The 144,179-nt window shown below is 43.1% G+C and overlaps 1 protein-coding gene across 1 annotated transcript; it reads left to right on the top strand.

The window, feature by feature from the left end:
* The first annotated feature begins 27,064 nt into the window (after nt 1-27,064).
* Nucleotides 27,065-142,712, top strand: BMERB1 (bMERB domain containing 1). The gene is made up of 6 exons (XM_065893010.1): nt 27,065-27,170; nt 100,341-100,464; nt 132,889-132,962; nt 138,663-138,777; nt 140,048-140,130; nt 142,600-142,712. Exons 1-6 carry the CDS (start codon nt 27,065-27,067, stop codon nt 142,710-142,712), a joined length of 615 nt encoding a protein of 204 aa, XP_065749082.1.
* Nucleotides 142,713-144,179: the final 1,467 nt, after the last annotated feature.

Genomic DNA, 144,179 nt, shown 5'->3' with positions numbered 1-144,179 from the left:
TGGCAGAATGGCAGTTTATAATCATTACTATTTCTGGTCCAATATTTTATTGCCAGTTGATTTAAGGAGCTTCCATTTTGATTGTACACATCTCTCTTCTAAAATCTCAGGTTATCTCTTAAACACTTTTGGCTCAGATTACCTTTTATACCAAAAATAGTCCTTATAGTTAATTTCTGTTTACACAGAATTCAATCAGGAATATGGAATAACCAGATTTTCCCCTAAAATGTTGTATAATAATTTATTGTTATGCTAATACTAAAGTTCTACAAGTACGTTTTATGTACGAAGAAATGTGCACAGTGTATGATTAGTGTTCTGTATAGAGTGTATTTTACTGATGTCTTCTACTTTTATAGTTTTTAATTATTTTTTTAGTTAATGTTTTTTAGTTTTCAGCATAGTCACTTGGCTAAATATCCCATTTCCTAGATATACGAAATATATAAAATATTTCGCTTTTAAAAGAAATATATTGAGTGAAGTTTCTAAAAAAAATTAATAAGTTTTCTTCTGGAAGGGAGAACTCTATTCCATAAAGTTCCAGGGAAAATGGTTACCCCAAATTCACGCTGATGTTATCTTTTTTAAAATTAGTGCTTTAACATAAATCTTTATAGGTAATCTTTAAAGTGTACATGAGAAACTTGATCCAGTTTTTCAGATTTACTCAGTTTTTCTAACTTCAAAACCAGTGGGTTTAACAATTACTTGACTATTTCAAGAAATTTTAGCAATTTTCAGCTGAGAATTGCATCACTATTCTGTTGCTTCCCATGGAGTGTTTCACAGATTTAAAGATGTGAAGCACTGAGATATTAATATATTTATCTTGAGAATTTATATTTAAGATTAATTTAAGAATGTATGCCTAAATATTTTAAGCAAATAATTTATATAACTTGTAATATAAATTTATATGCCATAAGTAAATAACTTTTAAGTGTGGATTTATTTGAATTTAACAGATATGAATATATTTTACATTATTGGGGCAAGAGTAAGGAAATTTCTAGATAGTTTAGTTCTAAAATAATTTTTTTTCAGTAGTTTTAAAAGTAGTTCGTACAACAGAAGAGCTATTTCACAACATATAAGACACGTTTTGTCATTTGAAAAGAATATCCAGAGTAACTACAGAAAGAACTACCTGGCAATCTTTTAGATGAGCTTCAATATTACTTATGGTGGAAGAATAGTGTTTGGGAAAATATTTCAGAAAATGAACCTTTTTTATACTGTCGAGGGGGAAAAGCTTATTATTCATAAAAGTATGATAATCTTTACTCAATAATGTGTTACTCTGTACTGTAGAGAGAATATGTAGCATGTATTCTCTGAATTTTTGCAAATAATACCCTTTTAATTTTTATGCAGGACTACTTTTTTTTTTTGGTGTGAGAAATGGAACTCATTCGAAATAATGCAGTGTTTGTTTTAAAATGCTGCTGTCCTTGGTAAAACACGCTCTCAACCTTCCAGTGTTTAGAACAGAGCAGGGGGCTCTTACTCTTCTTCCAGGTTTTCCCATTCATAAGGTTTCTTTAACTTTCTTGTGTGTTGCCACCTGGCCCCTTTTCTGGCCCCCTGGTTGCTCAGGCAAAGGCAAAACCTTTCATTGATTTCCCTTGACAGAGTTGAGGTAGACTGGATTTTCAAAACAACTTTACCTAATACGTGTAGAAAACAAAAGGGAAATTTAGAGGATGTTGAAGCATTTTTTTGAAAAAAGTTTACAGAATATTGCTTTTTGATCCTGGGTCCTGGCATTTGAGGTATTTACGTTGTAACTCTAATGGCACCTACCCAGCTTTCCTACTTTTCTGATGCCCTGATGGTCATCGTATGGTTATGCCATTGGCCACCACTACCGGGGAGTTGTCTCCTTGGCCCTGCTACCAGTAAAATCAAGAGTGCCCAGTCCCATCTTTTTGGACTCGTGGTTTCCATTTCCAGTCTCAGATATAGGCCTTTTACCCAGATAACTGAAAAATGATTACTCAGTTCAGGGGAGATCTTTTCCTTCTATACAAGTGGATGCAACCATCCTTATAGTCCACCAGGATAACCATAGTAGATAAAATTTCATAACCCTTATGTAAATAATAAATGTTATTAAAGGGCCACTGTAGGGATGTGAAGAGGGTAAACAGCAAGGTGATAACTGTTAAAAGAAGTCCGTGGTCTAGTTGGGAGTATAAGTGAAGAAATTGATAATCAGGTTCTCAGGACATCTAATCCGATTCATCATTCATTGCTTGAACAGCATCTGTGACAAGTGGTCAATAGAAAGCTTGAATATTACTCAAGTAATGCCTCCCAGCTGTAGGTTAGTGACATAAGCAGTAGGTACTTTGAAATCATGGTGCCCGAGGCAACCTGGGAAGGCTCCATGGAGGAGATGCCTGAGCTGGGTCTTGAAGGATGGAAAGTCGCAAGACTGAAGGTCTGTGAACTGGAGTGGTGATGATAGGATCAGATGAGATGAGATCTTGAAAGAGAGAGAAGAAAAAGAAAAGGCATTTAAGTTCTAAATTAGAGGGAAATTTCCATTGGCTGTTCCTCAACTTTGAATAAAGTAGATGTTTCTGTCCAGCTTACTTGTAATTAAAAATCATGCATAATTTGTAACCTATCAGTCTTTTTCATTTGTAGGAAAATTAATGAAAGTTATTCCCTTTTAGCTATATCATAGTGGGTTTGGTGAGGAAAAATTAGGCAACGTGAGAGTTTACAAGTTTGCAATTTTTTTTGCATAAAAATTTCTGATAACAAGTTTGAGAGTGGCATGTAAAAATATTTTCCTCAAAATCTGTCAGTAAGGTGATTCAGCAGACAAAGTGATTATCTGCCCACTACACAGTCAGTGAGATTTTGCATTTAGGGGTTCATGAGATTTTGCATTTAGGGGTTCATGAAGGGTGCTTTAGGAAAACTTTATCTTATTTGTATTGATGTTTTGGGGGGCCAGAATAAGAAAAGTGTTTAATGAATCAGATAAATTACAGCTACTAAAAGATAATTCGAAGAGAAAAACAGTTTCACATTCTAGTACTTCATTAATAATTACAATTTTGGTTTTTAATACTTTGAAGAAAATTTTGTTTCATTTCTTTCACTGTAAAGCACATAGATATAGAGATTTAACTTTGGTATTTCAGGTTGTGTCTAAATAAGGCCTCCAAATCAACTGTGTTAACCACAACCAAATTAAACATAGATAGTCTCTCTAATTGAGGTAGATGACCCAGAATTACAATTTCTAACTCACCCATACTTTATTTCTCTCCAAGAATTGTCATCCTTTAGGATTCATTTGAAGCTATTGAAAAATATCTTTTGCTAGGTGGGCAATTTACTTTTAGTTCAGTGAAATTTTATGTGAATTTCTATAGTGTTTGCCAAAACAAATTATACCCAGAACACGCTTAACCATATATTCTGGAGGCAGCTTTCGTTTGAAATTAGGTTCATTAAATTAGAAATTTAATGGATTTTTTGTGCCTGAAGATCTTGACCTTGCATTGACTACACTTAACCTAGTTTTACCCACAATGTTTAGAATCTAAAGGAACAGAAAATGCAATTAAACAACTATTGAAAATTTTTCTTTTAATAATGGGGAATAAGTGAAAGGGGAAATCTGGAGATTAACAATAAAGGATGTACTTGGAATTTCAAGCTACTGTGAGCAGTAGCCAACCAAGTGAATAAAATGGAATAATTAGTAACTGAGTAACATTATTGGCATATATCAGTTAGAAGCATATCTTTTTTTAGTTCTCTTCCCCCTTGTGTCTTCCTTTCCTTAAATCTTTATTTATCTATACCTTCCTTTCTTTCTCTGTCGAATGGCCATAACAAGCCCCCTTCTCCTGTCCTTCATCCCTCCCTAACCCTGACCACCCAAGACAATCCAAGGGGACAGAATAACTGTGATGAAGTTAGGGATCAGACTACTTAAGTGACATAACAGCCATGATGTACAGAGATGGTAGCAGAGCCTCCTCTTTGGATCTTTTCTTCCCTCTGGGGGAAGAAAATGTGGAAGGATCAATCAGCCCTAGGGAGAATTTTGAAGTGAGTGAACATTCTGGAGGCAGCTTCCATTAGAAATTAGGTTCATTTTCTGAAAGTATTAGAAAGTTAATGGGTCCTTGTACTTGAAGATTTTGACCTTGAAGTGTCCCCTTTCTTTTCAGAGATGCTCTCCTTCCTCTGGATGCCCGTTCCCTGCATTCTCTCTGACTTAGTGCGATATCTTCCAAATCAGTTCTCGTGTCTTTTCCTCACCTCTCAAAACTCCCATTCTCTCTATCTGACTGATTTCAGCTACATTTAGAAAAGTAGGTTTATTAAGCTAATTTACTGAGATGTGGATGACAGCCTTTCTAGTTGAGTTTTGTTTTGTTTTGTTTTAATTGCTAACACAAATGAATCTCTGGATGGAATTTTAGTACCTATTGCTGTGGTGGGAGGGGGTGGAGATAAGAGGGTATTTTGTGGCAAGAAGACCTCTGAGACACTTTACATTATGCTGTCTATCATTGCAATGTATTGTGAACCTTCCACAATAGATAATCATTATCTGTTTGCATATTTGTATTCCTTTCTAGACTGAGCTTCTGGAGGGAAGAATATATTTCTTATGCATACTTGTATCTGAAATGTCTAGCACAGTGTTGGGCATGTAGCAGAGGCCCTGTAATACTGCTGAATGAATGAATGTAATTTGGATTTCTCATCTTTGTTTTTTGCCTCTGGACTGCTGCTGAGCAGTCTGGACTGATGGCCCTTTCATTTTCATCCCCATGTGCAGGCAGCTGTTTCTGTCTTAAGCTGGGCACAGTCCAGACCTTCACCTACTTTGGCCTCAGGCCCATAAAATTGTCTTTTCTTGGAGATGGTTATGACTTGCAGGCTTTGATGCCCCTGGCCCAACTTGCACATACCCTCTGAAAACCATCTCGTCACACCTCTCCCCAGCTCTACAAAGACTGGATTGTTTGTCTTTAATAATTGGGTGGAGGGGGCTTCCCTGGTGGCACAGTGGTTAAGAATCTGCCTGCTAATGCAGGGGACATGTGTTTGAGCCCTGGTCCAGGAAGATACCACATGTCGCGGAGCAACTAAGCCCATGCGCCACAACTACTGAGCCTACGCTCTAGAGCCTGCGAGCCACAACTACTGAGCCCACGCGCCACAACTACTGAAGCCCGTGCGCCTAGAGCCTGTGCTCCACAACAAGGGAAGTCACCTCAATGAGAAGCCCATGCACCACAATGAAGAGTAGCCCCCGCTCGCCGCGACTAGAGAAAGCCTACGCGCAGCCACCAAGACCCAACACAGCCAAAAATAAAAAAAATTTAAAAAGGGTGGAGGGAATTCCCTGCAGTCCAGTGGTTAGAACTCCATGCTTCCACTGCAGGGGCCCTGGGTTTGATCCCTGGTCAGGGAACTAAGATCCTGCAAGCCATGTGGCATGGCCAAAACAAAAAAGGGGGAATTGGGTGGAATCTTGATAGTTGGGCCTTCTCCAAACCACTAAATTACCCTTTGTGATGGTTAGTTTTATGTGTCTACTTGACTGGGCCACGGAGTGCCCAGATATTTGGTCAATCATTATTCTGGGTGTTTCTCTGAAGGTGTTTTTGGATGAGAGTAACATTTATATTGGTAGACTAAGTCAAGCAGATTGCCTTCCCTAATGTGGGTGGGCCTTGTCCAATCAGCTGAAGGCCTGAATAGAACAAAAAGGCTGGCCTCATCCCAAGTAATAGAATTCTTACTGCCTGACTGCCTTCAAACTGGGACATTGGCTTTTCTTCTACTGTTGGACTCGAACCATTGTATATATATATACCACATCTTCTTTATCCATTCATCTATTGATGGACATTTAGGTTCCTTCCATGTCTTGGCTATTGTAAATAGTGCTGCTATGAACATTGGAGTACATGTATCTTTTCGAATTAGAGTTTTCTCCAGATATATGTCCATGAGTGGGATTGTAGGATCATATGGTAGCTCTATTTTTAGTTTTTTAAGGAACCTCCATACTATTCTCCGTAGTGGCTGCACTCATTTAACATTCCCATCAGGTCCCTTTCTGTTGTTTCAATATTATAATTGAACTGTTGTGGATATAATGGAAATAGTAAGTGGCTGTCAGGAAGTTAACTTGGAGGGTGGGAGATGGAATTCCTTTCCTTGTACCCATCTGTTAGCTTTTAGTTCTAGAATTTGAAGGGGGATAGAACAAATGAAAGTAACATGTAGAGTTCAGGTTTGTTAACTTTTCATGGGTCATTCTTTCTGAATGTCTTCTGCATAAGGGTTGTACATTGGAAAGTTGAAACAGAAACTGCTAAACCAAAGTGAAAATATTCCCTGTCCACTTGATTTCTTCAATAGCAGGCCTCTAAATTGAAGATTAAGAGAATGTTTTTAGGGGGGGAAAAAAGTATGTCAGTAAAGTTCTTGTACATTTGGCCAGTATAACTTTTTGCTATGAAAGGAAAATGGGAAAAAGTCAGTTTATGCATGGGTTGAATGCCAGAGAAAACAATAATATTTAGAGGACTTAATAAAGGGACATGAAGTATTAAATTAATATACTGAACAGTAAGATACAGACCCACCACACAAAAATTATAATTTGCCAAGTTTTTGCAGTCTGTTTTTGCTCCATAATGATAAGTATTACTAAAGTGAACCACAATTTCCAGGCTTTTGGCCAATAATGAATTTGTGAGAACAGTATTAGAGAATCTTCTGCAGGTGATGTGTGAATTTTTTTTTTAAGGGTGATAGGTAAGTTGCTTGTAATATGTTATTTATTTACCTCTTTATTTATTTATGGCTGCGTTGGGTTTTTGTTGCTGCGCCCGGGTCTCTAGTTGTGGCGAGCAGGGGCTACTCTTTGTTGCGGTGCGCGGGCTTCTCATTGCAGTGGCTTCTCTTGTTGTGGAAACAAGACCCATATATATGCTGTCTACAAGAGACCCACTTCAGACCTAGGGACACATACAGACTGAAAGTGAGGGGATGGAAAAAGATATTTCATGCAAATGGAAACTGAAAGAAAGCTGGAGTAGCAATTCTCATATCAGACAAAATAGACTTTAAAATAAAAACTATTAGAAGAGACAAAGAAGGACACTACATAATGATCAAGGGATCAATCCAAGATATAACAATTGTAAATATTTATGCACCCAACATAGGAGGACCTCAATACATAAGGCAAATACTAACAGCCATAAAAGGGGAAATCGACAGTAACACAATCATAGTAGGGGACTTTAACACCCCACTGTCACCAATGGACAGATCATCCAAAATGAAAATAAATAAGGAAACACAAGCTTTAAATGATACATTACACTAGATGGACTTAATTTATATTTATAGGACATTCCATCCAAACACAACAGAATACACTTTCTTCTCAAGTGCTCATGGAACGTTCTCCAGGATAGATCATATCTTGGGTCACAAATCAAGGCTTGGTAAATTTAAGAAAATTGAAATTGTATCAAGTATCTTTTCCGACCACAACGCTATGAGACTAGAAATCAGGTACAGGAAAAATCTATAAGAAATACAAACACATGGAGGCTAAACAATGCACTACTTATTAACCAAGAGATCGCTGAAGAAATCAAAGAGGAAATTAAAAAAAGACCTAGAAACAAATGACAGTGAAAACTCGATGACCCAAAACCTATGGGATGCAACAAAAGCAGTTCTAAGAGGGAAATTTATAGCAATACAATCCTACCTTAAGAAACAAGAAATATCTCAAATAAACAACCTAACCTTACACCTAAAGCAATTAGAGAAAGAACAAAAACCCCCCAAAGTTAGCAGAAGGAAAGAAATCATAAAGATCAGATCAGAAATAAATGAAAAAGAAATGAAGAAAACGGTAGCAAAGATCAATAAAACTAAAAGCTGGTTCTTTGAGAAGATAAACAAAATTGATAAACCATTAGCCAGACTCATCAAGAAAAAGAGGGAGAGGACTCAAATCAATAAAATTAGAAATGAAAAAGGAGAAGTTACAACTGACACTGCAGAAATAGAAAGCATCCTGAGAGACTGCTGCAAGCAACTCTATGCCAATAAAATGGACAACCTGGAAGAAATTGACAAATTCTTAGGTGTAACCTTCCAAGACTGAACCAGGAAGAAATAGAAAATATGAACAGACCAATCACAAGTAATGAAATTGAAACTGTGATTAAAAATCTTCCAACAGGGCTTCCCTGGTGGCACAGTGGTTGGGAGTCCGCCTGCTGATGCAGGGGACACGGGTTCGTGCCCCGGTCCGGGAAGATCCCACATGCCGCGGAGCGGCTGGGCCCGTGAGCCATGGCCGCTGAGCCTGCGCATCCGGAGCCTGTGCGCTGCAATGGAAAAGGCCACAGCAGTGAGAGGCCCGCGTACCGCAAAAAAAAAAAAAAAAAAAAAAAAAAAAATCTTCCAACAAACAAAAGTCCAGGACCAGATGGCTTCACAGCCGAATTCTATCAAACATTTAGAGGAGAGCTAACACCTATCCTTCTCAAAGTCTTCCAAAAAATTGCAGAGGAAGGAACAGTCCCAAAGTCATTCTATGAGGCCACCATCATCCTGATACCAAAACCAGACAAAGATGTCACAAAGAAAGAAAATTACCAATATCACTCATGAATATAGATGCAAAAATCCTCAACAAAATACTAGCAAACAGAATCCAACAGCACATTAAAAGGATCATACACCATGATCAAGTAGGATTTATCCCAGGGATGCAAGGATTCTTCAATATATGCAAATCAATCAGTGTGGTACAACATATTAACAAATTGAAGGAGAAAAGCCATATGATCATCTCAATAGATGCAGAGAAAGCTTTTGACAAAATTCAACACCGATTTATGATAAAAACTCTCCAGAAAGTAGGCATAGAGGGAACCTACCTCAACATAATAAAGGCCATATACGACAAACCCACAGCAAACATCATTCTCAATGGTGAAAAACTGAAAGCATTTCCTCTAAGATCAGGAACAAGACAAGGATGTCCACTGTCACCACTGTTATTCACCATAGTTTTGGAAGTCCTAGACATGGCAATCAGAAAAGAAAAACAAATAAAAGGAATACAAATTGGAAAAGAAGTTTGCAGATGACATGATACTATATATAGAGAATCCTAAAGATGCCACCAGAAAACTACTAGAGCTAATCAATGAATTTGGTAAAGCTGCAGGATACAAAATTAATGCACAGAAATCTCTTGCATTCCTATATACTAATGATGAAAAATCTGAAAGAGAAATTAAGGAAACCTATTTACCATTGCATCAAAAATAATAAAATACCTAGGAATAAACCTCCTTAGGGAGACAAAAGACCTGTATGCAGAAAAGTATAAGACACTGATGAAAGAAATTAAAGAAGATACAAATAGATGGAGAGATATACCACGTTCTTGGATTGGAAGAATCAATATTGTGAAAATGACTATACTACCCAAAGCAATCTACAGATTCAATGCAATCCCTATCAAACTACCAATGGCATTTTTTACAGAACTAGAACAAAAAATCTTAAAATTTGTATGGAGACACAAAAGATCCCAAATAGCCAAAGCAGTCTTGAGGGAAAAAAGCAGAGCTGGAGGAATCAGACTCCCTGACTTCAGACTATACTACAAAGCTACAGTAATCAAGACAATATGGTACTGACACAAAAACAGAAACATAGATCAATGGAACAAGATAGAAAGCCCAGAGATGAACCCACGCATCTGTGGTCAACTAATCTATGACAAAGGAGGCAAGGATATACAATGGGAAAAAAACAGTCTCTTCAATAAGTGGTGCTGGGAAAACTGGATAGCTACATGTAAAAGAATGAAATTAGAACACTTCCTAACACCATACACAAAAATAAACTCAAAATGGATTAAAGACTTAAATATAAGACCAGACATTATAAAACTCTTAGAGGAAAATATAGGAAGAACACTCTTTCACATAAATCACAGCAAGATATTGTTTGATCCACCTCCTAAAGTAATGGAAATAAAAACAAAAACAAACAAATGGGACCTAACGAAACTTCAAAGCTTTTGCACAGCAAAGGAAACCATAAACAAGATGAAAAGACAACCCTCAGAAAGGGAGAAAATATTTGCAAATGAATCAATGGACAAAGGATTAATCTCCAAAATATATAAACAGCTCATGCAGCTTAATGATAAAAAAAAAACCCAACCCAATCCAAAAGTGGGCAGAAGAGCTAAACAGACATTTCTTCAAAGAAGACATACAGATGGCCAAGAAGCACATGAAAAGTTGCTCAACATCACTAATTATTAGAGAAATGCAAATCAAAACTACAATGAGGTATCACCTCACACCAGTTAGAATGGGCATCATCAGGAAATCTATAAACAACAAATGCTGGAGAGGGTGTGGAGAAAAGGGAACCCTCTTGCACTGTTGGTGGGAATGTAAATTGATACAGCCAGTATGGAGAACAGTATGGAGGTTCCTTAAAAAGCTAAAAATAGAATTACTATATGATCCAGCAATCCCACTACTGGGCATATACCCAGAGAAAACCATAATTCAAAAAGACACATTCACCCCAATGTTCATTGCAACACTATTTACAATAGTCAGGTCATGGAAGCAACCTAAATGCCCATCGACAGACGAATGGATAAAGAAGTTGTGGTACATATATACAATGGAATATTACTCAGCCATAAAAAAGGAACGAAATTGGGTCATTTGTTGTGATGTGGATGGATCTAGAGACTGTCATACAGAGTGAAGTAAGTCAGAAAGAGAAAAACAAATATCGTATATTAACGCATGTATGTGGAACCTAGAAAAATGGTACAGATGGACCGGTTTGCAGGGCAGAAATTGAGACACAGGTATAGAGCACAAATGTATGGACACCAAGGAGGGAAGGTGGCGGGTGGGTGTGGGGTGTGGTGTGATGAATTGGGCGATTGGGATTGACATGTATACACTGATGTGTATAAAATTGATGACTAATAAGAGCCTGCTGTATAAAAAAAAATTAAACAACAACAACAAAATCCAAATGTTTATTGAACTGAGTACCTACTCTAGTTTTAAAGTTGTTTTTCAAAGCCCAGTCCCCGACACCTTGCTACAAAGCCATCTCTGCCTGTTCTGACTTTTGTTACACTTCTTTTCTCCTGGCTCTGAGAACATTTATAGTCTGTACCAGATAATTTAGCACTTTATTTTGTTTTATTCTCTATTATAAGCTATTTTGTGTGTATTATACTTTCTCCCAATGAAATTGGAGCTTTTCCAAGTTAAGGGTTATATCTTATATTTCTTCTGTATCCCTCTAGCCCAATGCTTTGCCCAAAGGAGTTCAAGAAATACTGGTTGGTTAACTTCTGTGTAAATGAGTACTGACAATGGCACTAATTGCATTCACGCATGGAAACCCCCTGAAGTTGAAGAAAGTAGATTTCTTTGACTTTACTAACCAGTGTAATAAGTAATATACCATTAAAGCTCAAGCATAGAGAGAAGGGAAGGCGGAGGTGGGAATTAAGATCGGGCAATGGTTCTCATCTGGGGATAATTTTTGTCTCCAGGTAGGGTTGCCAGATTTAGCAAATAAAAGTATAGGACACCCAGCTAAATTTGAATTTCAGACAAACAGTGAACACTTTTTTTAGTATAATTATGTCCCAAATGTTGCACTTGGGGCATATGAATAAAAGTGATTTGTTGTTTATCTGAAATTTATATTTAAGTGGAAGTTCTGTATTCTATCTGGCAGCCCTACACCCAGGGGATATTTGGCAATGTCTGGAGACATTTTTGGTTGTCACAATGGGGTGGAGGGGAGAGGGTGTGCTACAGGCATCTGGTGGGTAGAGTCCATGGATGATTCTAAACGTCCTACGATGCACAGGACAGCTCCCACAAGAGAAAATAATCTGACTCCAGATGTCAGTTGTACTAAGTTGAGAAACTCTGTTCTATAGGATATAAGGAAACTAGTTTCAGGTTATCTTACCTTTTGGGCACGGCGATTAGGGTCTTTGACCTTTAAAGGTTTATAAAGATGTTTAAGACTTGAAGTGTGTGTGTATGTGTATACACATATACATACATGCATATATACATATATGTCTACACATACATAGGTATGGCTTCAAAATACAAAAAAAAACCTCAGAAAATCAAAATCAATAAGTTTAAATCTCTTTTAAAAGAGAATATAATGTCGGTCAGTAATCTGCAACTCAATTCACATAATTATATCATCTATATTAAATGTGGGATGTGGGTGCATTTCAATATGTTTGATACAATGTAGGGTAATCCTCTAAAACAAAGAGTAGAGTGTCTGGGTTTTACAAAGGTTTAAATAGTTCTGCTGAAGTCAGGCAGCATCCAAAATATTGTTTCTGGGTGGGTTCCTGAAGGGAGAAGGCGAGGTTTTGAGATATGGAAGATGCTAGAATGTAAGGTCCACATGGAATATCCAAGGGAAACTTGAGTGAAAACCCAAGGCTGACAGGATAATCAAGGACAGAAATTAGAGGCAAGGGAGAAAAAAAGAAAAAGCTTTTTTGAATCATCATGAGTATGAAATAATTTGTTATATAGTGCTAAAGAAATCCTACCTTCTTATTCAGTTGTCAGACCAGTAAGTCATCTCATGTCACTCTTCTGAGAATGAACCCTGGCAGTGGCTCTCCATCTCACTCTGAGGAACTACCAGGATTCTTATAGAAGCCTGGAGATCCTACCACACCTTCACCTTGACCCTCTGTTCTCAGTTCCTACCACTTCCCTCTCTGTCTCACATTCTCCAGGCACATTCTCCAGTCTTATTTAGGGTCTGTATTATTTATCTGTTGCTGTGTAACAGATTACCCCAAAGTGTAATTAAAAGAAAAAGCATACATTATCTCACAGAGTTTCTGTGGGTCAGGAATCTGGGAGTGGCTTAGCAGGGTGGTTGGAACTCAGGATCTTCCATGAGGTTACAGTCAAGATGGCAGCTGGGGCTGCCGTCTGTGAAGACTTGACTGGGGCTGGAGGACCTGCTTCCAAACTCACTCACCTGGCTGTTAGCTGGAGACCTCAGTTCCTCACCACATGAACTTCTCCACTGGGCAGCTCCCAACACAGCTTTCCGTAGGGTGAGATCCAAGAGAAAGAACACTCGAGAAAACACCAACACATGCCTTTTATGACTTAGTTTTCAAGTCACATACTTTCACTTCTGCCACACTCTCTTCTCCTCTCTTCTAAATTCAGCCCTCAAGGGCATGAACACCAGGAGGCAGGGGGTCACTGGGGGCCCTAATGGAGGCTGGATACTGTAGGATCCTTGCACTGGCTCTTCCCTATGATAATCTCATGGCCAACTTCCTCACCTCCTTCAATTCTTTGCTTAAATGTATCTTCTCAATAAGGTCTGCCCCTACCACCCTGGTTAAAATTGTCATTGGCCCCCCTTTCCGCTATACTCTCCCAATCCTCCTTACTCAGCTCTACTTTATTTTTCCATAGCTGTAACGTCGTCTTCTACTATCCTATATAGTTTATTTATTTATTATGTTTATTGTATGTTTCCACCCTTCTCTTCCCCCAAGCTCCAGGGAGGCAGGATTCTTTGTTTCTTTTGCTGACTGATGTATCCCAAGCTCCCAGAAAAACACCTGGCCTACAATAGGTACTCAAGAGACATTTTTGATTGAATAAATGAAGACCATAAAGCAGAAACAGTTTATTTTTAAATTGCATTATTAGGAAATCCCTGGTGGTCCAGTGGCTAGGACTCCACACTTTCACTGCTGAGGACCTGGGTTCAGTCCCTGGTCGGAGAACTAAGACCCTGCAAGTGTGCGGTGCGGCCAAAAAACAAAATTGTGTTATTTACAATAACCAAGATATGGAAGCTACCTAAGTGTCTATCAAGAGATGGATGGATAAAGAAGATGTGGTATGTTTATGGTGTGTATGGCAGTAGAATACTACTCAGCCATAAAAAAGAATGAAATTTTGCCATTTGCAGCAACATGGATGGACTTGGAAGGCATTATGCTAAGTGAAATAAGTCAGATAGAGAAACACAAATACTGTATATCACTTATATGTGGAATCTAAACACCACTACAAACTAGTGAATATAACAGAAAAGAAGCAGACTCACAGATACAGAGAACAAACTAGTGGTTACCAGTTGGGGGTGTGCAATATAGGAGTGGGGGAGAGGGAGGTACAAACTATTGGGTGTAAGATAGGCTACAAGGATGAATTGTACAACATAGGGAATATAGTCAATATTTTGTAATAACTGTAAATGGAGTGTAACCTTTAACAATTGTATAAAAAATTTTAAAATTGATTTAATTTCTCAATGTCTCAAATAGACAACTACAGCATGTATCAGAAACTCTTATCTCAAAAAGAAAACTGGAACCCAAGCAAGTTCAGACTTCCATAGGATAGAAGAAGACAGAAATGAGAGATGAACTAGGAGTCTTAACAGAGGCATGCAGGGGAGAATGGACAAATCTGGCCCACAAGAGTGCTTTTATGGCAATCACAGTTTGAAGATGGGAAATTTCATATTAAAAACCTGGGTTTCTGGCATCTCCTGAAAAATCTACTTCCATCGGAGAGTTCACTATAGACTTCACTCCCTACGTCTGACAACCTGCCCAATGTGTTCATTTCCATTACCCACCTGGCCCCTGAAGGCATTGAGTTTGCAGTCCCCTTTTTGGATGGTACACTACACTGGTGTCATTGGCCAGATAACCACACACTAATTATAAGCTTAGTTGATAAAAACATAATACAACGTAGGGACATAGTACCTTGACATTTCTTGGATCTGTCCACTGGTAGAATGATGAACCTGTTGGTCAGAGATGGTCTGATTCCATCTTGCTCACTATTCAGCACGTTATATTAATAGTGTTAACATCTGATGTGGTACAGTGTGATTCAGCTTTTCTCTTGCACTTCTCCTGGCAACAACAAATGTGTCCCTTCTGAGTCAGCATTACCTAGATGCTACTGCTGACCAAAATTAGACCATATCTTTTCAACCACATAAATAAGAGCAATTCAAAATGTTCTTAATATTGAGTATGTAGGTCATGTAATCAGCCTATGTTCATAGTTCCTGTGATCTGAGCCAGAGGCAGAAATACAACAGCATGCTCTGCTATGCAAGCGTCATTATATTATAATGAATAGGTAATATTAAATTGGGCTAATGAGTCATATTACCGTAATCCAATATTTCCCTTGTAAAATCCCTGAGGTTTCTACAAGGAAATCTTTTCTAGTAACAAGAAGAGTGGTTCTGAGGCATGTGCCTCTCAGCACCTGGGTCTTTATTTGTTAGTTGTGTGATTCTGGGTAAGGAGCTTAACCTTTCACAGCCTCAATTTACTCAGGATTAAAAGAGATCACATTTGTGAAAGCTTGAAGGACAGCGCCTGGCACACAGTGGGATTAATCGATGTTAGTGTCTTTTTAATTGACATTGATTCTTAAGATCCACAAAATAATAGACTAGATCAGCCGTCCTCTTGAAACTTATTTTCCTATATAATATGGGATCATGTAGCGCATGCTCAAGCAACACTTCTTGAATAGATTTAAGGGGGAAAGAAAAAGGTTGATTTTCTTCTCTTCTACTCCCAAGCCAGGCAAAGCAGATAAAGACACTTCACTTAGCATTTCTTTTCTGAATTGACCCAAAATTAGAGCAGACCCCTAAAAATATATCCTGAAATTTATTCCAATTTTAACCCCAGTCTGTAATTCAACTATATCCAGCTTGGTTATCTTATCAGTGTCGTGGACCAGCAACAGTGTATGTTTTCATATTCCCTTTAAGTCATACGATCCTCTTTTTTTTCTTGTAATAATTTCTATAACTCTATCACATTGTATTTCCCATTCCAACTATTAACATTAATTCAACAAATATTTACTCTATGTCCCAGGTGCTGTGCTAGGCATGAGGGACGCCTGAGCTGAGAAGGACCCCATTCTCCGTTTGCTTCTGGTCTAGTAGATAGACTTATAAGCAAATTACAGCTACCACTTACTGTAGGCCCACAAACTGTGGACAAGATTCTGTGCCACGCCCTTTGTATAATGTACAGTGAATAGTTGTACAGTGAAATGTGTAGTGAATAGTTGTCAGCTGCCTCTCCAGCATCCATTTTCCACCCTCCTTCCCTACAGCACCCAGTTCGTGTTTGTAGATCCTCAGGGAGGGCGATTCCACTCCTGGCTCAAAGGATGGAGCAGCTGACCAAGGTGAAGCCAATCTGTGCATTTCCTGCCTGTGGTTACAGTGATTGGTTCAGGGATGGCCATGTGACCTGCAGTGGTAGGCATTAGGAGAGTGATACTCCTAACTTTAGCTGGGAACACCCAACAAAGGCATTCGTATTTTCAGGTTGGGGTATTAATACAGATGTGAGTGCTAGAACTGATGTAACCTTTTTTTTTTTTTTTTTGCGGTACGCGGGCCTCTCACTGTTGTGGCCTCTCCCGTTGCGGAGCACAGGCTCCGGACGTACAGGCTCAGCGGCCATGGCTCACGGGCCCAGCCTTTCCGCGGCACGAACCCGTGTCCCCTGCATCGGCAGGCGGACTCTCAACCACTGCACCACCAGGGAAGCCCGCTGTAACCATTTTTATTAGCATGAAGGGCACAGGAAGAGGAGTGTATCACTGAAAGAATCTCAGAGAAACCCTGATGATTTCTTAATCTCTACACTAGCCTATTTCAAAGCTTGCTTTACCTCTGGGCTTTTCTGTTTCAGTAGCTGATAGATTCTCTTCCTTGTTTAAACCACTGTGAATTAGGTTTCCTATTACTTGAAGGAAAGCATCTTGAAGGCTACACATGACCTCACAGTAGATGGTGCCTCCATTTTTATAACTGAGGAAGCAAAGGTACTTGTCTTCATCATCAACCCAATACATGGCAGAGCTATGATTTGAACTGAAGTTCGATTGGCTCCAAAACCCACACTTTCTATGATTGTAGAATTGCTTTCAGCATTTCCAGTGCAGTGTGATAAGAAGTATATTAAAGATGTGGCAGTGACACAAAGGAAGAGATTGTTAATTCGTGTGTGTGTGTGTGTGTGTGTGTGTGTGTGTGTGTGTGTGAGTGATGTGGGTATGGAGATATTCAAGGCGAAGGAATAACATATGCAGAGGCATGGAGTGACTGGCTCATGGTATATGCTGAGTAAATGTTTTCTATTTCTTCTGACTTTATGCTTTTGAAAAATTTATATTGCCAGAGAATCTTAACTGGAGGGTACTAGTATCTCCATGGATCCTTCAAGATAACATAAAGGACTGAGAGTTACTTCCAAAAAGCTATCATTCTAAAGCAAAGTTGCACAGATTAATTCAAACATCCCTTCTGTACTATTTGCAGGAGCTGTGTCAACTCAGTGTGGCTACCTCATGCTCAGGTAACCTCAGGTAGCTCAGGTCAACAAGTCATGTCTCTTTAATATCTCGTTAGTCCATGCCCTCCTTTTGATTCCACTGTCATTTTTTGTTTCAAGCCCTCATTGTTTCTCGTGTAAAGTCTTGCTACTCAAAGTGCAGTCCATGGACCAGCAGCCTTGACATCACTTGAGAACATCTAAGAATCTCAGACCCTCACCCCAGACCATCTGGATCAGAGGGTCCATTTTAACATGTTAAACTTTGGGAAGGGGCTTCCTGGTGGCGCAGTGGTTAAGAATCCGCCTGCCAATGCATGGGACACAGGTTCAATCTCTGTTCCGGGAAAATCCCACATGCCGCGGAGCAACTAAGCCCATGTGCCACAACTACTGAACCTGTGCCCTAGAGCCTGTGAGCCACAACTACTGAAGCCTGCATGCCTACAGCCCATGCTCTGCAACAAGAGAAGCCACCGCAATGAGAAGCCCATGCACCGCAACGAAGAGTAGCCCCTGCTCACTGAAACTAAAGAAAGCCCACGCATAGCAATGAAGACCCAACACAGCCAAAAATAAATAAATAAAAATAAAATAAATTTATTAAAAATAAAAAACTTTGGGAAGTACTTATGTATTTTACCACTAGAGTCTCTCAACTGATATCCCTACCTCTAGTTCTTTGCCACCTCCACTCCTCCATCCCATTCTCCTTAGGACCATCAAATGACCTTTCAGGAGTAACACTGAATATATCTCTAGCCTGCTAAAAATCAGTGATGAAAATTATTGTCAGGGGTAGCGATCATTTGAGCGCAAATTAGTTCAATGGGAGTAGAAGTAGGGAGGAAGGGATAGTCTAGGTTGATAAATTCAGATGTACCTAGGCAATATCAGTAAGATTTATAGGACAAAATACACATTTTCTGGCTTGACTGACTGGCTGGAAGGAAACTTACCACCTGTGGAAGGTTTTGGAAGGAAGAGATTTAAACTGAGGTGCTTTGGGGACATTTATTCTAGCAGAGCTGTACAACAGAGAGATGCATATGCAGTCGTCCCTTGGTATCCCTGGGCTTTTGGTCCCAGGACCCCCTGGATACAACAGCCACAGATGCTCAAGTCCCTTATATAGAATGGTGTAGGTTTTGCTTACAATCTACACTCATCCTCCCGTATACTTTATTTTATTTATTTATTTAAAAAATAAATTTATTTATATATTTATTTTTGGCTGCATTGGGTCTTCATTGCTGCACGCAGGCTTTCTCTAGTGGTGAGCGGGGGCTACTCTTCGTTGTGGTGCGCAGGCTTCTCATTGCGGTGGCTTCTCTTGTTGCAGAGCACAGGCTCTAGGCGCGTGGGCTTCAGTAGTGGTGCGCAGGCTCAGTAGTTGCGGCACGCGGACTCCGTAGTTGTGGCTCACAGGCTCTAGAGCGCAGGCTCAGTAGTTGTGGCGTACGGGCTTTAGTTGCTCCGCGGCATGTGGGATCTTCCCGGACCAGGGCTTGAACCCGTGTCTCCTGCATTGGCAGGCGGATTCTTAACTATTGTGCCACCAGGGAAGCCCCATCCTGTATACTTTAAATCATCTCTAAAGCACTTATAATACCTAATACAAGGTAAATGCTATGTAAATAGTTATAAATATAATGTAAACGCTATGTAAATAGTTGCCAGTGAGCAACAAATACAAGTTTTGCTTTTTGGAATTATTTTCCCCCAAACACTTTTATTCTGTTGGTTGAATCTGCAGATGTGAAATGCACAGATACAGAGGGCCGAGTGTACACATCCGGAAATATAGATTTGTGAAATTTTAGCACCCTTTTACTCATTTTACTATTTAGGTTAACTCCTTTCCAGGTAACCTCTAACCTGCATAGGTGATGATGGAAAATTGAAGAAATTACAAGATTGGGTCTGTACATGTGTAGTGAATATGGATAGGAAGCGAAGATTTTGTTCCCTGGATGGAGCACTGTTGTGGAGCATCCCATAAATATCAATCCCATGTGCAAAAGGATGCTACTGGATTAGTTCTACATGAAACAGTCAGATTTAGACAACATCTAGAAGTTGTGTTACGATATGCTTATTTTAAGTTATACACAAGTCGGGGAGCTTTTCACAAATGGACTTTTCTTCTGTTTATTCAGTTCTTCATTCATTCAGCAATCATTTGCTGAGTACCATGTGCTGTTCAGTATTCCAGCTCTGATTATTTGAAAGTGAATAGAACACATTTCCACTCCGTGGGTATACCCATGAAAACATGTGAATTCTAGTAAGTTGTAGTACACACTTCTGGTGAGTATAAGTTAAGTATGGCATTTCTGGAGAACGGTTTAATAATAGCCATCAAATGCCTTTGACAATGTGCATATCCTTTGATTTAGCAATTTCACTTTAAGGAACTCATCCTAAGGAAATAAAGGACATCTACAAAGCTTTAACTGCAAGACTCTCCTCATGGTTTTCTTGATAATCTCAGGAAGTTGGGAATAACCTGATGGTCCTCAAAACGAAGGAGATTGCTTATGTAAATTACTCTGCAGGCAGCAGGAATCCAGTGGAGGCTTTTAAGCGTAGGAGTGGCATTGCATGTGTATATGTGTGTGTGTATTTGTATGTGTGTTTTAAAGATAATTTTAGGGGACTTCCCTGGTGGCGCAGTGGATTAAGCTCCATGCTCTCAGTGCACGGTACCCAGGTTCGATCCCTAGTCAGGGAACTAGATCCCACATGCATGCTGCAACTAAGGAGGCCACGTGCTACAACTAAGGAGCCAGGGAGCCACAACTAAGGAGCCCGCCTGCCTCAACTAAGACCTGGTGCAACCAAATAAATAAATAAATATTTAAAAAATAATAAAAAATAAAGATAATTTTAGAAGCAATGTGGAGAATAGTCTCTAGTAGGGAAAAAAACCCAGAAAAGATGTTTTTTTGCAATAGTCTGGGAAAAAGGTGTTGCAGCATTGAGCTAGAGCAGGGCAGTGGGAATGAAGAGGACAATTGGATTTTGGAGAGATTTCCAAGGTAGAATCAACAGGATTTGTTGACTGACTGTGTAAAAAGAGTGTGGAATATTTGAGAGTAAGGTACAGAGGCTAAATCTGAGATTTCTAATTGAGGTGGAGCAGGTTTGGGGGGAAATATAAGGAGTCTGATTTTGAACATGTTCAGGTTGAGGTTATAAATCCCTCTTCCTGGCTGTTGCCATGGTGATTCCTGGAGGAGAAAGGAAAGCTTTGAGAGGAGATGTGGGATTGTGGTTAAGTGTTTGGACTCTAAGACTGGTCGACTGAGGCTGAGTGCAGGTGCTGCCACTTACTGGCAAACTACAACCTCTCTGTAGCTACAAACCCTGATCTCACAGGACAGAGATACAGAGTTAAGAAGGGTAAGTCTTATAAAGTGCTTGGTACACAGTAACCACTCAATAAACGTTGAAAAACAGAAAGCACCGTAATAGAGTCCCCACATGCCCTGGGGACTTTTTTTCATACTTTCCTCACCACCACCCTCTTACAGGCATGTAGCATTGACCTCACTCCTAATAACTTCATGCCCCAGCACAGCCAAAACACCTGATCCCACTCCTTGAGCACTTTGGGCAGAAGTACCAGCTCCCTGCTCTCCAACGGATGCAGGATTTCAGGTCTGAAGTCTTCGGCATATGTTTCCTCAGCTTCTTTTCTCTCTTCTAAACCTCCTTTAAGAGGAATACACAGTGTGCTTTCTGGAACTCTCTTTAACTCTATTTTCTCTTCCAAACCCATTTTCCTCTTTTTATCAATTTCCCCAAGACTGCTGGATATTTCTAAGAGGAGAGAAGGACGGGGGCTGGAGATGGAGATTGAACAGAAGATGAGTTTAACTAGGAAGAGGTGAAGGATGAGAAGAGGAGAAGATGAAAGGGATAAACACTGGGAACCTTAACTGAAGGGGGTGAGTGATGGAGAAAGAGCTTGTGAAGGAGATGAGAAGGGAGGACTGGAACAGCAGGAGTGGGAACCAAGAGGACAGGAGAGAGCATGTCCTGGAAACTGGGTAGAGAGGGAGTTTGGAGTAGGGTCTGGTCCACAAAGTTATATATTTTTGGAGAGATTAAATAGGATGATGACTGGAAAGAAGCTATTGGATGTGACAAAAAATAGGCCATTATGGATCTTTAGAGTATTTTCAGGAGAATAGAGAGGAAGTGACTTGCCCAAGGTCATACCGCTAGTAAGTGGTGGAGCCAGGATGACAGAGCCCAAGTTTTTTTTATCACTCTGCTCTACAGGTAATATTCTTTACATGCCTACTAACATGTCCCAGGTGTGTCTTGTGTTTATGTGGGTTGGAAACTGATGATATGTTATTTTATTATAGAAATGAAACACTAAAACCCCAGATCTGCTTTATGAAAGTGATGCCTTCTTAAGACATTGATTACTGACTTTACAAATGGAACACACCAAAAAAAATAAAATAAAAATAAAAAATAAACAAATGAAACAAACCAACAAAACACCCCAGTTTTGAAGAGAGAAGAAAGCTGTACTAATCCCAACTCTGCCTGGTGAAAGTGTACGGTTCTGCTTTGGAGTCTGCCTTGCAAGCATAAGTGACAACTTCTTTGCAGAGCAGTTGACATGGGGTAGGCTCCTGGACTGTGCAGGAGGCATGCAACCTGGTCCAGTTTTTGCATTTTCCAGTCCTTCTCTGTGAATTTCTTTCACTGCTTCCTGAAACTCCTCATCTGTGGAACTCCAAGATATCTGCTAACCATCAATTTAGGAACGTGTTAATACTGGATAACACCGATCTCCCTGGAAGAGTCTGTAAAATTAGGAATATTATTATGACAAATGTAATGACTTCATAGAGTTGCATATTCTGGGATTTATGTAAGGATGATCTTGATAACTTGATGACTACAGCACAGCACGGAAGCCAACTTTTAACTTCAAGTAATGACAGCAGTGATGAAATTAACAGAATAAATGACATTTATTGAATATTTATACTGTGCCATGTGCTGTACTAAGCATGTTTCATAATTAACCCCATTTTACAGGAAAGGAAACTATTTCTTGGACAGCTTCCATAGTTGGTTTAAGGTAAATAGCTTAAATAGCTTCCAATCATGGAGTCAGGATCTCACTCAAGCATCCTGACTTCCATCTATGGCCCTAACCTCTAGAACTTTTTCTTCTGAATCTTAAAATTAATGTTTCTTCTCATGCAAATCATAGTTTCTGGAATTCCCACGTTCTAGAAGCAACACTTCTTATATTTCTTTGAGACACGGGGAGATTTAGTTTTCCCTCTGCATTAGGCTTTTCATTGAAACACAGATGAATTCTTTTTCTTTTCCCAGTTTTTTTTTTGAACTTTTGAATTTTATTTTATTTATTTTTTATACAGCAGGTTCTTATTAGTTACCCATTTTATACATATTAGTGTATGTATGTCAGTTCCAATTCATCCCCCGCCCCCCCACTTTCCCCCCTTGGTGTCCATACGTTTGTTCTCTACAGACACACAGATCAATTCTTCTCTGGCTATTCCCCTGTTTCTATAATCAGAGTGTGTGACTGACAGGATGTGATTCAGTTGGAATACAAGGTATAATGCCATACTGATTATGGGGGGCATTCCACTTAAATGGCTAGTAACGTCTTTCCCTGAAATATTCAAAGAATGTCTTCCAGGAATCAAAGAGAGACAAGGCTGATAAATGATATGCTTTAATAAAAAATGATCTATTAGGAGAAATTGGGGCCATTAGGGGAGGGACCCATTTTGTGAGAGTAAAAATAGCTTGAACAATATCAGGGCATCTCCACGCCCACATGTTCCCCCTTTCTCCATGATTCAAACTGGAATGAAAGACATATCATGGGAATGGGAAATGATCCTTCTGATGTTCTTTCATGAACATGTTTGTATTGCAGTTGAAACTTTTACTATCTCTCCAGATACAGAAGCATCACTCTAGTCCTACTAACATATAGCCTATATACTAGTAGCAAAATGGCTAATTCACTAAAACCCCAGGATAATGCTGGCCAAAGTACATATTAAGTGGGAGACAGAAGGGTTGGCGGGGGTGGGCTGATGGGTGGGGAGGTGTTCGCCTAGCCTAATTTTTCTGAATCGGGCCGTGTAATTGAGCCACTAACTGGGGAATCACTGTCCTGGAATCAGTGTCATTGTTTTGGAAATTCCAGTTGCCACGGGACCTCAAGTGATATCCATCAACACACAAGCTGATGGGGGAAGAATGGATCGGGGGTATGGGATTAGCAGATGCAAACGATTACATATGGAATGCATAAACAACAAGGTCTTTATGTTTAGCACAGGAAACTATATTCAATATCCTGTAATAAACCATAATGGAAAAGAATATGAAAAACACACACAAGCTAGAATGGACAACCACCATCAGGTAATGCCAAACCCCAGGTAGGACCAGGACAGATTTGGATTGTGTGGCCAGACCCCTGGAATTCCCTGCTGGCTGGCTGCACAGGCTGGCCTTAGTCATTTCATTAACCTTATGATGTGTTGTGATTTAAATGGTTAAATTCCATTCAATTTAATTTTTTTTGTTAATAGCTTTATTGAGATGTAATTCACAAACTATTCAAATCACCCTTTTAAAGGTACATATTCAAAGGTTTTTAGTATATTACTAGAGTTATGCAACCATCATCACAATTTTAGAACATTTTCACCCAAAAGGAAACCCTGTAATCTTTAGCAGTCCCTGCCTTCACCTATTTTCCTCCACCCCCAGCCCTAAGCAACCACTAACCTACTTTCTTTCTCTGTTGATTTGCTATAATGTTTTCTCTGTAGATAAAGAATCTAGACAGTTTATATAAATGGGATCATGTAACTTATGGTCTATCGTGACTGGTGTCTTTCACTTAGCATAGCGTTTTCAAGATTTAACTGTGTTGCAACATGTATCAGTACTTCATCCTTCATTATTACCAAGTAACATTCCCCTGTAGGAATATACCACATTTTCTTTATTCATTCATCAGTTGATGGACATTTGGGTTGTCTTCACTTTTTTGGCTATTGTGAATAATGCTGCTGTGAGCATTTGTTCAAACAAGTTTTTGTGTGGATGTATCTTTCATTTCTTGTGGGTCTATACCGAGGAGTGGAATTGCTGGGTCATGTGATAACTGTGTTTACCCTTTTGAGAAAATGCCAGACTGTCTTCCAAAGTGGCTGCACCATTGTACATTTCCACCAGCAATGTATGAGGGTTCCAGTTTCTCCACTCAGTGTTGTTGTTGTTGTTGTTTTAATTTATTTATTTTTGGCTGTGTTGGGTCTTCGTTGCTGTGCGCAGGCTTTCTCTAGTTGTGGCGAGCAGGGGCTACTCATCATTGCAGTGTGCGGGCTTCTCATTGCGGTGGCTTCTCTTGTTGCAGAGCATGGGCTCTAGGTACGCGGGCTTCAGTAGTTGCGGCATGTGGGCTTAGTAGCTGTGGCTCACAGGCTCTAGAGCGCTGGCTCGGTAGTTGTGGTGCATGGGCTTAGTTGCTCCACGGCATGTGGGATCTTCCCGGACCAGGGTTTGAATCCGTGTCCCCTGCTCTGGCAGGCGGATTCTTAACCATTGTGCCACTAGGGAAGTCCCTATTACCTTAATTTATGCTCTTATTATTATTTTTCTACTTCACTTAGGTTTTATCTCTTCTTTTCCCTTATAGTCTTTTCAGTTGAATACAATGATTTTTTTTTTAACCAGTTCAACTAGTTTTAAGTGTATAGCTCAGTGGTATTAAATACATTCACATTGTTGTGCATCCATTACCCCCATCCACCCCCAAAACTCTTTTCATCTTGAAATACTGCAAATCTATACCCATTAAACAAAAACTCCACATTCTTCCCTCCCCTTAGCCCTCAGCAACCACCATTCTACTTTCTGTTCCTGTGATTTTCACTACTCTAGGCATTTTCACTACTCTAGGCATCACATAAGTGGAATTGTACCGTGTTTGTCTTTTTTGTGACTGGTTTATTTCACTTAGCATTATGTCCTCAAGTTTCATCCATTTTGTAGCATATTGCAGAATCCCCTTCCTTTTTAAAGGCTGAATAGTATTCCACTGTATGGAAAGACCACATTTTGCTTACCTATTCATCCTACCCCATTTATTTTTAGACTTACATTTTTAAATGCATGCATTTAAGGCTATGCATTTACTTACATCAAAACTTACAAGTTTTGATATGTGATACTCTCGTGACTATCCAGGTCTAAATATTTAGAATTTTCCATTGTTATCTCCTTTTTCTCTCACGAGCTATTTAGAAGTACTTTCCTGATCATAAATTTTTGAAGTCTCTTGCTGCCGGTTGATAAATCATTTTCTTAAAGCCTTTTCATACCTCCACAAGCTGTGTGGATACCAAAAGTTGCCCCAGATGATGTGTTAAGAATAACAACAAACAACAAATGAACAACACATGTCCTATAGAGCTTCTCCCCCAGCCCAGTACAAAGCTACATACCTGTGTAGTCAAGAAGGTCAGTACAATAAAGAGGCTAAGTCTGGATTCAAGTGCTGACCAGACCACTTGGTAAGTGTGGGAATTTGGGCAAATAACTTAATCTTGCTGCACCTCAGTTTCATCTTCTATAAAACAAAGCTAACAAAACAGTATCTGTTTCACAGAGTTATTGGGGAGTGTTTAGCACCTAGCCATCATTCAATAAATAGTACTATTTTAAAAATCAGTCTAGCTGCTGATTTTACCTTGTACTTTTAATGCTGCCATGCTTTGTTGGTTAAGATAAACCTTTGGGTTTCTGGAAAGTAAAGACCCATGTTCCAAATAGCTTTGTTATACTTGTGTCCAAAATAGTTTCATGTCTTTCTGAAGTTCATGCAAACACATACAGAGTGGACACAGGCACCGGCAGACAAGATTGTCCCATTTTATATTCAAATTCAAATTCAAAATACAGATACAAACGACAGAGATTGTCACAAAAACGCACTCAGCTAAGCCCAGAACCCACAGATCCAGGTCCACACTCACGCTTCTGTAACACTCGCCACAAAGATGGATCCATTGCCCCCAGATAGAGATGCTCTCACAAATCCCACTCAAAACCTAGCAGCACGCTGATGTCACAAGCCCCAGTATGGGCTGCTGCCTTGTTTTTACTTCCTTTGTGATGGTTCTATTTTAGTTGTTTTGTTGTTCTTCGTAGAGTTATCACCTACCCTCTTTTCTGTCTACCCAGCCCCCAAGCTCCGCTCCCCAAGGCTCCATTGCGCATGCGTCCTCATCCTTTTTTTTTTTTTTCTCTCTCTCTCTCTCTCTCCACCTCCTTCCCCCCCCCCCCCCCCCCACTCCTATACCAGTCGGCTGTCCCCGGCCCTGGCGGCGGAAGAGATGGAGCAACGTCACGAGCGCCCGGCCCCTTAAGACGCTGCTGGCTGGAGCCGCCTCCCTCCCTGCAACCCGCAGCGGGGATGGAGTAAAGGGAGACCCGTCGATCTGCCCGCGGAGATCAGCGATGGAGTTAAACCAATCTTTGTCCATCCACCTGGAAGCTGAGAAGCCTTTGAGGCGCTATGGGGCGGTGGAGGAGACGGCGTGGAAAGCGGAGGGACTGGGGAGAAGTGAGTATTCGGGCGGGGGGTGGGACAGTTGGGGATCCGTGCGCTGGAGCGGGTGGTCGCGGGAGTGCGGGGTTGGTAGGGAGCGGACGGAGGGAAGCGCCCCCGCAGCGGGGCTTTCAGCGCTGCGGGGATGCGCTGCGCTGCGCTGCGACGCTCTCTCCCTCGAACAAAAGCCTCCGGGTTGGGCTTCACCGGGAGGCTCGGGAATCTCCAGGCAGCTGAGCCGGGAGCCTGGGGTGGACTCGGGAGTCGCGGATCCAAGCTCGCAGCCGGTCTTGGAAAGTAGGGTCTTTCCCGCAGCCGAGGGAGGAGGGTCTTTTCTCCACCCGGGATGCACTAGGACGCCGGAGCCTTTGGACCATCCTGGAAAGCGCCCACGTCTCTGGAGAGGGGGGAGTGTCCGCTGGGTTTCTGCTTTTGCTTCTCCCCTGGCGTGAGGTTCAGGGCACACCTGAAATTCCCAGCGTTTCTTCCCCTGCCTTCTCCAGGGTCGCGAGGGGGAGGGAAAGGATTAGGGGAAGGTTAACCCTGTGCACGCCCTCCTTTCTCTCTTGACTCAAAAGTCTCTGGTTTGGGTACAATCCTAGAAGGCAGTTCTGAAATGGACAGACTGTATTTGCTACTTCTGTCTACGGTATTTTGGGGTCAACAACATTAACAAATAAACTAAGGATTGTTTGTTTTTAATGAATAGGATGCAGTAGTTGAAACTCCTGCTCTCAAAGTATAGAGGCAGCTGCAGGGGTCCCAGCGTCACCAGCCCTGCCTGCAAACCCCGGGCGCTTAGCAGTCCCCTGCCCTTGCACTGCTTGCTTTAGCTCCGTACCTCCATCCGGGCTGGGAAGGGCCGTCTCGCCCTTCACAAGGACCCTCAGCTTCCTGTCTTGGTGCTGAGCTATGTTGGACCGAAGTATTGTGAATATGCTCTTTTCCTGTCTTCACCTGGTAGAAGATTGTGTGTGTGTGTGCTTTCTCCATACCTGTAATTACAAATTAAGAAGATCTTTTTAGAATGGCTCAACTGTACTCTGGTTTTCATGGGTTCAAGTAGAAATCACAGTCAAATGTCTTAGTTCTGCACCTGGAAACCAGAGTGTGTCCAGCCTCTCTCCTTTTCTTTTCTTTCTCCTTTTAAAATATGGGTCCTTCCTCCTGTTTCATCCTTTCAAAACCCTTTGGCTTTGGTACTTTAACATGACACCAGGGCTGAGGGTCTCTGGTCTTCCTGTACGCTCAAAATAATACCCACAATGGCTGCCTTTTGTTGATAGATTGCCATGTATTAGGTCTTGCCTGTGCTACGAACTTTAAATGCATCCTCTCATTCAATCCCTGGAACAGCCTCCTTGAGGGGAATATTATGACTTATGACTCCCCTTACATAGATGGAAAAATTGGGGCTTGCTAGGTGAGGTGATTTAAGTGGCAGAGTCAGGATTTGAACTCAGGTTTGTTGGGCCCCTGAGCCCCTCTCTGCTTTTAACCTGAAGGTGTATTGCTTTCACATTTTCAGGAAGCTTTCTAAATCTGTTGAGAGTCCCAGAACACATTCAGTGATTTTAAGTATCTGGCAGCCTGTTGGTCTCTGGAGTTCACAGTGGCCTTGAAAGTCTACTGGGTCTGTGCAGAATAGAAGCCCTGGGTTTGAATCCTGGTTCTGCCCCCTTGCTGGCATGTGACTGAATTTATAACTAGTCACATTTTTGTTAAGCCTCACTCTGCCTCTGTTCTCTGAAAGGGAGATGAGAATAATGCATACCTTATGGCTTAATTGTGAACATTCAATAAGATGATGTAGGTAGAGCTCAAGGTAAGTGCTGAATATATTGGCTGCTTCCATTATTTTATTACTACATCTGTAGAAAGAACCTGCTTTTATCCTTTGCAAAGAATTACATAAATCAACACTATGGACTAAAGCTGCAACGTTGGCCAGGTCCCTAGTAATTCTCTTATGTTTTTTTATGTTCTCACCACTTTATTAGGAAAAATTTCAAGCATACAGAAAAATTGCAGTGAAAACCTGATTTATAGCATTTTTGCTCCTGAAATTTTTGAACTTCTAAGTCTTAGGCTGCAAACTGTTAAAAGCTTGGCGGGAAGGCCTTCTTATCCTCTCTCTTCCAAACCAACAAAGATTCTCACTCTTGCTTCCCATTCAGATGCAAGACCACAGTTTCTGATCTGCTTTTGGTGTGGATCCCCAAATCTTTTTTTTCTTTCATTTTTACCTATTCAAATTCAAAATCTTCTTAAAGCACTGATCCAGAGTTTCCCTTTTTTTTTTTTTCAGAGTTTCATTTTTGAATCTAGACTTTTGATCTCTAGACTCTTGTCTGCAGCCTAACTTTTTTTTTTTTTTTTAAGTGGCCTTTTTTTTCTTTTTGGACTCTCAACTCCCAGGGGATCTGTGGATCCATCCCATAACATCTGGGGCCTCCACTTATTTATTAATGAAGTGTGAAAATTAGTACTATTGATTCTGTGGCATAATAATTGTCAAGCCAATGTCACTATGCAGGAAATGCTGGAGAAAAAGAGAGGCCCGTTAAAAAGAAGACACTGTTTAACTTTTACACATATTTAAATATTTTATGTTAAACACTGAGTAGGTGTTACTTAAAAAGACTTGAAAAGGGGAAAAAGATTGCAAAACTGGTCATTTTCAGTTAAGGTTGTATTAACCATTCTCTTTAATGTTAGCTAGAATTTCTAGGTAGAAGATATAAATAGTATAGTAGCTAAGAATGAGAGTTTTGAAATCAGGTGACATAGATCCAAACCAGCTCTAACACCTTGTTGCTTTGTCACCCTGGGAAAATTGCTGAACCGTTCTGTAAGTTAGCTGTCTCATCTATAAAATGGGGATATGTTGGTTTGAACCCTTGGGAACTTGCCAGCTGAAATCTGAAACTGGCCCCGTACTCAGAGGGCAAGAAGAGGCCAAAGAAAGAGACAGCCACTCCAGATTGGTAGGTTGCAGGTTTAGCAACAAGGGAACTTACATACAAGGCTTGTCTTGGGTGCCCCAAGATCTCTGCACCGGCCCGCCAGAATCTCAACAGTTTACATAGAGGCCTTAATGGGGTTCAGTGGTGTATCCCATCCTGATGGTCTCAACAACATCCTACTCTCTCAAAGCTTCATCCTTGAACTGGCTCCTAGTGCAAGAAGAACGGGTGGAATATACATTTCAAGGACGGGAGGGGTGAGGAGCCTCCGATTACCCCAGTCCTGCTCAAGAGTCAAGTTGGCAGTTCCATCCTCTCAGTGACATCTTCCAACAGGATAGTAAGGACCACTTCAGGCTGTTGGGAGGATTAAATGAGATAATGTATATAATGCATTTAGCACAGTGCTTGACATACAGTAAGCACTCAATCCATGCTGAATGGTTGTCACAATAGGGCAGGGGTCCCCAACCCCGGGCCATGGGCCGGTATCAGCCTGTGGCCTGTTAGGAACCAGGCCATACAGCAGGAGGTGAGCAGCGGGCAGGTGAGCGAAGCATCATCTGTATTTACAGACTCTCCCTATCATTGCACTACCGCCTGAGCTCCGCCTCCTGTCAGATCAGCTGCGGCATTAGATTCTCATAGGAGCTCGAACCCTACCGTGAACTGCGCATGCGAGGGATCTAGGTTGCGAGCTCCTTATGAGAATCTAATGCCTGACGATCTGAGGTGGAGCTGAGGCTGTGATGCTAGCGCTGGGGAGCGGCTGCAAATACAGATTATCATTAGCAGAGAGGTTTGCCTGCACAGAGACCATAATAAATCAATTGCTTGCAGACTCATATCAAAACCTTATCAGTGAGTGACAAGTGAAAACAAGCTCAGGGCTCCCACTGATTCTGTATTATGGTGAGTTGTATAATTACTTCATTATATATTACAATGTAATAATAATAGAAATAAAGTGCACAGTAAATGTAATGCCCATGAATCATCCTGAAACCGTCCCCCCACCCCCGGTCCGTGGAAAAATTGTCTTCCACGAAACTGGTCCCTGGTGCCAAACAAGATTGGGGACCACAGCAATAGGACATAAGAGGATGGTGCCCAATAGCATTGGAGGAGATTATTCCAGGCTGCCAGTTTTTCCTTGCGTGCATTTCTTTGTAAGTTCCAGGTAATGATTGTGTAGATACCACCTTCTTCCTCATGGGAAGGTGTAGGAGACGACTTTTGCACCCTTGGAAACCACCTAGTATTTTCCCCTTTGAGAAAGAGTCTAAGGAATTGCTCCCATCCACTTATTCTTTTTTTTTTTTAATACATTTATTTATTTATTTTTGGCTGCGTTGGGTCTTTGTTGCTGTGCACGGGCTTTCTCTAGTTGTGGTGATCAGGGGGCTACTCTTTGTTGTGGTGCACGGGCTTCTCATTGCGGTGGCTTCTCCTTGCGGAGCACGGGCTCTAGGCGTGCGGGCTTCAGTAGTTGTGGCACACGGGCTTCAGTAGTTGTGGCTCACAGGCTCTAGAGCACAGGCTCAGTAGTTGCGGCGCACGGGCTCAGTTGCTCCGTGTCATGTGGGATCTTCCCGGACCAGGGCTCGAACCCGTGTCCTCTGCATTGGCAGGTGGATTCTTAACCACTGTGCCACCAGGAAAGCCCTCCCATCCACTTCTGACAACATTTTTCCACTAGAAGTGAGTAGGTTTTTTGTTTTTTTTTTACTCAGTTGGAAAATGCATAGTGACATTTCAGTGTGGTTAGATATATAAAAGTATTGCTTTCAACCAACTGTAATTAATTAGGGGAGACACAAAGACAAGGTGCCTTTTGACAAAGCACAGAGCTTTTTAAAAGCACAGTTGTCGGTGGTCATGGCCGTTTCATGAAAGATTTGAGTGTGCCTTAAAGGATGATCAAGATTTTGGACAGGGGAGGTGGGGGATGGTGGCACAGCGGGTAGGAGATGCCAGGAGAGATAACAGCATTGGCAAAAGCATAGAGGTGGAAAAAATGTGCTTATGAGTAGGAGATTGGAATAAAGTGGAAAGCTCAAACAATAATCTTTCTATAAGCCCAGGAGAGATGACAATTATTTAAAAATCCAAGGGTGTGTGCCGACTGGCAAACAGATCATTAAACTGGCCAATGTTTCAGGTTTAATAAACAGTGTGGAGACTGAAAAATATGAATTGCCGGCAATCTATATTATAGATACTTGGGAAAGAATTTGTGTTACTTTCATCTATTTGATTAAATATGCTAATTTTATTATTTCAGTTTTGTTTTAGTCTTATTTCTCTGTTCTTATTACAGAAGTAGTACATGCACTTTATAAAGAATTCAAATTCATCTGAAATATAAAAATAAAAAGTGAAAAATTCCCATAATCTGCTCCCCCTTCCCCATTTATTCATTCAATAAATAGGTATTAACTGCTTTATAAGTGCCAGGCAGTGTTCTAGGGGCTCAGACGCAGTGTGGAGCAAGACAGGCAAGGTTCCTGCCTGCATGGAGCTTCTATTCAAGGGGAAAGCAGGAAGTGGGCTGGGAGTGAAGGTGACAGACAATACATAAGCAAATAAATAATGTCGTTCAGATGATGATGTGTTACATGGGAATTAATAGGGGAGGGATATTTCCCGTACAGTGGTCAGGAAATGCTTTCCTAAGGAGGTGACCCTTTGCCATGTAAATGTCAAGGATCCAAGAAGCAAATGCAAAGGCCCTTGGTATGTTAGAGGAAGAGACAGAAGGCCAGGGTGGCTGGAACCGGGAGGGTCAGGGTAGAGAGAGGAGATAAATCAGCGAGGAGTCAGACTGGGTAGGACCTTGTAGGTTGTGATTAAAAAAAAGAAAGTACAAATTTTATTCTTGTTGTAGGAGAAGCTGCTGCTGATTGTCTAGCTTAACTAACATGAGCTGGTTTTGTTTTTAAAAGGTCACATCGGGGCTTCCCTGGTGGCGCAGTGGTTGAGAGTCTGCCTGCCGATTCAGGGGACATGGGTTCGTGACCCGGTCCGGGAAGATCCCACATGCCGCGGAGCGGCTGGGCCCGTGAGCCATGGCCGCTGAGCCTGCGCGTCCGGAGCCTGTGCTCAGAAACGGGAGAGGCCACAGCAGTGAGAGGCCCGCGTACCGCAAAAGAAACAAACAAACAAACAAACAAACAAAAGGTCACATCGGCTATACTAGATGGAGAATCAGACCGTGGGGCAAGTGGTGATCGATGTAATCACTGTTCGCTGTAGTCCCAGGGTCCTTCCTAATCAATCCCATTTAGGATAAGTGGTAGGAATTTCCTTAGTGTGAAAGGAGTGACAAGGGTAAAGGCAACATGGACCACCTTTTGGGAGACTGAGCATCGGGTTAAGGTTTAGGAGGTGTGCTAGTCTCTGCAGTCTCCCTGGAGAGGCAGCTGACAGTGTAACTTTATTGCAGGAACCATAATAGCAGGAAGGCAAAGATGATGAATATGATATTATCTCATTTGTCCTTTGAACAAAACCAATTATTTACATAGCTCTGTTTATTCGGTATTTTAAGTTTCATTTTTGCAAGCGTTTCCTTCTTATATGTCCATTGAAGGAAACATCAGTTATGCCTATTCTTGGTCTTGGATTAATTATTAAACACTTATTAATAATAATAGTAGTTAGTGAGCCTTAGCTATGAACTCGAGCTTATTAAATTCTAACAACTCTATTAGGTCAGCAGATAATTATTCCCCTTTCATAGATGGGGAAACTGAGGCTTAAGGAGGTTAAGAAAGCTGAAGGCCACGAAGCTAGTGAATGGTAGAGCTGGAGCCTGATTCTACCTCTCTTTGACTCTAAATATTCCTAGTCAGTGTCTGTTATTCGTGGCACCGCGCTAGATGTCGCAGAGATTAGAGATGAAATAAGACACAGCCCCTACTCTGAAGAAGCTTACAGATTTGGGGAAGGGGAGAACAGATGTAAAGAACATCATGATATATATTATAAACTGGTATAAACAGTATGAAATAGATGCTAAATGAAGGTACAAGTGGGAAACGAGCAGAAGAAGAGATTGGCTCTTCCTGGGGGCTCCAGCATGACAGTTGGAGGAGTGTTTGCACTGGACCTGAAGGCTGAGCAGGGTTTAAGTGGGTGAAGAGAGGGGAGAAGGGCATTTCAGGTGAGCTGCCAGCCTCAGGCAAGGAGGTGGAGATCCCAAAGGCCATGCACCACGTTTTTTTTTTTTTTTTCTGTTTCTTTCCCCTTGGAAAGAAACCTTGGGGGTCTGTTTCACTCATGTGAATCACCTGTTACCTGGATGATCTTGAGGGCTGGAGATAAGCACAGGTGGAGGCTCTTTTAGTGTAGCTCTTCAGAACATCACTCACAAAGCTCCCCCAAGGATGCTTACCATACAATCCACTCATTCCCTAACTATTCACTTACCCAATGGGCTTGAGCCCCTACTATGCATTAGCTAATGAAGAAGACCCAGACTTCACCGTTAAGGAGTTCTCTGGCTGGCTGTGTTCCAATCCTCCCTCTGCTGCTTCCCAACACTGTGATCTTGGACAAGTTGCCTAACTTCCCTGGACCCCACTCTCTTCATCTGTGAAATGGGAATGTACTTAATACCACAAAACTGTACACTTAGAAATGGTTAAGATGGGAATTCCCTGGCGGTCCAGTGGTTAGGACTCAGTGCTCTCATTGCTAGGCGCCCAGGTTCGATCCCTGTTCGGGGAACTAAGATCCCATAAACCGTGTGGCACACCCAAAAAAAATAAAATAATAAATAAATAAATACAGGTATAATTTATATAATATAATAACAAATATATTGTAGGTCCAAGTGGTCACACCGAGGGATGGTTCTGGGGTCTGGAAGAGAAAAAGACTCTTGAAGTAGGCTGAAAAGGTGAACAACATTTCATCACTGAATGAGGGGAACAGCATTCCAGGCAGAGGGAATGGCACACATGCACATTTTACCCAGGAACTACAGCTGGATCAGTCGTGCTTGCTAGGCTCTTAAAAAGTGAGGGAGACAAGACAGGCAGGAGGTGAGTGCATTTTGGAGTCCAGATAAGTTCGTAGGAAGCTAGACAGGAGAAGGCTCAGCTCCACATTTCCTGCAGGGTCCACGTGGGGTGACCAAGGACTAGACTGCTAGAATTAAGTTTGGGGATTTTTGTCTGTTTGAATGAGTCAGAGTCTGACTTACTGATAGTTATTTTTTAGTTAAAATGCCTTGACATTAAAGGAGCAAAACTAGTGATTTTAAGAGAAGTAGAAGAGAATGATGGTAAGAAATGTCATACACTGAACACTTACTATGTGCCTGCTCCAAGCACGTGTTTACATGCATGCTCTTATTTACTCCTTCCAACACATCCTATGATGTGAGGGGCAATGGAGCCATTTATTGCTCTATTTTACAGATGAAGAAACTGAGGCTCAAAGAGATTAAGCAACTTGCCCGATGTCAGTCTGCTAGTAAATGGCAGAGCTGGAACTTGAACCCAGCATGGGTGACTTCATCCTACTGCCTTTCTTATTTCCTGGGATTAGTAAAACCGCTCTTAATACAGATACAGATAAGGTCGGTTAGACACTGCTCTGGGTTTCTTAGTACTGATTCTGTTCTCTGGCTCATTAATTTCCTTTTCCATTACAAACGCATCCCTTGTAAACTTGAGGACTACATCTCACTGCTTCAGAGTGCCTTCAGGGTAAAACTGTGGTGGGAGCTTAAAGACATTTACAGAAATGCAGCAGAAGAATTTTCCTGTTTTGAAGACTTGTAGCTTCCCAGAGAGAGGCCTCCCTGGGGGTGACCAAGAAAGATTTCATAGACAGTCTAGTGTTTGAGAGTGGGAATTCTGCCTGCATTTGAATCATGACTTTAACACTTATTAGCTCTGTGACCTTGGGCTAGTTACTTAACCTCTCTGAATTTCGTCTTCTCAGCTATACATAGCTTTTTTTTTTGGTGGGGGGGTGGGGGCCGCACTGTGCAGCATACGGGATCTTTGTTCCCCAACCAGGGATTGAACCTGCATTGGGAGCGTAGAGTCTTAAACAACTGGACCGCCAGGGAAGTCCCTCGTCTTCTCATCTATAAAATGGAGATAGTAAGAAGACCTGCCTCATAGGGTAATGAGGAAGATTCAGTGAGATAATGTGGAAAGCCCTTGCAGAGAATCTGGAAAGCCACAGTCTCACTAAATGATGGTGATGGTGTTGATGATGATGATGCTGACAGAACAGGACATAAAGTGGACCTTAACTGGGTAGTATTTAAACAATTGGAAAGAGGAAAGTTAAAGTGGGTGGTCTGGCCTCAGGAAAAGAGTGGAGGTGATGAGGTGTAAGGAGATTGTTGGAGGCATGCATGAACTTGGCTGCACTGGTGGATTGGGGAAGTCCAGGGTTGATTGATCAGGGCTCCTAGACTTGAGCAGATTAAAAATGACAGGCTGCTTGGAGCCACTGCAGGACAAGGGGCAGAGGTAAAGAAAGTAGCATCTTAGGAAGACTTGTCTGGCAGTGGTTGCAGACGGGATGGAAGGGCAGGGACTCCGGGGCGGTGGAGGACCAACCAGGCGTGTTTTGGAATCATCTGATCGTGAGTTCACAGGGACTGGCGTCTAAAGCAGTGGCAGTGGGTTGGGAGGAAGGGACTAACCAGACAGACATCTGGAAGGGAAAAAGCATTAGTGGTTGATTATAGAGAGGAAAGAAAGAGGGTCTTCTAAACATAGGCAATGTGACAGGTGGGAAATAACTGTTGTTAGCCTGAGGTCTTCGGAATTTAAATACATCAGCACCAGTGCTGCTTATTCTCACTTTCAGTAGGTTTTAAAGAGGTGCATGGATTATGGGTGTCGGGAGAAGTAATAGTAATGGCCTCTTACCTTTATAGCACTTTCCAGTTTATACTTTTCCTGTGTTTTCTAATTTACTCTTTACAAAAAAGGGCAAAGGGCAGAAGTCGTCATGGCCCTTTGTAAGTGGGGACACAGGTTAAGGACTCACCCCAGGGAAGGGGTGCAGCCAGTATGGACTGAGCAAGGACACAACAACCCAGGCTGTTTGCAGGGACATATTTATTTGGATAAATCACGAACAACAACTGCATTACAAGATGGTGACAAGTATGTCTAGATTTCATAAAATGCAAATTGGAAAATAACTACAATGCATGACACTAATTATTCAGTTTATTTAAAATTCCCAAACAGGTAAGTCATTCATTCATGTATTTGTCCATTCATCCATTCATTTCTTCATCCATTGAATACATATTTAATGATAGCCTCTTATATGCCAGATATTGTGCTAAGCTCTTGAGAGTACAGTAGCCCTTTGAGTAGGACATCTATAGTCCCTGCCTTCAGGTGACTTAAGGTCTTTTGGAAAAAATAGAACTACTATATTATCCAGCAATCTCACTTCTGGGAATATATCTGAAGGAAATGGAAACAGGATATCAAAGAGCCCTGTACACCCCCATGCTCACTGCAGCATTATTCACAATAGCCAAGACATGGAAACAACCTAAGTGTCCATCAGCCGATGAATGGATAAAAAAGATGTGCTGTATATATACAATGGAATATCATTCAGCCATGAGAAAGAAGGAAATCCTGCCATTTGTGACAAAATGGATGGAACTTGAAGGCATTTTGCTAAGTGACATAAGTTAGAGAGAAAGACAAATAGTGCATGATATCACACATGTGGAATCTAAAAAAAAAAATCAGTCTCATAGAAACAGAGAGTAGAAAAGTGGTTGCTAGGGGCTGGAGGAGGGGGGAAATGGGAAGAGGTTGGTAAAAGGGTACCTACCAGCTTTCAGGTATAAGATGAAGGAGGTCTGATAAGAACTTGCTGTATAGCACAGGGAACTCTACTCAATACTCTGTAATGGCCTATATGGGAAAAGTATCTTAAAAGAAAAAAAAAAGAGTGGATCTATGTATATGTTTAACTGATTCACTTTTCTGTACCCCTGAAACAAACACAACATTGTAAATCAACTATACTCCAATAAAATTTTTTTTAAAAAGATGAGGTCTGAGGATCTAGTATAAAACATGATGACTATAGTTGATAATACTGAATTATATCATTGAAATTTGCAAAGAGAGTAGAACTTAAATGTCCTCACCAAAAAAATAAACAAATACATAAACGTGTGGTGATAGATGTTTTAACTAACTACATGGTGAGAATCTTTTCACAATGTTTACCTATATCAAATCACCACAATGTACACTTTATTTTTAAAAAAATTTTTAACATCTTTATTGGAGTATAATTGCTTTACAATGGTGTGTTAATTTCTGCTTTATAACAAAGTGAATCAGTTATACATATACATATGTTCCCATATCTCTTCCCTCTTGCATCTTCCTCCCTCCCACCCTCCCTATCCCACCCCTCTAGGTGGTCACAAAGCACCAAGCTGATCTCCCTGTGCTATGAGGCTGCTTCCCACTAGATATCTACCTTACGTTTGGTAGTGTATATATGTCCATGCCTAACTCTCGCTTTGTCACAGCTTACCCTTCCCCCTCCCCATATCCTCAAGTCCATTCCCTAGTAGGTCTGTGTCTTTATTCCTGTCTTACCCCTAGGTTCTTCATGACATTTTTTTTTCTTAAATTCCATATATATGTGTTAGCATACGGTATTTGTCTTTCTCTTTCTGACTGACTTCACTCTGTATGACAGACTCTAGCTCTATCCACCTCATTACAAATAGCTCAATTTCGTTTCTTTTTATGGCTGAGTAATATTCCATTGTATATATGTGCCACGTCTTCTTTACCCATTCATCCGAAGATGGGCACTTAGGTTGTTTCCATCTCCGGGCTATTGTAAATAGAGCTGCAATGAACATTTTGGTACATGACTCTTTTTGAATTATGGTTTTCTCAGGGTATATGCCCAATAGTGGGATTGCTGGGTCATATGGTAGTTCTATTTCTAGTTTTTTAAGGAACCTCCATACTGTTCTCCACAGTGGCTCTATCAATTTACATTCCCACCAACAGTGCAAGAGGGTTCCCTTTTCTCCACACCCTCTCCAGCATTTATTGTTTCTAGATTTTTTGATGATGGCCATTCTGACTGGTGGGAGATGATATCTCATTGTAGTTTTGATTTGCATTTCTCTAATGATTAATGATGTTGAGCATTCTTTCATGTGTTTGTTGGCAGTCTGTATATCTTCTTTGGAGAAATGTCTATTTAGGTCTTCTGCCCATTTTTGGATTGGGTTGTTTGTTTTTTTGTTATTCAGCTGCATGAGCTGCTTAAAATTTTGGAGATTAATCCTTTGTCAGTTGCTTCATTTGGAAATATTGTCTCCCATTCTGAGGGCTGTCTTTTGGTCTTGTTTATGGTTTCCTTTGCTGTGCAAAAGCTTTGAAGTTTCATTAGGTCCCATTTGTTTATATTTCCATTTCTCTGGGAGGTGGGTCAGAATGGATCTTGCTGTGATTTATGTCATAGAGTGTTCTGCCTATGTTTTCCTCTAAGAGTTTGATAGTTTCTGGCCTTACATTTAGGTCTTTAATGCATTTTGATCTTATTTTTGTGTATGGTGTTAGGGAGTGATCTAATCTCATACTTTTACATGTACCTGTCCAGTTTTCCCACCACCACTTATTGAAGAGGCTGTCCTTTCTCCACTGTACATTCCTGCCTCCTTTATCAAAGATGAGGTGACCATATGTGCGTGGGTTTATCTCTGGGCTTTCTATCCTGTTCCATTGATCTATCCTTCTGTTTTTGTGTCAGTACCATACTGTCTTGATTACTGTAGCTTTGTAGTATAGTCTGAAGTCAGGGAGCCTGATTCCTCCAGCTCCATTTTTCATTCTCAAGATTGCTTTGGCTATTCGGGGTCTTTTGTGTTTCCATACAAATTGTGAAATTGTTTGTTCTAGTTCTGTGAAAAATGCCAGTGGTAGTTTGATAGGGATTGCATTGAATCTGTAGATTGCTTTGGGTAGTAGAGTCATTTTCACAATGTTGATTTTTCCAATCCAAGAACATGGTATATCTCTCCATCTATTTGTATCATCTTTAATTTCTTTCATCAGTGTCTTATAATTTTCTGCATACAGGTCTTTTGTCTCCTTAGGTACGTTTATTCCTAGATATTTTATTCTTTTTGTTGCAATGGTAAATGGGAGTGTTTTCTTGATTTCACTTTCAGATTTTTCATCATTAGTGTATAGGAATGCCAGAGATTTCTGTGCATTAATTTTGTATCCTGCTACTTTACCAAATTCATTGATTAGCTCTAGTAGTTTTCTGGTAGCATCTTTAGGATTCTCTATGTATAGTATCATGTCATCTGGAAACAGGGACAGCTTTACTTTTTCTTTTCCGATTTGGATCCTTTTTATTTCCTTTTCTTCTCTGATTGCTGTGGCTAAAACTTCCAAAACTATGTTGAATAAGAGTGGTGCGAGTAGGCAACCTTGTCTTGTTCCTGATCTTAGTGGAAATGCTTTCAGTTTTTCACCATTGAGGACGATATTGGCTGTAGGTTTGTCATATATGGCCTTTATTATGTTGAGGAAAGTTCCCTCTATGCCTACTTTCTGCAGGATTTTTATCATAAGTGGGTGCTGAATTTTATCGAAAGCTTTCTCTGCATGCATTGAGATGATCATATGGTTTTTCTCCTTCAGTCTGTTAATATGGTTTATCACATTGATTGTTTTGCATATATTGAAGAATCCTTGCATTCCTGGAATAAACCCCACTTGATCATGGTGTATGATCCTTTTAATGTGCTGTTGGATTCTGTTTGCTAGTATCTTGTTGAGGATTTTTGCATCGATATTCATCAGTGGTATTGGCCTGTAGTTTTCTTTCTTTGTGACATCCTTGTCTGGTTTTGGTATCAAGGTGATGGTGGCCTCGTAGAATGAGTTTGGGAGTGTTCCTCCCTCTGCTATACTTTGGCAGAGTTTGAGAAAGATAGGTGTTAGCTCTTCTCTAAATGTTTGATAGAATTTGCTTGTAAAGCCATCTGGTCCTGGGCTTTTGTTTGTTGGAAGATTTTTAATCACAGTTTCAATTTCAGTGCTTGTGATTGGTGTGTTCATATTTTCTATTTCTTCCTGATTCAGTCTTGGCAGGTTGTGCCTTTCTAAGAATTTGTCCATTTCTTCCAGGTTGTCCATTTTATTGGCATAGAGTTGCTTGTAGTAATCTCATGATCTTTTGTATTTCTGCAGTGTCAGTTGTTTCTTCTCCTTTTTCATTTCTAATTCTATTGATTTGAGTCTTCTCCCTTTTTTTCTTGATGAGTCTGGCTAATGGTTTATCAATTTTGTTTATCTTCTCAAAGAACCAGCTTTTAGTTTTATTGATCTTTGCTATCGTTTCCTTCATTTCTTTTTCATTTATTTCTGATCTGATTTTCATGATTTCTTTCCTTCTGCTAACTTTGGGGTTTTTTTGTTCTTCTTTCTCTAATTGCTTTAGGTGCAAGGTTAGGTTGTTTATTCGAGATGTTTCCTGTTTCTTAAGGTGGGCTTGTACTGCTATAAACTTCCCTCTTAGAACTGCTTTTGCTGCATCCCATAGATTTTGGGTCGTTGTGTCTCCATTGTCATTTGTTTGTAGGTAATTTTTGATTTCTTCTTTGATTTCTTCAGTGATCACATCGTTATTAAGTAGTGTATTGTTCAGCCTCCATGTGTTTGTATTTTTTACAGATCTTTTCCTGTAATTGATATCTAGTCTCATAGCGTTGTGGTCGGAAAAGATACTTGATACGATTTCAATTTTCTTAAATTTACCAAGGCTTGACTTGTGACCCAAGATATGATCTACCCTGGAGAACGTTCCATGAGCACTTGAGAAGAAAGTGTATTCTGTTGTGTTTGGATGGAATGTCCTATAAATATCAATTAAGTCCATCTTGTTTAATGTATCATTTAAAGCTTGTGTTTCCTTATTTATTTTCATTTTGGATGATCTGTCCATTGGTGAAAGTGGGGTGTTAAAGTCCCATACTATGAATGTGTTACTGTCCATTTCCCCTTTTATGGCTGTTAGTATTTGCCTTATGTATTGAGGTGCTCCTATGTTGGCTGCATAAATATTTACAATTGTTATATCTTCTTCTTGGATCGATCCCTTGATCATTATGTAGTGTCCTTCTTTGTCTCTTCTAATAGTTTTTATTTTAAAGTCTATTTTGTCTGAGATGAGAATTGCTACTTCAGCTTTCTTTTGGTTTCCATTTGCATGAAATATCTTTTTCCATCCCCTTACTTTCAGTCTGTATGTGTCTCTAGGTCTGAAGTGGGTCTCTTGTAGACAGCAAATAAATGGGTCTTGTTTTTGTATCCATTCAGCCATCTGTGTCTTTTGGTGGGAGCATTTAGTCCATTTACATTTAAGGTAATTATCGATATGTATGTTCCTATTCCCATTTTCTTAATTGTTTTGGGTTCGTTGTTGTAGGTCTTTTCCTTCTCTTGTGTTTCTTGCCTAGAGAAGTTCCTTTAGCAGTTGTTGTAAAGCTGGTTTGGTGGTGCTGAACTCTCTCAGCTTTTGCTTGTCTGTAAGGTTTTAATTTCTCCATCAAATCTGAATGAGATCCTTGCTGGGTAGAGTAATCTTGGTTGCAGGTTTTTCTCCTTCATCACTTTAAATATGTCCTGCCAGTCCCTTTTGGCTTGCAGAGTTTCTGCTGAAAGATCAGCTGTTAACCTTATGGGGATTCCCTTGTGTGTTATTTGTTGTTTTTCCCTTGCTGCTTTTAATATGTTTTCTTTGTATTTAATTTTTGACAGTTTGATTAATATGTGTCTTGGCGTATTTCTCCTTGGATTTATCCTGTATGGGACTCTCTGTGCTTCCTGGACTTGATTAACTATTTCCTTTCCCATATTAGGGAAGTTTTCAACTATAATCTCTTCAAATATTTTCTCAGTCCCTTTCTTTTCCTCTTCTTCTTCTGGAACCCCTATAATTCGAATGTTGGTGCGTTTAATGTTGTCCCAGAGGTCTCTGAGACTGTCCTCAGTTCTTTTCATTCTTTTTTCTTTATTCTGCTCTGCAGTAGTTATTTCCACTATTTTATCTTCCAGGTCACTTATCCGTTCTTCTGCCTCAGTTATTCTGCTATTGATCTCATCTAGAGTAGTTTTAATTTCATTTATTGTGTTGTTCATCGTTGTTTGTTTCATCTTTCGTTCCTCTAGGTCCTTGTTAAATGTTTCTTGCATTTTGTCCATTCTATTTCCAAGATTTTGGATCATCTTTACTATCATTATTCTGAATTCTTTTTCAGGTAGACTGTCTATTTCCTCTTCATTCGTTAGGTCTGGTGGGTTTTTATCTTGCTCCTTCATCTGCTGTGTGTTTTTCTGTCTTCTCATTTTGCTTATCTTACTGTGTTTGGGGTCTTCTTTTTGCAGGCTGCAGGTTCGTAGTTCCCGTTGTTTTTGGTGTGTGTCCCCAGTGGCTAAGGTTGGTTCAGTGGGTTGTGTAGGATTCCTGGTGGAGGGGACCAGTGCCTGTGTTTTGATGGATGAGGCTGGATCTTGTCTTTCTGGTGGGCAGGTCCACGTCTGGTGGTGTGTTTTGGGGTGTCTGTGGACTTATTATGATTTTAGGCAGCCTCTCTGCTAATGGGTGGGGTTGTGTTCACGTCTTGCTAGTTGTTTGGCATAGGATATCCAGCACTGTAGCTTGCTGGTCGTTGAATGAAGCTGGGTGCTGTTGTTGAGATGGAGATCTCTGGGAGATTTTCGCCGTTTGATATTATGTGGAGCTGGGAGTTCTCTTGTGGATCAGTGTCCTAAAGTTGGCTCTCCCACCTCAGAGGCACAGCACTGACTCCTGACTGTAACACCAAGAGCCTTTCATCCACACGGCTCAGAATAAAAGGGAGCAAAAGTAGAAAGAATTAGAAGTAGGAAGAAAGAAAGAAAGAAAGAAAGAAAGGAAGGAAGGAAGAAAGAAAGAAAGAAGGGAGGGAGGGAAGGAGGGAGGAAGGAAGGAGGGAAGGAAGGAAAAAAGAAAGAAAGATAAAGTAAAATAAAATAAGATAAAGTATAATAAAGTTATTAAAATAAAAAAGTAATTATTAAGAAAAAACAAAACAACAAAAAAAGGACGGATAGAACCCTAGGACAAATGGTGGAAGCAAAGCTATACAGACAAAATCTCACACAGAGGCATACACATACACACTCACAAAAAGAGGAAAAGGGGGAAAAATCATAAATCTTGCTCTCAAAGTCCACCTCCTCAATTTGGGATGATTCATTGTCTATTCATGTATTCCACAGATGCAGGGTACATCAAGTTGATTGTGGAGCTTTAATCCGCTGCTTCTGAGGCTGCTGGGAGAGATTTCCCTTTTTCTTCTTTGTTCTCACAGCTCCCAGGGACTCAGCTTTGGATTTGGCCCCGCCTCTGCGTGTAGGTCGCCGGAGGGCGTCTGTTCTTCGCTCAGACAGGACAGGGTTAAAGGAGCCGCTGATTCGGGGGCTCTGGCTCACTCAGGCCGGGGGGGGGGGGGGGGAGGGAGGGGCAAGGAGGGCGGGGCGAGCCTGCGCAGCAGAGGCTGGCATGACGTTGCATCAGCCTGAGGCGCGCCTCGTGACGTTGCACCTGCCTGAGGCGCGCCGCGTGACGTTGCCCCAGCCTGAGGCGCGCCGTGCCTTGTCCCAGGGGAGTTGTCCCTGGGTCCCGGGACTCTGCCAGTGGCGGGCTGCATAGGCTCCCCGGAAGGGAGGTGTGGATAGTGACCTGTGCTCGCACACAGGCTTCTTGGCGGCGGCAGCAACAGCCTTAGCGTCTTATGCTCGTCTCTGGGGTCCGCGCTTTTAGCCGCGGCTCGCGCCAGTCTCAGGAGCTCCTTCAAGCAGCGCTCTTAATCCCCTCTCCTCGCACACCAGGAAGCAAAGAGGGAAGAAAAAGTCTCTTGCCTCTTCGGCAGCTCCAGACTTTTCCCCGGACTCCCTCCCGGCTAGCCGCGGTGCACTCAGCCGCTGCAGGCTGTGTTCACGCCGCCAACCCCAGTCCTCTCCCGGCGCTCCGACCGAAGCCCGAGCCTCAACTCCCTGCCCCGCCCGCCCCGGCGGGTGAGCAGACAAGCCTCTCGAGCTGGTGAGTGCCGGTCGGCCCTGATCCTCTGTGCGGGAATCTCTCCGCTTTGCCCTCCGCACCCCTGTTGCTGTGCTGTCTTCCGCGGCTCCAAAGCTTTCCCCCTTCGCCACCCGCAGTCTCCGCCCGCGAAGGGGCTTCCTAGTGTGTGGAAACTTTTCCTCCTTCACAGCCCCCTCTCACTGGTGCAGGTCCCGTTCCTATTCTTTTGTCTATGTTTATTATTTTTTTTCTTTTGCCCTACCCAGGTACGTGGGGGGTTTATTGCCTTTTGGGAGGTCTGAGGTCTTCTGCCAGCGTTCAGTAGGTGTTCTGTAGGAGTTGTTGCACGTGTAGATGTATTTCTGGTGTATCTGTGGGGAGGAAGGTGATCTCCGCGTCTTACTCTTCTGTCATCTTCCCGGAAGCTCAATGTACACTTTAAATATCATATTTTTGTCAGTTATACCTCAGTAAAGTTGAGAAAACTTCTTTGGGAACAGTCCCTGTTTCCAATGATGCAAAACCAAAGGACCAAGAGATGTTGCTGTGTCTCCCAGTCCTTCAGAAACAGAATTCTGTCAGCTTGCTGACCCGATGCCCTCATAGCTAAATGTTTTCAAGAGATTAATTCAGTTGTTTGGCCACAGGTGTGTTTTTGCAGGCCCTTGAGAAAGTGAGTCCTAATAGGGTCAAACCAAGTTTTCTGGGCTAACCTGGAGTGCAGTTACTTGATTCTGTTTTCCTGTGAGTGCCATGACCACAGAAACTCTGCGTGTCACATTCACTGCTGAATGCTGAATGCGCGGTGTCTATCACATCACCCAGCACTCAGAAACTTCACATTAAAAAAATCACCAGTTGCTGAATTGGGCAACTGTTAATCTACAAAGATTGATATGCAAATGATTTAACTGTGTTTTGCAAACCTTCAAAATCATCAAACTAAAAAGAAATAAAGTTAGCTGGAGTCTTGGTCGAAATCACCTGCCCATCTCCTGCTTTAGAAAGTTTGTTCCTGCTCCTGTGGGTAGATGAGCCTTCTTGCTTTCCTGCTTTGAGGGGAGGTTGCAAGATTTTCAGATCAGATACAAAATAACAGGAATAGCTACTATTATTGTGAACTGGCAGTGCACCATGAATGTTATGATGGGTGTAGGCTGGGCAAGGTGCTTGACATATATACCGTATCTCCTTGATTCTTAGATGTCAGCAAATGTGGGATGCACCATTCATAGTCACATCTTTTTGGAACAACAAGAACAAAAAACAGCATGGCAGCATTAAATGTACTGGTCCATTAAAAGTCCTTTTAATTTCATGCGGAGAGCAGAGTCATCTTAGATGCTGCTGGCGAAATTGTTGAGTGTTCCAGCCTTTGGGGAAAGCAGTCAGATAACATCTATTAAAGTTTAAAATACTCATATGCTTTGACCCAGCAGTCTGACTCTGGGACTCTACCCAACAGAAATAGAAGCACCAGTGTACAAGGGAGTATGTGCAAAAAAACAGAAAACTGAAACACTGAACACAGTGAAGGCCCAAGAGTAGAAGAATGGTTGAATAAATTATTGCTCATCCACTGTGAAAGGTAGGGAGCTGTTACAAAGGAATAAATTAGAGTAGTCATAGTTGTCTTAGAGGTATTATTGAGGGAGAAAAATGAGATCAAGGAAAATGTATATAACAGGATCTCATTTTTATAAAACAAAATGTCTTTCTCTGTATATAGCACATATAATATATATGCATCCATGGATATGTGTGCGTGTTTGTATGTGTGTGATTTTATTAGTATGGAGAAAAACATGGAAAATGCATAACAAGTTGTTGCTATAGGCTACCTGGGGGAAGGTGGGGAGTGAGCGGGGGACACGGGGCTGATGTGAGGGCCAGAGTGAGGTGGGGGCAATGGAGAGTCAAGCAAAAAAGAAAATTAAAAGGAAAACTTCACTAAAAAAATCTACTTAATGTTATCACATGTATACATTTATGTTAAATTATGCATTTGTGGGATGGGGAAGGGGCATCCTAACTTCAGAAATGCTAAAATGTGGGAGAAGAAAGTGGTCTCAAAATTGAAGAGATACAGTTTTATCTGATTTACTCCTCTCTACCACCCTATAAGTTAAAGCATTGTGTGTGTGTGTGTGTGTGTGTGTGTGTGTGTGTGTGTGTGTGTGTATTAATATATATATGGAAATCCAGGAACAGAGAGATGAAAATCTTGCCCTATTAATCAACGGAGAAAGGATTTGAATCTAGGACTATCAAAAAGTCCATAACTTCCCCTTTAGTTACTTGTAAGCTTCCAACTATATTAAATTCCATTGGCTTTCCATATTTTTAAAGGGAAAGGCACCTGAAAGAGTGTGTGGAAACCAATTTTAAAGATTCTGGGTTGTCACCATGCTGACCCTTCCCACTTAGACCTTCTCCCATTGCAGTTCCCACGTGCCAGATTTCTTTTTTTTTTTTTAAGTAATAATTTTATTTTTGGCTGCGTTGGGTCTTTGTTGTTGTGCATGGACTTTATCTAGTTGCAGCAGTGGGGCTACTCTTCATTGCAGTGCGTGGGCTTCTCATTACGGTGGTTTCTCTTGTTGCGGAGCATAGGCTCTAGACGTGCAGGCTTCAGTAGTTGTGGCACTCAGGCTCAATAGTTGTGGCTCATGGGCTGTAGAGTTCAGGTTCAGTAGTTGTGACGCAAGGGCTTAGTTTCTCTGTGGCATGTGGGATCTTCCTGGACCAGGGCTCAAACCCATGTCCCTTGCATTGGCAGGCAGATTCTTAACCACTGCACCACCAGGGAAGTCAGTCCACATGCCAGCTTTCTCCTGGTGATCCCAGGGCAGAAGAAAGAAACAACTCTCTCCATAATCCTGGTCCCAGAGATAAATTTGGGAAATGGACAATAATGAGCAGAGGAAGGGACAAACCAGTCTTTCCTTACTTCGTGTTTTTCTTCCTGTGTTTATACCCCTTTGTCTTGGTCCATTCGGGATGCTGTGACAGAAGACCATAGACTGGGGGGCTTTCAAACAACAGCAGTTTCACTCTCGCAATTCTGGAGGCTGAGAAGTCCAAGATGAAGACACTGGCAAATCCAGTGCCTGGTAGGGGCTTCCTGGTTCATAGATGACTGTCTTTTAGCTGTGTTCTCATGTGGAGGAAGGGGATGGGGGGACTCTCTGGGGTCTCTGTTATAAGGGCACTAATTCCACTCATGAGGGCTCCACCCTCATGACCTAATCACCTCCCAAAGGCCCCACCTCCTAATACCATCACATGGGGGATTAGATTTCAATATATGAATTGGGGCGGGACATAAACATTCAGTCTATAGCACCCTCCTCAGTCTAGGAAGGAATTAAGACAGCTGAAAGCTGGAAATTTGTCCAGCCCTACTCCAGGGATGAAATGCAGGTGGCTCTTAAAGTGGCTATCATTGTGACAAGGAACAAAAGTGCTTAAATTATTTCCATTTTGGTTCCATTTGGTTCTTTCACACCCAGCACTCCTGGTGAGACCATTTCACCCACTCCGTGTTTGCGGTGCACTGTTAGTGCTGGAGACCTGCCGTCCACCACTGCACAATCCATCCGTCTTCATCTGTTTAAATAGATGTAGGGAAGGTGTCCCCGGAGCACATCTAAAACAAGTGCAAATGACATCCAGAAGAGCAGCCCAGCAGGGGCGCAGGCGGCCGTGCTGGGATCCAGGAGCTAAGAGGTCCGCTTTTGTAAGGGTCAGCTCTGCCTTGTAGCAGGGCTTTCTTTCTCAAATGCTTATCCAAAGCCAGGACTAGGTTGGCTTTATAAGTCTTTCTTCTCTACTGAGATCAAGATTTTATTTATTAAGGTCAATTTCACATACCATAAAATTAACCCTTAACCGTTGTAAAGTGTACAATTCAGTGGCACTTAGTACTTTCACAGTGTTGTGCAACCATCACCTCTATCTAGTTTCAAAACATTTCTTTGCCACAAAAGGTGACCCTGTATCATTAAACAGTCCCTCCCCCTGTACCCCTTCCCCTACTGCTTTCTGTCTCTTTGGATTTACCTATTCTGTATGTTTCATACATGGAATCATACAATTTGTGACCTTTTGTGCTGGGCTTCTTTCACTTATCATCATGTTTTCAAGGTTCATCCATGGTGTAGCAGGTATCAGTGCTTCATTCCTTTTTATGAATAGTATTTCATTTATGAATACACCACATTTTGTTTATTCATTCATCAGTTGATGGGTATTTGGGTCATTTCTACCTTTTGGCTACTGGGAATAATGCTGCTATAATCATTTGTGAACGAGTGTTTGAGCACCTGTTTTAAATTCTTTGGGGGTGTATACCTAGGAGTGGAGTTGCTGGGCCATTGGCTTTTTTTTTTTTTTTTTTTGCGGTATGCGGGCCTCTCACTGTTGTGGCCTCTCCCATTGTGGAGCACAGGCTCCGGACGCGCAGGCTCAGTGGCCATGGCTCACGGGCCCAGCCGCTCCGCGGCATGCGGGATCTTCCCGGACCGGGGCACGAACCCGTGTCCCCTGCATCGGCAGGTGGACTCTCAACCACTGCGCCACCAGGGAAGCCCGGGCCATTGGCTTTTTGAAGAAGATACGGAGATTTTTGATTTGACTTTGATTTTGATTTTTGATTTTATATTTGACTTTTTGAAGAAGATACGGAGATTTTTGATTTCCACATTCTGTGGCAATTTCACCCTCCTCTGGCCCTTTTCTGTATCCTGCCTTCCCTTGAAGTTTATAAGTTTAAGTAGATAAGACAGTCAATTAGGGAAAGTGACATCTTATGGTAATTAAATACATGAATTCTTAACCAGGGCTCAGGCTGTTTAGGTTCATAGCTCATCTCTCCCATTTACTAACTGGTTGATCTTAGGCTAGTTTTTATAACCTCTCTGAGCCTTCATTTATTCTTCTGTAGGGATAATAATAATTCCAACCTCACAGGGGGGATGTTGAGAAGTAAGAGTGATAAGGTATGTATAATGCTTAGCACAGGGCCTAGCATATAGTAAAAACCTAAGAATATATTAACAGTGACAGTTACTATAAATAGCTGTATGAGTTTGTTCAGGCTGCCATAACAAAATACCACAGACTGGTGGTTTAAACAACAGAAATTTGTTTCTCAAAGTTCTGGAGGTAGGGATCAAGATCAAGGTACTGAAAAGGCAAAGTTTCATTCTGAGGCCTCTTGTCTTGTAGGAGGCCACCTTCTCATTGTGTGTTCACATGGCCTTTTCTTTTTGCAAATGCATGGGGACAGAGAGAGAGGGAGAGAGCGAGAATTATGTCTTTTTTTGATGGACACTAATTCTATCTGATCAGGGCCCTATCCTGATGACCTCATTTAATGTTAATTACCTCCTTATAGACCCTATCTCCAAATACAGTCAAATTAGAGGTTAGGGCTTCAACATGGATTTTGGGGGACACAATAGTAACAGATTTCTTATTTGGGACTAGAAATTATGTTTTAGCATCATGATGTCTTGGGGCTAGAAGGAAATTTGGAATCCATTTGTCCAGGATTTCTCAATCGTGGCACTACTTTTTAAAAAAATTATTGAAGTATAATTGACTTACAGTATTATATTAGTTTAGGGTGTACATTATGAAGTGATCACCATGACAAGTCTAGTTACCCCCTGTCACCATGCAAAGTTACTACAACATTATTGACTATAATACCTATGTTGTACATTACATCCGCTTGATTTGTTTATTTTTAACTGGAAGTTTGTACCTCTTAATCCCCTTCACCTATTTTACCTATTCCCCTAACCCTCTCTGGCAACCACCAGTTTGTTCTCTGTATCTGCGCCCGTTTCTGTTTTGTTATGTTTGTTCCATTGTTTAAATTCTACATGTAAGTGAAATCATGTGGTATTTGTCTTTTCCCTGTCTGACTTATTTCACTTAGCATAATACCCTCTAGGTCCATCCATGTTGTTGCAAATGGCAAGATCTCACTCTTTTTTATGGTTGAGTAATGTCCCATTATATAGATATACTACATCTTCTTTATCCTTTCACCTATTGATGGGCACTTCTGTTGCTTACATCTTGGCTATTGTGAATAATGCTGCAGTGAACATAAGGATGCATATATCTTTTTAAACTAGTGTTTTTGTTTTCTTTGGATAAATCTTCAGAAGTAGAATTCCTAGATCATAAAGTGGTCCTATTTTTAATTTCTTGAGGAACTTCCATTCTGTTTTCATAATGGCTTCACCAACCTACATTCCCACCAACAGTGCACTAGGGTTCCCTTTTCTCCACACTCTCTCCAACACTTATTATTATTCATCTTTTCAACAATAGCTGTCCCGACAGGTGTGAGAGAACCTCAGCACTGACATTGACGTTTGGGGTAATAATTCCGTGTTGAGGGGACTTTCCTGTGCATTGTAGGATGTTTAGCAGCATTCTGGCCTCTACCCACTAGACACCAATGGCACGTCCCCCACCCATCCCCAGCTATGACAACAAAAGTGTCTCCAGACATTGACAAATGTCCCCTAGAGAGGCAAAATTGTCCCCAGTTGAGAATCACTGATCAGGTCTAATTCTTTTTTGATGCAGATGGCCTAGTTTCATGATGCAGAAGAGTTTAAAGACTTTTCCTGTTCCATCTCTTCATCTTGGCCCCTAGGTTTCTGCCCTCTTTTCCTTCAGATGTCTCACAGTTCACACACACAAAGCGCTGGCAATAAAAACTTGCATGTGCTCAGGATTAAGCCAAGAGAAACACTGTTATGAACTTCCTGAAGCATCAAGAGCTCTCCCCATGCAAAATGGGTTTGATTTTCCTCAGGCATTCCTGCCCTGGAAGATTTCTACTTCCTACAAATTGAAGCGAAGAAGAAATTGTCACTTTCATTTACAAAAGAAAATGCTTCAGGTAGATGACTAGAAATACCGTTCAGACAATAGCTGTTAATTCTGCTACCAAAAGGAGAGGTGTTTATGTCAGCCCAGAGAACAGTGACTTCCATTTCTCTGGAACATTATCTGTGTCCAGGGACTGACCATTTCTTCTTTATTACCACCCCAAAGAGTGCCCAGACAATTATGAAAGGACCAAGAAGGTAGAACATACCAGGTGACAGGTGACATCTCAGTTTTTGGAAACAGAAATGAGCACTTCTATGGGTGGGGTGGGGGGAGAAAAAGAATGCCTAGTTCTTTTTTTTTTTTTTAACATTTATTTTATTGAAGTTTACTTGATTGACTATATATATACATCCTTTTTCATATTCCTTTCCATTATGGTTTATCCCAGGATATTGAATATAGTTCCCCATGCTATACAGTAAGACCTTGTTGTTATCCGTTCTGTATATACTAGCTTGCATCTGCTAACCCCAAACTCCCAATCCTTCCCTCCCCCACTCCCTTCCCCCTTGCAACCACAAGTCTGTTCTCTATGTCTGTGAGTCTGTTTCTGCTTCATAGATAAGTTTATTTGTGTCATATTTTAGATTGCACATATAAGTGATATCCAGATGAAGTTCTTAGTGTAGAGGTGTACTCAGAAATCAGGTATTCCTGGTGATTCAGGTGTCTCTTCCTCCTCTTAAGAGAGACAGTGTGTGTACACATCTCAGTTCATGTTCAGTTGCTTCTATGGTGTCTGTAGGGGCACAGAATAAAAATTGTTATTACTGGGGATAGGCTAGTTCCTATGTGACCCCCAATTCTGGCTGTAGATTAGAAACCATCCCCCCCAGTAGCTTTTAATAGAATTAGCCCATGCCCCCACCTCCTTTGAGAGTGGGCTAGAAACCCCTTGCCCAGAAGGCAGATGATTTTCCCAAGTGCTCAAGCTAGGCAGTAGCAGAAATAGAACTTGAACCCATTTATCCTGTATAATCAAATGCAGCTAAGTAAACAAGAGTTCCCTCCCTTTCTCTACTAGACCATGATGGCCAAACCTGAAAGCTCTCAGTAAAATAAATTATTAAATCTTAAATTGTAAATCTGTCATCGCTCTTGGGAAACCAATTCATCCCCTCTGTCCTGTTGCCCTAGATCAGTCATCAATTTCCGAACACAAAAGATAATATTGGTATTATTATTAGCAACCATTATTCAAAAATTTGTCATGGATGGAGAGATACATAACCTGTGTTTGGTGGACGCATCACTCCATTAATTTAGCTCCTTTTCTGAAGAAAGAAAACACAATACACTGCATTTAGAAAAGATAATTATCCATTAGCTAATGCATTTCCCAAAGAAACAGCCTACTATCCTACAATACAACAGGTCAGATGCAGTGGAAATTCACCCGTAGTTCTAATGGGGCAGGGGCAGGAGACAAAGGCATGTTTCAGGGAATACAGAAAAAAAATTAATGTTACTGTTAAAAGATAATTTTCAGAAAGAGGTAAAATCACGACTCTCACGAAGATATAAAAATGAACACGTGTTAAAGATCTTATTCTACTCAATCAATGAGGGAAACCAGGTAGATGTTATAACCAATTCAAAAGAATCTGAAGAATGGACTCATTTATGCATCAGAAATATTGAAATGAAGGCACAAAGGAAAGTAAAACTGAGTTTTCCATGAAGGAGAGAGAAGTCATTTGGACCCCTCTAGACAGGAGAGGATTTGCATGTGTATGAGAACTATGTTTGCGTTGTTACCAGTTACCTACTACTCACAGTGTTGTAAAATAGCTCAGAGACAATGAAAGACTAGAATCAGACAACCTGGCTGAGGTGGCCCGGAGACCACGTGTACTTTTTCACTGAAGCATTTCCAGCCCTCCCTCCCCCCCACATTATCTACATGCTTTCCTGCAGAGGGAGCGATGAGAATTCAGGTTCTTCATTAACCACCGTTTACAAGCACAATGAAAGCTACTAGTTTTTAAGAGTTACAGTTATGAAAAGTATGCTTTATTGCAGAAAATGATTTCAAATGAAATCTGATCCAGTGAAAGCCTGGGCTTGAAAACATGGAGTCCAGAGGGGCACTGAAAAATGCCTGAAAATTCGGTCTATTAATTACCCAGCCGTTCATCTCTTGATGCCAAATGGGGGATATTTTATTGACTTTTTAAAGCATCATCCAGATGTTCAGCTTGATTGAAGTTGAGAGTGGGTAAATCCAGCCCTTGCTGGTTACCCATTTAGCTGCTCTGCAAACTAAAATTATCTACTACATATCTATACACACATACATATATATTTAATAAACACACACATTATATATGTATGTAGCAGATATATATTACACACATATATAATATATATATACGTAGTGAACATATATATAAAGCAGACACATATATACGTATATATATATAATTTATTTTTTTATCTTTAGAGTTCAGGGTCATTACCATATCATCCCGTGACTGATAACTACCAACTCTGCCTGGTTAACAGACCTGCCTTTCAAAGAAGAGGCTGTTAACACAGGGACTGGCACATAATGGAAATTCAATGCATTGAGGTATGTGATTCCTTAGCGACTGAGGAAAGGTGCTTCACTTCTTAGGGAGGAAAGGATCCTGGGCAAGCAGCTAACCAGCTTCTAAAAATGGCATTGAAAGAGAAATTACTTTGTCTTCTGTGGCACTGGGATCAGGTATCTAGATTTACAGTATTTACTCAGCTGCCATTTCTATTATTATTTATTTATTTTTGGGCTACGTTGGGTCTTCGTTGCTGCGCGGGTTTTCTCTAGTTGTGGCGAGCTGGGGCTACTCTTCATTGCAGTGCGCGGGCTTCTCATTGTGGTGGCTTCTCTTGTTGCAGAGCATGGGCTCTAGGCGCATGGGCTTCAGTAGTTGTGGCATACGGGCTTAGTTGCTCCGTGGCATGTGGGATCTTCCCAGACCAGGGCTCGAACCCGTGTCCCCTGCATTGGCAGGTGGATTCTTGACCACTGCGCCACCAGGGAAGACCTCAATTATCTAAAAATAAAGCAAAGCAGTTTGAAGTTGGCCAGTGAGTCTAAACCCCGTGGTGTTTGATGGCTTACCAGCTCGGCACACATTGCTGCTCCGAGTATAAAGATCCGGCACCTCCACTAAGCAGTTTATCAGCAGCAAGATCTAAAGATAGAAATCCATGTCTCCATTCGTCTTCTCGCCACATTTATAAAATCAGCCCTCTGGATGCCCACTGGCCAATACAATGATGTCTCGTATGACTGTAGGCCTTTTCTCGAAGGCAGCATTTTCTAAGCCGTGTTCTGAGGAATAACAGCTGTTGATAGGTTTTCTAAGAAAAAGGGAGGCCGATGGTCAATAAGTTTGGAAACTGCTGGGTGAAAGGTAGTTCTGTAGATTTCTTGACTGTAGGAATCCTTACTGGGCTGACACGTGGAGCAAATCTCCGTGGGTGCATGAAACCTGCCTTGGCCTTAGTTTCCTGCCTCAGTTCTGGCTGCTCTGCTGTTCACCAGTGTTTTCATCACTCCCTCAGCCCATCTCTCCCTTTCCCAAAACTTCCCATTGCCTCAGATGCCAATTACAAACTCCTCTACCGTATTTGGTTGGTTGGTTGTTTTCACTTTTTAATTGGATATAAAACACTCTGCCTGATCTTCCCCACTCTCCATAGTGCCCTGCTACACTCCCTCCCAACCAAGCCTTATTCCCACCCTGCTCTAAAATACACCCCTACTTTAAATGCTCCAGTTAGATTGGTCTCCTTTCCATCCTCACCTGTAAAATGGGGATCATCTGTCCCTACCTCTTACACTTAGGGCGAGCCTTCGCGCTTTGAACACAGTGCCCAGCGCAGGATAAGGGCCGGATCATGGGAGCTGCTGTTATCATCATTGTCATTATGGTGCTTATTCCCTTCTTTTGCCACTCCGCCCTCCTTTCTTCCTTTCTGCTTAAACTTAATCCTACCTTTCCTCATGGAAGATCCATTCTTCTCCCTGCTTCGCCCAAGCCCTTCATCTGATTTACACAATTGATTTGCACATTTTCTTCTGTAAGGAAAATGCAAATGTAGCTTCAAGCCCCAGATTACTGTCTCCAAGCGCTTCTTATGTAGAAATCCAGGAATTGCCAAAGGTTCCAGCTTCACCTCCTCCAGAAGCCCCCAGTCCTTCCACCGCACCTGTTCTTTTGAAGAATTCCTTCCATTTGACCTCCTGTTATGCTTTCTCAGTTCTGTGCAATATCATGCTTAGTTGTCCTTGATTTGTGTCAGTCGCATGGGGACTATCTCACCTTTAGAGCAGGAACCAAGCCTTAACTTCATTCTCAATCTCCCCATAGTGTTTAGATCAGGTGTTGGCAAACTTTTTCTGTACAAAGGTAGATAGTAAATATTTTAGGCTTTGTGGTACATATGGTGTCTCTCTACTGCTGTAGCCCCAAAGCTACCATAGATGAATGCCTCAGTGAATGGGTATGAATGTGCTCCTTATAATGTTTATTTATGGTCACTGAAATTTGAATTTCACATAATTTTTCCATGTCATGAAATACTATTCTTTTGATTTTTTTCCCCCAATCATTTAAATATGTGGGGGCCATTCTTAGCTCAAGTCCAGATTTGGCCTCTGCAGGCTTGTGGCTCCTGTCTTAGACAATCAGCAGGCACCGTAACACAACAGGTCGGATCACAACTGACTTCTGATTGCTGCCGGAGAAGAAAGTTCTGGCTGTGATTGGCTTTGTTCTTCCCAACCAGCCACTTGCTGGCTTTCTGCTCCCAGAGCTTGTCCTGTAGCTAGAGAGAGTTCACTGCCTGAGAGAAAAGTTTGTATGGTTCAATGTTCCTTTTAAGGTGCTCATTTTGGTTTTTCTCACGCACAAGGGATAGGATTATTTGCAAGCAAGAGAAATTGACTCTGGATAATTCTGAGCCTTTCCAAGTGTGGGAGTAACCCATTGGTCAGTTTAAGAGGTTGCAACTGGAATTTTTTTAATGAAATAGAGGAGAATAGAAAATATAAGAATGCCTGTAAGGTACTAAGAGTAAATATTATTTTGTGCAAGTTTTATCTCACTTATGCCTATGTGTGATTGTAGACACTGGGCTGCTCTGTATGTCTTACTGTGGATCACATTAAATAAATTTGCAAAGCACAGGAACTAAAGGAGAAAAAGGGAATTTAGAAGCATGTCAAAATCCTTCCCGAATCAAAAAAGAGCTAAATAGCCAGGCCTTAAAAAGACAGGGGCTTCCCTGGTGGCACAGTGGTTGAGAGTCCACCTGCCGATGCAGGGGACACCGGTTCGTGCCCCGGTCCGGGAAGAGCCCACATGCCGCAGAGCGGCTAGGCCCGTGAGCCATGGCCGCTCAGCTTGCGCCTCCGGAGCCTGTGCTCAGCCACAGGAGAGGCCACAACAGTGAGAGGCCCGCGTACCGCAAAAAAGAAAAAGAAGAAGAAGAAGAGGAACCGTAACAACTATTAAGTTTCAGGTGGCAGAAAATTCGGGGCACTGTCATTGGGCTGAATCAGACCCATTGTTTTGCATCCCTGCAACATTGTGCTCAAGATTCAAATACACAGGAAAGGACAGAGAAAATTTCTGAGTTAACCAGAGTCAATTCTGTTGCTTGAAAATAATCATACCTCCTGTTTGTGAAAACCCTCCAAATGAGAACCTATAAAAGGCATGCTGAACCTTATAAGCTTTTCCCACATCCTAGTGCCTTCTGCCAGTATTGACCTTTGCAACTACTGCTCTCAGGACAGTGGACCCTCTCTATCAGAGGACAAGCTCTGGGACCAAAATGTGGCTGAATGTCAGTTGGAAGAGCCAAGTTAAGATCAAAGCCAAACATAGCCAGAACCTAGCATGTGTATATTGGCCCAGTTAGATCAGGACCCAGCCCTTGGCTGAGAAGGGCGCCATCTTGATTGCCAGTCCCACCAGACAGCATTCCACGGGTGAATTGTGTTCTCCTATGGAAATACAGTGGAAATGTTATGACCAGAGAAAGACAATGCATGCTTGCAGACCAAAATCCCTCTGGAGGTAAATCCTTCTCCAACAAAAATAACTGGTGGTTTTATTCTGATAATAAGAGGGATAATGGTCATAATGGTGATAATGATAATAGTCATTTAATTTTTTTAATTAAAAAATACGGAAGATTATAAAAGAGAGCAAATGTCCTTTAAAATAATCCTGCCAACCTCAGATAAACACTGAGAACATCCTTTCAGATGCTCCTTTGTCCTTCCTCTTCTCTCTCCTTCCCTTTTCCCCTCTGTCCTTCTCCTCCTCTGAATCATGCTTCTCAAAGAGAGACAAATCACATTTTGGAACCTGGTCCCTCTCCTCACACATCTCTATTGTCTTGGGGTTTACCTCCTTCCCTGTGGAGGAAGAGAGTTCTTTTCCTTTTAGTGTTTGAATGGAGGATGTCTTCAGGCAGAGCTGTGTGCAGCTCAGAGCAGTGGCAGCTTAAGAGAAAATAATACTTGACAAATTAGATATAACTTGTACAATTTGGAGTGAAAGTTATGAAAGTAGGTTGGAATAGAAAGTCTAATCTGATCCAACAGACACACGTTTTGATGCTTTTTGTGCAAATGGCTCTGCTTGGCTCTGAGGATGGGAAGGAAATGGAGATGAATAAGGCAGAGCTTCTTTCAAGGAGCTTCCTGCTAGTGGAGGAGAGAAGGACAAAGAGATGATGGCACGAACCAGTCCGTGGTAAAGCATGAACCACGTGCTATAGGGACACAGAGGAAAAGGCAATAAGCATGCAATTGTCAATTACAATCTTCATTTCATAAATAACAGGGCACCCCGTCTGTCTTCCATCCCAGCCTCACCTGAGTCCTCTCCTGCGTGCTTTGCTTTCAGTTCCCAGGATGGGGAAGCTGTTTTTCCCCTGGTGCCTTTGCCTGGATTCTCTTCTTTCTCCCCTGGTGAACTTTTCCTTCTCACACTTTTAGGTAGCAAATATCAACACCTCAAGAAGGCTTTCCCTGACCTCATCCCCCAGCTCAACACCCTTCTCTCTTAGCACACTGTTTGCTTTCCCATCACATCATTACTGTCTGCTTTCCCTCAATTCTGTTAGCAGAGGGATCACACCTGTTTTATTTGCGCAGCACTTGGCAAGTGCTCCATTAATATCTGTTGAATGAATAAAGAATAAATGAACATGTTCAATGCGAGAATATACTCATTAAAAAACAAGATTCAGCTGAGGAAATTTAAAGGTCTTATTAGTTTTATTCAACGATTCGTGAATTGGGCAACATCCGATCTAGCAGATAGAAAGGAGCTCCAAAGAACAGTCCAAGGCAAGAGATTTTGTGGGCAGAAGTGAACAGGAACAAGGAAGTTGCACTGGACAAAAGAGCGGATTGGTTATTGCAAGGTTACTTTTCTTATGGAGATGGCAGGGGTCTATCAGGAAGATTACTGACAAATGCTGATTAGGGGATTCCTGGTCGACTGGTTTAAGATTCCATTTCTGGGAGAGCCAAAATTGTAGTTAAGTCAAGTCTCGGTGATGTGGGACTCAGCAAAAGCAACTCCATTTGGATTTTACCTAAAATACGTAAAATCTGTCATCTTGGATCAAAGAATTTTCTCTCATAGAAGAGAGTCTTTTTGTGATCTCAAGAGTGTTTTTAAAGTCTCAAAAGAAAATGAGCTTGCAAAATGAATTTCCATTCCTTTATGTGGAAATAATAAATACATTAGTATAATACATTTAAACACATTTTGCAAAGTCAAGCTATACTAAAATCAGACCACTGGATCAAAATTTAGGATCATTCTGCTAATACCTAACTGATTTTTTCCTTCTGTTTTCTAACTTGTAATCATGAGAAGCCTAGCCATGGACTATGATTAAATAGTAACTGCTTTGGTGCAGAGCGCCGAAGCCTGAATGTGCTAACAGGGCCTTCTCAAACTAGCCATGAGCAAGGACCAAGAAGAAGTGTCAAGTTTCCAGCCCTACCTGTCTTCCACTGGGTCATTTTCTCTCCCCCTGGCACATAATAAAATCACCTATGCCTGGACACCATTCCCATCCAATGAGAGATTCTAATCTCTGGAGATATGCGTTGGGCTTATGGCTATAAATGACTTTGCTACAAGATCAAGATCGCTACTGTATGATACTGTGAACTTGCTGAAGGACTGAACAGGAAGAATGGAGAGTAACACTCAGGAAACCCCATTTGAAGGGCTGTCTTTGAGCAGAGCAACGGTTCAGTTGTTGGAATTTGGTTATAATGAGTATTTCATGAGAAATCACTGACATGGGCTCTGTAGCATCAACAATCTCTTGCAACAAAGAAGTCTTGAGTAGGGGAAGAGTAGAAAAATGCCATCTGAAAAAATACCCAGCAATGGCCACTACGAGGGTATTCAACATCCTTTTTTGCCTAGGATTGTCACGATTTTAGGGCTGAAGAGTTCTGCATCCTGGGAAACCATCATTCCCAAGTAAATCAGGTTGGTTGGTTACCCTACTACTACTGCTTGTTTCATGGAGATTTCAAGGATTGGGAAGGCATTTGCTGCCCAATGGTGAACAAGAGAACTGGTCGTCCCCTCCTTATCCATAGCATTACAAGCCAGGTACTGTGATACTGAGAGTGACTGTTGCAAGAACATGGCCCCAGAAGAGAAAGATATAGAATGAAGCTGGTGTATTGGATGCAAACAAAGCAAGCAGTGCTAATGCTTACTAGATATTAAGACAGGAAACAAATTTGTTTTAAGAAACGTACCTTTGGAACTGTATTCACCAACAAGACATTTAACCTGTATACTGAAGCCAGGATGCCTCTGGCCAGACTTTGCCACAGTGTTCTCTGAAAGGGCCGTAGTTGAATGTCTGACTATTCTTTATAGCAATTTCTGGCTAATCAAGTTGACATTTTCCTTTCTCTTCAGGTGGCTGAGATTTAAGAGATTGAAGTGATTTAGTGGCCATTTATGGCAGGGGTTGCATAGATACTGTCAGTGCACTTTTAAAAAGTCTTTTTAAAGACATATCTGCTCATTATGAAAATTCAAACAAGACAGAAGTGTACAAAGTAGAAAGTAAAACCCATTTCCCACCCTCAAACTACCATCAGATTTGGTGTCTAGCTTTTCAGTCTTTTATTGGACATGTATTAACATACGTATTTTTGTAATAAAGGGAATCATATTATGTATATTATACATAACATAGTTTTTTCACTCAAACATTATGTCATGGCCATCTTCCTATGTCAATAATATAGAACTATCTCATCCTTTTTGATGAGTGCATAATTTTCCAACGTCTGCGTATACCCAACTGTTCCCTGTTGATGGACATTTAGGCTATTTCACACGTTTACTCTTATAAATAATACTACAATAAAAATTTTCATTTTTACACATGGATAAATTTTTAAAAGTGGCATTGCTGAGTTAAAGCATTCAGTTTTTTTTTTTGAGACCTTAAAAACATTCTTGAAATCACAAAAAGACCCTCTACTATGAGACTGAAAATTCTTTGATTTGAGATGCCAGATTTTACGTATTTTAGGTTACCTCCACTGCTGTTTGAACAATACCACATACTCAGTATGTCCTGAATAAATATCCTAGATTGAATTGAAGTGCTCTAAAGAGTGTTGGAGAAACAGTCATTATTCAATTAATATCAAGTCAGGCTTTAGGAGATAGGAAATTTCATATTTCTGTTTTAAAATTATGATTAAAAATGGAGGGACCTAATATTTCTCCTGAAAATACAAAATATGAGTGAGTTTAATCAGGTCATAGAACTTAGCATGTGGGAAGAAAAACTCTTTTAGTATTTTTCCTCTCATTTTTGAATGTGGTTAACTGTGTGAGCAATACATAAGTCTGAATTCATCTTATGGGGTTCATTTTGAGACTAAATTAAAACTTCTTAACTTGAGGCAGAAAGGAAATATCCTTATTTGAAGGCAACATGATGTAGTGGAAAAAGTGGCAGTCTGGGAATCAGATTACCTTGGTTCTAGTTTTTGTTCACCCCTAAACTAACTATTTGCTTGTCAACAATCCCCTAATCTTTCTGATTCTTGCCTCCAGATGTATCTTGTCTCATTGGTCTTCCAAATAATTGACAGTCGTTTTCCACAATGCAAATATGACCCCTTGCTTAAATCCATCTGGAGTTCACCACTGCCTTTAGGATGAAGCTAAATTCCTTAGCTGATGGTGTAGCAATCTGTCTTTCTAGCTTTTTCTCCCTTCACATGCCCAGCTAGGACCTTTGATCTAGCTGCCCTCACCTCCTTGCATTACTTTCAAGGCTCACAGTCTGTCATGCCTCCAGGCTTTGGTTCAGGTTATTCCCTCCTTCTGGAAGACCTGGTTCCCACCTGTCTGACCCGCTAACTCCTACTCATTCTTCAATATATAGCTCAGGCTTCTTGCTTTCTTGGAAGCATTTTCTGACCCCTACAGGTTGAATGGACTTGTCTCCTTTTGGTTCTTGTGGACATAACCTATTACCCCATGCATCCTCTGTAATGTCGCACTAATCACACTGCATCATTACAGCTGACTTTCTTGTCTTCCCTCTTTTGAGGGCAGAAGCCTTGACCTGTTCATCTCTGAGTCCCCAGTGTCTACCACAGGGTCTGACACATGTAGATGTTTGATAAATCTTTGTGGAATAAAACAATTGATCTGTCAAATAAGTGATGAAATTCAGTGATACAAAATTCTAGGATTCTTATGAGAATTAAAAGTTGAAAGGAACTCCAGAGCAACCTCTAAGGATATAACTCAAAATAATACAGTAAAAATAAATAAATAAATAAAAATAATTAAAATTGTTAACTAGAAAATATCTATTTAACATAAAAGAAGTCAATAAAGGAGGAACAGAGGAACAAAAAAGACATGGGACGTAGAGAAAACAAACAGCCAAATGGCAGATGTAAATGCAACAACATCAGCAATTACATTAAATGTAAATTAAACACTCTATTCAAAAAGCAGAGATGGTCAGACTGGATTGAAAAAAAAAGGATCCAACTATATGCTGCCCACAAGAGACACATTTTATATTCAAAGGCACAAACAGGTCGAAAATAAAAGGATAGAAAAATATATACCATGCAAACTTAGAGAGCAGGAGTGGCTATACTAATGTTGAACAAAATAGATTTTAAGACAAAAATGTTACTAGAGACAAAGAGGGACATCTTATAATGATGAAAGGGTCAATACAGCAGGAAGCTACGACAATTATACATATATGCTCCTAACAACAAAAGCAGAAGGGAAGAATAGAATGAGAGTGTGTGTTTTCAGAAGCATTCCTTGAAAGCACTCCATGTTCTTTACCTGGTGGCCTCCTCTCTACTCCATTCTAAGGTATCATCATGCCCCATAGTGGCAGCCTTAATACAGAAAATAAATCACAACAGCACTAGCAGGAACCAGCCTAAGGGAGGAGGCACCATCATTTTTAGGTAAAGGGGAGATGTTTAAGAACTTATTCTAAACCAGGACTTTTTAGTCTTCAGAATTGCATCTTCTCAAGTCTCCTTCCTTTCCATTGGTTTCCCTTTTGCCACATCTCATTTCTCAGTAGTTCTGGTCTTGACACTAGGAATCTTTCATTTTGTGCATTCAATCAGCATGATTTTCTATTTTAATCCCAATCCTACTCTGTGATTGAAAGTGCCATCTTCTGGTGTGATAGGAAGCCATAATTAAATTACCGATTTAAAATTCCCTATCCTTCTCCAACTTCTAAGGAAGTTGACTCCCAAGAAGAATTCTCTGAGTGGGCTGAGGATTTCCTCAATGGGATGCAAATTGGAGAAGTCCAGAGAGGACTAAACAGCCCTACCTAAGAGAAAGAACCCACAAATTACAGGTGATGGGGTGGGGTAGGTGCGTGGGGACCCTGGAGGCAACGTAGCCAGACAGGGGTGGGAGAAGAAATAAAGAGGAGATTCAGGGAGGTGTAAAGGGTATATAGAGAGAAGAGATGTAAATCCAGAGAACATTTAGAAATTTACAAATCTGGGATGAGCAAAATAACCATCTCCCAATAAAACCTTCAACTAAAAAAAAAAGACATTACTGACTACTGGGGACAGGTTTGTTGATTTTGTTTTTCATTTTCTTCTTCTTAATTTGTTTTTGATGTGATGATGTACCATGACCAGCCTGAAGGTGGCCAAGGGAGTAGAAGCAGCAGTTGTTACTCATGGGCTACATTGAGACTAGGCAGTCAGCTTGATATCTCAACACGCCAATGAACACTGGCTGAATATTTACCAGCTCTGCCTAGTTACACAGTTTCCAAGATGAATGAGACATCATGCCTGCCCTCAAGGAATTTATTGGCTGGTAAGAGAGACAGATACATTAGTAGATAATTACATAATATGGTAAGTGCTTCATCAGAGAGAAGATCTGCATACACTGGGATCTCAGAGGCTTCTGATCCAGCCCGAGGACCCCCAAGAAGCCATTCAGACCCCTGGGATCATTAACCAGCTGAGGAAGGGAACAGGCAAAGTTGCAGAAGTACAAAGCCGTGTGGTGCTTCCCAAGACCTAAAAGCGGTTCATTATCCACAGAACATACCCTGCGAGGCTTCCATTCCTACCTAGCTTTCCTTCTTTTCTCTCTTCTTCCCTCCTTCCTTCTCATGCTTATCCATTCACCTATCAGAGTTCATTTCATGCCCTCTGTACCCAAAGCTTGCTCCTCAGAGCCAGAAATAAAACGGGGGAGAAACAAACTTATTCATTGCCCTCATGGAGCTAATCACACAAAGAAAAATATAATTTCCACCTGTGGTAAGTGCTCTGAAGGAGAAGTCCAGGTAGGGTTTCCAGATAAAAATGCCAGATAACTTTGAATTTCAGATAAATGACAACTTTTTAAAGTATAAGTATGTCCCGTGCAATATTTGGGACATGCTTATACTAAAATTTTTGCTTGTTTGTCTAAAATTAGAGTTACCTGGGCATCATGTATTTTTATTCACTAAACCTGGCAACCCTAAGTTCAAGATGCTATGAAATCACACAGCCGGACGGCTTGGAAGAGGAACTGGGGAGAGGGGGGTGTTTCCGGAGGAGGAAACAGCATGGATAGAAGTAGAAGCAGCCTGGATGGAGTATTTGAGAGAAGGTCCCTGGGGCTTGAGCACAGATAGTTAATCCACTGGGATATGGAGAGAGGAGAAGCAATTGGAAAATGAATAAATATATCACGTTTTAAAGGAGGGTGCTGTACAAGTAAATGTCGGGTACAGGGACTCAGTATCTTAATTCTAAAAGATTAGTCAGGAGTGATGTGCACTGGACTCTCTCAGCCCTCCTGTTGCCAGATGTCAAATAATTCAGATGTGAAGGCCAGTCCCCGGGCAACACAAGATTCTTAAACCATGCAGTGTCATCCTCAAATGAGTTGGGTTTTGCCTGTAAACATGCAACCACAGAGAGTTTCAAAAACTAGAAAGAGTTCTGGAAGGCCAGTGTATTTCCGTTTAAATATAAGGCGCAGCATAACGGACCCGTCAGAGAGAAACCACCTGGAAAACCTTTCAGTAAACTAGGCGGGCTTTGTTTGCCATGTGGATGGAAAGCCATGGTGAAGAGGATGCCTGAGTGTCTGGCCCATGACCAGGCTAGCTGGACTGGAGCCCCAGTGACTATGCATCAGGCCAGTCACGGGAACAGTGGTTCTCAACCAGGGGCGATTTGGTCTCCCATGGGACATCTGGCAATGTCCAGAGACATTCTTAACTGTCACAAGTGGGGTTGGGGGGATGCGGCTGGCATCTAGTGGGGAGAGGCCAGGGCCGCTGCTGAACCTCCTATGATGCACAAGACAGCCCCCCTTCTCCCCAACAAAGATTAATTTGGCCCCAAATGTCAGCAGTGCTCAGGGCAAGAAATCCTGGCATCGAGGCACTTACGTGGAGAGGAGGGGAAATGTCATTCTGACTCCAATGACAAGAATGATGTCCTGTGCTTCCAAGAGTACAACTCTCCCTCCGTATCGTGGGGGATTGGTTCCAGGAGCCCCATGAATACCCAGATTCACGGTGTTCAAGTCCTTACTCCAGCCTTCACGTATCTGTGGATGCGGAACCTGCGGACAGCAAAGGCGACCCTATTATTTGTGGCAGGGCCTCTGAAATACCCTAAAAGCCATCCTTTGAGCAGCTGTTACAGCAGAAGTGTAGCTAGGTCCTAACACGAAGGGTGAACAGCCTGGAAACCTTGCAGGAGGATGAAAAAGGGCTTCTCTTTAACTACCTTCTCCTGCCTTATCATTGAACCACTGGACGGCCTGACCTGTGCTTTCCCTCAGCCTTCTCGAATATGTGTCATCACAGCCTTAACAACGATTATAGTAACTTCTCACCCTAAATATTCTTGAGAAGATGCCGCTAAAGGAGAATATAAGCAGGGAAAGCCACCCCCTTCCCCTCCCCCCACCCCACTCCTGCTGTTGCTCGTCGTGATGCAACTGCCTTAGCAGTGAGGCTGATTCATCCTAGAGCCGGGTCTTCCAAATGTGGGTGTGCCCTAGCATCACGGAGCAAACTTGGGTTCCTTCTGTGTGTGCTTTAATTCCAGGCATAAGACTAGCACAGAATAAAGCCTAGCACTTTTGTATCCACCTTCCAGAATTGATCAACACTAAGATCTTTACTTCAAATCAATTTTTAAGCAAAGAAACAAACGAACAAACCTTAAAGATTCAGCTGAATATCCCTCTTTCGTTCTCTTCCTTCCAGGAGTGACCTGATTGTGAAATAACACGTATCTTATCCACGTGTTTGTGTTTTTACTTTATTACATATGTATCCACACACAATATGCTGTACATGTCCATTTATCTCTTATTTTTACCACTAAACATTATGTTTTCAGGACTTATGCATGTCGATACACGTAGGCCAATTCTTTTATTTATTTTTTGAACTGTTCAAAGTATTTGTAATATAGGAACATACCACAAATGCTTCAACCAGTGTCCTATTGATAATATATAGGTTGTTTTCAATTTTTCACTATTACCAAACACTGCTCTCATGGCCACCCTGGTATATATGTCTTTTTGAGCTCAGGAGCAAGCATTTACGCAGGGTATTTATCTAGACGTGGAAGTGCTAAACAAACAGTATGCACGCTTTTTTTTTTTTTGCGGTACGCAGGCCTCTCACTGTTGTGGCCTCTCCCGTTGCGGAGCACAGGCTCCGGACACGCAGGCTCAGCGGCCATGGCTCATGGGCCTAGCCTCTCCGCGGCATGTGGGATCTTCCCAGACCGGGGCACAAACCGGTGTCCCCTGCATTGGCAGGTGGACTCTCAACCACTGCGCCACCAGGGAAGCCCTGCACGCTTTTATTTTTAATAAATATTGTCAAATTGTTGTCCAACTGTGATTGTATAAATTTGCACCCTTCTCAGCAGGTTATGAATTGCCATTTCCTTACATCCAAACAACCATAAGCTATCAAGATTGTTAGAAGTTTGCAAATCTGATGAGTGTGAAATGGTTTTTGTTATTTTATTTTTGCATTTTCTTGATTACCAATGAAGTTAAACATCTTTTCATCTGTTTATTGATATTTGAGTTTCCTTTCTGTGAATCCTTAGTTCATATCCTTTTGCTGTTTTCTTTTCCTATTGCGTTGTCATTTTCATAGTCATTCTTTATATTTGATTCCTGATCTTTTGTATATTCTTGTATGATAAACATCTTATCTCAGTCTGTGGCCTGTCTTCTTTTTTAGCATTTTATTTTGAGATAATTGTAGTTTGCATACAGTTGCAAGAAATAATAGAGAGCTCTCTACCTTTCACCCATTTTCCCCCAGCGGTAACATTTTGCATAGTACAATATCACAAGCAGAAAATTGACATTGATACAACCCATTGACATTATTCAGATTTCCCCAGATTTATGTGCACTTGTGTGTGTGTATTTAGTTCTATATCATTTTATAGATTTATATCATATGTATAGATTTGTATGGCCACACCATAGTTGAGATACAGAATAGTTCCATCACAGCGATCCCTTGTGCTACTTTAATAACCACAGTTACCTTCCCCCGCTCAATCCCTGGCACCTACTAATCATTTTCTATTTCTATAATTTTGTCATTTCAAGAGTGTTATATAAATGGAATCATACAGTATATAAGCTGCTGAGATTATCTTTTTTCAGTCATCATAATTCTCTTGAGATCTATCCAAGTCGTTGCATGTATCAACAGTTCATTCCTTTTGATTGCTGAGTAATATTCCATAGATGGATGTACCGTAGTTTGTTTCATCCATTGAAGGATGTCTGCATGGTTTCCAGCTTGGGGCTATTATGAATAAAGCTGCTGTGAACACTTGTACAATTTTTTAGTGTGAACATAAGTTTTCATTTCTCTGGGATAAATACCCAAGAGTATAATTGCCAACTCACATGAAAGCACATGCTTAGCTTTGTAAGAAACTGCCAAACTATTTTATGCTTCTTCTAAGTTGTCAAATTTCTGAGTGCAAAGTTGTTTGTAGTATTCCTTTATTATTCTTTTAATGGCTACAGAGTGTGTAGAGCTATCCCATTTCATTCGATACTGGTGATTTGTGTCTTCTCTCATTTTATCTTTGTCAGTCTCCTAGAAGTTTTATCAATTTTGTTGATTTTGGGGGGTAAGAATTTGAGTTTTGTTTCATTGATTGTTCTCTATTATTTTTGCTGGTTTTGATTTCACTGATTTCTGCTCTTAACTTTATTATTTCCTTCCTTCTGCATTCTTCGGGTTTATTTTACTATTCTTTTAGTTTCTTGACGTGGGTGGGAGCTTCGGTTATTGATTTGAGACCTTTCCTCTTTTCTGATGTAAGTGTTTAGTACTATAAATTTCCCTCTCAGTAGTACTTAAGCTGCATTTCATTTATTTCAATATGTCATATTTTCATTTTCATTTGATCCTTTAAAAAAAATTTTCCTAATACAAAAATTTTTCCTTTGAGACTTCTTTGACTCACAGACGTTTTAGAAGTATGTTGTTTAATCTCCAAGTGTTGGGAGATTTTTGCTATATTTCTGTCACTGATTTCTGGTTGGATTACATTATGGTCAGAGAACATAATTTGTATGATTTCAATTCTTTTAAATTTGTTAAGATTTGTTTGAGGGGCCAAGATATGTTCTGTCTTGATTAATATCGCATGGGCATGTGAAAAAAATGTGTTTTACTGTTGTTCAGTGGAGTGTTTCATAGATATCAGTTGAGTTAGTTAATAGTGCTATTCACTTATTTTATATGCTTGCTGATTTTCTGTCTAGCAGTTCTATCAGTTGCTGGCAGTGGTGTGTTGAAGTACCCAATTATAATTATGGATTTGTCTATTTATCCTTTCAGCTCTATCAGTCTGCTTCTGTTTGGTGCATAAACAGGATTTCTGTCTCTTCTTGGTGGACCAGTCCTTTTATAATTATATAACTGTCCCTCTTAGAATGTTCTTTGTTCTGAAGTCTACTTTATCTGATATTATTATAGCCACTCCTTCTTTCTTTTGGTTGATATTTGTATATCTTTTTCTATCATCTTACCTTCAGTCCGCCAATGTTGTTACATTTGAAGTGAATTTCTTGTAGATAACATACTATTGGATCATGTTTTTCTATCCACTCTGCCAATCTTTGTCCTTTAGTTGATATTTTTAAGCAATTTACATTTAAGATAATTATGGATGTTTAGGGCTTAAATCTGCACTCAGTTCTACTGGTAATCATTATATTCTTCACTATCATGCACCGATAGTTAAAAACAAACACCAGTTTCACTTATGTTTTGATGAAGCAATAAGAATTATTAATTTTATCAACTCTTGACCCTTTAGTCAAGAGTCAAGAAAATTTTTGTTTTTTATTTTATTATTTATTTAAAATATTCATGTGTTTACAAAGTCAAAACCTCAATCAAGGTACAGCAGAAAAGTCTAGCTTTCATTCCTGTCTCTTCTGTTCTGTTTCCTCCCCCATCAGTAAATGTTTAAAATTAGATCTTGATTTCTTCTTCTTTTTTAAAAAAATGTAAGCAAGGGCTTCCCTGGTGGCGCAGTGGTTGAGAGTCCACCTGCCGATGCAGGGGACACGTGTTCGTGCCCCGGTCCGGGAAGATCCCACATGCTGCAACAGTCAGAGGCCCGCGTACCAAAAAAAAAAAAAAATATATATATATATATATATATATATATATATAAGCAAATATGTATATTCTAGTATTTCCCACTCTAAAAAAAAATATTCTGGATGATGGAATGGGAAGTACATATAAATCTTTTTTTTTTTTTTTCCCCTGTAGAACACCATTTTTCCTGGAAAGAATAACTGACAAACTATGATTTTTCAGGCTTGAGCGTATGTCAGTTTCTCAAAAATGAGTGAAGTGAGCCTGTCACTTCAAGGAAAACAACTGACAGTATTTGTTGCCAATGATACAACTTGAGCTTTCAGTAGATGATTAGGATTTTTGAAGACTTGCATCTGTTACCATGAACTTGACAACTTCCCAATATAAGACTTTTCTGGTGAGATTGGTAATAAAGTGAATTAACGTGATTTTTGTGATAAAGTATGTCTGCATTTGGAAGATTGGCCTAACAATATTTTGTTTTTTGTTTTATTTTTTTCATCTTTATTGGAATGTAATTGCTTTACAATGTTAAACAAATATTTTCTAAATGACCAATATATGATACTACAAAATCATATTTGGTTAAAAGATCTTTTCAGGGCTTCCCTGGTGGCTCAGTGGTTGAGAGTCCGCCTGCCGATGCAGGGGATACGGGTTCGTGCCCCGGCCCGGGAGGATCCCATGTGCCGCGGAGCATCTGGGCCCGTGAGCCATGGCTGCTGGGCCTGCGCGTCCGGAGCCTGTGCCCCGCAACAGGAGAGGCCACAACAGTGAAAGGCCCGCGTACCACAAAAAAAAAAAAAAAAAAAAAAGATCTTTTCAAAGTGTAAGATAGACCAATGGAGTTTTAATGTAACAGAGTATAAAAAGTTCATTGATAAAGTTTCAGATTCCACATTGCAACTAACCTTAAAGAAACTACTCCATCTTGAGTTTCGGTGTAGTAGAAAATAAGAGTATCCACAATAACAATCTGAAAAGGCTATTAAGATACTCCTCCTTTTGCTAACCATGCATCTGCGTGAGGCTGGATTTTCTTTATATACTCCAACCAAAACAATATATCACAACACACTGAATGTCAAAACAGATATGAGAATCCAGCCAGAAATTAAAGAGATTTGCAAAAATGTAAAACAATGGCACTCATTGATGTTTTTTTTTAAAAATAGAGTTTTTTAAATTAAAAGTATGCTATTTATGTTAACGTGTAATGAATTTATAACAATTACTTTTAAATGAATTAGTAAATATTTCTAAATTTTCTCAGTTTTAATTTATTATATAGTAAATATTGATAGGTATAGTATAAGCAAAAGCTCTTGGAGTCCCCAATAATTTTTAGAAAATTGTCAAGAACTGTTGATATATTGCATGAAATAGCTATCTTATTTTATTTTTCCCACATGAATAACCAGTTTCCCCAGTACTAAGGAATAGTCTGCCCTGTCTCTGCTGATTTGTAATGTAACCTCCTGCCTTCGGCATGTTTCCATATGCATGTGGGTCTGTGCCTAGACTTCCTTTTTCTGTTACAATTTTCTGTTTGTCCATCCATATGTCAATTCCACCAGTAATTAATAGTCTTAATTACTATTGCACAATATTATTTTACTATCTGGGGAGAATTGACATTTATGATACAAGTCTTCCCATCCATGGCCATGGTATGTATTTCAGTTTATTTGGGTCTTCTCTTTATGTCCTTCAATAAAGTTTTATCATTTTCTCTGCAACAATTTTATATATTTTATTAAATTCATTCCTATAACTTTGTTTTATTTGCTATTATGATTTTTAAATAAAATTTTAAATTAATAGTTATTGTAGTATAGGAATCTTACTGATTTGGGGTGTTAATCTTATAACCAGAAACTTTATTAAAGTCTCTTATTAACTTTAGTAGTTTATAGATACTCTTTTTTTTTTTAACATCTTTATTGGAGTATAATTGCTTTACAATGGTGTGTTAGTTTCTTCTTTATAACAAAGTGAATCAGCTATACATATACATATATCCCCATATCTCCTCCCTCTTGTGTCTACCTCTTACCCTCCCTATCCCACCCCTCTAGGTGGTCACAAAGCACCAAGCTGATCTCCCTGTGCTATGCAGCTGCTTCCCACTAGCTATCTATTTTCCATTTGGTAGTATATATAAGTCCATGCCACTCTCTCACTTCATTCCAGATTACCCTTCCCCACCCCCATGTCCTCAAGTCCATTTTCTACATCTGCATCTTTGTTCCTGTCTTGCCCGTAGGTTCTTCAGAACCTTTTTTTTAAATTTTTTTAGATTCCATATATATGTGTTAGCATACGGTATTTGTTCTTCTCTTTCTGACTGACTTCACTCTGTATGACAGACTCTGGGTCCATCCACCTCACTACAAATAGCTCAATTTCGTTTCTTTTTATGGCTGAGTAATATTCCATTGTATATATGTGCCACATCTTCTTTATCCATTCATCTGTCGATGGACACTTAGGTTGCTTCCATGTCCTGGCTATTGTAAATAGAGCTGCAATGAACATTGTGGTACATGACTCTTTTTGAATGATGGTTTTCTCAGGGTATATGCCCAGTAGTGGGATTGCTGGGTTGTATGGTAGTTATAGATACTCTTGAATTTTCGGTGTGGACAATCACAGAATCTGCAAATTAACACTATTTTGTTTCTATGTCTTATACTTACTTTGTCTTGTCTTATTGCATTGGCTCACCCCTCAGGTATACTGGTAATAGTGGTGATGTTGCATTATGTCAAGCGCCATGACGTCCTGAATTAGGATTTCTGATGATGGAGAAGGGTGCCTGTTACAGGTTGAAGGTATCTAATATGGTGGATAAGTAGTCTGTATGAGGCTAAGAGCATGGGTTTTAGAGTAGGATGATCTGAGTTCACATTGCTGTTCTTTTTCTAACTCTGTGACCTTGGCAATCACTTAACTTCTTACAGTCTTAGTTACTTCATCTGTAAAATCAGAATAAAAATAGTCAGGAACTTACCATGTTGCTGTGCAGGTTATGTGAAACAAACATTAGCTTTTGCTTTGAGACCATCTGCCTTGAAGAGAGCAGTTGTACCATGACCTGCTTCTCACTTGGGCGGTGATGGATTTTGTCAATGCTTCCCAGTGCATTTCACTGCTCTTTCCCTCAGGTCAACTGTGCAGTTATCTCTTCTATCTTATGTTGAAGTTCAAGATAGAGAGTGTACCTACTCTATAAATATTAATCTCTTTGTAGAGGTCCCTTGAAAGGAAGAAAAATATTGGGATTAAAACAAACTTAAAATACCTTTTCCCAAACACTTACTACAGTTATTTGTTAAATCTTAAGAAGTCAGCCTCAACTTGAAAGGCTGAACTTGGACATTCATTTGGCCTTTTGGAAAGGCACTTTGGCAATACTTAACAACAGCTTAAATGAACCATCCTTTGACCCGGGTGTTTCACTTTTAGGAATCTGTGTTATACAAATATCTGCACAAATGCATGAAGCTCTCTGCATTCTAACAGAATTTCATTAGAGCATTGTGTCTAGTAATGAAAATTTGTATCCATAAATGGGAAAGTGGTTAAGCTATGGTAGAGCCTTAGAGCAAAATACTCTGAAGCTATTTGGAAAAGAATGCAGTAGAACTGTCTAGAAAATCATGGAAGGGTCTTCAAGACACATCATTAAGTGAAAAAATGAGTGACAGAATAAGTAGTGTATGTTCCCATTTCCATAAAAAATTGAAAAGATACCCTGCACATGTACGTATAGATATGCATACCCAACTATTACCAGTGGTTGGTTACCTCTGGGGAAAGGGGTGGGGCTGAAGGAGAGGTGTCAAGGGAACTTTTTCCTTTTTTAACATAGTTCTAGATTGTTTGAATTTTCTACAATGAGAATTAATTCACATATTGCTTGTATAATTCTAAAATATCGTTAGGACCCCAAACCAGACCTGTGAAAGTCAGAGATATTTCTTTGCAGGATAGAATCCATCATCATTAATACTGGCAAGATGCCTGCAGTTCCCCAGCCTGCCCCAAGGGCAGAGTGACCTTGAGTAAGAACCAGTCTTGAGAGAAGGGGAAAAGAAGGTCAGGCCCTAATCATGGGGACCACCCAGAGGTGTGGGACGGTGCTGAGGCAGCACCTTCTCTGTCTCTAAGGGAAAAAGTCTCTGCCCAGCGTATGGACCAAATTGGGTGCCTTGATATGAACAGGACCCCATGAGGTGAGCAGAGATGCTGTCCCTCTGCCAGGGCTGGGATTAGGGAGTAAGAAAACAGCTGACTGTCACCAGAACTATCCAGTGGGTGGCTTTGAATCTCGTTACCCTCTATCGATTGGTTGGTGGCTTCTGGAGGGGGAGCCCAGTGGAGAAGGCTGAACCTCATGTGTTAAGAGAAGAAGCTGCATTCAGCCGAGTCCAGCCCACAGTTCAAGGGCAGCTGAGGAAGCAGCCCATGACTCACTGCTCCCTTCAGTTTCACACCTGGAGGAGGATACCACTGACAGGGAGCGAAGGGAGGCAACTTCCAGGGGCTGTGACGTAGGAGTCTCCTATGTTTTGAAAAAACTCAAAAAACAAAAGAGGTTCTACAGGATTTTAAAATAGCGTTTATTGCCTGTGTTCCAAGTTACAAAATAAATACATGTGCATAATAATAATTATAGTTACAATTATTTTGCTGAGCATTTATACTATGTCGGACACTGTGCTTCAAGATTTATATACATTATCTCATTTGGTCTTTATAACAATTTCAAGAGAGAGGTCCTCAAATTATTTTCTCCATTTTACAGTCATGAAAAAATATATATATATACATACATGTAGGAAAAACTCATACATAATTCCACCCTTCAAAGTTGATCAATATCCGGATGCATGTTTTTCTAGTAAATTTTCCATCTGCTTTTTTTCCTATACAAATGATACCCATTTATTTTTCCATATCTGGCTTTTTTAGCATTATAGTGTGATTGCATCCCCAGCTCATCAAATAGTCTTCGATAACTTGATTTTAACCAGCCCCTACACAGCGGAACATCTGACATTTCCAGTATTTCACTGTTATAAAGAATGCTGTCATGAATATATATCTTAGTGGACTACTCTATGATTATAGTTTTGTGAAGACCATAGAAGGATGCATTCTTTTTCTTTTAATTGTGATATACTTGACATATTTATTAGATGAGTTTAAGTGTACAACACGATTCAATATTTGTATATATTGATTGCCAAATGATCACCATGAGAAGTCTAGTTAACATCCATCACCACACATAGTTACAAATTTTTTTTCCTTGTGATAAGAACTTTTAGAATGTACTCTCTTAGCAGCTTTCAAGTATGCAGTACAGCATTATTAGTTACGGTCACCGTGTTGTACATTACATCCCCGGGACTTATTTATTTTCTAACTGGAAGTTTGTACTTTTGACCACCTTCACCCATTTTACCCTGCCCCAAGCCCACCCCCAGGATAAATTCTTCTAATTTTTTGAGAGTATATGCTCCTCCCTCTACTAGGAGACAGTTTAGCTGGGTTGAGATCAGATGAACCTAGGTTTGATTTCCAGCTCTCTGCTACTTACCAACTGTGCAACCTTGAACAAGTCGTTTCCTCTTTCTGGGCCTCATTTTCCCATCTATGAAACATGGCTAATACAACATTTCCTACCTGGAAGGGTTGCCCTGACAATTAATGATGCAGTTACTGCTTAGCCCTTCACTAGACCTAGAAAATTTCCTTCACCCTCTTCTGCCTCTCAGCCTCCACAGGACAAAATCCAGCCCACCCTTCAAGGTCTAGCTCCAAAGCCACCCCTGCTAGGAATATGATATATTTCTGGCTAGAATTATGTCCTTTATTTTTTTTTAATTAAGGTGAAATTCGCATAACATAAAATTAACCATTTTGTAAATTGAAGTAGAGTTGCTTTACAATGTTGTGGTAATTCTGCTGTACAGCGAAGTGATTCAGAACATTGATCATTGTAAAAGTTTATTATTCAGTGGTATTTAGTATATTCGCAATGTCTGCAACCATTGCTTCTAATTAGTTCCAGAACATTTTCGTCACCTAAAACTCATACTCATTAAGCAGTCACTTCCCCCACCCCTACCCCAGACTAATCTTTCTGTCTCTATGGATTTACCTATCCTGGATATTTCATATGAATGGAACCATACACCATGTGGCCTCTGTGTCTGGCTTCTTTCACCATTTTTACTTTTTTGACATCTAAAATATTTTTTTCTACATACTTTTCCTCTCTTGCCTCATGAATTTCTCCCTCCCCATGGGCTTCAAAGTCCCTCAACCCCGAGACATCCTCTTGTTTATTCTCCAAACGCCCAACATCCAACAAGTGGCCTTGCCCAAAGGAAGCCCCAAACACAGTTTGGCTGAACTGAATGGAAAGTGCAACCCTGAGCATGTTCTCCTGGCTCAGTTGCTAAAGAATTCAAGGAATGGGACTTCCCTGGTCCAGTGGTTAAGACTCTGTGCTTCCACTGCAGGGGGCATAGGTTTGATCCCTGGTCGGGGAGCTAAGATCTTGCATGACGCACAGCCAAAAATGAAATGAAATGAAATGAAATAAAAATTCAAGGAAGACACAGGCAAAGGACAAGTCGTCATTCACTGCAGTTAATCCTGAGCGGCCTGGGTGGCTTTGCCAACACCTGCAGATCCCACTGGGGTACTCTTACCTCAGACTCCACTAGCAGGCTGAACGAACACCCAGAAAATAACTTCAGGGCCCATTTGAGAAATAGTTAAAGATGATCTGCAGGCAAAGTAGAGACCCTCATCCTAAGAGGGCCTGCCCCTTCCCTGCTCATGTCCTTTCTATGGCTCCCTATTGCCCTCACCCTGGTTGCTGTGTGAAGAGTGGATTGTGGGGAGTGAAACCATGACGGCTCTAGAAATTGCTCAGATGACAGGCTAGGAGAGGAGTCATGAGATGGCATGCAGCGGGTGGATTCAGGATATGCTTTAGTAGTACAGGCACACCTTGGAGATACTGCGGGTTCGGTTCCAGACCACCGCAATAAAGTGAAGTTCGCAATAAAGCAAGTCACACGAATTTTTGGTTTCCCAGTGCACATTAAAGTATGTTAACACTATACCTGTAGTCTGTTAAGTGTGCAACAGCGTTATGACTAAAAAGCAATGTATATACCTTAATTAAAAAATAGTTTATTGCTAAAAAATGCTAACCATCATCTGGGCCTTCAGTGAGTCATAGTGGTAACATCAAAGATCATGGATCACAGATCACCATAACAAATATGATGATAATAATGAAAAAGTTTGAAATATTGTGAGAATTACCAAAGTGTGACACAGAGACACAAAGTGAGCAAATACTATTGGGAAAAATGGTGCTGATAGACTTGCTCAATGCAGGATTGCCACCAACCTTTGATTTGTAAAAAAATGCAGTATCTGCAAAGTGCAATAAAGTGAAGTGCCATGAAATGAGGTCTGACCTGAAATGAGGTCAGACCTGCTAATGAAAAAAAGAGAAGGACCTCCAGCATCCTCCCGTGCTAGTTCCTAGCTCAGACATTACACTGCAGCCATCCTGGGCTGTCCTCCTCTCTTGAGGCTTGGTCTTGGCATATGTTTCCTTTCCACCTCGTCCCCTCTTTTTCTCCTCTCCCACTCTCGCTCTGTCCTTCTTGGGTGTCAGCTTAAAGGTCACTTCCTTGAAACACTTTTCTGGCTCCAGACTAGTGAAGGTCTCAATGCTTCTCCTGCCCAAGCACCTATCCACCTTATTGTACTAGCTCATTTGATTGTCTGTCTTTGAGCTCTATGAGGACAGGGGGTGGGTCTGTTTTGTTCACCTCTGTGTCAGCTGCACTGGGCCCAGGGCCTGGCATATAGTAGGCACTCGATAAACAGTGCATGCAAGAATGTCCATTGTCACATTCAGCCTGCTGGTCTGTTCCAAATATTTAGAATGTTCAGGGCAGGTACTAACCACCCCTGCAGGCTATAGGATGACAACTGCACTACTCAGGGCTCTTGAGTTCAAGCAACAAAGCTAATTCGACTGGCTCAAGCTAAAGAAAGAAGTTATTGGCTTAGGTCCTGGAAGAGATTGGGCTAGCTTCAGGCATGGCTGGATGCAGAGGTTCAACTAAGGATCAGTTCAGTTCTGGATGAGCAGGACTCAGTCTCTCCATCTTCTTTTCTTTATTCTGCATCTGCCAATGTCAGCTTTACTCTCAGACAGATGCTTTCTGTGTGGCAATCTCAACAGCTCCAAGCTGACATTAGCCATCAACTAGCAATCCCAGAAGGGAGAGCATACTCTTCTCCAGTAGGTTCATTAAAAGTCCTGGGACTGACACTCATGACTCCAAATTGGGTAATTTGCCCAGACCTGAACCAATTATTATGGCAGGAGAAAGGGGAAGAGGTTGTGGTGGGATATTTTCATTGGCCAGGTTCTGGATCACATGCCCAATCCCCCAAGGGGAAATCAGGACACAGATGCTGGCTGGGGAAGAGAACAGACATCACTCAGAGGCCACTGGGATTGAAGAGCTGGACTCAAGACCAGAGGCCTAATCCTGACCTTGCCATCAGGATAGCAAATTTCCTGGCCATTCAGGTCCTCATGTTGCCCATCTATAAATGGGACTATCACACCCATTAAAATCACAATTACTACCAACCCTGGGAAGCCATCACTTTCTTTTCCATCCCACTTACTAATTTCTTCAGAGAAGCATTTGGATTGTCTCAGAACCATTTCCATCTTCAGAAATGTGACTTATGAGGAAATTATGCAACTGCATTTTATATCCATTCCGGTCATTTCAGCAACTGGTTCTATGACACTGTTTATCTCCCTCCCTCAGCTCCATCCCAAGTAAAACTGCCATTTCCAGCTGTTTCATTGAAGGAAAATGGAGAAGAATGTTTGCTGCTTTTCAGGGAAAAAGAATAAAAGTACACAACAAATAAGAAAAGGTAAACTGAAGTCTAACACCAATTTGTTGACTCCCTGCATGTCCGATACACCATTTTAGGCATTTTCAACTAGTCCCTCCGCCTACAAACCAGCGATTCTTGGGAGCTGGCCTAGTTAGTGCACAACTAAGGGAATAATTAGAAATCCAGCGAATCCATTATTTGAGAGGCTCATGCTGATGATTCAGAGAATATGAAAACGGGAAGATTGTTTTGCCCTTAATTGGGCTACGTTTGAGGATTCTTTTGGTTGTAGGTAATTGAAACCCATTTGACTTAGCCAAAGGGGATATTATTTAAGGATTCTGGATCATATTAGGATTCTCCAGAGAAACCCAATAGGAAATTTTATATATATATATATATATATATATATATATATATATATATATATATATACACATATACATATATATATATATATATATATACACATACATACATACATACATACAGAGAGAGAGAGAGAGAGAGGGAGAGAGAGAGGGAGAGAGAGAGAGAGAGAGAGAGTTGCTATAAGGAATTGGTTCATGCAATTATGGAGGCTGAGAATTCTCACGATCTGCCATCTGCAAGCTGGAGACTCAGGAAAGCCAATGGAGTAATTCAGTCTGAGTCTGGAGGAAGCCTGAGAACCAGGGAAGCCAATGATACAATACCAGTCAGAGGGCAGGAGGATGAGACGAGACGTCCCAGCTCAATCAGTGAGGCAGGGAAAAAAGAGAGGAGTTCTTCTTTCTTCTGCCTTTTTTTCTATTCAGGTCCTCCAGGAACGGGATGCTGCCCATCCAACATGAGGAGGGCTATCTGCTTTATGGAGTTCACCCATTCAAATGCTAATCTCACCCAGAAACACCCTCACAGACACACCCAGAAATAATGTGTAATCAGGGCATGGTGGCCCACTCAAGTTGACACTAAAATTAACCATCACGGGGGTGCCTCACAAAACCCAGGGCGGAGTTCTGCTGGAAGTCAGGAAGGGACTAGGGCGTGTCGTGAATCAGGGAGCTCCCTTCCTCCACCATTTCTCCATTTCTCATCTGTATTTTCTTGTCATGTCTCCTTCATTCTTCTCTCACACTGAAGACTGGATTTTTCTGGTTTTGGGGACTTGTGGCAAACAGCTACCAGGCTTATGTTTTAAAACAGCAGTTAGATTGAGGCTAGAATCTTTTATTTATTTACTTATTTTTGGCTGCGTTGGGTCTTCATTGCTGCGCGCAGGCTTTCTCTAGGTGTGGCGAGTGGGGGCTTTTCTTGTTGTGGAGCATGGGTCTAGGTGCACGGGCTCAGCAGTTGTGGCTCGCGGGCTCCAGAGCGCAGGCCCAATAGTTGTGATGCACAGGCTTAGCTGCTCCGCAGCACGTGGGATCTTTCTGGACCAGGGATCGAACTCGTGTCCCCTGCACTAGCAGGCAGATTCTTAACCACTGCGCCATCAGGGAAGTCCTGAGGCTGGAATCTTAATCTCAGTACCAAAGTCTCAGGGAAGAGCCTATTGGTCCACTTGGGTCAGATGTCCATACCCAGTCCAATCAGATGTGGAGATAGGAGAGGGGTGGGGGTCTGTTGCCTAACATGACTATGTAGAATGTTCAGAGAAAAGACATTTTCCAGAATAGCTGACGTTCTAAGAAGCTTAAAAAAGAAGTGTGCACTGCATTGTGCTACTAATTAAATTTCAGACTATAGTGTGTTGATGAAAAATTAATCAATAGTGAATCTAAGAAAGAAATGGAAAATTTTATTGGAGCCAACCTGTGGATTGTAACCCAGGAGACAGTCTTTCAGAAAGCTCTGAGGAATATTCTACCCGTTAGAGGTCAAAGCACAGTTACATAAGTGTTTGAGATAAAGGGTTATACATCAAATTATGTATTATTGACAGTTTACACAATCCAGATCTACATGTACAAAGTGAGTAGTAGGTCATGGGTCACTGTGGTCCCTTACAAGATAAAGAAGGAAGGTTATCTCCTAAGGAGGTCTGGTTAATGCAGATATACAGCACACACTAAAGGAGAAGGAGGAGGCCCAAACAGGCAGAGAACAATTTTATGTTTAAATTTTCTTGTCTTGCCATAAAATATGAATTTTGTTTCATCAGGTGAAATCTTGTTGCCCTCATATCTCTCTCTCTCTCTCTCTCTCTCTCTCTCTTTTTTTTTTTTTTTTTCCTGCAGTGGAAGCACAGAGTCTTAACCACTGACTGGACCACCGGGGAAGTTCTCTTTTATTTTTTTTATTTTTATTTTTATTTTTTTGGCTTCATCATGCAGCTTGCAGGATTTTGGTGCCCCAACCAGGGATTGAAGCCGTACCCCTGGCAGTGAAAGTACTGAGTCCTAACCACTGGACTGCCAGGGAATCCCCCCGCCACCCATCTCTTTTAAATAAAGCTGAGATAGTCTTCCCCATAGTGTAGCCCAATTTAGGGGACCAGTTTACAGGGGTTTGAATCCTGGCCCCAGTGTTTTCTGGCTGTGTGACTGTAGGCAAATTACTTACCTTGCCTCTGTGCCTTAGTTTTCTCATCTACCAAATGGGTAGAATAATAGTATCTACCCAGTGCAGTGGTTGGGACAATTAAATGTGTGAATATAAGTAAAATGTTCAAATTCTGCCTGCAAATAGTAAAGGCTTAATAAATAATAGCTATTGTTAAAATAAATAAGTAATAGCTATTGTTATTCTTACTGTTAAGTTCATTTCAATTATGGCTTATATTAGTTCTTAGATTATTTAAAAAATAGAAGATACTAGAAATAGAATTTTTGTGGTTATGGGAAAATAAATAACCATTACTGAAATTGAATACATCCTTGCTGTTGCCTTTGGGATTATTTTTGAGTTCTGGATAGTACTTCTGGTTTACAACCTTAAAAGCTTAGAACGGAGTTTCTTCTAAACAAGTTTCTATAAATAATTAGCAATTCTCATTTTTACTTGGCAAGAAAAGCCAATCGTTTTAACATGTTTCTGAGCATAATAAGTTTGGAACCTAAAGCCCTTAGTAGCCTAGTTTATAAAAGGCTACTTACAAAATGTCCTTTGTGTAAAGGATCCTTTAGGACAAAGGTCTGCAAACCTTCTTTTAATGGGCTAACAGTAAATATTTTGTCTTTGAAGTCAGATGGTCTCTATTCCAACCATTCAGCTCTGTTGTAGTGTGAAAGCAGCCATAGATAATACATAAACAAATGAGCATGGCTAGGTTCCAATAAAGCTTTATTTAGGGACACTGAAATGTGAATTTTGTGTAATTTTCACATGTCACAAACTACTATTTTTCTTTTGATTTTTTCCCGATATGTAAAAAACGGAAAAACCATTCTTAGCTCACAGGCTGTACAAAAACAGTGGTGGTCTGGATTTGACCTGTGGGCTGTAGTTTGCAATCCATGCTTTAGGAGACAATCATATTTGCATTTTTGACTATGGACAGGGGGAGACACAAGGATTGCCCTGAATCCACAGCCCTGTTACCCCAGAGGCATTTCCACCCTCTGCTGCTCCTCCTTACACATTTCTCTTAGAAGATGTGGAGTATTTATGTGACCATTATATGCAACATATTTCTGTTATATGCAACAGAAAACTCAAACTTCTTAAGCAAAAAGAGAATGCACTGGGTTCTGTTACTCTAGAAGTCGATCCAGGTTTCATCTGCTTCTCTCCATCTCTCCATCTCTTGGCCTTTCTCCCTTCCATGAAGGTTTGCCCTCAGGATCCATGTTCTGAGAGGTCCAAGGCCAGCAGGAAACTGGGCAGGGTTTCTCTCCCTCCAAGAGTTCACACAAAAGCTCAGGGCCTGATTGCTTGTCTTTTGTTACGGAGCTTCATGCCCATCTGAACCAGCCCCAGGGGTCTGGGGAAACAGAACACCACACCCTGGCAGGGTCAGCCCAACAATCCCCAAGACCCAGGAGTGGTGCCTGCATCGGTTCCCCAACTAAAATGGGGGTCCTCTTACCAAGGAAAGGTGAATGGATGCTGGGAGGCAAAAATCAACAAATGTCCACTTCATGTCGGGGACATCACCATGTGACATTTAGAATCTAAATGCCTCGAACAAAGTGGGTGGATGAGCTGCCAGGAGCAGGAAATTGCTGTTCACACCCCGTCTTCTCAAAGGGATTGCCTGTCTTCCCTTTGGCAAAGTTCTCTCTGCAGGTTCCAGCTTCTCCTGGAGCAGACCTTCTAGGCTTGAGAAACCCGGAGCTACAGAATGGTTTAGATTTCATTTTCTGTGCAGTCAGGTGGTCTAGACTCTCAGTACTCAGTTGATTGAGATTCTGTTTAGGGGAAGCAGTGACTTGAATAGCGAAAAGCCTGGCTCAGCCCCTCACCCGTCTCAGTAAAGGCAGACAGTGCCCCACCCTCTAGCTGGGCTCAAAATAGCTGTTTCTTGACGTGGGCTCTTTGTGACTCATGGTGGAGTTTTCCAGGCTTGGGAGTATTGATGACAATTTCCTCTGCTCGTCTCCACACCACAGAGTCTAGCTTTTCCTACCTTTCCCCAGATATTTATCACCTCAAGGTTATCCCTTGGTATGCTTCATTCTGACCTTGTTTTTCTTTTGCTCTCAGTGACCCACTCCAGATTCAGCATTTTTCCCCCCATCCTCCACCAAACAAGAGTGTGGCCCTCAGTTACATGCACCTACTTTAGGAGGTGCCAACCAGATGTGGGGAAGAGAAAAAATTTTGTCCTCTACCCATCTCAGGCTCCCTGGCTGGAGCCCTGTAAATAAGACTGACAAAAGACAGATTCACAAGAGAAAAATAAACAGGAGTTTATTAACATGTGCATCACACATATACCTGGGAGTGATGAGTAGCTCATAATAGTGGTTAGAACTTGGGCTGATGTAGCATCTTAACAGAAGAACAATACATTTTTAGAGTACTGGCAAGACAAAGAAAAGGGACTTTGAGTCTCTTATGAGAAGGTCGGTAGATGGAGGAAACTAATGGACAATAAGGACTTGTTAGTCTAAGTTTGTTGTATAGATTGCTCGGGAGCCACCTCCAGGCTGATGAGGATCTAGAGTTGTTTCCAGTGATTAATTTCTCTCCTTCCTGGTACAGAGGGGAGGGGAGACCTCTTTATTATAAACTGATGTCCTGCTTTTAGGCAGATCAAGGAGGGCGGAGAGCTTTTCTTGTATCTTTTTTTTCCTCTCCATTGTCTTCAGCTGAAAATAATCCTGTGCCAAAGGGGCATGTTTTGGGGTGGCATATTCCCGTCATCCTTTACGGAGGACCCTCAGGACATACTCCAGTCCTAACTCTGGGGCCTGGGCCAATGCTTCAGACCCCATCTGTGTGCCTGGGTGTGTGTGTACCCCCAAAATGCTCAGCCTCCCTGCCACCCATTTGCCACACCCCAGGCCAGACAGCCCTGTCTGTGGGAACAGGACAGCCAGCAACTGCGGGGCTGAATCACCTTCTGCAAAAGTCCGCAGAGAGTGGGAGCTACAGAGGTGGCTGTGGCTGAGCTGGAAGAAGCAGGAAGCATCTGCATAACTGCAGTCATGCATTTATTGACTGCATGTATTTTATTTCATTTACTGATCACTTTCTATGACCAAGCCCTAGACTAAGCAATTTGCACACATTATGCTGCATTTAATTCTCCAACTCTCTGAGGCAGTTGCAGGAAGCTGGTCTTCCTACCTCGGTGCCTGCTCCCTACCTCTACACCCTCTCTCATGGGAGACAGCAATCTCATCTCTCCCCCGCTTAGACTCCTTCTGTAGGTCAACCACTGGGAATAAAATCCAACTTTCCACCAGGGCTTGCATTATCTGGCCCCTTCCTGTCTCTCCATCGTGTCACACCCTCCCCTGTTCTCATTTTGTTCTGCCCACACTGGCCTTTTCTCTGTTCTTGAGCGTGAAGCTGGTTCCCCTCTCAGGGCTCCCGCACTTGCTGTTCCATCTGCCGGTAACATTCTTTCCTTCTATCTTCCCAGGCCGGCTCCTCTTGGTCATTTAGTGTCAGCTCAAATGTCACTTTCTTAGAGAGGTCTTCCTCAGCCCCACTGTCTGAAGGATGCCCTGTCAATCGCTTACCAGACCATAACCACATTTTACTCTCTGCATAGTCCTGTCAACTTAAAGGATGTTTATTTTTTTACTTGCTGCCCATCTTCCCCACTAGGATGAATGCTGCATTTCTGTGTGCCTAGTGCCCAGAACATTGCTTGGCCTATGGTAGGTACATTGACTATATGAGAAGCCCCTCAGAACATCTGAGGCCAAGTCATTTGCCCAAGGTCCCACAGAGGAAGGACCCCCTGAGGGGGTGGAGCCCTGAGTATTGAAAAGGGATGCTGGATAGGATAAAAATCACTGCCTGTGAAAAGTATCCCAACTGGCTGAAATTTTGCCTAGTTTTTACGCCCAGCTTTTTGGCATCTTCAGCTTCGTTGAAATCAAGTTGACGTTTGGACTTGAACACAAAGATTTTGCATCTCTTGCAGTGTTGCTGGGAGCTGGCCCTTGCCACACTCCCAGTTCTAGCTGGGACACACAGAAGTTCTGGGGTTTTGATCCACTGGCATGTGACCCTCCTCACCTTCTAATGTGGGAATATTTTTCTATTTATAAAAATAATACCATATGCTGCCCTCAAGGAAGTGCTCATCAGTCCCCACCCTGTCAGAGTGGGCTGTGCTTAGTGACTTCCTTCTAAAGAGTACAGTATGGAAAGGAGTAGGGGGGGAGAAACCTGACAACTATGACCTCGGCCAGGCGGTTAAGGTCAACATCAAGAGTGACCTTTACAGTGCCCTTGATAGAAGGCAGTGAGAATGGCACTCTCCCTCTGTGGTCTTCCTCTTGCAAACCCATAACCCCAGTCTAATCAACAGAAAAACAGCAGACAGATTCCAGTGGAGGGACATTCTACAAAAACATCTGATGAGTCCTCCTCAAAACCATCAACATTGCCATCAAAAACAAGGACACTCTGAGAAACTGTCACAGCCAAGAGGAGTCTAAGGAGACATGATGATTAAATGTCATGGGGTGTCCTGGATAGGATCCTGGAACAAAAAAAGGACATTAGGTAAAAACTAAGGAAATCTGAGCAAAGTATGGACTCTAGTTTAGTTTAAATATATATATATATATATATATATATATATATATATATATATATATATATCTCCTTGAGTATTTCTAGTCCGATGCTTTTGCCTTTTATCCGACACTTTTGCTTTCTTTCTGTTTAGGGACTTATTTCTCATGCTGGACTTCCAGTCCAGCAAGTCCATTTCCACATTTGTGTCCTTTCTTCTTCTGCCATGATCCAACTCTCCCTCTGGCTTCCCAGCTTGCAGCCCGTGTTGGTGAACATTGAACTTGGCCCACTCAAGCTTGCACACAGCCCAGGCACAGACTTCCCTGGCTGGTTTTCTCTGACCCTCAAGCATCCCAAATCACACCCAAACCACCCCAGCTCAGATAAGGATTTATCCCAGGCTATTCCTCGGTCTTGAACTTTCTGAAATAAAATAATGTTCTTCAAGCAGTTTATCTCTCCAGTTAAGTTTCTAGCCAGTGAGGGATGAAATGAACCACATGATTTCCAAGCTAAGCAATTTTTAAAAACTGAAATATTACTTTAGACAGTCCCAATTTATTTTCCTCTAGATTCTAATCATCTTGGCCCCACCAAGTAGGCTTTTAAGCAGCACCATCTGGTTCTCTACCCATCCTTGCGTGACCTGGGCCCTCTGCTTACTTCTGAATTGGTTTGTAAATTGGAAGTGTTAGGGAGTCTTAGTGAAAGATGCATGAATCACAGCTCAGGATAGATTCATAATTGTCTATATTCATGAAGTCTGTCTGAGATTGCAGGGCTGGAGGACATTTTTAAAGAAATGAACCTTGAATAATAGGATGAACCTGCAGAAGTACCAAAAAACAGTTGTCTATGCAATTTTAATTGGACAATTACCTTATTGTTATTACAGGGTTATCGATTTCCATGGTTTTAATTCAACATTCTTACCAACTCCCTCTGAATTAGGGAGAATATTCTCTTGTTGGGTCTTTAAGGACCTCAGAAACCAATCTGAGCCCTTCTGCTTGGGGTTGGAGAAATACAACAGAGTGATTTGATGACTCATTGAAGGTCACTTAGACGTGTTGGGGTGAGGACGCTGAATAATGAAAAAATGACATTACAGATTGTTAGATAAACTGTCAGAACTCATGTGTCATTTCCTTCAAAGCCCCACTTAGAGGTAACACACACATTATTCAAATGAAAACCTTGCTGGAAACCTCCCTTGGGAACTGCAGTCCCAATCTGTGTTGAAGTCTTGTGAACATCCTCAATGGTGATAAACCTTTGCCTTGGAGAGGGAGTTTGAGGTTTGGAAAGGTCATTCAGAGCCAAATAAAGTGGGTAATCAAATCACGTGAATATAAATGTGTTAAACTGCTTTTCTGGAATGGCTCATAAACTGGTTTGAAAGCAATGATCAAAGAAGAGTTTGTTTATTAATACCTCTCCTTATTCCAGGAAGGATTTAATCAGCATATTGGAGTCTAAAAAATGTTTTAAAAGGCTTGAGGAATGTTGGTATTATTAGAAGCATAGGGCATTCTGAGGTGATTCCTTGATGGGTAATATTCTAGAATAGTCATTTAAAAAAAAGAATTGCTTTCCACTACATTAATATGATCTCCCTCCCCCTTCCCTCCAGACCTAAGACTAGTTTTGTGGATGAGGCAGGTGGGACACACAGCTTTTTAGTGCCTCTCATTCTCCTTAAAAGGCATGGAATGGGATGGTGTAAGAGGTAGGGTATTCCCAGTGAAGGGAGTTCTGGGGAGGGAGGTAAAGTTGGGGCAGGGGCTCCTGGGGCTGATCTCCTCTGTCCTTCCCCACCCCCAGCTCCAGCTGTGGTGTTGGCCTAAGGTGGTCTGATTTCTCTTTTGATGATGGTGGTGATGCTGATGCTGATGATGGCGATGGTGGTGATGATGATGATGGTGATGGTGGTGATGCTGATGCTGATGATGGCGATGGTGGTGATGATGATGATGGTGATGGTGGTGATGATGATGATAATGACGCAGAAGATGATAATGATGATGTGATGATGATGGTAATGATGATGAGGAGGAGGAGGATGCAGCTGCTGATGACGGTGATGGTAGTTGTGATAACTGACACTCGCTAAGACCTCACTGTCTTTATGATGTACCAGGTACCACATTAAGAGCGTTACACACAACCTGTCATTCAATCCTCACCACAGCCAATGAGTAACCTTTATTATTATCCCCACTTAACAGATGATGGACCTTGACAGTGGGAAAGGTCACATAACCAGCTTACCAGCCTTGCAGATAGTTATTATGGAATGAACAAATACTGCAAGCTAGGGTTATTAGACACACTTTACAAACGAAAAAGCAAAACCTCAGAGAATGTAAGTAACTTGTCCGAGGGCACAAGCCAGTAAGGGGCAGAGCCAACATTTTAACTTGAGTCATGCTGTCAGCTAAGGGTGTTGTGCCATGGCTGCTGGCACTGAGCTGGGTCGGGTGGACGATACCCAGCGAGCAGGAGGGCAGTCTTACTGCTTGGTTGCCTCACCTCCTTCACTAAATCTAGGTCCCTTTCTACAGAACACAGATTTTGCCCACGAGGATGTTAATGACCCCATCCTGGGACCCTCCACAGTAGGTTCATTTGGTCTCCTCTACTATATACACTGTGATTTACTGAATAAAGGTCCCCAAAAGATGCTTACACCCTAATCCTTAGAACCTATGAATATGTTACCTCATACAGCAAACAGGAATTATTGTTGCAGATGGAAGTAAGGTACAGACTTTGAGATGAGAAGATTATAAGGGATTTCCCAAGTGGACCCAATCTAATCACATGAGCCCTTAAAATGAGAGAGGCTTTCTTGACTGGGTCAGAGAGAGTTGTGAAGGGCGAAGAAGAGTCAGAGAGATGCACCATAAAAGGACTCAACCTGTCATGGCTAGCTTTGAAAATGGAGGAAGTGGCTATAGGCCAAGGAGTGTAGGCGACCACTAGAAGCTAGAAAAGGCAAGGAAACAGATTCTGGGACTTCCCTGGTGGTCCAGTGGTTAAGACTCTGTGCTTCCACTGTAGGGGGTGTGGGTTCAATCCCTGGTTGGGGAACTAAGATCCCGTATGCCGTACAATGCAGCCAAAAAGAAAAGAAAAGAGAAAAAACAAATTCTTCCCTAGAGCATCAGTCCTGCTGACACCTTGTTTATTGCCCAGTGAGACCCATGTCAAACCTCTGACTCCAGAACTATAAAATAATACATTTGTATTCTTTTAAGCCAATAAATTAGTGATCATTTGTCATGGCAGCCATAGACAACTAATACACAGACGGATATTGTTTTTCTTTTTCGCCTCTTGCCTTTTTTTTTCCTTCTTGCCTTTTATTAACAGTTGTCCACGTTTGTTTTAGCTGGGGAGGCAGTTTAAGCATGAAGTCAATGTGAGCAGTGATTATCTGCAGAGAGGAAAGCCCCTGTGTGGCTATCATGGTCCCCCTTGTGTCACCTCATTACTAGTCACAGTTCTCAGCTGGCATTTTAGTAGAGTGGTCATTACCAGGGTGTCACCCTCCTGTCCATGGTTTTCCTGTTCTTCCCCCAATTCTGGAGTCCTCCATGTTCCTCTCTGTCCAGACCGGTGCTTCTGGGATGAAAAGAGCTAACGTGTATTGAGGACACCGTGCCAAAGGCTCTATGGATCCCCTCAGTTAATCTTCATAATGAGCCTTTGTGGTGGATTCCATCACTCTCTCCCCATTTCAGGAAACTGAGGCACAAAGAAATGAATGAAGAATCACCTTAACGAAGTACAGATTGTGGGGTCCCCTCTCAGGGGATTCTGATTCAGTAGACCCTGGAGAAGCCCAGAGAGATGGATTTTTTAGTCACGCTCATGTGGGTCTCATGTCCGTGCTCCCAAAAGCACTGTTGAAAATGTGGGTCTAATAGAGAACAGACTGGTGGTTGCCAAGCGGGAGGGAGAGGGATGGACTGGGAGTTTGGGGTGGGCACATGCAAACTATTACATGTAAAATGCATAAACAACAGGGTCCTAGTGTATAGTACAGGAACTATATTCAATATCCTGTGATAAACCATAATGGAAAAGAATAATGTCTATATGTGTATAACTGACTCACCTTGCTGTACAGCAGAGATTGCACAACATTGTAAACCAACTATACTTCAATTTTAAAAAATTGAAAAAAAAAAAGAAAAAGTGGATCTACATCACTGGTTTTCAAGGGAGGATGAGTCTGTGCCCTATGGCAATATTCACAAATGTTAGAAGACACTTTGGGTGGGTGGGAGAATGCTGCTGACTTCTAGTGGGTGGAGGCCAGGGATGCTGCTAAACGTCCTACAATGCACAGGCCAGTCCCCCAGCTAAGAATGATCCAGCCCCATATGTCAGTAGTGCTGAGGGTAAGAAACTCAGGTCCCAACAAAGTGCTCAGAGGCTGCCAAGTAGAGGGGAGGTGAAACTCTTGCTTTCCCTTTGGTTCCTGAGCTTTCAGAATGAGCCCTCAGATGTTCTCACATTCTACATCATTATTCCCAATTTACAGATAAGGAAACTGAGGCTTAGAGAGGTGAAGTCATTTGCCCAAGGGCAGCAGTTAGAAGGAGGCAGAGCCAGGACTTAAACCCAAGTCAGCTTGACTCCAGTGCCTGTTTCTTAACCCCACTGCTGACTGGGCCTTCTCCCTCATTACTTTTGTGACCTTGGACAAGGCCGATGTGGCAGAGAAAATAGAAACTCGGAGACGCTAAAAAAACATGCCCAAAGTCCCATTAGAGAATAATAACCATGGCCACGATTTGAAGACAAGTCAGTTTCCTCAAAACCTTCCTTGGGAGGTGATTGTGATTACAAGGAGACATCACAGATGGGAAGGCTCCGTGCAGCGGGAGGTATAACTCGCAGGACCCAGAGGCATCCTTATTCACAAAGCAGAGGAGGAGGGCACGGAGCATCTGAATTAAAAGCAGTTACTTTAGCTTCTTGGGAAATGGTGACTCACTAAAAGCAACCAGCTGTTTCCTATTAGATTCACTTTATAGCGAGAAGGCGAGATGCTTGATATATCCCATAATAGGATGTTTGGGGGTTGAAATGGGCTTCTTTCCTACATGAATGATTGATGACAATAAAAGCATGGGGTATCCCCAGGAGCCTTTGAAATGCATCAGGATATCCATTCCCAGTAGTGGGGCCCAGATATTATTTCCCCAGTGTTTAAGACTCTCTGTGGGGTTGATACCAGGAAGACATGCCTGTGGGTACCCAGGGTGGTGAGAGCTAAGGGCCTGGCCTCTTGACAGAGGGCTGGTGGGGCCACTCTTGGACCCTCTGTTCGGAGCAGGCATTGGTCTAAATGACCGGAAGGCCGTCCTTCTCCAGATCTGATGATCCTGACTTTGACTCCTCCGCCATGTTAGTCTGACTCTTCCAGGGAAAGGACAGGTGATACTGACCACCCTTTATCACGCCCAGGCACTGCACCAAGCACTTGACATGGTTTCTCACTTCATCTCCATAGCAGCAGCTCCATGAGGTAAGAGTTACTGTCCCATTTTACAGAAGAGGAAACTGAGACTTGGGAAGAATCAGTAATGTGTCCAGATCACACAATTACTGGTAGAGCAAGGACTTGAACCGAAGTCTATCCAAACCTGCTATCAGGGGTAAGCTGTTGGTGAGCTAATGACTTTTCTCCCCAACATGTAAGCCCTTTCCTACAAGGTCAACTTGATGAGGGCAAGGGTTTTGTCTGTTTTGTTCCATCCCCATTGCTTAGAACAGGATCTGGCATGAAGCAGGTTTTCAACGCATATTTATTAAATGGATAATAAGAGCAAATATTACAGAGAACTTTCTATATGCCTGGCACTTATGCAAATTCACTAAAAGATGTATATGATTGTCCCCACGTTGCAGATGAAGCAACTGAGGCCCAGAGTCAACAATTGATGGGACCGTGGTCAGCCTGAGAGGTGGCCCTGAGACCTGAAAGTCCATGCCCTTAACCGGCCCCTTCACATGCCATCTCTGAGGGCTCACATGGCTCCCAGAGCATCTGTACCCAACACATTTTTCTTTATTTTAAATCTGTTTTGAATAGGTAACACCTGCCATGGTAAGATTTCAAACAACATGGCTAACAGTAAATCACCAATGTCAGTGTCTCAGTGATGTTAACAGTGGTGGGCACTAGGGGAAGCGTAGATGGAAATTCTCTGTGGCGTTGGCGTTGCAACTTTTCTATAAATCGAAAATTATTCCAAAATAAAAAGCTAATTTAAAAATTCAAACAATAGAAAATGGTGTGTTAGGTGGAAGATGATTGTCCTCCAACATTGACCCCCAGTCTCCCACATCCTCCAAGGACAACCACTGTGGCCCTTCTCTCATGTGTCCTTCTGAGGGTGTTCTAAGGAAGCTGGATGCCTAATAGGTGTTTGTAGGATTGAAATGAATAGGTTCACCTTCATTAAATTGCCTCTGTCATACAAGCTGGGATGAAATAATGACTTGAAATGGCTGATTCATCTTTGGGTGAAAAACTTGACATGTGATTGCAAATTTTCCTTCAGGCCTCAGTTCTCATTTGATTTCCAATGAGAACTGAAGAGTTTGGGCCCACTGCTGCTTGTCAAGGGACCATCAGAACCAAATCCTGTTGTGTCATTCCACATCCTGTCAGACACAGAGATGAGGCTGCCCTAAGGACCTCTAAGACTCTCCCAACCCAAAGGGCTGGAATTCAGTTTTACAACAGCTTTCCCAGGAGGTGGGAGATGCCCAGATGCTCTAGCATCAAACCACATTGAATTAGGTTGCAGGAAAATTACAGGCATACCTCGTTTTATTGCACTTCCCAGATATTGTGTGTTTTTGTTTGTTTGTTTTTTGGCTGCACTGCGTGGCATGCGGGATCTTAGTTCCCGACCAGGGATTGAACCCACGCCCCCTGCAGTGGGAGCGTGGAGTCTTAACCACTGGACGGCCAGGGAAGTCCCCAGATATTGTGTTTTTTACAAATTGAAGATTTATGGCAACTCTGTGTCAAGTCTATCACGCCACTTTTCCAACAGCATTTGCTCACTTCATGTCTCAGTGTCAAGTTTTGGTAATTCTCACATTTCAAACCCTCCACCAGCAAAAAGATTATGACTCAGTGAAGGCTCTGATGATGGTTAGCATTTTTTAGCAATCAAGTGTTTTTAAATTAAGGTGCGTATATTGTTGTGTGTTTTTTTAGACATAATGCTATCGCACACTTAATAGACTACATTAAAGTGCAAACCTAACTCTAATATGCACTGGGAAACCAAAAAATTTGTGTGACTTGCTTTGTTGAGATACTTACTTTATTGCAGTGATCTGGAACTGAGCCCACAGTCTCTCCTACGCTCTCTTTTTCCCAATTTTCGATGTTTATGATTACCAAAGAAGAAAGCCTCAGTTTGGTGGTTTGTCCTTAACACCTCTCCAGTACTTGTTAACTTTTAGTACTTGCTAATCTACTTGGTTAAGAAAGAAAAATTAGGCCTTCAATCTGAGCCTTGGGCAGGCTACAATATTTAGCCAGAATTTGATAACACCACTTTGTTTCCATTGGACTTATGGTTATGGCTATTTTCTAATTATGCTAAGTGATGGTGACCTATTATTTATGGATGTGATAATGAAATTTCCTTTAAGGAGTTTATGTGAGTGAAAAAAAGTCCTTTAAGGAGTTTATGTGAGTGAAAAAAAGTCAACGTAAAGAAATACCGAGATGGTATAGTTAGTGTTTAGCTCATGCTGCTGTAACAAAATACCATAGACTGGGTGGCTTAAATAACAGTTATTTCTCACAATTCTGAAGGCTGGGAAGTCCAAGATCAAGGCACTGGCAGATCTGGTGTTTGATGAGGACCCTCTTCCTGGTTTGTAGACGGCTGTCTTGTGTCCTCACATGGTGGAGAGCAGAGAGAGAGGAAGCAAGCTCTGGTGTCTCTTCTTATAATGGCACTAATCCCATTATGGAGCCCCACCCTCATGACCTCCCCTAACCCTAATTACCTCTCAAATGCTCCACCTCCAAATACTATCACATTAAGAGTTAGGATTTCTACATACGACTTTGGGAGGCGGGGTGGGGGTGGGGGAGCCACAAGCATTCAGTCTCTAACAGATAGTACATGATTGTGGTAAATTCTGAATGGTAATTGAGGTTTTGGAAACACTATTCTGTATCCCTTTGTCCTACAGCCTGGGCTTTGGAATCAGACAGACCTGGGTCTGTGCCACTCACTGGTTGAGTGACTTTGGCCAATCACTTATGTTCTCTCTGAGCCTCATCTTATTAACCTGTAAAGAGAGGGTGATAATGAGTATACCTACCTGGCAAGGTATTTAGGAGCATGATGAGTTAGTGCTGGACTCCTAGTAATGCTTAATATGAGAGAGCTCTGGGTGTATGAAATTAGGAAGCAGAAGCAAACGTGGGCATTGTCCGGGGGACCCTGGGCTTAACTTCCTACTGTGACCCATGGCTGGAAAAGACGAACCAGGGAAGACTTCTCTTTGGTCCCCAGAAATTTCCCTTCTCGCCTGTATTTGAATTACGAGTTTCTAGGAGATTGTCAGCCCTCATTTGCCAACCCCACCGCCTCCGCCCTGTCCCCGGGTAGCTTTAAATTTTCAAGATAAATGATTAAACCTGCTGGCACATCCCAGTCATGTCCGGTGCTCAGCTCTTGTTTGCTGGTGCTGTTGTGCTCATGAGGCATGAATCTCCCTGGTGTGGCATTTGGGGATAAAAAGATGGATTTAGCTGCCTCATCCCCCAGAAGTGACTCAGCTGCTGGAAGCTGACTGACAGCAATGGCAGTTGGAGCCCTGGGGACTTCTGTGCCTTCGTGCTTCGTTCTCTCTACACAGCCATGCTTTGCTCTCTCTTAGAGCCTTGTTACAACTGTCTTCTCTAGTCGGCCTGAAACGCTTGTCTGTCTCCTTCCAGGATTTGTCCTCCTCGTGGACACCTTCATTGGCAGCTGTTGGATGCCTGCTTTCTAGCTGGAGAATGTAGTCAAGGTTTCCATCATGCTAGTTCTATTACACAAGTTCAGACTGAAAAGAAACCGACCATGCATGATATTCACTTACATCCTGTACCAGCATTTCTCAGAGTCTGCTCTGAAGACCTCCTGTATGAAGGTCCTTGGACACGACCCCCACCCCTCAACCCAGGTGTATCCTAATCCCTGGGGGTAGAGCTCCCCAGATAATCACCGCACCTGCAAACTCTTAAAAACAGCTACTCTCTATGTACCTAGTGCAATAAAATAGACTCCGTTTTCTCTATTGCTAAGGTGATGATGGTACTTCTTAAGTGGGGAGGTAGTTCTTAAATGAATAGAACTGATGACAACAAGGGCTTTGGAGTAGGACAGAGCTGGTTTTAAATCTTGGCCCCATCACTTACTCCTTTTCCTGAGCCTCAGTCTGCTCATCTGTGAAATGGATGCTAACAGTATGTACCACCCAGGACTGTTTGGGGAATTAAATAAGGTGATTTGATCCTGGCATGTGATAAATGCTCAATAAATGTTAGCTATTATCATTACTGGCTAAACCTGGTTTTTTTGTTTGTTTTTTTAACCTTTAAACTGGGGAAATGATAGCATCTACCATCTAGGGTAGGGGTGCAGGGGTTGGCAGACTTTTTCTGTAAAGGGCCAGATAGTAAATATTTGATGTTTTGTGGGCCAGTCTCTGTTACAGCTACTCATTCTGCTGTCATAGTTCAAAAGCACCTATAAATAATACATAAATGAACGAGCGTGGCCAATGTTCCGATAACACTTTATCTACAAAATCAGGGAGGGGGCTGGCTTTGGCCCATGGCTGTAGCTGGCTAACTCCTCAGCTGGGGTGCTGTGAAGATTAAATGAGATAAGGCTTGTAATGAGCCTAGCACAGTGCCTGGCACAGAGCAGTGACTAAGAGAAAGAATTCTAACGTGTTCCATATCTGATTTGAGGGCTAGGCTTTGCTCCTTTCTCCAGGGGAAGGAAAGCATCCATGAGCAAGACTTTTCAACAGAGGTATCAGCTCCATCCTCTGCCCCAAGTCAAAGCTAAACATTCATCTCAGCACCTGGAGCCTGGCAGTGCCACTGCCTCCATCCTCCCCCAAGGATGGAGGTAAAATGCCAATCCATGGGGTGTGATTAATTCTCTCTGTCCCACGCTTTGCCCCAGGGTATGTTGCCATTTTCAGCATGTGTCCCACGGAAATCAGGTTGCCCATCTAAACCATGATGTGTGAGAAATGAGGATACTTATATCTGCGGGGCAGTTAACTGCACGCATTCACATCCATAAATGCATTTAACCCTCACCTGAGGCTGTATTATGTGGTTAAGGCAGGCAGTTAAGGGGAGAGAGAGAGAGAGAGAGGGAGAGAGAGGCTAGATTTGAATTCTGCCTCTGCAACATTCTGGTTTTGTGATGTTGGCCAAATCACTTTGCTTCTCTAAGCCTCAGCTACATCTTCTATAACATAGGGATTAAATGAGATGTTACATATAAAGCCTACAGCACAGTGTAGCACATGATAGCTGTTGAATCCCATTTTGCAAAGGAAGAATGTGATGCTAAGAGGTAAAAGGGCTCATTCAAGGTCATGCAGCTGGTGATTGGCCTCAGACCAAGGATCTCTAACTCTGACCCCCAGCTGGTTTTCACCATGTCCCATGGCCCCCGCCCACCGCATCCCACTCATCCCCACCACCCCCAGCTGCTTCCAGGGACTCTTGCTGCTTCCAGTCACGGCTGTGCTCCATGCACAGTGACTAAATCTCTTGGAGACAGTGACATGGCTGTCAGGGAGCTTGTACGCTTGTGACCATTCATCACTGTAGTGGATTAAATAGTGTCCTCCCAAAAGTCATATCCACCCAGAACCTCAGAATGTGATCTTATTTGGAAATAAGGTCTTTGCAGGGAGAATTAAGATAAGATTGAAATGAGATCATACTGAATTAGGGTGGGCCCTAAGTGCAATGAGACAGTAAAGGACAGAGGAGGATACACAGAGCCACGGGGAAGAAGGCTATGTGAAAACAGAGGCAGAGGTTGGAGTGATACAGCCACAAGCCAAGGATTGTCAGGAGCCACCAGGATCTGGAAGAGGCAAGGAGGGAGCCTCCCCTAGAGCCTTTGGAGAAAACACAGACCTGCTTCTGGCCTCCAGAACTGTGAAAGAATGAATTCCTGCTGTCCTAAGCCACCCAGTTTGTGGTGATTTGTTGCGACGGCCACAGAAAAGTAAGACACCACCTTCGACCCTAAGATGTGAATGGATAGGGGGGTATCGGACTCAGAATGCCTGTGTGAGGAAGGGGCAACAATGACGGGGCAAAGAGCATGTGTTTTAGAGGCAGACCTGAGCTCAGCCCCTTCCCTTGCCAGCTTTGAGCTATTTTCCTTATTTACTAAGAAAGAGAACATCCTCGTCCTTCTGGCTTGTGGTGAGGATTAAAAGAGATGGCGTGGCACAGTGGGGTAATAACAAAGGTAATCGTAACCGTTCATCAAGCGTGACATGCCTTGGTTAATTCAATCCTCACAACAGCCCAGGGTGGAAGGAGTTAGCAGATGCAGGTGATGTGATGTAGACCTCGGAGTAAAGCAAGAACATTCCTTCCCTACATCTCCTTCTCTACCCATGAAGAGCAGTAGACTACTGCATCCTTCCAAACCCAGCCATTCACTCTGGAAATGTGGCCTAAAGGCACCTCTTAGAGGCATGCGGAGATTGATCTCTGAGAATGCTCATCACAGGGCTGCTTCTTCTAGTGGGGGAAACAGCAAACAACCTAAGTGTCTGGGATTTGGTGAAGTGATTCATGATACAGCCACAAATAGACACCACACAGCCTTTCACACTGCTGCTGGGGAAGAGCATCCAAGGACGTGTGGAAATGCTCGTGAAATGTCATTAAGTGAAAAGAGCAGGTAATAAAATGGTGAGATCCTAACTTTATATTACAAAGACCAGACCTCCATGATGGTATATGTGTGTGTATAACATACGTATAAATATATAGCATCTTTTTTATTTTTTTAAATTTAACTTGGTCCTTTTTTTTAAACTTATTTATTTACTTATTTATTTTTTTATTTATTTATGGCTGAGTTGGGTCTTTGCTGTGCGTGGGCTTTCTCTAGTTGCGGCGAGCGGGGGCTACTCTTCGTTGCAGTGCGCGAGCTTCTCACTGTGGTGGCTTCTCTTGTTGCGGAGCACAGGCTCTAGGCGCGCGGGCTTCAGTAGTTGTGGCTCTCGGGCTCTAGAGCGCAGGCTCAGTAGTTGTGGTGCACGGGCTTAGTTGCTCCTCAGCATGTGGGATCTTCCCAGAGCAGGGCTTGAAACCACGTCCCCTGCATTGGCAGGCTGATTCTTAACCACTGCACCACCAGGGAAGCCCGATATATAACATCTAACTACTAACATCTTTGTGTATGTTTTTCCACTCTTTAAAAAAGTATAGATGTGTTTATATATAACATATATATAAAACACATGTATAAAACCATATATATTACCCTATATATGCACACTACCTATATAATATATATAATCACATAAATTACCATATGTGTGCACTAGAAGAATGTACACCAAGATGTTAGCAGCAATATATGAGGAATTATGTATATACATATATACGCATGCATACGTACTATTATGGATTGAGTGTTTATGTCCCCCACGAATTCATATATTGGGGCCATAATCCCCAGTGTGGCTGATTTGGAGATGGGAAAATAACTGAGATTAAATGAGGTCATTAAGTGTGGGGCCCTGATCCCATAGGATTAGTGTCCTTATAAGAGGACACACCAGAGAGCTCTCTCTCTGCATGAACACAAAGAGTCCATGTGAGTACAGTGAGAAGGTGGCTGTCTACAAGCCATGAATAGAGCTCTCACCAGAAGCTGACCCTGCCAGACCTTGATCTGGGACTTCCAGCCTCCAGAACTGGGAGAAAATAAATGTCTGTAGTTTAAGCTGTTCAGCTTCTGTTGTTTTGTTATGATAGCCCTAGTGAACTAACATACATGCATATATACATACATACATGCAGATATATTTATATATAGGCATATATATAGTGTCTTCCTATATATATGATAATATATATGGCTATATGTATATGGTGTATATATATGTTTATATATATAGTTTTTTAATATATGGTTTTACTTATATGACAATATATATAACTCTAATTATAAATATAAGATCAGAAGAATGTCCATCAAAATGTGGTTAGTTGTTCCCTCTGGGCAGTGTGGTTATAGGTGACTTTTTACTTTGTTCTCTTTTGCTTATCTGTATTATCTGAATTTTCTACAATAAACCCATATTATTTCATATTATTATTACATTACTTAGTATTCCTATAATTATTAATGGTATTGCTAAAATAATTATCATAAACTTTTTTGTGCCTGAAGTTGGCGTCGGTCTTTGGCGACTGGGAGAGGGTGAAAAGGCCATGGTCAAAGGGACCAGAGGCTCAGAAGCCAGGACCAGGAAGGGCTGTCAAGGCCATATGTATAACCCTGAACAAGTTTTGGTGACCCCGCCTGAGCCTCCTCTTGCCTTGTAACAGGGTTCCCATGGAAACGTGCTTTCCAGTTTCCAAAGGGCTGGCTCACAAATACACACTTGCAGCACTGGCAGAGATCTGTGTGCCTTCTTGGGGTATGAAGGTTGCTGGGGCAAAGAGGAGGCTGTCCAGAGGGAATTCTTGAAAACCCATGCAGCCTTGGGGTCCTGATGCCTGCGTTTTGTGTCTCCTACACAGATCAGCTAGACATCATCTCCATGGCAGAGACAACCATGAGGCCAGAGGAGATCGAGCTGGAGATGGTGAAAATCCAGCGTCTCCGGGAAGTCTTGGTCCGGCGGGAGTCTGAGCTCAGGTTTATGTGAGTGCCTGGGGGAGGTGGCGGAGAAAAGGAAGGGGTGTGGAGGGGGAGGACACCGGAGAACCTGACATTTACTGTTTATTGCTGTGTGCCAGGCACCAGGATGAAGGTATTACATACATTCTCACAACCACCTAGAGACGTGGGTATCTATTCCTCTATTTCTTAGTATATAACCATTAGTCAATATATGGCCCTATACAAGATGATTAAATTAGTGCCTGGGTCTTGCTTTCCTGTCTTTTTTCTATTTTTATGCTTCCAATTTTTATTTTTTGTATTCTCAAAGAGCACAGAACTTATATTTTGTTCCAAAACTATAAGCTTCTTACACATTGTTTCTAACATTAAAAACATATCACTAGTGTTTACAATATACTCCCCGTGTTTTAAAAGGAAGGGAGACAGAGAATGTGAGTTCTTTAAAGTACTGAAGAGCTCCCTTCAGCCTGTGGATGCTCAGAAGGGCCAAGGTTGCTTTTGTGACAATGGCTGTCACTCACTGCGCATTTACTGACCTTTGCATGGTGTGTGTGTATGTACATATTATCCCTGCACCTGGCACATGCACAGCAAGTGCTCAGTGACAAGATTAGCTAACACATAAGCTCTAGCCCTGGGCCAGGCACTGCACTAAGCTCTTGACTTGTGACCTCACTAAATTTCCCCATGTTGCCCGTGAGTCCGACTGCTTAGAGACAAATGTCAACAGTAGACACTTGAATAAATCAAATTATCTAAAACATACAGAAGGATGTCAGTGCAGTCAGGACATATTTTGGGGGCTCAGTGACATACTTCAGGGGAGGGGCTGGCTTCTTGGCCCCCGGAAGTCTTGCTAGCATCCTGCAGACAGAGGTGGATGATAACGAGGGCTCCCCCCAGGCCCCACCTTTAGAGTATGTAGCCTTGCCTGGAGGTGCACCACCTTGTCAATCTCAGAGACGCATGATGGACTCCAGGATGGCCAGGGTAGAGATCATGGCCCACTCAGACCTGGATAAACACCTCATCAGATGACGATCTGTAGCCTCCCGGGCTAACAGGCTGTGTGTGGACCATTCTTGAATTCAGTTTCCTGGCTCTTTCTCAGAGCTAGACCCTCACCTTCCTGTAGGGCTGATGGTGCAGGTGGGTCCTATTCTTGCCTCCATTTTAGAGAAGAGGGAATTGGAGGTTAAGAAATTTACCCAAGGTTGCATTAACTAATAAGTAGCCAAGGTAGGATGCAGTCTGACTCCGGAGTTTTTATTAAGTGAGTGAATAAGTGAAGGAAGGATGGAAAGAGGGAGTGAGGGGAGGAGTGAAGGAAGGAGGGAAGCTCTGAATATATCTGCCAAGATAATGCCTTAAAGAGTATAAGCTCCTGAGGGCAGGGATCCTACGTCTCATCTTCACTGTTGGATTTTCCCAGCATCTTGAACACTACCCGGCACTTATTAGGCCAATTAGTATTTGTTGAATGTGCAAAAATTGTTCTTTCACACTCCATCCTGACCCCAATAGTTTCCCTTCACACACACACACACACACACACACACACACACACACACACGAGACCCGTTGGAATAGGGTAAGAGGGAAATAGAATTTCAGACCGTACTAAGCATTTACAGGCTCGGGGGGGAAGCTCGGAGTGACGGGAATGTGACAGCCCTTGACTGAAATAGTCCCAATGACTGTAGCTGTAATAACCAGGGTGAGATTGGTTTTGTCACGCCTGCTGGGAAGTAATCAAGTTAATACCCTCAGCTCCCGTGCAGACTGTATGAGTCAGATCATATTGCATGGCTGAGGGTGTCTCCTGCGATGTTGATTCTTTCGAGAATGGGTTTGAAGACTGCTGTCCCAACACCCCCGACGTTCAGCATTATTCTTTCATGGCTTTCCATTTTCCTGGCCCCTCTCTCTTGCCCTCCCCCTGGGACTCACAGCTTCTGCTTGTTCTGCCTTCCTCTCAGCGTGAACTCATAAGAGTGGGTTCAGTGTCATCCTGGCTCTCTTGCATCCTTGTCTGTGACCCTGGGCACATGACAGGCTTCAAAAGAACTGCTGTTTACCACAGGCACTGTTATACTGAACACGTGCTATGTGTGTTATATGCATTTGCTCACTTATTTTAGCTTTTTGAATCCTCATAAGACCCCTGAGGGAGTGGTTCTATTCCTTCTATTTTATGGATAAGGAAACTGAAGTTAGAGAAGTGAAATAACATTTTCAAGGTCAACAGATAGTATGGGTGGAATTGGGACTTGAACCTGAGGTGTCTGCCTCAGAGGCAGAGCCCTGAACCCTAAGTTAGCCTGTTATTTATTCCCAGCAGAAGGATGCCTTTTCTCTTTGCCTTTTGCTCTTCTAGAATGCGAAGACAAACTCCCGATTGGATGCCCACAATCCCACAATCCCACATTGGGTTTGGTCTTGTTCCACGCCATCTTGAATTGAGTCGGGTGGAAACAGAAGTCATTCTATTGAGTCAGGCTTTGGACTTTTTCATACCCTTTCTCTGGAGAGAAGTGATTTATTTGAAGCCTAAAATGATGAGCTCCAACTTAGTCAAGGTTTTCAAGTTCACCTGCTGGGAATTTGACATAGAGCCTTATTCCTCTAAGGGTTCTCAGGGACCTCAAGAGTCAACACTTATAGAACCCTTAGCACAAATCTAGGCCTTGGCTAAGCCCTGTGCGCACATTATCACGTAACCTACGAAAAATGCTTGCTAATGGAAGGATGAAGTAGGAGCACCTCCAGCGCCTAAGGCTCACAAGGTCAGGTTCAGAGAAGGGCTATGAGTGACCCCGACGGGCATGTGTCTCCACCACACACCCAATGCATCTGCTCTCAATGTCCTCCCTTCGCTTGTCCCCTAGTTTCCAAGTCGTTAACTGGTGTTTAGAGATCTCCCTCTTGAATCTGGCAATTTTACAAGCTTCATTTGGATGAGTCAATAAACCCCTTAGTATCACGAAAACGCCGCTTTAATTGGCAGCAAATGTCCAGGAGGTAAAACTTGAAGCCTCCTTTGTTCCATCCTCGATCCTCCGTGCCACCCACCTCCCAGTCCCTCCCGCTGTTGCCCCATCTCCATGCCTCTCGCCATCCTGGCCTGTGGAGGCTGTCAACAACCTCAGACTCATTTTCTCACCCTTAATTCCAGCACTGACGCACACCATTAGCTTTTCATAACCCCTCCTGCAGCTCCGCTGGCCTGCCTCAGCCCTTCCACACCTTCTCTACTAGGCTGGTCCTGCTGTTTATCTGGGTTTCAGATAATTAAGTATTTTCGGAGGTGGGGGGCGGTTATCTTCATTTTACACCCGTTTGCAGGATTGTCATAAAGGGACAGTGGGCTTTGTCTCTCAGCTTGCTCTGGGCGGCAGCAGCTTCTAATTAATGAGTCAGAGCTGCAGCTGGCAGGGGAGATGGGCTTGTGAAGGACAGATTTCAGGAGCACAGACTCTGGGCTTGGACCCAAGTAACATCATTTTATTAAGAAGGACCAAGTGCGGTGAAGCGGTCGTGCCCTAGAACGTGGCAGAGGTTCAGGGTGTGGTGGTAGAGAGTACATGACTTGTAAACTTTTCAAATACGTGCTATGCTGGGCAGTGTTCTAAGTGTTTTACATGCATTGATCATTCAATGTTTACTGCAACTAGACATATAACATCCTCCCTCCCCATTTTATAGATGAGGAAACTAATGCACAGAGAGGTCAAGTGACTTGCCCCGGGTTGCCCAGGGTCTGTGAAACAGCAGATGATGATATAACCCTGGCATTCTGAGTCCAGAGTCCATGATCTCAGCCATGATGCTATAGGGTCTCTCAACTGGTTTTGAACCCCAGTTCTACTTCTTATCGACTCTGGGCCCTGGAGCAAATCTTCTGCCCTGTTGGGAATTCCCTGGTGGTCCAGTGGTTAGGACTCCAGGGTCTCACTGCTGAGGGCCCCAGTTCAATCCCTGGTCAGGGAACTAAAATTCCATAGGCCGTGCCACGTGGTCAAAAAAAAAAAAAGTTTCTTTAAGGGACTTTCCTGGCAGTCCAGTGGTTAAAACTCCGTGCTCCCAATGCAGGGGCCCTGGGCTCGATCCCTGGTCAGGGAACTAGATCCCACATGCTGCAACTGAGATCCAGTGCAGCCAAATAAATATTTTTAAAAAAAGAAAATCTTTTGCCCTGTTCCAGCCTCAGTTTTCCCCTCTTTACAATGGGACATTGATATTTCCCTGGCAGTGCTGTCGCAAGGGATGGAAAGAGAGGACACATGAAAGTGGGTGGCTCTTCCTAGGTAATAAGCACATCAAAATTCCCTTCCCTCCTTTAACTGTTAATAATGTGCTTTGAGGGAGAAGAGAGGAACAGGGCTGCTTCGTTATCTCCAGAGAAGAGCGAGAAAACACCCCTCTACCTGAGAAGCTGGGGAGTGGCTCTCACCCATCAAATCCAACTCTATTCTGGGGCCTTGACTTTATTATGGTTGTTGTTATTTAAAAAAAATTTTATACACCTGCATTCTTTATCCCTTTAATGAGCTAATAATTCTGAAGCCTGTTAGGAAAAGCTTCAAGCCAAGGGTGAAATGAAGCATGTGCATTTATGTAACTTGACACTTCTCAGCCACATTTGGCAGTTTCGAGACACTTTGGATGCACTCTGGGTTTTAAATACCATCTCCTAAGAACAGATCAGCATTGTCAGAGCCACTGTACATATCAGGTGGGAAGAAATGTCTTTAATTGCAAAAGATCTAAAAAGCAATTTGTCTTGGGCAAAATATACGAGAATTTGAGGAATTGGGGAAGAAAGGGAGGAAGGAGACCTCGAGGGAAGAGGAAAGGGATGGGGAGGCTAGAGAGGATGGGGAATGTCCCAGGTGAGATATAGGTTGGGGATCTGGGCTGATCAAATGGAGAAAAAAATATCCCCCAGTGGATGGGCTTCTGCTGTTCCAAGTTGCTTCTCGAAGTCAGAACAAGCTTCAGGAAAGGAAATTCTTCTCTCAGGGAGCTCTGGCTGTCTTACCATAAAGGATTTCATGCTCTTGGCTCTAAGGATCTCCTCTGGGCCCTGGTGAGCTGGGAAAGGGATCACTGTATTAGACTCTTATGATGGTTACTTTTATGTGTCAACCTGACTGAGCTATGGGGTGCGCAGATATTTGTTTAAACATTATTTTGGGTTTGTCTGTGAGGATGTTTCTGGAATAGATTAACATTTGAATCAGTGGACTGAACAAAGCAGATTGCCCTCCCCAGTGTGGGTGGACCTCATCCAATCTGTTGAAGACCTGAATAGAACAAAAAGGCTAAGAGGGAACTTTGCCTGCCTGACTGCATGAGCTGGGGCATCGATCTTTTCCTGCCTTTGCACTTGAACTGAAAAATCAACTACTTTTGGGTGTTGGGCTTGGAGACTTGGGCTTGGACTTAGCCTCTATAATCCTGTGAATCCTTATAAGAAGTTTATATCTATCTATCTGTCTATCTATCTATCTACCTATCTATCTATCTCTACATATCTATATATCTCTATCCAACAGTTTCTCTCCTAGGTATACCCTAGAGCTGCTCTGTATAGTTGGGTATGCACTAGCCCCATGCGACTATTTCCATTTAAGTTAATTAAAATTAAATAAAACCTAAAATGCAGTCCTTCAGTAGTCCTAGCCACATTACAGGTGCTCTTTAATCAGTTATGGCTAATGGCTATCCCACTGGAAAGCAGACATTTTTGTAGAACATTTCCATCATCACAGAAGAAACTCCCACACATGAATGACAGGAGGCATATTCCAGAACATTCATATCAGTCTGTTCCCACCTTTTCATCTTCATCCATTGTCCCCCTGCAGCCCCCACCCCTGCTTTCCACGGGCCTCCTTTCAGTCCCTCCCCCTCCAAGGGAGCCTTTTTGTCGGGGCTGTTCCCTCTACCTGGATGCCCCCCTCCCACCTGGTTAACTCTCCCCCTCCCCCCAGGGCTCAGATCCAGGGATACTTCCGAGGGGAAGCCTTCCCAGCACTTCCCAGGTTGTGTCCCATCCTATCACCATAACCAAGATCCTTTGGGTCTTCTAAGGAGAAGCCTTTCCTCCATTTATAAATCTATGTTCATCAGTGTGAGTATGTGTTCCCTATCTCTCTTCTGCTCAATGCTGGCCCTGATGAGGACACAGGCTGAGCTGTTTTCACTCTCAGCAATGTCGTTAGCACCCAGCACATGGCCAATGTGAGTAGGTGCTCTGTGACTATTTACCTAATAAATGAGCAAGAGCTTGACCCCCCTTCTTTTTTTAGTGCCTGACTCATTTGAAGTGGGTCAGTCCATAGTATTCCTACAGAGTGGTCGTGTGACATAGCAGCTTGCAGTGTAGACACTTTACGAAGTGTATGAGTTTACTGTGGCTGCTGTAAGAAATTAGACAAAGTTGGTGACTTAACATACAGGGACTTCCCTGGTGGTCCAGCAGTTAGGGCTCTGTACTTTCACAGCCAAGGGCCCGGGTTCAATCCCTGGTCGGGGAATTAAAACCCTGCAAGCTGCGCAGCGTGGCCAACAAAAACCAAAAAACAAACAAACAAAAAAAACCCACACACTTATTCTCTTGTCGTTCTGGAGACCAGAAGTCTGAAATGGGGTTCACTGGGCTGCCATCAAAGTGTCGGCAGTGCTAAGCTCCTCTGGAGGCTACAGGGGAGGATACTTTTCTGAGCCCTTTCCAGCTTCTAGAGCCTTGTTTCTCATGTTCCCTGCTGGTGGTCCCTTCCTCCATCTTCAAAGACCACAGAGTGGGATCGTCCAATCTCTGCTGGCATCAGCCCACCTGTATAACCCAAGATAATCTCTCCATCCCAAGAGCCTTACTTGAATCACACCTGCAAAATCCCATTTGCCATATAGGGTAACATATTCACAGGTTCCGGGGATTAGGATGGGCATATGGAGGGACATTATTCAGCCGATCACGTTAACTGACTACGGCAGTTCATTTAAGGGCTAAGTGCAGAGCTGGACTCCCAGTGTGGCAGTGACGGTGACAGGGATGGCCGTGGTGAGGCCGAGTGGAGGGGAAGGCAACATACACTATATGGAGAATCTGCATTGCTTCATCTGATGCTGAGTCTTCATCATTCTTTGAAATCTCCCAAGGAAAAAAAAGCATCTTACAAGACAGAGACAGAGAGCATGCTCAGTAATGCATGCACAGTGCCCTGATAATTAAGGGTTTTCCCCTCTCTTTGCTTGTCTCTGGGAAACTGCTGATTTGAGTGGCAGCTGGGGTTGGGAGGTGCTTGTCCATATCACTTGATCTCAATTGAGGACTCAGTTCTTTGCTCTGCACTTAGCCCAGAATCAGATAATGCTTGCCTGGGCCTCATTTCTCTTCAAATAAGAACCAGCCCTCTCTTGATATTTCCAGGACAGGCTGCTCAAAGAGAAATGGGAGGGGGAGAAATACAAACAACTTAACAGATTTGCCTTCGTGTTTTGGGTCTACACAGCACAGCCACTCATTAAGACAGTATCCGGATTTACATCTTTGACTTCGTTTAATTGGCTGCTAGTCACTGAGTGATCAGTTACACAGATCTTTGCTCCTGGAATTCTGGCCCACTCTTGGTCCTTTTGTCCTCTAAACTCCTCAGAGGTTTCAAATGAGATTAGGTCAATCTAAGACATTCCTGGTTTGGGTTCTGCCAAAGGAAGGGCAGCCTGTTTTTTTCATTACTAAATGTCCTGGTCTTTGACAGAGTTGCTTTCTGATGAAAAGAGAGGCCTATAACTTTCTCCAGATTATATTACACTTACCTTTGAATTCTAGCTCTGCCATTTGTAGGCTGTGCAATCTCAAACAGATACCTTAACCTCTACGAGACTCAGCTGCCTCATCTGTCAAATGGGATGCAGCCAATATTTCCCAGGGTGGTTTTGAGGAGTAAAAGTGATCATGTTTATTAAGTGCCCGCCCCCATAGTGCCTGCCACAATATAAGTGCTCATTAAATGTTACTTTCCTTTCCTTCAGGAAGAAATTGAGTTTGGAAATGAACAGATGCTTGGTAAGAGCAGACATTGGAACCATGTTCTTGGTTTTTACTAGTAGGTTACTTATTTTGAAGAGGAGGTACAGGAGAAGGGAGGAGATTGGAGGGGCGAGTGAAGGTCTCTTCCATGACATGGAGGTACATACAGACCAGAGAGGAAGTGACTCGGGGGCACCTGAAATTTGTCCTGAAACATCTGAAGGACTGTCATGTGGAAGAAGGAGTTGTTGTCTTCTTTGTGGAACTAGAACCACAAATGCTGCAGTGAATCCAGTTACCATCCCAGCATGAAAAAGGCCTTTCCACATATTTGGAGCTCTAAAAGTTGGGACCTTGGGAGGTAATGGGTTTCCATACCTGGAGATATCCAAGCATTTATTTATTTCTTCCTTCATTCGACAAGCACATGCAATAAGTAATACAGATGAGGACTTGCCCTAATGGAGTCCAGGGGAGGAGACAAAATCTGGATGTCTCCAGAATGAGAGATGGAAGCTTCAGATGGGTGGTGGGGTAGGGTAGCAGGTGCTGAGGTGCTATCTATGGTCAATTCTCAGTGTTGTCATTATTACTAATTTATCTAATGACTCTCGAGCACATACATGTGCCAGGCACAACGCTAGACTTTTTATGTAGATCACCTGGTTTCATCTTCATAGCAACCTGATGAGGCAGGTTTTAATAATATGAGCCACATTTTACAAACGAGGAGACTGAGTTTTGCAGAAGTTAGGAGGCTTGCCCAAGATCACCCAGCTAAGATTGAGCAGGGTTGGGATTCTAGCTCTGCAGCCTGACCCCAGAGCCCTGCTCTGCTGTGTTCGCGCAGTGCCAGTGGCTGCCTCCCAGCCCACTGCCCCTTCTTAGAGAACCAGCCCCACATGAGGGGGTTTCCGGCCTCTCCCTGCCCCCTTCCTCCAGGCCAGAGCTCACTGGTCCACATTGGCTTAGCTTGGGCCAATCAGAGTCTCTCTCCTGGGATACAGAGAGACTGGGCCAGTTAGGTGATGGGAGATTTGCAAACCAAAGACTGGGGGTGAGCAGAGAAAGCCATACTTCGGTGGGAAGGACAGCACAACTACCTTAAGAGCAGCAAACAAGGGAGATGGGGGCCCCCAAAAGCAGAAAATGAACTTGGCCATGACATTCCCATTCCAGTCCTCAAGCTGCCTCGCTGAAATGGGACTGTAGTAAGATGCCACATCTTCTTATACCCTGGGTGTCTACTCTCCAGACCCTTGGAGAAATACCTCCCACCCATGTTGCCACAGCCTGGAGAAAACCAAAATCCATGGCGATGACGTCTGTGAATATCCAGCGGGTTCCTCTCTGCCCCTAGGCTTGGTTTCCTGGGTCCTGTACCCCCATCTGTGTGGATATGAAACTCAGATGCTTCACCACTTTCCATAACAACAAAACAAAACAAAGCCCTATGCTACTCCCATTGGAGGAGTTTTAGAACTAAGGATCACGAAAGGGGTTGCACTGAGCTCTTCACAGCAAACAATTTCAAAATCCACATTTGACATTCCTGGCTGATAAGGTCCTTTTCACCACCCTGTGCAAGGCAGTTCTTTTTCTTGGCCCAGTCTCACCACCCTCCTTGTTCTTCTCCTTTGTCTCAGCTCCCTCCATTCCAAGTAAGACAAATTCCTCTCCCTGTCCTTGCAGAGCTGTTTCACCTTCTTCCAAGAAGCCATGGCACCAAAAGATGCTTGGGTTCATGAGAACACGACCCCAGGTGTTTGTCAAGCTATGATTCGCAGCAAAATTTCCTCCCCAAGGGGAATTTGGGTACTAGCTATTAAGGTATTAACATTTCCCCAATTTCTTACACCTTTACTAACCTATCTTTATTTCTATTCTTTCTAGTCTGTGCTGGAACGTTCTATTGAAAACTTAGCTACGCTGAGAACTCTACTTCCCAGCATCCCTTTCCCTACATTGTTCCAAGTAAAAGGTGGGAGATTCTGGGAGGCAGAAGGGAAGCAGCAGTGTTGACCTTTTAAGGGCCACCATGGTTAGACCATGGAGGTAACCAGGTACAGAAGTTCCTGCTCAGCCTCACTCTCTGCTGCTTCCGGTCCGTCTTGTCTTCCTGATCAACGGTGGCCCCGTGTCTTCTAGACACTGGGCAGACAAGGCAACAGCCTTGCATGGACCTGTCCACTTTGCCCCCCTGCTGCCCCACCTTGCCAGCTACACGTGCCTGACTTCTCAGGTGGGCTGGCTGGTGTCTCCTTTGGTCCTCACCTCCCCTTCCCTGACCTCCACCTCCCCAGCTCCTCCCACGATTGTGACAGGTCTAATTCCTATAATGCATCCCTTGCCCTGTAACTCAAGCTGGTTCTGCTTCCCTTACTGAGCCCTGATACACATCAATATACACATCAAAATACGCATCAAGAACCTTTACAGAAGCCACCAGTGGCTGGAGCTAGTGAAACTTGTCCATCTTGCCCTTGGCTGGCAATTCCCCCCAAATCACTGGTTCAACCTTGACTCACCTAGAGTCAAGGAATCACAATGGAATCACCTGGAGAGCTTTAGAGAAAATGCTGCTGCCTGGGTCTCACTACCAGATTCTGACTTAATTGGTCCAGGGTGTGGCCTGGCCATTGAGAGTTTTAAAAGCAGTTTGGGTGATTCTCCCCTGACCTCCCACTGCACAGATGTCCCCTCACCTCTTTCCTGGATGAAATAGAAGAACCCAGATGTCTGTCAGCTGCTTGAAGATGACTCACCTTGCTTTCTTTCCACAATTTTTACTTGATGAAAATGGGCCTCAGACAGAAGGTATAACATCCTACCTTAGCCCGACTCCTTGGCACGGCAATAGGCAATAGGTCTGTCTCCAGTAGCTTAGATCGTGACAGGAATCAGAATGAAGTGTATGTTTGTGGTCTCCCGTGGAGCACGAGACTCTCAGTGTCATCTGTTGTCCTCCTCATCACATCCATAGTCGAAATTCATTGATTAAGGCTTTAATTGGAAGCGGTGCTGTGTTTATCAAGAAATTTACAGTTCTAAAAGCTCCTAATCAGAAGCTGAATTTATAATCCCTCAGCAATGCTCGCTTTCAATTCATTCCATTGCCCACCTGTTTTTGACCCCTAAAAACCAACACGTGGTCTCTTTTTAAATTTTTATTAAAAAAAATTTTATTGATGTATAGTTAATTTACAATATTGTGTTAGCCTTTTTTTTGGCCACACCCCACGGCTTGCGGAATCTTAGTTCCCCGACCAGGGATTGAACCTGTGTTAGGAGTGTGGAATCTTAACCACTGGACCGCCAGGGAAGTCCCTAATTTTTATTTTTTAAAGAAATCAAACAAGCAAACCGAGAGTTGGAAGATGTGGAATTTCTGAGTTTCTTCACTGAACGGCAGAGGGATTTGGGGATTAGAGGATAGTAATGGTTTAAGTGGATTCTAGAACTGGACGGTGCAGAAATTCACTCCTCGCTCTACCAGCAAGTAACTAAGAACTGTAACACTCAGGTCTTTTTTCTGTAAACCTGGTGCAGTAACAGTTCACACTTCGTAGAGTTGGATTGAGGATTAAATGAAATAATGCGTGAAAAGCGCTTACTATAGAGCCCCGTCCCTTGTAAGGACCTCTTGTAGCTAAGTACCTCTTGTAGCTAAGTCTTTCTGCAGCCTACGAAAGGAGCTAGAGTTTGAAACAAGACAAAATTTATCTAGATATCAAATGAGATGTACATTTCGCTTTGAAAGCAACACTTTAGAAAATGCCTGAATAAACTGACATTTTGGCTCAACATAAGCTATATCAGATCATGGCAGGGAACTCTGCACCTTCCTACCGCCTTGAAGATGGTGATTATCTGCTTCTGTTCCACTGTCTCCAGGTGCTAACACTGCCCCTTAGGCCAACCATAACTGGCCTGGAGCTGTCCTGGAGGAAAACTCCACCTGCTCCTAGAACAATTTAGAGTAGGTCTGCATTGCACTCTGGTGATTAAATCCAGGGACCCTTGCCCAGGGCTTCATTAAGTGCTTGGAGGAGTCAGCCCTCAGCCCATCTGTTGTCTGCTGTCTTGAGAAACATCCTCTGCTTGCTCCCCTGACAAAGTTAACCTGTGCCAGGGCGTGGTCGAGGGATCAGCATTGTGGCAGAAAGAGCACTGGATTTGGAGATGGGACCTGGGTTGAGATTTTGGCTGTGTGACATTTTGAGATTCATTTGGTCCAGTTTTTCCTGAAGTAGGGTACACGCTGGAATGATTTTAGGTAGTATTTGGGAAAGCATTAATTAAGAATTTATTTTCAGGAATTCCCTGGCGGTACAGTGGTTAGGGCTCTGCGCTTTCACTGGGCAGTGCACGGATTCAATCCCTGGTTGGGGAACTAAGATCCCACAAGCCACAAGCCGTGGCCAAAAATAAAAAAATTTATTTTCATGTCTTTTAAGGGAAAATATTGGTATTTTCATTTATGGTGCTGTAAAAAGTTTTATATTCAAGATTTTTTAATTTTTAAAATTAAAGTCAGTGTAAGCAGTCAAGTATAAAGGAAACTATTGAATAAATAATAGTGGAGAGGACCAGAGACCTGGCAGACATTGCCATGGCGATATGCAAATGACCGATGTTTAGGAAACAATGACTTAGCCATTGTCTAGCCTTCTTTCTCCAGAGGGACATATGAATGTCACCTCTGGTGGGTGGTGGGAGGTATAGTCAGCACAGGTAGTGATTAAGGTCAAGGGCTTGCTTACCAGCTGTGTGATCGTGGGCAAATCTCTAAACTTCTCTGTAACTCTTTTGTGTGATGTTTTCTGACACCACCATCCAATGACAAAACTAAACAATTAATAATGAGTTTGATGTCCTATATTCAAGAGAAAACAATCCACGGGTTGGGAAAGTACAGAGCCTCACAAGCAGAGAAGCACTCTTCCTGATGGATTTGGGGCAAGAGCATTACAGAGCGTTAGAAGAGGCATGAGTGGCTAGAAGGTCAGGATTTCCTTATAAGGCCGGCAGGTCTATTTTCTTTCTTTTTCTTTTTTTTTGGCCACGCGGTTTGTGGGATCTTAGTTTCCTGACCAGAGAACCTGTGCGCCCGGCACTGCGCAGAGTCTTAACCACTGGACTGCCAGGGAAGTCCCCAGTAGGTCCTATTTTCTAAGGTAAGGTGAGCTCGCTAAAGCTGAGTTGGAGGATGTGATTGGTGTGTGTTAGGTTTCCTTGACAGTGGGTTCCCATAAATGCAGACTGACTTAGTGTAGAGGTGTGATGTGGGCCTGGCCCCTGGGCCAGCCTCCATTTTGTGGGTCCTGATATAGTGAAACTGTGCACCTCAGATTGGGACTTGAACTCGACCAAAGCCCTGACTGGGACTCGAACCCACGCAGCTGGGACTTAAACCCGGCCAAAACCCACAGTCTTCCAACTGAGATCACACACCTGGTCTCAAGACTTTAATGAAGCTCAGGTTCTTGATGTCTTGTTGCAGAAAGAATCCAGTGAGAGACAAAGTGATAGGTAAGAAGTGGATTTATTTAGAGAGACACACATTCCATAGACAGAGTGTGGTCTGTCTCAGAAACCAAGAGCAGCCCCAGGGCATGGGGTCATCTCAGAAAGTAAGAGCGGCCAGTGCAGAGTGTGGGCCATCTCAGAAGGTGAGGCCCCAAAATGTGGCGTGGTCAGTTTTTTTTGTTTTTTACAGATATAACTTTTCCTTTATTGCACATTAAGCTGTACAAGAGCCACAAAAGAGAGGTACTTCAGTCACACTTCCAGCACCGACTAAGGTTCTCCCAGCTGGAGTGGTTCCAAAAAAGGAGACAACATCAGAAAAGAAAGGGGTACAAAACACCTGAACGGCAATCCTATACTGTGACATGGATGCCCCAGGCCACAGAGTTGTCCTTAGCATGTGCCTGAGAGCACAGGAGAGTCAGGGTGTGCTGTCTGCTTGTGTTTGACACTGGGAGGGAGCCCTAGTCCCTTTCTCCCTCACCCGACAGACCATGGCTGACACCACCCGGGAGCCTGACTGAATTCAAATGGCAATTTTGTATTTGTGGCTCACAAATGTCACATGAAAAGCACCTGAATGTTCACACTGATCACGTGCAAAGAAGCAACACCACCATTAGCTCACCACTTGGACAAAAATAAATTTAAAAAATAAATGTATTCCTCCATTCTGGGAAATGTTTCTTTATTCCTTTCTATCATTTCATCAGATTGAGAGGTATTTAAGGACTTGATTCTTATGCAACCCACCTGGAAGTGCTTAACGGCATCTGTATGTATATATTTACAATAAGTCGACTACCATCGGCATCTACATCGTCTAAGGGAGGAATCACGGACAAGAACATTCATACTCAGTGCATTTCCCTGTAGTGCATTTCCCTGTAGCTCAGAATTTGCCAGCAACCAAGAGAGAAACCAGGGCACGTGCCCCTTGACACAGAAATCATGTTACACAACAGCAGTTATTCCTCAAACCTGGCAATCCAGAAAGGTGACATGAAGTGACAGAAGTGAGAGGGAATGTTAACAGTAGAGCTAGAAGCACTTCTTCTAAAAGGCAAACTGCTGGTGTGAACTCCCACGACCCATGGTGCTAGAGGAGGCCACTTGGCTCCCCATCAGGACATGGCAAGATGAGGCACTGACCCGAGGCCTGGTTTAGGAACTGCCTCATCCCTGCCCAGGAGCTGCATGTCGGAGGAAAGAGGACAAATGGGTGAGGGCTCTTTAAGAACCATCGCTGTAGAGCCAAAGCCTGAAACACACAAGCTAAAACCTGAGACAGTCCTCAGGAAAGATAAAGCTCTTCATTCTCTGGACTCTGGAGGGCTCTTGGGACAGCTGACATCTAAAGCAGGCGCCCACCTCAGAGCTCTGGAGGCAGTGTAAGGGATGGTTAGTTTTTATGGGCTGGGTAATTTCATAGGCTAATGAGCGGGAGGATTATTCCAACTATTTCAGGGAAGGGGCAGAAATATCCAGGAACTGGGCCACTGCCCACTTTTTGACCTTTTATGGTCGGCCTCAGAACTGCCATGGCGCCTGTGGGTGTGTCATTTAGCTAATGTATTACAATGAGCATATAATGAGGCTCAAGGTCCATTGGAAGGTGAATCTTCCACCATCTTGGACCTAGTTGGTTCTAACCAGTTTATGTCCTGTCCTTAAGGCTATGTCATTCTTTTAGAGGTTGTGCCCTGCCCCCTTCCCTCCTGTTTCAAATCCAGTTCCTTAAAAGCTCTGGGAATGAGCTTTACCATCTTATTGGTTCCCTCTATAATGGGTTAAATACATTTTTGACAAGTGTTCATTCTCTAGGTGTGTGAGTCACGTGTTTAAATTTTGAAACTACGCTTCAGCATGGTCCTCATAGAGCCAGGTCCCAAGTTCCCTGGGCCCATAACTGAGTTCAGCCAGCACTCACAGAGAACGTTCTGCATGCCAGGCACCGTGCAGAGCAGAGCACTGCGGGGAAGATGAAAGTGGGTGGGACTGGTCCCTAGAGTCAAGGATTTCATACTTTTATAATAAGTATATGTTAACTCTTCTCTAGGCCAAGGTGTTCTGTTGAACATAAACAATTTTGCAGATTGCCAGCATCAGATGAGGCCATTCTAAGACCGAGATAGATCAAGACCAAGACAAGACAACTTCACAAGTATGTCTGAAAGTGAATAAGTTGTGAACATTGTCCAAACCATAAAAATGACCAAACATCTCCATATCCTGGTTCATCTGAGCGACTGCAGCTGCTTGTTTACCAGTCTCAGCTTTAGCCTCACTCTGTTCTTCTCACTTTATGGCTAAGAATTAAGATGCCCTATCAGAGAATTCCCCCCACTTCCTGATGACATCCAATCCAGAGTAAATGCCCACTTCCTTTAAACCATCCCCAAAGCACCTAACACAAGCCCAAATCTTATCCTAAGCCCTTCGTAATACCCTCTTACTGATATCTTTCTGTCCAGAATTGAATTAAGGGGCAAGCTAGCCAGGTGTCCAGGTATCTGCAGACTCACTAAAGTGACATAAGATGGAGAAAGTTGTCCCCATCACCACTTCCCTCAGAGGCAGGAGCTGCTTGGGAGAGAAGCTTGTTTCAGTTAGGGTACTTAGCTTCCAAAAACAGAAATCAATGCTGCCTGACTCAAGCAAAGAAAAAGATTTACGGGAAGGCTAGGGGTGGGGTAGGGTGGGAGGAGAGCTCATAGAACCAAAGGTAGTCTTAAGGGCCAGGCTTGGAAAATGGGTAGGAATCCAGAGAGCTCCAGAGGCTAGCCACAGAACCAATCTGGCCAGGATGCCACAACCATTGTTGCTGGACATCACAGATCCAGCCTCACCATCCTTCCATCTCTGTGTCATTTGCTCAGTGGTCTTGGGCAGGATCTTCTGGTTAGGTGAGTGTGGGGAAGAGGGAGTGCTCCCTTTTTTAACTTCTCTAATGAGGACTGACACAATGAAAGGTTCCCCCAAAACTAGAGTTTGCGTGTTAAGCAACCAAAAATTCCAACTTTTGTCCATTATAAAAGCGAGACTTCCTCTGTTAGCAAACCCAACTTGGGTCTGCTCGCTTGCATGTAGTGAAGCCAATCTACTGACACCAGGTCATGGTGAAGGAAAGTGGAGCATTTACTGCAAATGCCAAGCAAGGAGTCCAGGCCAGCTAGTGCTTACAAGACCCGAACTCCCTGATGGCTTTCAGGGGAAGGTTTTTAAAGACAGGGACCTGGGGTTTACAGGCTTGGGGGCAGCGTACAGTTAACTTCTTCCACCTGGCAGGGGTTCCAGTATCTGCAAAACAGCTCAAGGACATGGCTCAGAATATTATCTAGAGCCCTTGAGAAGGAACTAAAGGTTCTTGACTCTGTTTAATGGCTAAACTATGATTATTTTGTCTTGACTTGTTTTCCTTTGTTTCTGCATTTTCTCAGTTCTCTAAGTTTATTCTTTGGAACTTGGGGAAGGCCTAGGAGGCTAAAGTTTTACTACAAACAAGAAGCAGGTGGAGGTCATGGGGTGGGGGAGGGGTCCTGTCCTGGGAAGGCCCCATAGGGCCCTGCTCCGTTGCACTCCAAAGAGTCATTCGTCAGTATGTAACAGGAGATGGTCTGTAAACAGCCTTCTAAATAGAGTGAGTCGTGCTATCTACAGGATTTTTGAAGAGGGTTATGCTGAATTGGTGTCAGAGCTGAATTTCTTGGGACAGTAAAGGAGAGACTTGGAATAGTAAAGGAGAGACTTCTCACTACTGTAACCTGTGCACTCTGGTGGCACTACTTAGATTAGCATCCTGGCACCACCAATTAACTGGCTGTGTGATTCTGGTTGAGCCACTTAAACTCTAGAAGCTGCAGGATCTTCATCTATAAAAGAGAGATGATCACATAGTATCCATCTTGAAGGGTTGTTATAACCCATGTAAGAATTAACTGGGATAATCTGTATAAAGCACTTAATGCCTATCACACAGTAAATTATAAATAAACAGTAGCTAAAATCCTCATTATCATCATATCATCATCATCATCACCATCATCGCCACCAATAATCTTTACCCCATACAGCACTCAGCTTCTCTTTTAAATAAGTGTTGAATTAATATTTAAAGAATGTTGAGGACTTCCCTGGTGGCGCAGTGGATAAAACTCTGCGCTCCCAGTGCAGGGGACCAGGGTTTGATCTCTGTCAGGGAACTAGATCCCACACGCATGCCACAACTAAGGAGCCTGTGTGCCGCAACTAAGGAGCCAGCGAGCTGCAATGAAGCAGCCTGCCTGCCGCAAGTGAGACCTAGTGCAACCAAATAAAAATAAATAAATAAATAAAAACTAAAAAATCGACAAAATACTTTTTTAAAAAATTTAAAAAATAATGTTAAAGAGGCATTCTCCAATTTGCCCACCTGTCAGGTCTAGCCAGTGATATTCAGGAATCTTGCCAAACCTGCCATGGTGGGACTATTTATACCATGGATATTGGCAAATGACACAAACCAAAGCTTCTCCCTCCCTCACCGACTCCCAGTCATTAAATATTTGCCAGAAGCACCACTGTTTACACCCCTGCCCTGTCCTGGCTTTGCAGGATCCAGCAGAGGAAACTTGCTGTTTCTTTGTGGTTTGCCAAGCCCTGGGATCCTGCTTCCATACAAAGAAGGCCACTAATCACTGGTGCTGAATAAACATGAGGGTGATTTAAATGTCAATGTGCTTATCATCAAAAGCAGATCTGCTTTTGATGGTGCAGTGAGTCTAAGGGAAATTGTGGGTGGTGATTGTAGATAATCCAGGGCTTACAGAGGGGTGCTCAGTGTTTTCGTAGGAGGAGCAGGGCTAAGCTAAGAGTATGGGAAGTGCTGCCAAATCCATAGGCTACCTTTTGGGCGGGGAGCCTTTGCTGGGGCTTGGAGTTTGCAGATAGTGTTTCTAAGATTTTTACCTTCTGTCGTTAGATGCTCAGATGAAAGGAATAACAACTTTAGAATTCCTACATAGGAGGCGCTTCCAGCCAGCAGTCTGATCACAAGGAGGAATCGGGATTTATCTGAAGACTGCATTTCCAATAGCAGGCCCACAGTTTTTTATTGATTGTGTGGTGGAGATCAATAAAAATCACCTGATTTTCTCCCAAGATTTTTTTTTTTTTTTAGTTGAACTTTACACAAAACTGGGGAAAATGTCTATTGCCCATCTCAAAAACATATTGATGTGTATTCATTTTGGTTTATTTTTTCAAAAACACTTTAAAATATTGAGGTAGATTTGACGGCTAATGGAAATTATGGGATGGGGCTAAACCCATCACCCAAGAAAGTTCACATTTTGGAATGGCCAGTGGTTGAAAGTATTTTAAAAGGCTCCTGACAGCAAGGACGGGGCAAAGGATGGGGGTACTAGGGTAGAAGGGGACAACCTGGTACATCTGGGTGACATTTCTAGGCAGTTTGTCGTAGTGGTGATTGTCAGGGCTCTGGAGTCAAACTGTCTTCTTTCAAATCTTGCCTTCATCCCTTGCCAGCTGTGTGATCTTGGGTGATGTACTTAACCTCTCTGAGCCTTCTATAAAGTTGAGAATGATAATACCTGCCCTATAGATAGTGAGGATTTAAAGAGATGGAGCTGGACCCCGTTCCTGACCCCTGGGAACTGTTCAAATGCATGTTAGCTTTTGTTAGTGTCAGCAGGAAAGAAAGATGAACTTGGGAGTGGGAGGGAAGGTTTGGGGGAGAAAACATGGTCGCTCTGGCAGGAACTCAGCAGGGATCAGACAATGGAAGGCACAGGAGGCCCAAATGCTGAGAGAGCTCAGAATAGAAACGATATTGATAGCAGAATGCAGAGCGGGATCACTTGAAATACGGATGCTTAATTGGATTTCTCTGGGGATGACTCACCGCCTTTGATAGATGCTATTACCCTGGTGGGGTCTCTATCATGGGATTTGAGAATTTTCCATCTGCACTTGTAGTCTTGAGGCCTTGTTTCAATAAATGTCCAGGACAGTGTGTCCTCCTCTGTGCCCGCCCGCCAGCTTGCCTTCCTCTCTTCATCACATATTTAATGCGACGTGTCAGGCATGTGTGACGTGCTAGAATCACAGGGCGAAGAGGCAAAGCCCCTTAAAGGGTGCAGTCTATTTAGGGAGAAACACAAGTGCCCAGATGATTATCAGGTGGGTGAGGGGCTGTGCAGCTGAAGGAAGAGGACGTGATGCAGCCTGGGAGCATCAGGACGACTTTGGAAGGAGATGCTGGGGCCGTCCCGAAGGCTGCATAGGAATTAGACTGAAACAAAGGTGTTCCGCGGAAGGGATGCGTTGAAGGGAGCAAAGGCTTGAAAGGTGCATGTCGGGATCACACAGGCATGTAGGCGGGCTGCTAGCCTGAAATGCAGGCTCTATGGCTAGAAATGAGGCTCGAGAGACAAGGGCACAGAGGGCCTTCTGCTGCAGCTATAGTGACCGGCCATGGAGTGGCCCATGGTAATTTAAAACAAAAAACTTAAAAAAAAATCATCCAGATAATACATGCATGTTGAAAAAAACAAACAAAAATTTTAAATACAGAGAAGCCAATGAAGGAAATAAAATTCCTTCAAGAGAATTCCCTGGCGGTCCAGTGGTTAGGACTCTGCACTTTTACTGTCGAGGGCATGTGTTCAATTCCTGGTCAGGGAACTAAGATCCCACAAGCTGCGTGGCGCAGTCAAAAAAATAAATCCCTCAAAATAATCAAATGTAACATTTTGAATGCAGTCTTCTTGTCTTTTTTCTAAGCATCTGTATTTTACAAAATTGGATCCTAACATTTCTTAACCACTTTTTGATACGGTTTATTCTCTTATATCAATAACATCTCTTTTGAGCATCATTTTTAATACCTGGGTAGAATTTCATTATGCACACATCCCATCCTTTATTTAAGCGGCCCTCTGTTATTGTTGACAATTATGTTGCTTCCAGTGTTTTGCTATTGCAAACAAGGCTCTGTTGCACATAATCATAGCTAAATCTTTATGGTGTCCTTAATTATCTCCCTAGGATGAAATCCTAGAAATGGAATCACTAGGCTAGAGTTTAAATGTTTTCAAGGCCTGTGACATATGTTTTCACATTGTCCCCAGTTTTCTACTCTTATCAATCCATTGGCCGTATTTGCTATTTCTCCTGTGTCTTCTCAAATTCCCACATCACTTCGAACTTGTCAACAGAGGACCGTCCAGGGAGAACGGAGAGGGATCAGGCTGGGAGATGAGGCCACTGTTCTAACCTTTGTGGCTGAAGGAGATTTTCCTCCTACCCTGCACAGAGCAGGCCCCCTGGGCCAACGACGGTTTAGGTGATAAGGCTGAAATCCAGAGTCTGGCCTCCCTTTTCTTGTAGGATTGAAGAGAAAACGCAGGACACGCGGGTAGATCTGAATTTCAGATCAATGACATATTGTTTTTTTAGGATAGGCATGTTCCAAAGATCACATGTGGCATTTTTTTTTTTTTTTTTTTTTTTTTGCGGTACGCGGGCCTCTCACTGTTGTGGCCTCTCCCATTGTGGAGCACAGGCTCTGGACGCACAGGCTCAGCGGCCATGGCTCACGGGCTCAGCCGCTCCGTGGCATGTGGGATCTTCCTGGACCGGGGCACGAACCTGTGTCCCCTGCATCAGCAGGCAGACTCTCAACCACTGAGCCACAAGGGAAGCCCACACGTGGCATTCTTATGCTAAAAATGATTCCATATTTATCTGAAATCTGACTATAACTGGGCATCCTCTGTTTTTGTTTGTTGACTCTGGGAACCCTTCGTGTCTTACCACATCCATTCTGTGTTGGTTGTATTTTCTCCTGAGGTCCTCTTGAGAAAACACTGCAGCCTGGCCAGCAATAACTTTTGTTTATTTATTTATTTGGCTGCACTGGGTCTTAGTTGCAGCAGGCAGGCTCCTTAGTTGTGGCATGCATGTGGGATCTAGTTCCTTGATCAGGGATCGAACCCGGGCCCCTGCATTGGAAGTGCGGAGTCTTAACCCCTGCACCACCAGGGAATTCCCTGTCCAGCAATAACTTTTAAATGGTTGCAGAGTTCTTCCTTGTATTGTTGGAAAGTAATATACGTAACTGATGCCCTATTGTTGGACACTCATGGTGTTTCCTTTTCTCTTCTCTCTTCTCCTCTCTTTTCTCTTTCCTCCCCCTCCTCTCCTCCCCCCTCCTTCCCCTCCCCCCTCCTCATCCTTCTCCTTTTCCTTTTTCCCTCTCCCTTCATCTCTCTATCTTACCTGTTTGGAGTTTAATCTTTGTGCACATCTTTAATTCTTTGTGGACCACTCAGCCGAGAGCCTCAGGGCTAGAATTAGGGAAACCCAGGACCAGAACCCTTCACAGCTTGCTGAGCCATCCAAGGGGATGACTTAACCTGTCTCAGTCTAAGCACTCTTCTTGGCAAGAGATTGGGGGACTAAAAGTAGAAAATACATGAGATCACAAAAATTAGTATGTCCTTAGTGAAGGGAAGGATGTGAAGGACAAATGCCCTAGCAGAAACTGCCAGATCACATTAGCAGGTGCTGCAGGAAATCTGTAGGCTGACCTCATACTCACTGCACACAGCTTAATCCCCCACTGGTGCCCAGAGGAGAAAGCAGGCTGGGCCCTCGTCAAAGCGTCAGGTGGTTGAGAGCCCCGTGGGCCCACCCCGTGGCCAGGAACCTTAGCCAGCTTGATTCCTGATGTCTCTCAGAAGTGAAAATTGAGGCAGGAAGCCCACACATAGTAGGCTGTCAATAATCATCTAGGTTGTCTAGATGATTGATTTATTGGACAACTCAGCAAATCAGTGACTCAATGATCAATATTCCCTTCTCTGGGCATTTACTTCTTCATCCGTATAAGGTGAGAGCTCTTCCAGCTCCAAGAACTCGGTTAGTCTCTGATTACTTTCCAAGTTTTTTCCCCAAAGATTAGGTTCAGGATGAAATTTTTCTATAAAGGGCCAGCTAGTGAAAATTTTAGACTTTGGGCCATATGGTGTCCGTCGTCATTACTCAACTCAGCCATTGTAGGGTGAAATCAGCCACAGACGGTAGGTAAATGAACAGGCACAGCTGTGTTCCAATAAAACATTTTTTATAGACACTGAACTTTGAATTTCATATAATTTTCATGTGTCCAGTAATGTTCTTCTCTTGATTTTTATCCAACCATTTAAAAATGTGAAAACCATTCTTACCTCATGGATTTCAACAAAGCAGGCAGGGAGTCAGGTTTGGCCCATGGGCCATAGTTTGTTGACCCCACTGGAGATTCAAGAGCAAACAAAACTTCCAGGAAGTCCCTTGAGCACCTTAAATAGAAAGTTCAGAGTGAGGATGCCCTTTCTCCTTGCTGTGTACATACTGGTCACCATGTCTGCCAGACTGGCTTTCATAGCCACATAGCCCTGCCATGCTCTCACTCTAGAACCTAAGATGGCTCCCATGTCAAGTCCTTTATAACCAAGACCTGTACGTCACCAGTATTTCAGTGGACTCTTCCCTGTCACATAACACTGATATCACACTCCTTTCTACAGTCAGTGTTTGAGCTGCTCCCTCTGCCTGAGTGCCGGGGAGCCTTCTCTGTGACCCTCCAGGCTGTGCCCCTCCCATAAGTGGCGCTGAGAAACCTTCCCCCAAACTACTCTGGTCTCTATCTTCCCTGAACTTCAACCACCATATGAGATGGGACTTTGATATTCCTGTTGCAGGAAGGGGGACCCGTTCCAGGGCTCGAGAGTGGGCTCTTGTCTAACACTAGGAAGCGAATTGTCCCAGGAGACACGCGGGCTGACAAAGCAAGAGACTTTATTGGAAAGGGGTGCCCGAGTGGAGAGCAGCAGGTTAAGGGAACCCAGGAGAACTGCTCTGCCACGTGGCTCGCAGCCTCGGGTTTTATGGTAATGGGGTTAGTTTCCGGTTGTCTCTGGCTGGTCATCTTGCTTGGCCCATAGTTGGTCTGACTCAGGGTCCTTCCTGGTGACACGCGTCTCTCTCAGCCAAGATGGATTCCAGCGCAAAGGACTCTGGGAGGTTGGTCGTCTCCTCCCTCTTTTGGCCCCTCCTGAATTCTCCCGGTAGATTTGGGTGGCAGCACCATGTTCCTTATTGGGACCTCCTGCTGTGAGAAAACTCAGGCAAGCAAGGCCTGGCCAAGGCCGGTGGTTTCGGTCAAGAGTTCTCTAACATTCCCACCTGAGAGGTCAGACTGCCTGGGTTCAAGTTCCTATTCTTACTCTGTGGCCTTGAGCAAGTTCCTAACACCATCCACGGGATGATAATGATAATACTCGCCTGATAGGGTTGCTGTGAGAGTTTATTGAGATGATTTTTATAAAATGCTTAGCCCAGAATCTGGCGCCCGTAGTATGAAAACATTAATAAATGCCAGCTACAACTATACTTCTGTGGTGTTTGACGTTTTTACAGGGAGCCTGTCTTTAATATGTGTATAATTTTTAAAAGACCAAAAGTACTCTTTTAGGTCTAAAACAAAAGCAAAAAATATTGTTGGTAATTTTTTCAGGGAAACTTGTCATTGACATGCAGCATACACACAGAAAAGGGCACAGCCCCCCAGAGTTCAGCTTGATGAGTTTCTCAGTATTAGTAATTTTTCTGAATCCAGAGATGATCTAGAAAAACCTGGGGAAGAGAAGAGTAATCCATGCTTGAGGGAGGTGACATTCTTTTAGGAACAGTGTCCCCTCCCAGATGAGGGTCTGATTACAATCAAGGGAGAAGCCAGTTAACATGCAAGACCATAAATGTGCCACGGGGAGAAAACAGGCCTTCTGTGACGTGTCATAAAGGTGTCCCTTTCATGGATGTGTCACCTGAGCCCGTGTGGCAGGTATCTCTCTGGTCGCTTGGTCCCCAGCATGATGCTGAGAGATGACTGAGCCCAGGGTCTCCCTGGAGATGTCTCAACACTTACTCTCCCCCAGGGACAGCGTTTAAGCTCATTAATCCAAGAACGCCAAACAAACGCACACACTCATCATCTCAGTGCCATTAGGTTGGAGGAAATTGAAGTAGCATAGAAAGTGAGATTGATTCTTTGATGCACGAATGTTGGCTAAGAGTTTTCAGGAGTGTCTGCCAGCTGGCAGCCTAGCCGCTCACCTCCTTACCCAGGGCTGAAGGACGGACAGAAGTAGCCTTTCCTTTGCACCTACTATGTACGTGCTAAGCATAGGGCTGCCTGCTCTACACAGATAAGGTGGTTTCATTCTCATACAACCCCGAGAAAAGGTATGATTCCTTTTCAACAGTGAGAGCACTGAGACCAATGAAAGCAGTGAAAGGGCTCACCCAAGTTGTACAGCCAGTCAGTGGCGGAACTGATACCTGCACTCAGGTCTGGCAGGGTCTAAAGCAAGTTATCACCTCTAAATGCTAGCAGAACAGGGCTCCCAGTATCCTTGAAACCCCTCATCCTATATCTGAGGAAACAGAGGTGTGGGGAGAGGAATGATTTATCGAGTCATTATGGTTTAGTTAGGTTTTTTTTTGGCTGCTCTGAGTGGCTTGTGGCATCTTGGTTCCCCTACCAGGGATCGAACCCACACCCCCTGCATCGGAAGCACGGAGTCTTAACCACTGTACCACCAGGGAAGTCCCGTCATTATGGCTTAATAAGAAATATATTTGGTATTTGACCCCATTCTTGGCACAGAGCTCCTGAAACTTTTGTAATTTTCTGAGTGATTGGGGTGCTAGGAACATTTTTTGTTCTACTATTTGCTCCTTGACACAAGAGCTTCTAAGACCCCAGGAATTTCCAGAGTGATGAGTGCCTTTTCGTGTGCGAATGAGATGCCTGGTGGCTGGAGTCCCTAGGTGGCTTTAGGATGGGGACTGGTCCCCTGAAAGACCAAGACATGATTAGAAGCTTGGAACTTTCAGCTCCACCTCTGCATTCTCTGGGGAGAGGGAGGGGCTGGAGATTGAGTTAATAATTGATCATGCCTACGTGATGAGCCCTCATAAACATCTCTTAAGTATGTTCGGAGAGCTTCTAGGTTGGTGAACACATGGAGGTGATGGGAGGGTGGCCCACCTGGGGAGGGCTTGGAAACTCCACACCCTTCCCCATACCTCACCCTGTGTATCTTTCTTCTAGCTGTTCATCTGTACCTTTTTAAATATCCTTTATAATAAGCTACTAAATGTAAGTAAATGTTATTCTGAGTTTTATGAGCAGTTCTGGCAAATTATTGAACCTGGTAGAGGGGGTCACGGAACCACCAATTCATAGCCAGTTGGCATCTGCATTAGGGGCAGTCTTATGAGACTGAGCCCTTAACCTGTCGGGTCTATGCTACCTCCAGGCAGTGAGTATCAGAATGGAGTTAAATGGCAGGACACCCAGTTGGTGTCCACCAAGAATTGGAGAATTGCCTGGTTTGAGAAAACCCACGTATTTGGTGTCACAAGTGAAGAGTGTATAGGAAAACAGAATTTTCCCTTTAGTCATAGAGGAGGTTTATGGTGAGACTGAGGTCCAGGCTGCACATCCCAGACCAGCATTCCACCTCTAAGACCAGATGTTATTTCTTCTCACCCATCCCAAGAAGTCCACCGCATCCACAACTTACAGAAGAAGCCGAATAAATACTATCTTAAAAAGTCAACCCTTTCCTCCGTCAGTCTGCTTCTGCCTTCACATCTTGGTCTCTGCTGGGTTTCCATTAGGCTCCACACCATGTCATTTTCAAAGAAATCTTGTAAAGCAGCAGCGCTGTTATTCTGACAGAGCCTATTCACCTCTCCCCGCCCAAAGCTGGTAAAATGACCAATTTTCTCCATCGTCCCAGCATGAAAGGTTAAGATGCATAATGACACAGACTGACTGTCTTTTCCTTCCTTCATCAGACAGTTTCTCAGAGATGACATCGCTTTCTCTAGAACCAGCTGGCAGGAGCAGTTTGATTTCCAGGGTTCAGCACTATTCGTGCAGAGAACTGGACTAATGGGGCAATATTGGAAGTTCCAGCCAAGCTTCAAAAGTGCTTTGCATGAACGGTTTAAATGTTTTTTGAATTATATTATTTAATGGCATTGGACAATCATCATGATGTAATGCTCACAGTGAGCGAGGCATACGAATGTTTATTTTGATCCTGTTTTTATTAAAAATGCACATATTGGGACTTCCCTGGTGGTCCACTTGTTAAGACTCCGTGCTTCCACTGCAGGGGGCATGGGTTCAATCCCTAATCGGGGAAGTAGGATCCTGCCTAACATGCGGACTGCCAAAAATAAAATAAAAATGTATGATTCCAATATTTTTCAAGAGGCACATATCCACATACATGTATCAGTGAAGCTGTCTTCAGCTGCATGTAACAGAACATCTGACTGATAGTGTCTTGGACTTTTTTTTTTTGGCCGCACCTCGTGACCTGCAGGATCTCAGTTCCCCCACCAGGCCGTGGCAGTGAAAGCCTGGAATGCTAGCCACTAGGCCACCAGGAAACTCCCAATAGTATCTTCAATTAATTAGGTATCAGTGGGGTAGCTCAAGGATGTCATCAAAAGTCTGGCTCTTTCCTCACTTCCCTATGCCATCCTCACCACAGTGGCTATAGCAGCTTCAGGAGTATGAGGGGATAGCACCCAAGACTCAAATCATCTTCCCCAGAACTGCCCCCCCCACACACAAGAAGACTTCTTCTTACCTCTCGTTGCCCCAAAGTGGGTCTCATGTCTACCTCTAGCTGCCAGGAAGCCTGGGAAAGTAGATGTCTGGCAGAGGCAAATGGGACTGCCATGACTGGTGCTATGGGAAATGTTCAAACAAATTCGTTTGTTGAAGCCCTAATCTCCAATGTGGTGGTCTTTAGAGGTGAAGCCTTTGGGAGGTGATTAAGGTCATGAGGGTGGAGCTTTCATGAATGGGATTAGTGCCCTTATAAAAGAGACCCCAGAGAGAGGATCTCTTTCTCCAACATGTGAGGGTATAGGAAGAAAGCTGTCTGCAAATCAGGAAGAGTCCTCACCAGGAACAGGACCAGCTGGCAGCTTGATCTTAGACTTCCCAGTCCTTCAGAACTGTGAGAAATCAATGTTTGTTGTTTAAGCCACCCAGTCCCTGGTATTTTTGTTATAGTAGCCTGAACAGACTAAGACAACTGGCTTCTGTTGTTACCGACCTGGGTCCTTGGACTCCTGTAATCAATAGAAATTGATAAGAGGCCAGATGAGGAATTCACGTGGGGCTTTATTGGGACTCATGCAGCATGAGGGAAAGAAAACAAGAAACAGGTGCCCTGCTTGCTCTCCGAGGGCTGGCAAGCTGGTTCTTTAAATAGGGTGAGGGTGGGGGCAGGTTGGTGGGTTGGGCTGGAGGGGTGGCTTAGGTGAGCTGCCCACCCCCTTGGTGGCACAGTGTGCAGGGATCGTGCACAGTGCCCTACTTTTGCTCTCCACAAAAGAGAAATGGCAGTTGGAGAAATGGAAGGAATGGAGAAATGGCAGTTGGTTTGTGGCCTTTTTGTATCTTATTGTTCATAATTGCCTCGACTGCTACTGCACAGGCATGCTTGTGTGTGCAGTTATTTTTAGTCCCTTCTAGTTTCTTTGTATCTGTTGCTTGTGGAGACGTGTGTCCAGGTGCAAGCATTGCAGCAAAGGGTCCACATCCCAGGTCCCAGCCTGTCTCGCCGAAAGGAGCTGGAGACATTGCCTCCTAAATAGATCAGGGCTATGGGAGGAAGGGGCAGAACGAAGGTCAGTTCAATGTCAGCCTCAACTCCTGCAGCCACTTGGAGAGGAGAGACCATGGTGAAGTGGTCAAGAGCGCCCGCGAGCTTGGGCCAAATCCCAGTGGCCACATACCAGGGTATGGGTGGCACTTTGGTCACGTTGCTTAACTTCCATTTCCTTGTCCATAAAAATGGAGATAAAAGCAACACCTCTCTCAGGGCTGCCATGAGGACTTAGGTGAGTTTATGCACAGAAAGCAAATGCTCAAAAAACATTGACTTTTTGTTTCCCTTAATGGTGGAGCCCGTCCCTCCCTCTTCCAACCTGATTTTTGTTTAGGTAAATTCCCTGATAGACAGATTGGGTGGAGGTTGGGGGAAGCAAGCTCCTTTCCTGGGGATGTTCAGGGAACCACCAGGCTTTGGTTTTGCCAACTGGGGTTTGTAAGTTGAAGACCAGAGGTGAATTGCTTGGGATCTGTCCACTGAAACAAACCTAAAAAAGCACAACGTGAGAGTTGTGAGTTAAGATTTATTGGGGGCAAAATGAAGACTATAGCCCGGGAGACAGCGTTTCAGATAGCCCTTAGAAACAGCTCCAAAGAAGTAGGGGGGAAGGTCAGTATATATGTGATTTTGGTGAAGGGGGAGTACATGCAGTCAAGCACATATTTTTTGCAGAAGGTTTCTGCTAGTCTCGTGAAAGTTACTGCTAGTCACGAGGAGCAGACGTCACCATGAAGGATTTTAGTGCTTTTCTAGATGCGAGGAGATACAAGATTGGGCTCATAAAATCATCTCCTGAAAATACCCAACTATCTGAAGACCTGTTCTGCCAGTTTTTCCCAGAGCACAGAGTGCTTCATTTCTGACCTCTACCCTGAACTCCTTTCAGGGGGTGTCGAAGGTCAGCAGCTGCAGTGGCTCATAATTTAATCCTTGTAGAGGTAGATGGCAAGTGCCAATCTGTAGGTGACAGGTCCGAGGACCATGAGGTGTGTGGAAGAGGAAGAGAGAGAAAGAGAAGAGATGGAAAGCTGGCGACAAGAGAAGAATCTGAGGAAAACAACAGTGCTATCTACTAGGAATCTTCATGGGGTTCTGACGCATGCCTGTCTGTGAGAGCGTCACAAGAATTTCACCTTGCTCGTTAATGTGGGGTGAACGTGGATGTGCTTGGGAGGACTCAAAACATGCTAAGTGCCGTTTCGAGATGGACAAAGGGTGAAGGCCCCCCAGGGCAAGCCCGCCACACCTGGGTTACATGTAGGAAGAAGACTGGCGTGAAATTCACCCAAACACTCAGAGTGGAACAGTGGCCTCTGGTGCATGTGGATCAAGGTTATGTGTAATCTTAGGTTCCTTCTTCGTACTTGTTTGTATTTTCCAAAATTTCTACAATGATCAGGAATCTGTTCTGCAATCAGATAAGAATTTTATTTTAAAAATTTTATTTAAAAAATTTTATAAGGAATATAATTTTTAAAAGTTGTTTTAAGGTTGAACGTTATCTCTGTTTGTCAAATACCCTGCTTATCCAGCATCATTTTCTCTTTCTTTTCCCCCTGCCTCTTTCTAACGGCTAATAAGAGCAACAGATACGATTTACTGAGCATTGTACTGTGTATGTCCCAGACACGTGCTCAGTGCCTGACATGCATAATAATCCTAGAAAGCTGTACTATTATAATTCCTATTTCAAAGATGAGGAAAGTTAGACTCAGAGAAGAATTTCTGGCACATGGCCCCTTTGAACTAGAGATGTTTGGTGCCAATACTCTTGCTTCTAACATTACCTGTCGCTCTTTTGTTCTTTCATCGTCTTTCCTTCTCTCATCTTTCAAAAAGTATCTCTCAGGTACCTGTGTCAATTCTGTGGTTATAACCCAAGATTTCTCAACTTCATCATGATTGGCATTTTGAACCAGGTAATTCTCTACTGAGGCGGGCTGCCCTGTGCATTGTAGGATGCTTTGGAACATCCCTGGACTCTACCCACTAGATGCCAGTAGCAGTCCCCCCACATACCCAGCAGTAACAACAAATATGTCTCTAGATGTTGCCAAATGCCCCCAGGGGCCAAAATCATCCTCCTTAAGAACCACTGATGGAGCCTCATCTCCACGCTAGATGTGGAAAAGGATTCTGGAGCACCTCCAGTTGAAGGCTCACAGATAGGAACCCAGGGGAACAGCATGTACCCTTCTGGCAAAGCCCCCAAGCTCATTTGTGGCAGCTGCCACCTGCTAGGACATTCCAGGGCAACGTTTGACAAGCGCTTGGAGTGCCTGCCCCTGGCAACAAGAGCAGGAGATGCAGGCTGAAACGAGACATTACTGCCACTTGTCCTGAAAGCTGGGATGCTGGGGGTCACACGGGCAGGGCAGGGGGCCCCACGCTGGTCTGTGGATGGCACTTCTGAATGGAGATCAGGTTCTTGGCGAAGACGTCAAGGAAGGAGGCAGAAAGATCAGTGGATTCAGACAAATCGATTTCTGGTCCTGGTCCTGCCCCTACTTGCTGTGCAGACTCAGTTGAGCCTTTTGAGAATATTCCTGCTTTCCTCCATCTCTTCCTGGGACAGAAGGTTGATGTGTCCAAAGTGGTCCACTCCATCCCCTCACCTGCTTCACTCTTCTTCAGAGCATCTGACGTTCTGTTGTATTTGTGTTCACCCTCTGTCTCTCCTGATTAAATTTCAGCTCATGAGGGCAGGGGAGCTGTGCATCCCTGGAGCCTGTGTCATTGATGAACGTAGTAAGTGCTCATTAAAGACATGCAGAATGAAGGCACACACACACCCCATGGGGAAGCTATTTGGAAATACGTCTTAATGGCCATAGACATGTCATACCCTTTGTACTCAGTGGTTTTACTTCTGAAAATCAGTAGCCCCCACCCCAAATAATCCAACACGAAAGAAAAGCCTTTTCTTTCCTGGAAAGGTGAATCCATGTTCATCCTAAAGCGGCTAAAATAACACAAACAAACAACTCAAAAAGCCCACCTAAGTAATCAAGATAAAGGCATAGGGAATTCCGTGGGAGTCCAGTAGCACTTGGTACTCTCATTGCTGGGGCCAGGGTTTGATCCCTGGTGAGGGAACTAAGATCCTACAGCCATGCAGTGTGGCAAAAAATAAAAATAAAAATAAGGGCATAATTAAAACTGCTCTGATAAATCTACTTGGTGAAATTCCAGGCAGCCATTACAAATGTTGTTTACAGTAAGATGAGTTAATATTGCAACACACACACATGAAATACATAATGCAAAATTGTATATGCAACCCAATTGCTGAGATTATAGGGGTGAGCTTCCTTTCACACTGTTGGTGGGAATGTCATGCACGGTCCCTCTGAAGGACAGTTTGGAAATTCCTATTAAAATGTTCATGTCACTTAACTCTCCAGTTGCACTTCTGGGAATTGACTTAGCTAGGAATTCCTTTATTTCTAGGAATCTATCCTAGAATATATCTGGAAATAAGTCTAATACCTATGAATGGGGGGAATGGTTAAATAAATCGCTGTATATCAATATAATGGAATATTATATAGTCATTAAAAATGAGATGTGCATATCCTGACATGGAAGGATGCCCAAGACATATCGTTAAGTTAAAAAAAGCAAATTGCAAAATGTTTTTTGTGCATGAATGATGGTGTCATCTTTGGTAGTATAAGCATAAACATTTTTTTCAATCTGGAGGAATAGGTAACAAACCACTGACAATGGTTTTCTCTAAAGGATAGAGGGAGATTTTCTGTCTATGCGGTGAATTTCTGTAATGTTTAAAAGCTTTTCACATAGCTGAAAAAGGAAAACACTGAACCCACAGCATGAAGTCTCTCACGTATGCCAACAAAAGCCAGGCATGGGAAGACTGGAAGGAACTCTATCAAGGTGTTATTAACTGTGATTGATCATTTCTAAGTCATTGGATAAAGGGCAGTTTGTTTTGTTGTTTTTTTTTACTTTTGGTGTAAAACTTCTAAAGAGCATGTGTGGGCTTTACAGAGGACAGAACTCCCCCATTAGCCCTCTTTGTTGAAACCAGGGTGGTGCTCAGGGTGTACAATGTTCTGTTGATGTAACCTGCTGTTGTGCACTGTCCTCTTTCCCCAGGATGGATGACATCCAGCTCTGCAACGACATCATGGACTTGAAGCAGGAGCTGCAGAACTTGGTCGCCATCCCAGGTAACCATGGGGGACCCCACCTCATGAACCAGCTGCTCAGATCCCCTGTCTGGAAGGCCCTAATGCAGCCTCATTCTTGCAACGCAGTGCTTGCTCCCTGATCATGTGGTTCAGACTCTGCATCGGGCAGACCCGGGTTCAAGTCCTAATTCTGACCACCTCCTTGACCTTGGGCAAGTCACATTATCTCTCTGAGACTCAACTTCTCTTCCTCTGAAAATGGGGTAGGAATAGTAATAGTACCTAACTCGTTGGGTATAAATCTTACTGCGATAAATGAAACAACACAAGCCACGTGCTTAGCTTGATAGTTGGTCCAAAGAGTCCAGTAGATATTAGCAATGATTACTCTTATTATCCTGTTTGGGAACAGGTAGAGTATGGTGGTTACGAGCTCTGACTTTGGAGTCAAACCTAGATCTGTCACTTATTAATGATGTGACCTTGGGCAAGTTACTTCACTATAACTGGGTTTCTTTGTCTGTAAACTGGGAAAATCACGCTATCTACCTCAAAGGATTGTTGTGAGACTGACCGAGGGGTCACACACGTAAAGTACTTAACACAGTTCCCATCTTATAGTGAGTGCGTAATAAATAAGTGCCATTATTATTATTACTATTATTATTATCATTAACCGAACACATTTCTACTCAGTGGTCAGGACTCAGAGCTTTCACTGCCATGGCCCCAGGTTCAATCCCTGGTCAGGGAACTAAGATCCTGCAAGCCCTGCCATGTGGCCAGAAAAAAATAGAATGAGGAGGGGGAGAAATAGCCAAGTCCAGACACTACCCACTAGAAACTTCCATTTGATTAGCGTGGGGCCCTGGCATTGGTCATGTTTACAAGCTTCTCACATGGCTTTGATGGGCAGTCAGGGCTGAGAGCCACTGGGTCAAGTCTCTCATTTTATACTCCTCCGAGGGATCATTTAGTTGAAAGATACAAAAACCCATTGAAACGGGCAGTTACTGAAGGACTGCGAGACTCCTGGAGCCTGCAGGCATTATCGTATTAGTTTGCTAGGGCTGCCCTGACAAGTTCCCACAAACTTAGTGTCTTAAGACAACAGAACTTTATTCTTTGAGAGAAGCCAGAAGTCCGAAATCAAAGTGTCAGCAGGACCATGCTCCCTCCAAAGACTGGAATAGAGAATCCCTCTTTGCCTCTTCCAGCTTCTGGTGGTTCCCATCAGTCCTTGTTCCTTGTCTTGTAGCTGCCTTTTTCCAGTCTCTGCCTCTGTCTTTGCGTGGCCTTCCTCTCTTTGTGTTTCTCTGTGTGTCATCTCCTCTTCTTATAAGGACACCAGTCATTGGATTAAGGGCTGACCCAGTGAGTATGACCTCATCTTAACTGATTGCATCCACAAAGACCCTATTCCCAAATAGCGTATTTCCAAATGAAATTAAGAGTGGCAAGGATGTACTATTTACTCTCAAACAGGCAGGAAGCTCAGCCCAACTCACAAGGGTCGAGAACCAAAAACAGGAAGGCTGTGGAATGTTCTTTCGCCCTTGCTCTCTCTTTCTCTTCTCTCTTTCTCTCTCTGTCTCTTTCTCTGTTACTCTCCATTTTGGAGTATGTTCTATTTTCTCCCTCTATAGCACATGAGCCAAGCAAGGCCACTTTGTTATCAAACCCAGCTTGGGTCTGCTTGCCCGCAGGCTGTAAAGCCAATGTACTGACACCGGGTCGTGGTGAAGGAAGGTGCAGTGTTTATAGTAGAGCTAAACAAGGAGCCCAGGACAGCTAGTGCTCAAAACGCCCAAACTCCTCCATGGGTTTCAGCAAAGCATTTTTAAAGGCCAGGTGAGGGAAGGGCATCCCAGGGTATGTGATCAGCTCATGCACAGTTCTCCGACTGGTGGATGATGAGGCAACAGGGCGGTGTCACACGGGTGTGTGTGGGGGGGTGTTAACATTATGAATCCTCAGGTTCCAGGAGGCCTGGGGGCTATGTGCTCATCAAGTAGCTAACATCTTCCATTTGGTGGGGGTTTTAGCATCTGTAAAACAACTCAGGAAGTGTGCATCAGATACTGTTATCTAGGGACTTCAGAGAAGAGGATGTGGGGGAGGGGTCTGTCCCAGGAAGGCCCCACAGGGTGTAGCTCGGTTACAGCCTCATCTCCCTTCCATGATTTTCCCACACAAGAGCCCAACTCTCGGGCCTCTGTGTTCCAATTTTCAACTTCCCAGGGGACAATGATGGGCCCAACATAGACTGACGTCTCCCTCTTGAGAGGAAGGATTCCCAGAGCCCACTGTTGGCTCAGCAGGACACTTGGGTGCCACTGAGACAAAGGAGACACGAGTGTGTGGCCAAGGCCAAGGCCTCCTCAGGCCACAGAGGCTCCACGGGGGGCCGTGGCAGCCTCTAGAGCATGGGTAGGAAATGGGTGGGAAATGGCTGGGGGTGAGGGTCTTTGGCTGACACAGTGCCTGGGCTGCATGACTGACCAGGACTGGGACTAGGGTAGCTCAGCTGGAACATGAAAAATTCAATAATCATATTTTCATGCAATATTTAAAATACCAAAATTCATGCAAATTATATACCAAAAGTTTAAATAAAGATGAGATCGGGGGCTTCCCTGGTGGCGCAGTGGTTGAGAGTCCGCCTGCCGATGCAGGGGACACGGGTTCGTGCCCCGGTCCGGGAAGATCCTACATGTCGTGGAGCGGCTGCGCCCGTGAGCCATGGCCGCTGAGCCTGCGCGTCCGGAGCCTGTGCTCTGCAACGGGAGAGGCCACAACAGTGAGAGGCCCGCATACCGCAAAAAAAAAAAAAAAAAAAAAAAAAGATGAGATCGGTACTGACACTCAATGGGCGGAAGCCAGGAACGCTAGCCCTGCATGGAGGGGACAGTCCCCCTGAAGAACAAGTTCTACCTGAAATGCCATCAACTGTCCCGCTGGGAAACATACACGGTCATAGGGCCACTTAGCAACAGAGCCCAGGTCTTCAACGGCAGCTCCATTGATTCTGCCGGAAAACTGCATCTTCCCAATCACTTCTGTGCAGAAATTCAGATATTAAAGTTCCCTTTCCTCTCCTGCCTTTCCTGCTCACCTCTCCCCACCTTCTCCTCTGACTCCTTGTTAAGAGCCTTTCTGTGCATTCCTTGGGCCAGTGCCAGGTTTCTAGATGGGTTTAGCTGAGTTTAGGGGGAAAAAAAATGATGCTCCTGGGAATTTATCAGTAAAAATATTGAGTAAAGAGAACACTGAATGGCCAAGAAAATCATGTTTCTCCAGCCAGGGTCAGAAAATAATTTACCAGACTGTGATGAGATAGAACACCTGGAGCCCTCCCCGCCTTCAGGGCTTCTCAAGAACAAGCCAGGATGCCTCACCTCACCTCCACTGCCACCACGGTCCCCTTAGGGCTGGGGATGCTTAGACCTGGCTGTAGAGGCCATGATACCCTCCCCTTGGACATAAAAATAGTGTCTCCCTCATAGGGTTGTTGGAAAGAATTAATAGTGGTTCTCAAGCAGGGGTGAGTTGGGCCTCCCTGGAGACATGGGCCATGTCTGGAGACAGGCTTGGTTGTCACAACTAAGAGAGGGGGCTGCTACCAGCATCTAGTGGGTAGAGGCCAGGGATGACGCTCAACATCCTACAGTGCACAGGACAGCCCCCATGACAGAGAATGATCCAGTCTCAAATATCAATAGCACCAAGGCTGAGAAACCAGATTAAATAAAAATCTAAAGCTCACGGTAATACAAATACAATGATAATTGCTACGATTTATTAAGCACTTACATTTTGCACACTTATGCGACTTGCTTTCCCTTCATTAAATAAGTGTTTATTTCTTTTGTACCTCGTTTGGTAAATATTTAACCTAGAGGGCACTTAGTCATTAAAACAACAGTGACTATGTAAAATAATAGCCTGTAATAGTAGCAGCTGACTGTTCATGAACTCTTACTATCCACCAGACTGTGAGCCTAGGGTTTTACTTGATTTCTCTCTCTTAAAACTTGCAACAACTTTATGATTATCTGTGTTGAGAAACTGGATGCTCAGAGAGGTTGAGGAATGTGCCCAGAGTCACACAGCTAGGAAGGGGAGGAGCTGGAGCATTAAGCCACGACTGTCTGATTCTATGGCAAGGGCTCACAGTTGTGATAGGGTCTACAGGCCAGGGAAACCAGTTAGGAAGTCATGGCATGGTCCAGGGAGAGCTGATGGTGGCCTGGGCTAAGGAGATGTGCTGGAGGAGGTAGATGAGAAGCAAGTTGGAGGGTCACATTGGCAAGCACGTGAAGATGCTAGGAATCAGGTGTGTGATGCCAGCAGGGGATAAAGTTGGCAAGTAGGTGGGTGATGATGGCCAAAAAAAGTGTGTCCCGAGATAGATGGGTGGTGCCTGGAAGCAGGTGAGTGATGCTTGAAGGCAGGTACGTGATACCTGCAGGTAAGTGGGTGATGCCTACAGCTAGGTGGGTGGGGCCTGCAGGTAGGTAGTTGGGGCTTAAGGTAGGTAGGTAGTACCTGGAGACAGGTGGGTGGTACCTGGAGGCAGGTGAGATGCTGGCAGAAAGGGTATATTACACGGAAAAGCAGGTGAACAGCATTGGCTGGTGGCATGGAGACTTAGGTCAGTAACTGGTTTGTAAGCTAGCACAGACCCCTTTGAGTAGGTGGCTTCTCCCGTGAGTTGCTGGGAGGGGCTGCATGAGCAGAGGGCTGCAGCTGAGTATCTGGGGAGGCTGGGGGATGCCTGAACTGGCAAGAGATAGAAAACGGGGATGAATAACTTGGGCAGGGAGGTTTGTGAGTTCCTGGGGGCCCTGCCAGTTGCTATGTGACTCTGGCTTAGATCTGGAGCCTGGCGGAGGACAGGGGAATATTGGAGGGCTGTCGCTGGTAACTTGGAGAGGACGGTGACATCACTCCCCGAATCCAAGGGCGCTGTGGTTAACTCGTCTGCAGAGGGCAGGGAGGCTCTGTGGTACTGACGAGTGACTTGCAGAATCAGACTTCGGGACCCACCTCGAGAGGAATGATGCTACCATTGTCAACGCAGCGATGAGCAGGAACCCAGGGGCTGCTAGCAATTCCACTCCACTTCCTCACTCCGCTTCTGATTAATGAAAGAAACCGATTTTCTCTCTAATCCAAATATTATATTCTCCTTGCCTCTGGTTCTGCCCCCAGGTCTAGAGGAGATGGTCAGTGCCAGTTCCAGCAGGCAGATGGACAAGCTGCCCCATGATTTTTATCTTCTGAAAAAGTTTCTGCCCTCCTAGTTTTCTCAGTCCTCGTGTCCAGCCCTCGTTCTTTTGTTTCCTCTATGGCGCTCTAGCCCTTGGTATTTGGAACAGGATGGGAAAGCATGGGTGCTTTCCTTCTGACAGATTGGTTGAGCCTCGCTATAGAGTAATTCCCTCCTGCCCCCGGCCTTCTGCACGACCCCCTTGCAGCAGCATCATCATTTACCGAGCATACACCACGGGCCAGCTCTATGCAAAGTCATTTACTAACATCACCACAGTCTCGCATTCAAGCCTCACTGTGTATTTTACAGAGGAGGAAACAGAAACTTGAAGAGGTCAAGTTGCTTCTCCAAGTTCATCCAGCAAGTTAAATGGTAGAGCCAGGATTCCAACCCTGACCCCTCGGACTCAACTGCTTTCAACAGCTACACTCAAACTGTCTTTGCTAATGTTGTATTCTTCCCAGAAAAGGAAAAAACCAAGTTGCAGAATCAGAGAGAGGACGAGCTAATCCAGAAGATCCACAAACTGGTGCAGAAGAGAGACTTCCTGGTGGACGATGCAGAGGTTGAGCGGCTAAGGTAAGTGGGCGGCATGTCCCCTGAGCAGAGGGCTGGGGCTGTTAGAACACAACTCAGTTGCCTTCCAAAACCCATCACCTGCTCCCAGGACTCACAGCTTTGCAACAGGCATGGCCTGGGCAAACACTCCCCAAACACTGGATCCAGATGAATCCTGGCCTTCTGGCCTGAGGACCCACTTCACATTCAAGAGAAACTCAAATCCAGCTCCAAAATGTTTTGCAAAGGCCTGTGGATCTTAAGTGAACGTTATTTGAGGAGGTAACCAGGGAGGAATTACATCACATAACACACGGCAGAGCTTCCTGCACATTCTTTTCACTGAACTTTCTCCCAGCTCATCAAGGCAACTTTTCCAGAAACTTCCATTGGTTTCTACAGAAACTCTGCCCCCAGTACTGACTTGCTTCCTTGCCTGCCCACTTCCCAGCTTTGTTCTTTCCCTTCCCCTCTCCTAGATGGCTCTGATGCCCCTTCCTAGCCTTCAGGGTCTCCTGTTTGCAGATGCACCTGCCACCTGGATCTGGACAACCATGGGCCCTGGAGCCATGGCGCACCTGAAGGCTCCCCAGGGAGCCAGGGCACGGGAAAGATGTGAATATTGATTCTTGAATGTTTTTGTGCTGGAGCAAGGCCTTTGGAGTTGTCCACAGGATAGAGGCTCAGAGGGCCTTTTCCAAACCAGAGGGCAACTTCCTTTTAATTCTCTGTGTCCTCCTGAGTCCTCTGAGGCCCCTAGGATGCACCTTGCCCAACTCAACCAGGCTTGGATTGTTGACTTTGCTCCTGGTGACCCTTGGAAGAGCTGAGGTGACTTGCCCTCTGAGACCTGCCACGTACCTTGTCTAGGGTAACATAAAAGTGCAGGGTCAGGAGAGGGGCTGCCCAGCTCACTAAACCTCCATCAGGGAGGCTGGGTCCTGTAACATACCTGCCTCTCCCCTGGGGTCTCACACTAGTGGGAGTAGCCATTTACTCCATCATTGATATGTGTCTCTGCTTCAGAGTAGATTCATCAAACAAAACACACACACACTATACACACATAACATATGCACACCACCCACACACAACACACAACACACATGTACCACCCACACATAACACACATCAACATACATGCACCACCACACATAACACACAGCAATACACATGCACCATCCACAAAGTCTGATACATGATCCCACACTCTTGCCTCATTTCATCAGTTCCTTGATGCTCTCTTAGCTTACTGTACTTTCTTCTTGTCTTTACACATCTTTCTACACAGGGAGCAAGAAGAAGACAAGGAAATGGCCGATTTTCTGAGAATCAAGTTAAAACCTCTAGACAAAGTAACCAAATCTCCAGCCAGTGAGTGCATATGTTATTCCTTTTCCTCCCCCCATCCAAGAGAAAAGGAAATTTAAAAGAGATCTTGAAGCCGAGGGGGGGCACAACAAAATGATTTCTACAGATCAAACTTGAGCCCAGGATGGCAGCAGGCAGGGCCAGCTTCATGGGTGAGAAACCTGTGCAGTTTCCCAGGGCCTAGAAGGGCACTATGCTTGCTTTAGTGCCCTGCTATTGCTGTCTTGGAATTCTTAAGAATTTTCGAACAGGGGGCCCTGCATTTTCATTTTGCGCTGGGTTCTGCAAACTATGCAGCTAATTCTGGCAGCAGCTGTCACTCTCTGATCATATGGTGTGGTGCACTTCATTGAAGGAGTTGGGTGGCCACTGAGGTAAGAAGGTGAGGACTGAGGGCCATGGAGCTCTGGCCTCTGTTGGAGCTGGAGTTGCTGGAGGAATGGAGCCAGAAGTTTACTTCTCAGAATATTAGCCTCACAAGATACTCAGAGCGAAAAGGGTTCTGTGTGAAATAAGTTTGGGAGATGCTGTGTATTTGACCCTCTCTTTGTAGGCTTCCAATGTCCATTAGCATATTAAAGTGATAATGGGTCCTGCTGTCTAGGAACTACCTTCTCTTTGTTGGCCCAATGAGACCACACTTTGAGCTATAAGAAATGGATGCCCAATTCAAACTGGCCCTAGCAAAAAAGAGGATGTGCTGGAGAAAGAGCAATGGGAACCAGGGGTTCAGGGACTGGACACTGTTAGAACCCTTGCTTTCCTTCTATTTATCATCTTGGCACCTCTTTGCATGTTAGCTTCATTTTCTCCTACTACACAGGCCTTCTCCCTGGGGCCAGAACTCTAGAACCATAACTTAGTAGCAGCAAGGCAACACCAGTGATTCTCTCCTGCTATCTAATATATAAGATTCTGATTGGCCTTTCTTGGATCGTGTTCCCACTTCCTAGGCCCATCACTCTCACCAGGAGGCTCAGAAGTTGTGATTGGCTAGATCTGTGTCACATGCCCACTCCTGTAGCCACAGAGACATGAGCTGTTATCAGAAGAAAAGGGACAGAAAATCTTGCTAGGAAAACACGACCCAAAAGCTGCCACTATCAACTGAAGCAGCAAACCCAGTTTTCCCTGACCATCCATTAACATCCCACGAAAACACTGTAGTACAGTGTGAAGGAATACAGAAAGAGAAGGGCCCTGGTCCCTTCTGCAGGCCCCTAAAATCATAAGCCACATGGTCCCTGTCTCAATCCAGCATCTTCAATGGACTGTCCCTTCCATGAAAGGTAAACTAGAAAAACTCCACCAAACACTGTGGAGAAGGAGCAAGGAAACCTGCCTTCTATGTAAGATTATGGATGGAAAAAAGAATTCTGGCAAGAAATCAAAACACCAAGGCTGTACCACATGCAAGAGGCCCAGTGTGGGGTCCAAATATACACCACCCATCTGGTGCTGGAATCCCAAGTTGAAACATTAAAATTAATCCAAAACCAGTGAAGTCTCTGGGACCCCAGCAAAGCAAATGCAAAATTGCTCAGTAGAGTCCCTTCAGCTCTCATAATACACAGCCCACACATTAAAAACAACCCCCATGAAGATGATCTCTCAATAAAAATTTTAAAACCAATGAAGAATTGAACCACCATGAGAGGAGTCAGTAGATGCAACAAAGAGGATGTCTGTCCTCCCATGAACCAGAACTAACAGACTATCTAAAGTATATTTAAAATGATTAAAGAGGTATGAGAAGGAATAATACCCAAAATGAAATAGCAAGATGCTATGAAAAAAGAATAGGTAGATTAGCAATTAGCCTTCTAAAAATATTGTCACTGAAGTGAAAACTCAGTGGGTTAAGCACAGAGACATAGCTGAAGGGAGGATTCATATAACTGGAAGACAGAGCTGAGGAACTTACCCAGAATGCAGCACCAAGAGACAAAGAGATAGGAAATATGAAAAAGAAGTTATGAAACATGGAGGTTAGAATAATAAGGTCCAACTTACATTTAATAGACATTCCAAAAGGAGAGAGAACAGAGAATGACAGGTGAGGGTATCTGAAGAGATAATGTGTATTTTCCAGAATTGAAAGATACGAGCCCTCAGATTAAAGTGACTTAAACAAAATTTCTGTCATCCACTCACCAAATACTTCTTGAATTTCAGACTCTGTGCTGGGGTTGGCAGATACAATGGTGAGGAGAACAGAATAGGAGAAGGGCTAAAAGCTATAGTTGTAAGCCAAGGACTGAAAGCCAGTGGGCCTACAGGGAGGTGGGAACAGTCACCAGGACCATATAAAATGCATGCCAGCTCTCCACACCACCTGATCTGTGACATTGAAGCAAGGCCTGGCAAGGGTTGGGATGGAACTGGGGCTGCAGATGATCAGGGCTCTCCTCACCTCACCTCTCTCTCTCTCCTGTTTCCCCTCTCTGCCTCTGCTCTCCTACCTTGCTGCAGGCTCCCGAGCAGAAAAGAAAGCAGAGCCCCCACCTAGCAAGCCCACGGTAGCCAAGACGGGGCTGGCGCTCATCAAGGATTGCTGCGGGGCCACCCAGTGCAATATCATGTAGCCCCCACATGGGGTGCCCCCGGGGCCACGGGGAACCCCCTCCCACCCTCTTGTCTTCATAGCCCCCATTTCACCGGGGCCCAAGAGCTCTCCAAGGCGGAAGGGATTGAAGGCAAGCCCATGACTGCCACCAGGGGCCGTGGGTGCGGCGGGCGGGCCCGGCCGCCCTGTACAGAGTGTAGCAATAGGGAGTCCCTCACCGTCGCATGGCCCTCCCCAGAGCATGCCGAACCCAGGAGTCTGTCTCACTGTTTATCCAACCACCAGGAAAGGTCCTCCCTCGAAAAAGTATATCTCCACTTCTATCTAGCTGTATCTAACCCACCGTGGGAATGAACTGGGAGGGGGCATGATCCCCAGGTGTGTATAGTCGTGACTTTTCAACAGTCTAGCACCATGTTGGATACATCCCCCATCCACGCTCCTAGTTCTGCTGTCAGGCTGCCCCAAACGGCTCCACCCCCGATCTGTCCTCTCCCAGGGGCTGTGCCCTGGAGGGCTCCACACAGCCCATGTGTCTAGAGACACAGAGGGCCCATCTGTAAAGACTGAGCTTGTGTGTGGTGTTGTGGTCACGTCTCCCGCTTCCTCCCCTCCTGTGTCTGGGCACGGCTTGTATCAGGAGTGTGTCCGTTCGATCTTGGCTCTTCCTTCCCTTGCAACGTCTGTCCCAGGTGTGTGGAGCAGAGTGGGGATGGGGCCCCAGCTGGAGCACACCTAGTACTTGGGAGAGGTAGCAGAGAGCTGGGAGCTCCAACATGAGGCAAGGGCAGATGAGAAGGGACCCAGAGCAGATGCTGACCCAGGCACTCTCCACCCACGGGGGCCACCGGATGGACGGAGTGCCAGCAGGACGCCACTCACCAGCCTAACACACAGACCTCCGCAAACAACAATGGCAGGCAGGAGAGGCGGCCTGACCCAACCGTGTCCCATCATTCGGTGGTGTATTTTAACCAGCCTAACAATTCCACCTGTGTAACTTGATGTACATTTGCTACAGCCAGCCCGGCACAGCCCATGTGACCTCTCTGTACGTGTGTGTGTGTCGTGACCGGCCTAAGTAGTTAGCATAACTCAAGATTTGCTGATGTGCAATCATCCATCAGAGAAAATAAAAATGGAAACCACGTACACAGCATTTTTAAAGTTTTTACTTTTTTCTTGACTATAGAAGTAACCCGTGTACATAGTTAATCATTTAAAAAGTACAGAAAGTATAAAGAAGTGTTTTTGTTTTTTTAACTCCCATCATTCCTCCAGCCACTCTGACATTTTGGCATATTTCCTCTCTGTCTTTTTGTATGATTTTTTTTCATGATTGGCATCCTATTGTACCATTCTATAACAGTTTTCTTTTTCCATTTATCATAGTATCACTATCATTCTGCCACATCATTAAAAGCTCTTTGTAAACATTAAACACTCTTCATTATATTTACAATGGCTGCCTAGTAATCCATCTTGT

The sequence above is a fragment of the Phocoena phocoena genome, chromosome 15 (genome assembly GCF_963924675.1).
Source record: "Phocoena phocoena chromosome 15, mPhoPho1.1, whole genome shotgun sequence".
In the NCBI taxonomy this organism is placed as follows: Eukaryota; Metazoa; Chordata; class Mammalia; order Artiodactyla; family Phocoenidae; genus Phocoena; species Phocoena phocoena.
The sequence above is the reverse complement of the archived record's forward strand: the minus strand, read 5'-3'. Positions and strand labels throughout refer to the sequence as shown.

What these genes read in the sequence shown, in the direction of transcription:
- BMERB1 (XM_065893010.1), top strand. Translation starts at nt 27,065, where the DNA reads ATGGAGTTAAACCAATCTTTGTCCATCCACCTGGAAGCTGAGAAGCCT. An exon ending in GCAGAGGTTGAGCGGCTAAG is followed by an intron (nt 138,778 to 140,047) that starts GTAAGTGGGCGG and finishes CTTTCTACACAG; the next exon opens with GGAGCAAGAAGAAGACAAGG. An exon ending in AGTAACCAAATCTCCAGCCA is followed by an intron (nt 140,131 to 142,599) that starts GTGAGTGCATAT and finishes ACCTTGCTGCAG; the next exon opens with GCTCCCGAGCAGAAAAGAAA.